Here is a 144179-nt window from a genome sequence, read left to right as displayed (position 1 = left end):
GGTTGGAAAGGACCTTAAAGATCATCTTGTTCCAACCCCCCTGCCCCAGGCAGGGCCCCCTTCCCCCAGCCCAGGGTGCTCCCAGCCCCGTCCAGCCTGGCCTTGAACCCTTCCAGGGAGGGGGCACCCACAGCTGCTCTGCGCAAACTTCTTGTATGAGAATAGGCTGGAATAAATATATTAAATGCTGGGGACTTTCCCTGAGTGTTAGTTATTCCCCCCTCCTGGGTTTAAGAGCAAGCTGTGTGCTGGGCAAAGCGGAGGAAGGCAGAGCTTTGCCCCTTGGCCTCGTTGCCCAAGAAATCACAGCCTCCAAACCTGGAGGCTGCTTGCTGGTGGTGATCTCCCGCGGGGGATCCAGCCCAAGCCTGGCTGAACAAGCATTTCCAAGACACCCACTTCAGGAGCTGGACACGACCTCACCTGGCCATCCTATTCTGGCTCTGCTGGCCCTAGAAACAACCCCCAAGCACCCAACATCTCAGAGAAACCCACTGCCCTCTCTCAAAGAGTGAGCTGTTAAAGGGAACCATTTGTTTTACATCAGGAAATGTGCTGTCTGACTTTCTCATGCAGGCAGGGATAAAAGGTTTGCAGTTCTGCAGCCCCTTGCACGTAACCCTGGGAGTGCACTTAAGAGTAGGGCATCCCTTTGTATTGGGCAAGGATTACATCACATTTCTACAAACGGGGGGAAGACAGCAAAGCTGCAGCTGGCTGGCATCCTACCCAGGAACAGAAACCTTGCCAGTCTGCTCCCTCCTCCCTGCCTGTGCTGCACATATCCAGGCTGAAACCTGTCCTTGATAAGTGACAGCTCGGCTGATGGCCTTTTTTGGGAACGACATCATCTCTTTCCCTCTCATAGCACACAGCTCAGGCAAGCCATTTCCATCCCTGCATCTCCTCCTTTTCTCACCAAGCAGTGATGGGACCCTGCTAACCATGCATCGGGCAGGGTGTAGGCAGTGCGGGCTCCTGGGAAGGAAGCACCAGCTCCATCCTCAAGTTTATTATCTCTGTGGTACGCCAGAATATCACTGAGGATATACCTCCCACCATAGCTCCAGAGCAGGGACGAGCCATTAAGGGGGAGATAATCCCACAGCGCTGCCAGAAGTCCCAGCTGTGCTCTGCAGTAGCATAACACCATGTGTGGAAGATGATCTGCTTATTAATTATACAGCTACAACAGACAGGGCTGGGAATCAGCACAGCACGGATCGGATTTTTTAAGCACTTTAATCACTTCATGTCCTCTATATCATAGATACTTTGTGACTAAAAAAACCAAACAAGGGGCGGAATGTTTCACTCAATCTCTCCTCTGAGGCATGGGTTAAAACAATGAAGAAAATCTCTCCATGCATGAAGAGCAGGAGGCCTCCAGTCTATTACCTTCTTGTGTGTGTGCCCATGCATGTGCAAGACAGTATATATCGATATCTCTAAGTTTTGATGCCTTGCCTGAAAGCTGCCAAGCAGTCATCCTACCCGCCCTTGCACAGAAGGGGATGCTGCAGGGTGTCTCCCCACTTTGCAGCTGGAGGACACTCCCAAACACGGGTCTCCATCCACCTTCATAGGGCACCTCTGCTTTGCAGAACACAGGGATTGTTCACCCTGGAGCAGCCACAGGGCAGGGAAAAGACCCCTTGCCTTGGTCTGGCCCACAGGGCAGGACAAACCTTGATCCCTCAAGGCCAAGCACAAAACTCTAAGTTTTCATTTTCTACCAGCACCTGTCCCTGACCTCCACAGTGTCTTCTCCAAAATCACAGAGGAAACCTTGGTGCAAACTACAACTGGAAGCCCCGAGAACCTGGAGTTTGCAGCAGCCCCTTTCCACCTCAGGTGACCTTGCTGCCTCCCTCCAGAGTTTCACACTCAAAAAGATAAAGGAAAAACCCTAAAGACAACCAAACATCACCTTTTGCAGGCTTGAAGACCACCACCTCTCCCTGCCCACCACTTGTTGGGGCAGCCCATCCCCTGCAAGCACTGCTGTAGCTCCTTGGTGGATAATGGGGGCCAGGTGCTGCCTGGACTGGCTTGGCCCTAAAGCAACTCGGTATTTGAAACAAACTGAGCTGGGGAACTGCACATCATTGCCAGTGCAGCAAAACAGTCAAGACCACCCACAAGACCCCTTGTGCTGCGGTATCTCTGGGTCAGCCTGAGAGCAACTTTCAGACCAAGCTGCTGGGAATGACCTGGAAAGGAATTATTTCAGTTGCGATGTGTGTAGCATTCATAAAACGTGGCTGTGGCACAGATGTAGAAATACATTTATTATATAAGTAGTCCTTTGAGTTTGAAGCACCATGACTTGCAGAAGCAGTGGAGCTGCCATAAGCTCTTGGAAGCACTAGCTACCTTCCCAATGTGTCACCCCTTCCTCTATTACTTCTTGAGCGATGTTGTGAACATCCAGCTTCTGATGCTTTCCAGCAGTCTATGCAATGGTGATAATCAAGCTTGAAGAAACCTCTCAAAATGGGACAAAACACAGTGTGGCTGTGGGACAGTGGGATGCACTCGTTTCATAACTGGCCAGGGATGGCGGCTCAAAAGGTTTGTGGAAGTTGGTACCTTTCACTTGCTCCTGGATGGCACCACAGGCTTGGGGAGACACAGCAGTATTCACTGACCTGCTGAGCAGTACAGGAGCTAGCTTCCAGTGCAAGAGCACAGTTTGGGGCTCAACTTACTCCTGCAAAAGCTATAAAGCCAGCAGAAGCATCGATCTTCTCATTAGTTGCTTGGCTTTGGGATCCAAACCTTACCTTACTGGGACAGAGCAGAGTTTGGATCCTGAAGAGGCCCCAGGCCACCTTCATGGAGCCAAGGAAGGAAAAGGGGAGAAGGTGGCCAGCCAAATCCAAGGCTGAGACAAGGACAGTATTATTTTAGTCCCTGCTGCTTTTCTCTGACCATGCTGGGGAAATAGGCACACTCTGCACAAACCCATTACTGTTTTCCTTCTCTTTACAATGGAAAATTACACACACTTATCCACCTCCTACGGAGACATTTGAATTTAATTCTCTGCTATTTGCAAATGCTTTGAGATCCACACACAGAAAATGGTGGGTAAGAGCTGATTGCTCCATGTATGTCAAATGAAGGAACGATCAGGATGTCTCTGGAAGACCTATTTTTGTCTAACCTTAGCGGTACCCAAACCTGGATGGCACCGAACTGAAGTGAGTTGGTGTTGGGGGATTGTGTGCAGCAAGGTGTTCATTCTGCTTTGTGTCTCTGCAGGCAAGAGGGTCCCATCAGCATCAACTAATTTGGATGAGCCTGTTACTGGAGAGCAAGTTACCCCTCATCAGGGAACAGACCACAGCTAGCAGCCAAGCACGAGGGAGACCTGTTTCTTTACCATCTCGGTGCAGGTAATATGCTTTCACCTGGTTTTGCACAACTTTGGCATTTGTAATGCCCCAATCTGTACTGCAGCCCTCTCCCTTGGCATATCCCCCTCCACGCTGCAAACATAGCTTCTCCCAGGATTCAACAGCGCAGATATAGGAATTTCTTTTTTGGAGGGGAAGGATGGAAAAAAGTTACTCTAGGAAAACCTCTGAGGACCCCTTTTTCCTCCTCCACCAGCATTCTCACCACTTCCCTGCAGAGAAATGCAGCAGGGGCTTTTCCAGCCCCTTTTAAACTCACCTTGGAGGGCAAATGCTGAACTGAGCACACGTAGGTGCAAGCTGCTTCATTCAGCCCACGCATCGGCCAAAGCTGGTCAGCAAGCCGCAGGAGACCGCCCCTGAACTGCACTGACTGGTCCCGGTTCACTCGGGGACCCCGGCTCCAGCTGCGCCCCACATCTGTCAGCCCTTGCCCAGGGACAGAGCTCTGCAGCTGCAGCCCGCGATGGGTTTTTGGTGGCAGACAGTGCCCTCCAGTGGGATATTTGCCACCACACCACCCACACATCCTCCCGACAGGGGCAGAAAAAGATAATTCAAATTTAAAAACAAAGCAAAACAAACAAACAAAAAAATAGACAAATAGGGAAGTTACAAGCCTCAGCTGCAGGACAAGCTGGGGAGACAACTGTGCTTTACTGCCAACGAGGCGGCTTTTTGGAGCCACAGGTGCTTTTTGCTGCCAGCATCGCAGCAACGAGCATCCATGCAAGCACAAAGAATGCTGTCCCCATCATTCAGTGTCAGGGGATCCGTGTGCCATAACCTGGTTGCAAGACTCCCCAGAACTTTAAGTCAAGCTCTGGGGGATGTTTCTCAGCCAGGCTGGAGGAAGCCTCCCCACCCCAGATCCTCAGGTCATGCCAAGGCTTCCCATAGAGCACTGCCGTAGGAGCAGGGGAAAACAGGCAGCACTGAGCACAGATGCAGAATAAATTTTAATTATTTTAATTTCTTAAATTAAGCACCAAAACATTTCCTTTTTTTTTTTTTTTTTCTTAAAAAAAAGTGTTTCATTTCCATGTGCTGACAGCTCTGCGTAGCTCTCAAGCAGGGTAAATCAGGAGATGATGTACAGGGGTGTGGAGCAAACGCTTTGTTTCCCAAGACAAGCAAGTATTAAAAAAAAAAAAATCATTAAATTACAAGACAAGGAAGACTCTACTGGGATGTGCATGGTCCATAAAACATAGCAGAAGGGTTTGCACCTCCAGTGACTTGTGCCAGCTGGAGCAGGCAGGAGTGACTGTGAGGGGGCCACAGGGGACATGGGGGAGCCCCGGGGCCCCCTCAGAGAGGGGGGGACTGCTCCAGAAAGGCCCAGTATGCCTGGCTGGGGGGGGCCCGGGCAGCCCACAGCCACTCGGGGGGCCTGGCCCGTAGCTTCAGCTGGAAGGGGTCAAGGCGCAGGCACTCCCCCAGGTCGTGCAGTTCCATCGCCGGCTCCTCCACAGCCCTCGCTGGTGGCTCCTCTGGGCTCAGGTTCCTCCTGGGACCTCGTCCCCACCTGCTTGCCCTGCACATGGCACCAGCGGCCACCAGCATTGCCAGGCCAGCCATGATGGCCGCCCCTACCAGGATGTCGGCGTGGCGGAGGAAGAAGCTGTTCCCTGCAAGAGAAGGGCCGTGGCTTCATCCCCGCTTGCCCCAGTGGCCCCCATATCATGGCCACAGTGCTCAGGGGTGAGTCCTGGAGGTCCTCCAGGAAGATCAGTACCTCCCCTGCTGCCTCAGAGGCAGAGCGTCTCTCCCAAACCTCCACCCCAAATAAATATTTAGACCAAGATCCAGCCTGCAGGATCAGCACAGGGCTGCTGCTACCCCACGAGAGCCATTTCCAAACCCAGGTGTCTGCTACACGGGCACTGGTGGCTGTGTTGACTCACTGCTCGCAAGAAGGGTGAGCCTAAGAGTTTCCATCCACAGCCTTCCTCGAGCACAGAGAGGGAACCACGGGACTGATCACAGCGGGGTTGAGGTGGGAAGGGATCTCTGGAGGCCATGGGGGCCAGCCCCTTTACTCTAGCAGGGCCACCTAGAGCCAGATGCCCAGGACCATGTCTAGACAGTCTTTGAGTATCTCCGAGGATGGAGACTCCACGACCTTCCTTGACGACACGTGCCAGTGCTCAATCACCTTCACAGTAAAAACAGTGTTTCCTGATCTTCAGAGGGAACCTCCTGTGTTTCAGTTTGTGCCCATTGCCTCTGGTCCTGTCACTGGGCACCACTGAGAAGAGCCTGGCTCTGTCTTCTTTCTACTCTCCCTTCAGATATTTATATACATTGATGAGTTCCCCCTGAGCCTTCTCTCCTCTGGGCTGAACAGTCCCAGCTCTCTCAGCATTTCCTCATAGAAGAGATGCTCCAGTCCCTTCATCATCCTTGTGGCCCTTCACTGGACTCTCTCCAGTATGTCCGTGTGTCTCTTGTACTGAGGAGCACAGAAGTAGCAACACTCCCTAAAACTTTCAGGCACCACTTGGGAAAGCCTTTGGGAGCACAGATGTCACACTGAATTACACCCAACGAGTAGTGATACTTTGACTGGACACAGTTAACAGATGCAGGGCACCCCTTAGATGTCTATCTAGGCTAATCTCTGAAAGCCGATGCCTTTGGAGTCTGGGAAAAAAGCGTTTCTCCTTCAAGTATGAGACTGTCCTAACTTCACCCATAACTGCTAAAACCTCACTCTTCCTCCCTCCCATCAGTTTCCAAAAGGATCACATTTGCTCATATCTGAAAACAACTCCCAAAGAAGAGCTCCTAAAGCCAAAGGAAGAAACCTACAGGGACAACAGCTGGGAATTGCTTTGGAAAAATATTATATATCCTTCCCGCAGCAGGTCCAGCTATCCAAAGCCACCACTCCAGTAGCTGTGCCATTTAAGCACACACACAATGCACATTAGCAGAGGCACAGCGGGTAGGACCCCAGCCAAGGAGAGAGCCCCTTGCCTTGAAGCGCTCACGCCAGGTTGCACATGGCAAGAGTGATGCTGCTCAAATTACTCACACGCAGGAGAAAAACACCCAGCCGTAGGAGAAAGCAGAGCCACTGCTTTGTCCCCTACCTGATTGGGGAACATGGATGCAGAGAGTGCCAGACTTGGTGGGAGAATGATCTTCGTAGTCCTTTTTGCAGCGGCAGAGGTATGTGCCCACGCCGTTGAAGCACTCCGCCTCCTCCCCGCAGAGGCTGACGCCAGCGCTGCACTCATTCACGTCTGTAATGGGGAGAAATAGGTCAAGTAGGTCAAGTCAGGCTTGGCATAAACGAGTTTACCCCAGAGAAAAGTGAAGCACCCACCTTCAACAAACAGCGAAACCAGCTGCGGTTTCTCCACTCCTACCGAGGTGCCAAGCAGATCTTCCAGCTGGGAACGCAAGAGCAGTGACACATTTCTCTCCTCTGGCTTGAGGTGCAGCCAGAAGGTGAGCAGCAGGTTGTCACGGCTCGTCCTGCGGGCAGGGGAGAGCCCAAGGTGAGGCAGGAGGAAAGCATCACCCCCAGGCCCAGCTCTGAAAGCCCACTTAGACCTTCCACCCGCTCCTCTTAGCCTGCAGTGCTACAGACTCTTGCAAACATTATTTGTGACAAGAGGCAGCTTTGCACTTGGACGGGGGGAAAAAGGAAAGCCTGGTAATGCCTCCTCACTTGAAGCTAGGCTGAAGCGACTAGATATTCACATAAAGTGAGTTGTAGCAGCAGGCTGCAGCCCCGGGCAGAGACCTTGCTGACAGTTCCCAGCTTTCTCCAGCAGACACCATGGAAGGTGTGAGGATCCTCATTTTCTCCAGAGTTTAAATCCATCTTAGATCTATAAAGGCCCTAGCCAGCACTAAACACCCATTTTCACCATCTTCCCTCTAGAAAATAGATACTTTTTTTTAATCCTACTTTCAGGACAAGTTACAGATCAAAGGAGGGGAGCAGGGCCAGGTCTCTGCCTAGGGAAATAGAATGAGAAGCCAAGCCACTGCTATCCAAGACATATAGCAGAGTCACCTGCCAAGACAGCAGCACAGCACTAACCCTACCTGTTGATTTCCTTTAACTTTATTTCATTGACTCTGTTGGCAGAAAGTTTCAGGTTTTCCTGGATCTGCAAAGGAACAGAATGAGCAGTGCTGATTTAATGTTCAGTGGGCAGGAGTATGGCAGCAGTTTCTTCTCTCAGCCTACCTCCCCACCTTATTCTTCCCATTTGCAAACTACTAGGGATACATTAGATGTCCCAGAGACCACGGCTCTGAGCCTTTTCTCTAGGACAATACTAATTGTTCCCATCTGCTTAGCTTCAGCTCAAACCCCACTAACACACAAGGTCATTTGGGAAAAGGAAGGGCAATAGTAGCCCCAGGTGAGTGTTTGGGTGCTAAACCATTGCAGAGCAGCAACGGATGGACAGTAGCTTTCTAGGCTAGACAGCAGGCCTGGTCCTGCTCCAGTCTCATCATGAAGCTTTAACAGAAAATCCCTGGAATGAAGGGCACAACATGGTCTCTAGTTGCTGAAGATTTGGGACATCACATTTGTTTTTCTCCCCCTCGCCATGCCCAGACATACATGATTTTTCATAGATTCAAGAAGGCCCTTTTGGAGCTGGCTTCCACCATGAGGAATCCATTCCTTGGTCTTGATTTCCATAGTCACTTCAAACAGCACATCTACAAGACGACACAAGCACGTTGAAGTCCACATAACAAGAACAGGAACCGTTAAATGCGTTCGCCCTTAAACATCGACAGGAGCAGAACAGCTCCACTGAGGACATGCTTGTGTAAGTCAGTGCCACATGGGTATTTCCTACCACCAGGTAGAACAAGTTGCTGAGTAATAGGTGAAAACAAACCTTAGCAAAAGCTTGGTGCTGAATACTGGAATTGGTCTTTCAGAAAAAAAAAAAAAAAAAAAAAAACAAACCACACACCACACAACATACAAAGCATTAATATGTATCTGATCACATTCACATTTCTTTTTCCCAAAGGTACCATCATAAGTTGTGATGGAGTCTAAAAACCTGTTTCTCTCACCCGTCTCTAGGATCAGCTTAAATTGCTGTGGTCTGGCACAAATTTGCCAGAGTCTGCTATTTAAAACCTATTTATTCAGCATTTTTGCTTCTGTTCAAACCCCAGGCTACTTCTGTATTGACTCCTTTTTGCAAGCTGTTTCTGTGGCTCGCTCTGCCATATAAGCCTAGTATCATGCTGTTTAGTTGCTAGTGCTCCCATAAGGGGCTTTTGCTTCTCTCCCCAGTCTGAGAAATAGGACTCCTGCAAGTTTCTGATCCAGGTAGTCAGAAGACACCCACTGGAATGTACTGAGGAACTGAGGCTCTTCACCCTCATACACCATGGAAAAATCTTCTTTAAACATCCAACAAGTCATGCTTGAACTCAAGCAAGCCAGCACTTATGTCAGGTTTAGCAAACTCTGGTTTCTCCGGGGTAAGTACAAAGTGGCAAAGCACATCTATGGGATTGGCGTGATATCTTAAAAAGGAAAAATCCTCCACGTGATTACTACTCAAAAGCACCCTCCGCTACTTTCTAAACTTAATGAGCAGGTGATGCCCACGCACACCACCAACCAGCACACTGCACTTCGGTCAGTGTTTTAAGACATGCTTAACTCTTTGCATTTCTCACCTCCAGGATGGTGCTGGGATTGCAGTGCTGTGTCATTCTCCAGAGACGCCAGGGCAGAAACCAGATCTGTCAGAACAAGGGAAAGAATAAGGCTGCTAACCTCAGCATACTGGTAAGAGGGGAAAAAGTACATTAGGTACGTGTCATCTTGCAAGAAGTGTCATGTGTCATGTGCCACCTCCTTCCTATATTCCTTACACTGAAATTAAATATCAAGCTCTAAATACAATCTATTCTACAGTGAGAAATGCTCTTTAGAAAAAAAAAAAAAAAAAAAATCACCTCAAAAAACCCCATTTCCATTTCTGGAAGTGGATGAAATGTTTTCCCTCTGAAGCCAGCAGAGCTCCTACAACCAACAGAGCTGCCTTGGACCCTGATGAAGCAAAGTAGCTTATGTATTAGATGCCAGCAACTGGAAAAGAGCTAAGTAAACACTTCCCCACATCTACGACAAGGACAGTTTGGAAGGGAGGAAAGACCAGTTGAAAACATCTTCTACCTTCAGGCAGAAATTAATACATAACAATGCCTAAATATCTCTGTGAAAAAAGTCTACCATTAACTCCTAAACTTTCTTAGGATATAAAAGCCTTTTTTTCCCCCTCCACCCTCTAACTTCTGGAGCTGAAACTCAGTTATCATGCCTAGAAACACTGTGCCAGGCTACAGCCATGGGAATCAATGCAAGCTAGAGCTGTTTAACACCAAATGGACATTCACAGTCTGCTTTGGGTGTGAAGCCACAGATGAGAGGCTGGCTCCTTCATGGATAATTCAGAGCACTTGGATTAGGAACCAGCTTCTCCCTGTTAAGAGGAACATCAGCCCATAAATGCTTGTGTTACAACAGATAACTGTGTCTTCTCAAGTAACTCCTCCTATATCCTGGGAAGGTGGTAAGAGTGCTACCACATGGACCAAGTGGAGGTGACAGCCATGTCTACAAATAAAACTTCTGAAGAGTGCTGCATCACTGGAAATGGGTATTGAACAGTGTGGGGCACCAGTTTAGCCACAAATAACCCCCCAAAAAAACACCTTACCAAAGAGCTCATCATTCCTTTCTCCTGGAGATACCACATCTCCAACAGTAACAGCAGAAGAGGGGTGGAGAGGAGAATGTTTCCTACTCGTGCTTAGCGGTGGCTCTTCCAGCACTGGTGTCCACACGTGATGTGCAGTGGCAGCCTCTTCTTCTGACAGGCTGTTGCTGGCCTGACCCAGGCTAGGTGATTTGGCAGAGACACCTATGCTGCTGCTGGGCACTTCTGAGGAAGGGACTGAGTGACATGGGGTTGTGGTGACCAGAGCAGACACCAGCTCCACATCTCCCTTTGCAATCTCCAAAGCAGACAACTCAGCTTTACGCCCGGCATCTTGCCCAGCTGGAGATTCCTCCACCGACATGTCACCTTTGGTTTCTCTGCCCTCAGTGCTGCCATCCTTAAGGCTCCTTTCCAGTTCTGTTTCATCCTGCAGCTGATCACGCTTGTTCAGGTCAAACTTGCTTAGGTTAACAGCAGACTGAGCATCTTCCATGAGATCAGGAAGGTGTTGAGCTGCTTCATCTGGGCTCATAAGCTCAGGATGGATCCTGCCACTGGCAAGTGCACCTGGTGGGCCTGGAGAGGCTCTGGGCATGGTCAGTAAACCTTTTGTTACCAACATCTTCCAGCTCTCTTTTTTGGAAGCCTCCTCAACAGGCTTTTGGGGAGCTATGGTATCATTTGAAGAGGCCACACTTTCAGAGTCTCTGAATACATAATACCGTCCTTTAAAATGTCCGTATTCATGGCTTAGGGAACCACTCCCTGTTAGAAACAACACATGGACTGCAGTAGCTTGTGTGGCAAAGATCAGAGTACCTCGGTTGTGACAGGCATACACCACTTTGGTTTCTACACTTGATGAGACCCCCTGGAAGATAATCTTGTCCTGGTTCTTGCCACAGCCATCACTTCCCTGGAACCCCTGGATGTAGATGACTATGTGCTTCTGGGAGTCTGCCAATATGGTCCAGTTGCACCAGATACTGGTTTCAGTGTCAGCATGCAGCGGCAGGTAAAACATCCCAGATCCATTCCGAAAGACAACGTGACAGCTCCTGATGGGGAAGTACTCCATTGTCCAGGGAGGTCCTAGCTCTGACACATTGGAAAGGAAACACATAGTCAACAGTTATTGTATACACCAGGACACGGATATTGTGCTTCTAAAAACACTGAAAACTGCCACAGAAGAGGCCCCGTTTAAAACCTTCTCCTGCTGCAAGATAGTTTCAGCCCCCAGAGCCACATCTCAACTCTGCAATCGGAGCTGAGTCCAGGCCCCAGGTGCTCTGAATGGGCCCTTCACAGCCCATCCAGCCTTCAGCAGCTTGAATTACGTGTTTTTGAATCCAACAGAGGTTTGGCCAACGAGACCACTTTGTTGGAAATCTTCCTCTCCCCAGACAGAGGGGTTACACTTGCTAGGCTGGGACTGCAAGATACAAACACAGCCTCATCCTTTCCCCCACCAAGTACTTCTGCCCTCTGAAGATGGCTTATGCCAAGACACGAACTATTGGGAGACCTACCAGCATGCTTCTGTTGCTGTCCTCCTGGCATCCGGGTGTTTCTGGATATAGGATCTTCAGAGGGCTCCTGAGGCTTTTGGCCTCTTGACACAGTTTCTCCCTGCTGGGCCACTGGAGGACCAGGGTGCGCAGGAGTGGCACTGGAGGAGGCATTTCTCTGTTCTCCTGCACCCGCTTGGAGAGCTTCTGTAGTTTTCTGCATTTTAAGTCCCCCGAGGATGGAGGCAGAAGCCAGTCTGTTGCTAGCAGCCATGCCCTGATGCTGCACAGGCACTGCATGCTCCTCTCTTCTCCCTCCCCAGGTGCCAGGCAGGGAAGCTGGTGCCACCCCAGAGCCACTGCCTACATGGTCCTCAGGCCGAGAAAGCCCCACACCAGGCTTTGGGCTGATGACAGAAGCTGGGGAGGGACCCCCAGCTGGCAAGCCCACAGGGTCTGAGGCTTCTCCTTGCTGGCCACCTGCCTCCCCCACCACCAGGTTTTGCATCCCAGGGCCAAGGTATCCAGGGGACTCATCTGTGCCTGGTTCAGAGGCTACTGACGGATGGGGAGGTGGGGAAGGAGAGACCATCTCCTGTCCTCCTGGGCTAGTCGGTGAGATGCCTGCCCTTTGCTGGAGGCTGATGGGGTCCAAATGCAAAGCTGCTGTTGGAGAGAAGAAAATGCTGGTCACAGGCTCCACTTCTAGAGGAAGATGCACTTCAGGGGTGAAATCAGTAGAGCCAAAGCCTGCAGGGACAGGTTCCTTGCAGGAAGCCACCAGTGCAGGGACTGTTTCTGTCCCTAGGGTGGATGTGGCTGTGGGAACATGCTCTAGCTCTGCTGGCAAAGGGGGTACAGCCAGCCATGGCTGTGCAGCTCTGTCATTTTGGTGGTGGTAACTTTTTACACCGAAGGAAGACACACAAGCTTTCTCATGAGCTGGAGAGTCACGTGCTTTGGCATTTTGGGGAAGACTCCCAGGGTCTGTAGGGGCTGACTGTAGGACACAACTGCTCTGACTACACAAACGAGGATGCTCTTGGAAGATGTCCCATGGTGTTGTGGGATGCATTGCTGTTTTCCCCTCAAAAACTTCCCTAAAACATTCTGGGGAGGAAATACCCATGAGCTTCGTAGGTTGGAGGCCAGCTGTTCCCAACTCAGGTTGAGTCACAGTCAAATCCCCAAAACTGCTCTGGCATCTTTGGCTTCTCTCAGGCAGCAGATGTGAGTGGTCCCCATTTACCGCTTCATACGGGCTGCTCAGGCTGGGCATCAGTCCATTTGCAAGGCCATCAGCATCACCGCTCACTGGGCCATCAGCCAGGACGCTTGACTGAGGATGGCTTTTATCCTTCTCCAAACTGGCTGTGCCGAGCCCTCGGTACGTGGCGGTATCGGTATTCTCTTTGCTTTCTCCTCTGCCAGGGGACAAAGACTGCAAGTGCGTAGCCAAGATCAGGCAACTTGTGTGCGTTGGTTTAATAGTAAGCTGCAGGTCTCCCAGATCTTTTGGCCTCAGGGTAGGGTGCGGGACAGATTGCCTGTTCTCCCGACTCACACCTGCCATCTGCAAAAAAGGCTCTGCTACCTGCAAGGCACCAAGCAAAGGAGTTTCCAAAAGCACACTCAAAAGCCTGTGCGTATAACCACAACCCACAGTGATGTCCCCACTCACAGAGAGGCTGTGTCCCCAGGAATCCTGTGCTGCAGTGAGGATTATACCCCCAGGTGTTCCTCTGCCCTGCGCTTCCTTGCAGTGTCTCAGACCTCCTTGCAGCTTGGGCCCCAGCACAGGAGGGGCTTTTGTTTCCAGGAGCGGTGTCCTTGCACCTTCATATGGGAAAAACTCAACAGGGCTTCCCACAGCTGCAGTACCCAATGTGGTCCCTCTTCCCCACATCAACCCACTGCTCAACACTGTGGTCTTGGTGCTACCTGTGGCTGCAAAGCCCAGCACACCTCTAAGGTCTTCAGCCCGTTCAGACTGAAAACTGTCTTGCTTTGGTAGTTTTGGATCAGGAATTTCAGACACCGCATCACCTTTGGAGGAGGATTCACCTTCCTGGTCTTGGAAGATGTAGTACTTCCCTTTAAATTGTGTCGCTCTGCAGTTTGGCAAGTACCTCTTCAGCAACACAACGTGGACAGCTTGTGCAAAAGTGGCAAAAACATGCATCTTCTTTTTCCAGCAAGCATAAACCACGCTGTTTTCCACCAGTGAAGAAACTCCTTCAAATAAGATTTTGTCCTCATTTTTGTTGCAACCCTCCTTAGTGATAAAGTCCTGAATATAAATTATTATATGCTTTCTGGAGCCTGCCCAGATTGTCCAGTTGCACCAAAAGTTTATGGGTGAATCACCATGGTATGCCGGAGGATAGAACTCCCCATACTTGTCCTTCAGGACACTGTGGCAGCTTCTTATAGGAACATATGCCAATATCCAAGGAGGCTCTGATCCTGGAAGAGAAAAAGTACCAACTTCAAGTTTTCCTCCATCCCCAGTTCCCAGAATTACTAGTCCTTACTTTCAGAAATTATTTTCAAGCTCCCTTATCGCCCCATTCTTCTACCTCCCTCTCGCATTTGCAAAGCGACATGCAAATCCATCAGCAGGAGAACATGCAAGTAACCCTGTGTCAGGTCCTGAGTTCAAGAGAAGGTGGCCACCTGAGCATGCACCCAAATACCAGCCCAAGCTTGCCTAAAACTGCCATCTCTTCCAGCCCAAGTGACTGTTTCCATCCACACCTGGCAGCAACCTACCCCAAACCTTCTCCCCATCAGTGCTCACCCCACCACTGTGTGCCACTCCAGAGTGCTTGGAGGGCTGGGAACAGCCAGAGAAGCCCTAGCCACCACCTGCCTCATGGATAACTGGGCTGTACCCCCACTTCTACCACCTCAGAATGGGGCTTGCTCAGGCTTTGAGTCCCCCTCCCAACACAGCCACACAGTCAGTGCCACTTGTCCCAGGGAAGCAGGTTCCCATAGAATGGTCTGGGCTGGAAGGGACCTTTAAAGGTCACCTAGTCCAACCCCCTCCTCCAGGAATGAGCAGGGACATCTTCGACCAGATCAGATTGCTCAAAGCCCCACCCATCCTGCCCTTGAACGTTCCCTGGGATAGGGCATCTACCACCTTTCCAGGCAACCTGTGCCAGTGTTTCGCCACCCTCATCATAAAAAATGTCTTCCTTATAGATAGTCTGAATCTACCCTCTTTTGGCTTAAAACCATTACCCCTCGTCCAGCTTCACGGTCAGGCTATTTAGGGATCAAAGCTAAAGGCTCGAGGAATTGTCACATCAGTCAAAGTTACAAAAGCAACGAGCGCGCTATTGGTTTCAGCACACAGGCAGCGTTTGTTGTTTATACACATGCAGAGCTGGAAGGTAGTGCTAATCCTGAAGGCATTTTCAACCCCTTCACATTAAAGGGTTCCGCAAACCAAGAAGCCCTCACAGCCTCTGTAAGCTGAGCAACATTAGCATCTCACCATAGCTAATTTACGCCTGAAAGTGGGTAACACCTTCCCTCCAACAGGAAGAAATACAGTATTTTCCAAAAATGCTAGCACAAAGCTAGAAGAGCCATGAGCCAGCAATAGGTTTACCCTACCAAAGGATAATTAAAGTCTGGACTGAACTTTTGCTACTTGTTTTAATTACTGCCCAACAGTGATTTACTACAGCACACTGCTCCTGCCTCTGAGGTCTTGCTCTGCAGTGGGGTTTGGCAGCCACAAGATAGCGGCACACGTTATCTCCCACACCAGCATAGATTCTTCTCTGCCCTAGCACCTGATATCAGCTGTGCCCCCTTCTCTTCCCACGCCACCCTGGGACTAGGTTGTTGCTCCTGGCTTTCCACACCATGGCTTGAGGTACTCAACAAATTCTGGGGAGGACTTATTCAGGCTAAAAAAAAAAAAAAAAAAAAAAAAAAAAAAAGGCTGGTCTGAGGATTAACTCTTACCTGGTTTAACCTTCTGGTATTCCTGAGAGGACCCACACGCCTATAAAGAAAAGAGAGTCTTATTGCAGACCCAAGGCCCATGCTTGCAATGCTGCTCAGAAAGATCCCAGCCCGAGCCCGATAGGAAGGGAACACCAAACCCACTGTGTTCTGGTAGCTTGGGGTTTTGCCTGTGCCTGGACTGAGCCCCTAGGCCACCTCATTTTTATCATGTGATAATAAATATTCACCCCTCCCTACCTCCAAACAACATTGCCTGATTTATGCTGTTAGACCCCAGCCAGTACAAAACCACCCCCAAAACAGAGCACGTGGAGCCCAGATGTATTTTAATCCACAGGGGCCCTGCGGAGAAGAGGGGGATTCATTAAGCAGGACATTGCAAGCAGGACTCTGCACCCAGGAAAGAATTTTTCTACAGGGAGCTGGTCCCCCACTTGCCATCGCTCACCCCCGGGGCAGCACAGGCACCGTAGCTGCGGGATGTCAGCACCCCGGGAGCCTGCCTGCCGTCGGCCAGGCCCAGCACCCGAGGGGCCAGAAGCAGGGTGCCAAAAATCCAAAGCATCGTGGAGGGCAAAAGCTTCGGGGCAGAGGTTTGCTGGAGGCACGGAGTTCAAACTAGACCAAAAAGAAAACCTCTCCCTCCCTAAAATAACACCCCAGGCAGAGCAAATGCAGGATCATCACCCTTCCTAGCCCCTCTTCCAGAAACCATCCCTGCAACAAAGGGTCAGGGCTAGAAGCTCGCTCACTCATATACTGCCCTCCTACCCCTGTGATAGCAATTAGATAATCAGGGGAGTGAGGCCAGCTATCACTTATTAGAGACAGACCTGGTCTTTCACTTGGCCATCCACTACTCCTTCTTTCCTGGGTGTTCCAGTGGGAAGGCACTATCCTTTTATAATGCATGATGCTATAAGCTGGAATTAAAGTGATGCTAATATCCCAGAAGCAGAACCCAAGTTGCTTTTTCTCTTAAAAATAATAATAATTTTTAAAAAAGATTTAATTACTGGAGGGAAAAAAAAATATCCTGGTGTAAAAGTGAGTGTTTTCATCTCAGCATTTCAACCAGCTTCTGCTGAAGGCTGTGATTTCCCCCAGGGCTGTGCGGTTCTGCTGCAGGACTGAGTGAAACAGGTGAAACCACCTTCAAACACAAGTGGCTCCTCTCCTCCTCCAAACTGAAGTGTGGAAAGCAAATAGCCCAGGTGATGATGTGCAAATTATTAGATGCTTAAAATTCTTTCAGCTGTAATCATCTAACATGTCATTAGGGGCCACGCAGATAAGGCACTTAGGCTGTTTGACATGCGGCTCTGACAATATTCCTTTTTAAATGTCAATCATCATTTAGCAAAATAAAATTTAAAATCCTTTTTTTCTTCTTAGTCATCACAGCTTGACAGGCTGATGGATGTTCAGGGACAAATACATCCATTTTTTTTCATGGGTCAAAACAAGCAGCACATCAGACTGTTCCAACCGCCTGGGGCTCACAGCGGCATTGGTGCAAGTGACTGTGTCCCAGCTCCCTGATTTTAAGACTTCCTGCCTATCCTGTGTGCAGTCCTGCTGGCCAAAAGGCCAGTCAGAGGCTGTAATTCTTCCAGCAGCACAAAGCCTCCTCCTCCTGCAGCCGCCTGTCTGTAACTACACATCTCCAAAGCGACCACAAATTCCCTCTTGCTGTCCTACAGCAGGCACAGACAGACCTGCAAACCCCACTTCATGCTTATCCTAGAATCATTTAGGTTGGAAAAGACCTTTAAGAACATCAAGCCCAACAGTTAACCTAACACTGCCTAGTCCACCACTAAACCACATCCCTAAGTGCCACACCTATATGTCTTTTAAATACCTCCAGGGATGGTGACTCCACCACTTCCCTGGGCAGCCAGTTCCAATGCTTGAGAACCTTTTTGGTGAGGAAATTTTTCCTAATATCCAATCTAAACCTCCCCTGGCACAACTTCAGGTCATTTCCTCTCATTTTATCGCTTGTTACTTGGGAGAAGAGACCAACACCCACCTTGCTATGACCTCCTTTCAGGTAGTCATAGAGAGCAATACGCTCTCCCCTCAGCCTCCTTTTCTCCAGGCTAAACCACCCCGGTTCCTTCAGCTGCTCCTCATCAGATTTGTGCTCCAGACCCTTCACCAGCTCCGGTGCCCTTCTCTGGACATGCTCCAGCACCTCAGTGTCTTTCTTGTAGTGAGGGGCCCAAACCTGAACACGGTATTTGAGGTGCAGCCTCACCGGGGCTGAGTACAGGGGGACAATCACTGCCTTAGTCCTGTTGGCCACACTGTTTCTGATACAAGCCAGGATGCTGTTGGCCTTCTTGGCCACATGGGCACACCGCCTGCTCATATTCATCCAGCTGTTGACCGACACCCCCAGGTCCTTTTCTGCCAGGCGGTTTTCCAGCCACTCTGCCCCCAGCCTGTAACGTTGCGTGGGGTTGTTGTGAACCCCGGTGCAGGACCCAGCATTGAGCCTTGTTGAACCTCTCACAACTGGCCTCAGACCATCAATACAGCCTGGCCGTATCTTTCTGTAGAGCCTTTCTACCCTCCAACAGATCAACACTCCTTCCCAACTCGGTGTTGTCCACAAACTTACTGAGGGTGTGCTCAATCCCCTCACCCAGATCATTGATAAAGATATTAAACAGAACTGGCCCCAGTACTGAGCCCTGGGGAACACCACTTTTGACTGGCCACCAACTGAATTTAACTCCGTTCACCACCACTCTTTGGGCCTGGCCATCCAGCCAGCATTTACCCAGCAAACAGTACGCCCATCCAAGCCGTGAGCAGCCAGTTTCTTCAGGAGGGTGGCGTGGGAAATGGTGTCAAACACTTGACTAAAGTCTAGGTAGATAACATCCACAGCCTTTCCCTCATCCACTAAGTGGGTCGAGATCAAGTTGGTCAAGCAGGACCTGCCTTTCATAAACCCATGCTGACCGGGCCTGATCACCTGGTTGTCCTGTACATGCCGTATGATGGCACTCAAGATGATCTGTTCCATAAGCTTCCCTGGCACCAAGGTCAGACTGACAGGCCTGTAGTTCTCCGGATCCTCCTTCCGCCCTTCTTATAGATGGGCATCACATTTGTTACTTCCAGCCAACTGGGGCCTCCCCAGTTAGCCAGGATTGATGGTGAATGATGAAAAATGGCTTGGTGAGCACCTCTGCCAGCTCCCCCAGCACCCTTGGGTGGATCCCATCCAGCCCCATAAACTTGTGAGTGTCTGTAAATGTAAATGTAAATGGGGTTTACCCTCATGAACATCAAACAGGGTTGTGCTATCAAGATGTAAACCTTTGAAGATAGGTATCCTAGCTGGATACCCTGCTGCAAAGCCTGGAGGTCCCTCTGGTATCATCTGGTTCACAAGGAGAACAGGAGTGTTTGCTTCATTTTAGCTTAGCACATGGTAGAGATGGTGAAGTAAATCATAAGGCCAAGTTTGGTTTTAATTTGCTGATATGTAAGTATCTGAGTGAGGAAATTTAATGCGTAGGGGTTTTTTCATTTGTTCGGTAGCTATTTTTTTGAGTTTTGTCATATCTCCATAAAAACATAAGTTGTCCATTAGGATGTTTGGCCCTTTTGACTAAATCCTCACGCTCAACGGTTGCTGGTTTTCTTATTTATTTTGGGGCCTCCTGGCCGGAGTATTTGTCAGAGAAAAGCTGGTGGGCATATTCACACTGATCCATGCTGGGTTGCACAGACAAACTCCGCACCACGGGGCCAAAAATCCCAAATTGCTGGTCTCGGCCTCTCTACCAGCTCCCGCACTCCCGGTTTCTCAGGCTGGGGGTTGAATCTCTCCCAGGACGAGCTGATGGACCCGGCATGACCCTCAGCAGCTGAGCAGCTCTGAAGCTGCCGAGGCACTTGGGCTGGCTGCAGCTGCTGGAGGGGACACAGCCACCTTGGGGACCGCCGGTGTGGCAGGTCCATCGAAGAGACAGGCACCAAAATTAAACTAATTTCAGCACACGCTCAAATTCCCCACCCTCAGGCAGCGTAACGTACCTGGAGCTCCCACTTACAACTGTTCTGCTGTCATTTATAAAGAGACATAAACTGGCTGAGAGCTTATAGGAGAGATATATTTAACATCTGCCTCCCTCTAGTGATTGCATTGCTGCATAAAGAGAGAGAGAAAATCACACTGGGCAATCATTATTTTTATTTTCTTTCTTAAAAAGTCAAAGTAACTGACCACTTTCATCTCTTCTATCACTCATTCGTGATTCTCTTACGCACCAAAAGCAAATGGGAAAAGCTGAAGGATTTCACTCATCACCTCACTAACTAAGGTCTAAATTAAAGAGTAACATGGATGGCAGCTAAACGCTGCTGCAAAACCAACATTTTTATCAAATTTGAGAATATTTTTAGGGAAAATGGTAATGTCACTGATAAGCTCTTCTTTTAACTGGTTACAAAAGTTTTAACTGGTTAGAAAAGAGCTCAGCAAGGCACCCAGATAAATACCAGGGGATGCGTCCTGGTTGCCCAACTGAACGGCTCAGACCGTCCAAGTGAGCTGATAGTGCTGTGCTTGCAGGGGCTACTCTATTATTTATATATACATTATGTAGAATGAGATCCCTGTATTTAGTTACCAGAGATAAGCACCAGTTTAATTCCCATTTCTTTGTGTCGCTCGTTAGCTGGATTGATTTTAGGTCTGTTGGGGCCAAAGATACAATTATGCTTTTAGTTACAATTAGAGGTAAGGGATTTCTCAGGAGCTGTTGTTTTCCTTAAATACAGAGTTGGCTTTCCTTGATCACCAGTTGCTTTTCATTGATTTGGCTGCTAATCCTCTGGACTGCGCTCAGAGAGGTTTTAAATGAGCAATGCCGCCACATTCCAGTTTATCATGATGAGTGTTTTACCTGTGTTGTTGCTGAATGCTGGTAATACTATTAACAAAACCATTGCTGGTGAACTGCAATATTATTACTAAAACCTATATGTAGTTTAGACATTGCATTTTGTGGGATTTCTACAGACTAATATCGTAAAATGCACACCTGCAAGATTTGTGTAAGATGTGTAGCATGGGATGGCTAAAGTGATTTTCCTCCAGGCATTCTGATGCCTTCAAGGCAGCTATTACCTCTTTCTCCTGACCTAGGAGCCCACGGACACCATCATTTAATCTCAGTGGGAGAAAGCTATAGGATCCATACAGAGTGTAGATCTTGACTTAAAGATTCCTGCTGCTGATTGCAGAGCACCTCACGTCTGAATGAAGCCCATCTCTGTAGCCCTTAGAGCCCAGATGTTTGTGTGTCTGTGTCCAGATGTAGAGCCCAGATGTTTGTGTGTCTGTGTCCAGGTGTGGGCTCCAGATGCTTGCGGCCACACGTTTGTGTGGCTATGGCCCTCTCTCTGTAAAGCAGCATAAAAAGTCTTGAAGATGACAGTAAGTTGCATAAAGTAAGTCCCCAGCTCTCTTCACTTACCTGGTAAGCAGACAGAGCTACACCAGCAGGACCAAGTTTCTGCTCTGACCTGCAGATGGTAAGGGTTTGGGGGAAACATGCTTTGCTGCCGCTCTACAACCATCCCCCTGCAAAGCAGCCTAGATTCCTCGTGGGGTAACAAGGGGCGGCAGAGGGAAAAGTAACGTGGGATGTCAGATAGTATGACATGGGATGTTATTAAAGCTGCAGCTGGAGAGAGTGACTAACACCAGGATGCGGGCTTTCCCAGCTGTGGTGTGAGGAGGAGGATGAGGAGGTGCCTCCCAGGGAGGTTTTGCACATCTCCAGCATCCCAGAAACCCAGGCAGGTGCACAAGGCCATTACCTGCTTACACCCAAAATATTGTTCCTGTCTTTCCCACAGCTGAGCTGTGGGAGGCTTGGTTAGACCCACTACCGCATCTGCAAAACAAGAGCTGCTGGTCTTGACCCACCTCTGACCTCCCACCCCAGCCGAAGGATGCTCCTGCTCCCTAAAGAAGCACAAACCAGCTGCACCAACACCCGCAGTCGGCAGAATTTCCACCACAGCTGGAAAGGACAAATCCAGCTGAAAAACACCCCACTGGTGAGGCAGGAAAAGAAAACATGTTTTTTTGGTTTTTTTTTTTTTTTTGTTCCTGCCTCCAAGGTGAATTTTCTTGCTACTTCAACATAAGGGCTCATAGAAACTGCTGCCAGCAGGCCTGTAGAAGGACAGGAAAGCTGTTTGCAACAAAAAAAGAGAAGGTGAGAGCTGCCGAGGTGGGTTTAGCAGTGCCTTAGACATGGTTTACCAGGTGATGAGAGGGACAGAGCAGCCATCACCCCAGCCAGCCTGCAACAGCCACGTGCTTTCCAGCTCAAGAAACCCAGGCAAGCGGCCTTTCACGGGCCACAGCTGGAAATGGAGTCAGGGCTCCACAGAGTTATTTTTAAATTCATTTTTAAAAACTGGTTTTTACTATTTTCCAACTAAACTAATTTTTTTACCTCTTTTTCAGCTGGCCCTGCCTCTGTGGAAGACACATCAGCAGGATGTTGGGGCAGCACATAGAGGACTCACAAGCAAGGCGATGCTGCCCCTGCCTCTCAAACATCCCCAAAAACCTGGTTGGTTAGTTGGTATTTGCCTTGGCCAAAAATAGCCCCTGCTTCCAGTTGCAATAATCTGTGACGAAGACGCAAGGCTGAACTAAAGGGCCATTGATTAGTCTCCTGGGTCAATGCTAGTTATTTCTTCAGCCCTGATTAATTAGCAGAGAGTGTATTTTATCCTTTTTACCTATGAATGGGGAGCTCAGCTGGTCCAGCTCCCACATGCCCCGTGGCAAGAGCAAAACCCTGTGAAGGGCCATGGGGACCAGGTGAGGGCTGTCCCCAAGGCAGAAATGCCCCGTGAGCAAACCAGGTGGTTTCCCCAAAACCCATGGGCTGGTGGGGACCTGCCTGGTGGGTGAGGTTGGAGCAGCCCCTTGGTGATCAAGATGAGGAGGGCTGGTCCCAAACCACCACCTTCCTGACAAGGAATGTCCTCACCATGGTCTGGGAAAAATAAATTAAAAAAAAAAAAAAAAAAAAAAAAAAAAAAGGAGGGGGGGAGGGGGAAGTAAAATGGAAAAAAAAAAAAAAGGCAAAGAGAAAAAGCAGTATGCTTCTAAGTCTGTGTCTGGTAGGAATATAATGGGTTTTCTAGCTGCAAATTCACTCCAGAGTGGTGGGCAGGTGGGTGAGGTGGCACCTCCTGCCTGGGTTTGCTCCCCAGCAGTCGGAGCAGCGCTGGAGAGACAAACACGCCGGGGTTACCAAGTACCCTTCTCCTACAGGGTGTTGGCGTCTGGTTAATGAGTAACCTGGGAAATTCATTTCACGCACCCCTCGCCCTTCTCACCTCTCGAAGGAAGGGTTTTCCCACCCACGCCACAGCTGGGACTTTCCCAGAGGAGCAGCTCAGCCGGAGATTGGGGAAACGTCCTTGTCCCTCTATTTAGAAGAGGTGGGATTTCCCCAAGCTGCACCCTGGCCAGCAGTTTCTGTGGCCGTGGCTGAGCTCGGGTGACAATCAGCCTGGCTGGCACGTTTGCTGTGTGATGGTTTTGCTTGGGCTGGTGGCAGAGCTTGAGCGCAGCCATTGCTCTGCTGTGATGGCAGCAAAAAAAAACCACAAACAAACAAACAAAAAAAAAAACAAAAACAAAAAACCAAACAAACAAACCAAAAAAACAACAGAGGTTTCCAGCTTTTTCAACTTAAAGCTCAGGAACGCGATGCCAAACGCTCTCCAGAACATGTGGTAAAACACATTTTGAAAAAGATGATGGAAATATATACCTACAGAAATGTTTTTCAATGAAATATTTTTAAAATCGATAAGCTTATGCATCCTGTATATACGTGTGAGCTGCTGCTTTGTTGTGCTCAGACTGATTTTTTTCACTCATTTAAATCAGCATTGCTGTGATGAACTATTTTCAAAAAACAAACGAAGTATTTCTCTGCTAATAGCCCCCAAGGCCAGTTTTCCAAGGGAAAAGCAGGTTTATAAGTGAGCTCACGTGTCCCCAGCAATACACAGGGAGTTGTACTCTGCAGGGAACCCCAAAAGATGGAGAAAATGGAGCCCTCGCCCTGTTCCAGCAGACAGAGGTCACCTCCCCTCCTCTTTGATGGTTCTTTATTTTGGTTATGAGCCCAACGTGACCACATCCACGAGCCTTTCCTCTGGCGGCAGCGCTGGGGGTTGGTGTTTTGCTCTAGTGTTTCCCCATCGCCTGTTTTAAAGGACATTGCAAGAAATTCACACCTAAAATTGGTGAAGCCCTTCGTTTCCCCCCTGAGCCTTAGTCCAGTCTTTCAGTGGTGCCAAAAAAATCACAGTGTCCCTGTCGGGAGCCACCAAGGAGGCTGGTGAACACAAAGGGGCTGGGAGGAAGGGAGCGCATCGCTAAATTGCTACGGGACTCCCCTCTACGGCTGTGGATGACCCGTGGGCCTGCAGCGGGGCTTGTCCTCCTTGGGAGGACACCAATCCAACCAAAAAAAACCCTTCCCCAAATGGAGAAGGACCACCGAGGGAACAGGAGGTGCCACTGAGCTGCGTGGTGGAGGAGAGGGCAATGGGGAGGACTGCGTGGCTCAGCCGCCGGGGAAGACAAGGCTCCTGCTCACCGAGGGCTTCAGCACATCAGCAGGATCCCAGCCTGGACAAACCCCAGGTCAGCACCTGCGTCGCCCAGCTGATGTACAACACGAGTGCCTCAAGGTCCAGAGGACGTGACGCAATAAGTGCTCTTTCCAGGTGGGAGGGAAGGCTCCCTGCATGCCTCGTTTCTTAGCCCCGTGAGCCACTGCAACCGTTTTCAGACACCAGGTCACATCAACCCACGATCCGGGACAGTACAGCTCTCTCTTAACCTTCTTGTTCAAGCCCAAATTGCAGCCCGTGCTCAGGATGAATACCCCACAGAGGATTCCCCCTCCAGTGGCTGCAAGGGAAAGTATTGGAGAAAATCAGCCTCAGCATCATCCCAGTGACAGTAAATTCTGCTTGGCAATGGTGAAAAGACCCAGGGCTGGGACAAGACAGATTCCAGAAACATCTGGGAGGACCAGAGCCTCTTCCCTGCACCCACTCCAGTGGGATTTATGCTCCTCTCTACCCCCAGCTCCTGGCAGAGGTAGATGCTGCCTTTCTGCCCCAGATGCAGGGGACGGCGGTGGGCGAGAGGGCTGGTGGCCATTCCTTCAGCCCCAGGAGGTTCCCAAGCCGGGGATCACTTGGGAGGACCAGCTCTGGAGGACCTGTGAGGGTTTGCATCCAGCCAGGACCCTCCTGTTGTCCCTGCCACCCCCCCGCCCTGTCACCCTCTGGAGCAGTTCTCACCTTCTGCACATCCCGAGCAGCAGGAAGAAGGAAAGGCAGAACGAAAACCCCACAGCAACGATGCCCTGGCCACTGACCCACACGCCTGGCCAGGCCATTCATTCTGGTGGAAGGAAACCCTGGCTGCAGGCAGCTTTGTGTCCTGCAAACCACTGCAAAACTAATTTATATTAAAAATAAAGAGCACACAATACCGAAGTGGTTGGGGTTTGTCTATTAATCTCTCAACAGTCAGCTGCAAACCTAACAAATCCCCTGAAATAGCAGCGGGGAGCCATGTCCTAGCTCATTCCTCCCTGCCCCCTTTTACAGCTAAAAATAATCAATAACAACTGTCCAAAACAGGGAGACCAAAGCAATTTTACAGGCTGCGGAATCATGACTCATATTTTTGCTCATGTGCTGGCTGGGCACAAAAAAAAAAAAACACGGGGCTGCATTTCCCAGCAGCCGTGATGCAAAATCACCTCCGAACAGCCGGGGACCCGGACGGAGGGGCCGCTGTTGGGAGGATGAGCTCCTGCATCCCCTCCTTTTGCAGTGATCCCGCCGTGAATGTTTGCTGGGAAGAAATGAAAATGAAAACGATGCAGCTGGGTTGCGCCTGCATGATCCCCTTCGCTTTATGCAAGCAAGGGCTAATTGAACCACCTGGGAGCAATAAGCCCTGGGGGAGGCAGTAGCGGTTGTTATTCTGCTGGTAATTGCTGTTTTCAGCAGCCATAGGCAGCAGAAGGGACTTGTTCAGGGTTTCCTGGGATGGCAACCGTGCAGGAGGAACTTTCCATCTGACCCCCCATCCCAAAGGGGCCACCCTCCTCCCCGGGGCAGCTGCCCTGCTCGGGTGGCTCCATCCTCTCTCCTGCATGTCTGCGCGCAGCCGTTTTGCCCCCAGAAGCAGCAGCAGCTCCAAAGGAGACTCTGGCACCAGCCAAACCCACGGCCCCCTTTCCTCTGCAGCAACCACATTTCAAGAGCCAGTAACAAAAACTAGCATTTCCCACCCGGCTCACCGCCACGCGGGCTCCCACCACGTTTGGGGAGTTTGCTGGGGAGGGGAAGACACTGCCTCACCTCTCTGCATTGGCATCACCAACCCGGGAAAAGCCCAGTGCCCTGGGGAGTTCCGCAACCCGGTAAAAAAAATGAGCTATGTTTCTTCCTTCTGTTCCAAAACAGCCTGTCCTGGCCACAGAAAGGTGGTGGTGTGAAGCCAGCACAGCATTGGCTAGCGCACTGATGCACTAGCTCTCACCACAACCTTTCAGGATGACTGTACCTAGATCCATGGGCTGAGAAACACGTTATTTTTGCTGCTGGATCCCCTCTACCCCACCGCATTTCCTTCCTCGCTGCTCTCTCACAGCAGCACACGTGGGTGTGAGGCAGCCGCAACCCTTTGCTGGTCCTCTTGGTGTTGGTTCATTATAGCAAAACTATGAAGGAAAAAAAATCCCGACCTCTTAGTTAAAAAAAAAAAAAAAAAAAAAAAAAAAAGCTAAAACACCTGAAAAAGAGAATAAAAAACAGAGGCCACTAAGACTATGGCCAGATTGATGTGATTTACTCCCTGCCTGCCCAGCACAGACTCAGTCTCTGACACTCTTTGCATCGGGTTACCCCAGTGTCAAACCAGTGTGGCCGGGGTGATGTGCTGGTCTACAAAAAGCCTGACCCATCGCAGTTATGTGTAGGGCTGGTGAGCCTGCCCGGAGTCACAGCAAAACACCCAGCGAAGATGAGGCCCTAGAGGAGATATTTTCCTTCTAACCTGGCTGGATTTGCACAGCCCTGGTTAGACAAGTGTTGTGGTTTAGGCCTGGTTGGCAGCCAACCACAATGCAGCACCTCTCTCTCCCTTCCCCTCTGGCAATGAGAAGGGACAGAGAGCCAGGCTTGGGGTTCAAGATAGGACTGGGATGGGGAAAAAATCCCCCTTTTATGATCACGAGCAAAAGGCAGACTCGTTAGGGGGAGAAAAAAAAGAACATACATTTATTACAGACACTAACAACACGTAACAGAGTAGGACAGTGAGAAGCATTGCCACACCTTGAGAACACCTTCCCCCCACCCCTCCCTTCTTCCCGGGCTCATCTCTGCTCCCGATATCTCTCCCTCCTCCCCCAGTGGCGCAGGGGCAGGGAATGGGGGGTGCAGTCAGCGCTGCCACTTCCTTCATCTTCGGTGAGGGGAGTGTCCAAAACTTGTTCCTCCTGCTCCATCGTGGTCCCCCTCTCACAGGAGACAGTCCTCCACAAACTTTCTCCGACTTGAATTCCTCCCATGGGCCGCAGCGTTCCCCACACTGCTCCGTCATGGGTCACTAACTTCCTCTGAGTGGATTCCCTCCCACGGCTGCAGCCCTTCCCGAGCTGCTCCGGCGTGGGACTCCCCCGCATGCTGCAATCCTCCCAGCGCTGAATTACAGCAGCGGGGCTGCCTTTTCCCATGAGACCCTGGCCTTCTTCGGGCACAGCACCTTGATTATACCAAGCAGAAGCCAGAGGCCATAAATCAGTGTCTGCTCCACCGTAGATCTCCATGAGTGGTGGGGGGGGGCCGCCCTGCCGTCTCCCCACAGGATACAGGGGGTCTCTGCTCCGGCACACCTCCCCCCTCCTTTCTTCCTCCGTTCCTCCCCTGACCTTGGTGTTCATGCAGCTGCAGCAACTCCTCCTCACAAGTCCCCCTGCCCGTCACCACGTCCCTTCTTAAATACGTTATCGCAGAGGCGCAGCTGATTAGACCAGTTTTCCAAACAGAAGTGGAGCTGGCTTGGAGCTGGGGGAGCTTCGAGAAGCTTCTCACAGGGGGGCGCCCCAATAGCCCCCTCCCCTGCCACCAAAAAACTCCACCATTCACTCAACCCAGGACAACAAGTTCCCCGTCTCCCCTGGATTAACACTCACCCCATCTTCTCAGCAAGGTCTGTCACGTATGTGCTTGCTTCTGATACTCACGGTGGGTTGTTAGGGATGGGGCCACGTTGCTGAAACCTTGACCAGATGGGTGCACCAAGCTGGTAGTGGTGACTGAGGGCTCAGGGGGGGATGCTCATTGACCCTCATGAAGCCACACATGGCCAAAGGGCTTTGAAGGGAGAGGTAACAAGGCGATGCATGGCGTTTGCCTACACCAGATGTGTTCAAATATGCTTTATCTGGGGTGATAACCCTCCCCTCTTCCCATCTCCTCTGGCCCCACCACTGTCAGCGGCTACCCCAGGAGTCAGGCAGTGCTGTCACCTTGCAACTCTGCACAGGGAAAGGTTTCATTTCCAATGTGCTGCCACTGGCTTTGCTGGGCACATCGTGAAGCTGGAACTAGGACGCGTTGGAGGAAGGCAGCAGGTATTGCAGGGGCAAGAAAATCCTCCCCCCCCGCCAATGCTAACAAAGAAACTGGCGCTTTGAGGATGATGTTGCAGTCAGGAAGCTGTTTAAGGAACAGTGCAAAAGTTCAAATCAAGAACACATCACCGCTTTTTCCGCCTCTAACTGTGCATAATTCTGCAGAACGATGTTATTCGTGCTAGAGAGATACTGCTTCCTGCTCTTACTGAAGATTTTGACATGGAGGAGAAGCACCGAGAAATTTTGAAAATCCAACAAACAAATCATACAAATTAGGACAAAGCCCAGCCCTGAAAGGCTGCAGGAAATGCTGCTCTGTACATCCACGCTGAGGGACTGCGGCAGCCAAGGCAGCAACAGAAATGGATCCCTCTTACTGCTCTGCCAGGGAGCCAGTGGCTCTCAAATAGTGTTTCTGGCTGCACCTCTTTGGAAACCGTCCAGGCACAAGCCACAGTGATTCCAGCTTCAGATAAAAGCCAGACATTTTTGTGGGAACCCTTTGGGGATCGAGCTGCTCAAACGCAACCTGTTGCACTGCACCCAGGGTGTTCAACAAAGCCGGTGGCAAAACCCTGCCCAATTTCAAGGCAGACACAAGCTCAGACTGACAGGTCTAAATCCCTGATGCACACTCACAGTGATGACGTCTGGGTTCACACTGGCAGCAGCCACCACACTCAACAGCAGCTCTTTGAAGAGAAAATCAGAAACACATCCTATTCCTCCATCAGGATGTTCAAATGACCATGCCAGTAACGTGAACATTCCCAAACAGCAGGCTGGAAGAGCTATCGAAGGGGATTTTCCCTTCCCCCTTCAGCCTGAACTCTATTTTACTTCTGTTAATGACTTCATATAAAGGAATCCAGATGTTAAAAACGGCAGCCACGCCAAAGAGCTGGCCTATGTCCGGCATCCCCGCTCTCCTGGCCAGCTGGGCTGTGCAGGAGCTCGGGAGCGAAAACCTGGCTGAACAACAGCTTGTATCAACCAAACACTGCCACCAGCCACAGCAACTCCCAAACCTAGAAGAAAAACCCCACCTGAAGTAAACCAGGATGATGGTCGGGTAAAAAAAAAAAAAATATAGACCGAGCAAGTATCTCAGCCCTTCATGACTTTGAAAATTAAAATCAAATTAATAAAAGTCAACAAGAGGTATGCTTGGAAAGAGCATTTGTAAAATGGTAGCTGAGCCACCACTTCTCCGAGTCTCTGTCCATAACAATTGGGCTGCAGGTGCCTCTGTCGCCACGAGGGAGGCTGCTCCCATCAGTCACCTATCAGCTGGGCCTGGGAAGATCTCGTGCAAGAGACAACTCTGCAGGACTCAAGCTGATAACACATATATACGTACTTTTAACAAATAGGTCTCTTGGCAGTGGAACAGGACCTTACATCCCCCAGTGAGACTGGCTGGTATCTATTTGCAACCAGCACCCACCAAAAATCTCACCCCTTGGGGCATTTGTCCTCAGCTGGGTGTTGGGGGACTTGTACAACCTCAAGGCATCGAGGTCTCCAACCCCACTTTGGCTGAAAACTAACACCCTGGCAGCGCGCTCGCCCTGGAGCAGAGGGGCTAAGAGAATAGTCCACATTCTTTAAATGCAGAAGTATTTCAACAGCCAAGTTTATGGCAAATGTTACTAATGAAAAGCAGCTGCCTCGTGCCTGTAAATAGGATTCTCTATGTGGCATTTTGCCCTATTAGAGTAAAATCAGAAGACAGGATTTTTTTTTTTTTTAATATATATAGAAAAAGACTTGCAGTCTCAAAACTAAACTTTACTGACATGCCAGCACCATTGGTTGGAGGGAAAGGGTTTAGGGACGATCATTTATTGAAATTAATTATTCAAATATGTTCACAGAGACTTGAAGCCCACCCGAGGCTTTGCTCTGCCCACACCTCTTTGGCTTCAGCAGGGCTCGGGGGATGCAGCCTTGGCTCCTGCCCCGCCAGCCCGCTTCAGCCCTCCAGCTCCACCAGCTGGGAGCCATCAGGCAACCCCCCAGCTGCCATCACACCAGCTTTTGGGGACAACCACCTTCCCCTGTCACCGCTAGGTCAGGGCAGCGCTGGTTCAAAAGACAACCTGCATCTTAAACGCCCCAGGGTCTGCAAAAAAAGGTCAGCACAGAGCTGTCAGGTTACCTCAAACAGCCTTAAATATCTTCTCCTATTCAGCCGCTCTGTAAATCCCTCTGGCAAGGGAGATAAACTTTTTATCACACAAACCTCTTCACTCCCATCCCTCCCTCCCTCATTTTCCTGGGCTGGTCCCTCCCTGTTGGTCTCCCTGAGCTCTGGCTGGTAGCTCATCCCCAGCTGGGTTTGTGTCAGAAGGCCACAGAGAAATCCAGCTTAACCTTCCCCACTGGGAAGGCACTCGTCCCGATGAAAGCTCGCCCACAACGTGAAGTGGTTGCAAGCTGGGGCTGTGGTGTCTGCCCGAGCCCAGACACGTCCACCCAAGACAGCGGCGGGTGCTCCAGCAGCCGGTGGGTGTGGACACGGAGGGACAGAGCAGCAGGAGCCTATGCGAGAGGCAAGGAATGCTGCCACGGGTCCCATCTCCTCACATCTCTCCAAGCAATTTCCAAGTGGCCTTTCCTTCCCAAGCGGTTACACAGCCAGCAAAACCACCTGAGAAATGGCATTTACTGCTTTCTCCAAGGGCACAGTCTCCTGTGCAATGAAGGAACAAGAACCAAAGCATGACTGATGTAAACCTCAAGTATTAGGTTAATAGTAGACACGTGAGCAATGAGCACAGCCACCGCCGAGTGACACCGACCTCCTCCCTTTCTCTGCTCACCTCTTCTCGCTTGAGAAGTTGGCAAACTGTCTGCAGAGCCAGAGTTGCTCTTGCTTCAAAAGCCTGAGCTTTAGAACTGTTGTTCTGGGGAGCTTCATCAAAACGAAGACAACAACGTAGCTGAGCACTGCCTACATGCAATGGCTTGCTGTGAAAAGGAGGAAAATAATTATCTTCTGTGCGGTTATTACAGAGTTGGTGTTCTTGCATGTTATACTGCTGGTAATTGCTAGGAATTTTGTGTATTAAGAAAACAAAGATTCTGGGGCCAGCTCCTGACAGCACTACTGAACACTGGAATTGGCTCCAGGCCAGGCCAGTGGTCTGTACAGCCCTGCCCTCACCTCCAACAGCAGTCATGAGCAAATGGCCAGGGAAGAGTAAGAACAAGATAACCACGTAAGGTATTTGCCCCAAAGCACTCTCCTGCCTTCACTTGGGTTTCAGCTCAGGCGTCTTCTGAGCCAGATAGGATTTGTGCTCAGTGACACCCGCCACACAAATACCACACTCCTGAAGCAGACTCTCTCTCTCAAGTACTTGAGCCCATGGAAGTGTTTAGCATCCAAAAATCCTCAGGCAGGGAGTTCCACAGATCCACTGCCTGCTGAGCGTAAAAAAACCCCACTGGTTTTTGTTGTGCTTCTGGCTCTGGCTTCCTTTGAAGACTCCTGCTTCTTGCTTTTTCCAGGCCGCTCATGATTTTGCAGCCCTCTGTCATGCCCCTCTTCAGTCATTTATTTCTAAATCCAAGACTGGAACCTCAAAGACTGAAGCTGCTCAGGGTGTATGTACCCTTCTTGCCTCCTCCTGCACCTTCTGCAGTTCTCCTCTGTCCTTTTTAGACGAGGCAAACCCAAACCACATGCATTATTGATGATATGGCCAGACCGTGGATTTACAGAGTGCCATGAAGACATCTCTCTCCCTCTCCTTGCCACATTCGGTGTGCAATTGGCTTTGACTGCTTCCTACCACTTACCTACAGCAACCCCCAGAGCAGCACCAGCTTACGCTACCTTTCCCCCCTGCTGTGTCATCTTCCACCCATCTTCCTTCACATCCACCTCCCATTTTACTTGGCCTCCAGCAGCTTTTCTGAGCTCCCCCCCATGCTGCCCGCCTCCTCCTCACCACCACCCTCAGAAACTTCATTGCACAAGCCAGCTGTCCCACCCCACTGCTCGCCTCCAGTTCAGCATGAATACGTTGAAGATCTTGATTCCTGTAAGAAACTGTCCTGTGCTCACCTGCCTGGGACCAAAGATGGTGACTGAGAGGACAGTTCAAAGTAAAAGAGGTTTAATTTCTGTTATAGACCCTTTGGCTCTTTTCAAAAATGTGTCTCAAATCTTTACGCTCTTTACTCTCAGAGCGGAGCCCAACGTGTGCCCAAGAGGTTAGGGACAAAAGCTGTTCACTAAATTTTTACCTATACTTATACAGTACGTCTCAGACAACCTTTTCCTCCACAGTAGCTCCGTGAGTCAGTGTGGAAGCATCCTGGAGCTGATATTCAGAAGTCACTCTTTTTCCCAAAAAACATCAGCCCAGAAGGATATGATACAGCTGGCAAGCGCACAGAGCTCTTCTAACTCTTTATCCTGTTTCTTAAATACCAGGCTATTTTTCCTTGAAGGGTGTGTTTATAAAGATTTTCAAATCTTAACATGAACAAAAATTCCCCAGAGTACAAGCTGGAGTCATGCCATGCTGTGTATCGTTATAAAAGACAAATTCCAGACACTGGGATATCCAGAACAGCCCAGAAATAAAAGGAAGAAACGCAATGTTTAATATAACGTTAAAGCAACACTCACACATTTAAGCAAACACAGAGTGACTAAATGAAATGCTGGTTGCAATGTTGTGCTTTTGCACAGTTTGAGCCCTTTCGTTTCACAGATCTCCCTTCTGGGGATAGAAACAGTAACATCATCCCCAAAGCACCATGTTTATCTGCTCACCCTCCCAGAACTACAGCTACATGGGTATTCTGGTAGTTGTTTAACCCCTGGAGACACACAAGGTGCAAACATATATTGCATCTAGAAATAAGCTATCCATCGTGTTTGAAACCACTGTGCTTCACTTGAGATCACGGAAAGCGATACAGGCCCAGGGAAAAGAAGAGCCATTCGTGCTTCTCTGCACCAGTTTTCCAAGAGGTTTTTCCTGGGATGCAGGAGTGGGGCAAGGTTCCTGCTTGCAGCTCCCCAGCTTGCCGCTGACTGTGAAATCCTTCCAGCTCTGATGACCCTGGCTGCCCCTCAGCAAACTGCAGGCCCTCCGTTGACAAAAACACTCCCACAGCAAGCATTTTCATCTCTGTTTATCTACCCTCCTCCCCCCCTCTCCTCTGCAGAGGAGCGCAGGATGTAATTCCAGCAAGCCTCAGCCGGCAAGAGGAGCATGGTGGGTGAAGTCCTTCATTTACCACTTCAGCTGATCTGCAGGAGACCGAGGGCAGCACCATTCTCGCCCGGCTGGCTGAAATGTGCAACGTTACAGGCGTGATGTAGGTCTGAAAACATGCTGGCCTCTTAATGCTTTTTTTTCCTAGGCTGGTGAAACCGGGAGAGGCAACATCTCTATCGCTTGGGCCTCTCCTGCTTACTGCAGTGCTTTAGGACACAACCCTGTACACTCATCAGTTAAGAAGGTCAAGGGAAACTATCGGCTTACGTAGGAGCCTCCTCTCCTGACAGACACTTTGGGGGTGGGTGTAAATAGGATGGCATCTAAAGATGTACCTTCTCTAGCTTACATCCCATTTAGCAAACGTGGCTTAAGGATTTCCTGAACAGAAAGCTGAACTGTGCGCAGCAGCCACAGACAAAACTGTAGTGTGAGAGTCTCCCCACCCGTGTTAGACCTCTGCAGTCTCCTAGAGAGCAGAGTTCGTCGACGTCCTCTCCTGGTCTAGATGAGGGGTAATACGGTGTCGCTGAATTCAACCACAGCTTTCGCTGCAGAGGGGTTAAACTGCAGCAGCTTCCTTTGCTTCTCCAGGCAGGAGGCGCAGAGACTCAGAGAGTTACCCACTACAAAATAAACAGGGAGTTAATTTCATCAAGTGCACCTCTTCTTTGGAGGCATGAAAGACGAAGGGCTGAATCACAGAGGTGGGGAGTGAAGAACTTCTCTAATTATTAAGTACCATTAAAAATCTCAGTGCAAAACTCAGCCGTGTAATTAGGTCAGTATTAATTACCCTGAGTGAATGATTCAGATCTCTGGCATTAAACGCCAGCTACATACAACAAACATCCTAAAACAGGGAAAATCCCAAACAGACCACCAGAAAACAAGCAAAAATAAACCAGGGGAAAGGTTATTACACTCTTAACCACCCAACTGAGAGCAGAACCAGGTCATCCAGGTTCTCTCCTGCCCTAAAACACAGAGTAGGGGAAAAGCACATGTGAGAGGACCCTCACGTGCGTTGGAACCGCCTGCAAGGTGGGATAAAGAACCAGGCATCACCTGAGCACTACTAGCCTGTGTCCATGCCAGTTTCTCCTCCCAAGACACAGGAGCATATTTTACTTCTCCTTCAGCAGGCAAATTTTCTAGCAGGCAGCTGCAACTACATCACACGGTACGGCTCAGGGAACGCACACCAGAGCTGGAAAAGATGACGAATTTTGGCATATGCAGATGCAATTTTGGTTTCGCAAATAGAAGGAAATCAGTTCCAAAGTTAGAGCAAATGCGAGTGTTTTGAGAAAGTTTGAGATGCTTCAATTAGAAGACCAAAGACAACTCCTCCGGAATGCCCCCCACCGTGGCATTCACTTTCCAGCAGCTCTGAACCCAACCTTCTCGCACTTAATATGTTTTCACTTATCGTTAAAATGGTTTATCTTGCTTTCCTGTGATGAAGAGAGGACAGGAATTAAAAATCAGGAACCTAGAGGAGAATAAATGGATAATCAGCATTAATGCTGATGTGCAACGTGAAGATACAATTTATAGAGGGGTTAAAAAAAAACCAAAAAACTGTTCAATGCATCATATAACCTGTAACTGTCTAACTATAAAACTTACAGTGTTTCCTGTTATGCTTTGCTGCGAAGACATCACAAGGGCATCAGGTTTAAGTTGTATCACCGATGGCTGTACCACCAACACCCACTGGGAATGGTCCATTCCAAACAGATAGATAGTAAAAATAAAGATACCCTTCGTGCTAAATCCACGTGCAATATGGATTCTCAGGGGGCAACGGCTCCCTCGATGCATGTTTTCCTCCATGCCAAGAGTGCTTCAGGAACACTGCAGGCTTTTACTGAGTAGGCAGAGGAGATGCAGAAAACCAGTTACACTATACCATACATACACTCCAGTTCTCACACTGTTGCTGCAAGGTCTTGCACAACACCCTGTTTTGCTCAAAATCAAGTTGCTACTGCACGAGTCAGTTCCTCAAGCTGTTAGGCACAGATTACTGGCTTTGGTAAGGAAGGGGGGTTAGTAAGTGTGTCCACTCCAAATTGCACGGGAGGAGACGGCTAACGATTTTCTCATTCTTCCAGTGCCAGGTACCAAATTTTCATACAGCACTCAATTATGTTGCAGAGCTCTTTGCCAGAGCATGCAGGGAAGTTAAAAAAAGACAGGACAAATTCCTGGAAGATATTTTCATTGCTTGTCATTAACCACCGTGACGCAACTTCTAATCATGATTAAAGGCTCTCCCGAGCTACCAGAAGCATTTCATGCTTCCTCTGATGGGTTTGAATGACCAATCTAGCCTTGGTTTGGCTCTACACAGCTCTTCCTAGAGTCTAAGTTAGAAAAATCCAGGCTATGTTTATACAGAGAATGGATGACAGCTCTAACAATAATAAATTATCAGAATAATTCCAATGAGGAACCTCTCTGAAATCTGAAGGGCACAAAGCTAGGCTGTGCAGCTCATCTCTCTTAAAACTCATCAATTCCTAGGTATTATAAAGCATGGCTTGTGTTTCAACTTTTTGGACAGTGATATTCATCATTATCTTCATCTAAACACCATTAATATTTTTGCTGAGCACTGGAATTGAATCAAAACCATGTATGACAGATTTAAGTAAAAAAGGGTAACTCACTGGCCTTTCTCGCTTTTATTTTCACCTAAGCAAAGTGATGAGCAACGAACAAGTTGATGAAATTTTCTCTCTCAGGTCTGTCAGACAGCTGCCAAACCTAGGTCTAAAGCCAAAGCCTGTTTCTTCAGGTACCAGAAAGATTGAAGGGAATGGAAAATAGACAAATTCCTTTGGTTTTACAACTTCAAAAAAAATATTTTAATCTCTCATTTTACATAACAAGGGATCCATCTTAGCAAGGGGTCATTTGTTCCTTCAGCTTAGCCTATTATTTCCTATCCTGGCCGTTGCTTACCTGAAAGCTTTTGTAATGTCTGTGGTGGGTATTTTTGCCCCCCTCCTTTTTGTTTTTTTTTTTTTTTTAAATCATTTGTATATGCTTGAATATGGGACAGTAAAAAAGTGCAGAATGTGGTGCAGATTTTTGAAAAGAACAACAGAAGGGGTCTCTAGGTACCCAAATGTGCTTCAATTTTCTTCAATAACGTTACTGAAGAAGATTTAAAATCTCAGGAAAATTTTGGTCTAAAGTAGGGTATTTTTCATCTCGCCTGTACTCACATGGTAAGCTTTCAGGTTTGATTTTTGTGAAGAGTTGACAGATGCTAGCCTCCTTACATGGCTGAGTAGTGACCAAACATAAATCCCACAACTGTTTCCAGCTCTGTCACAACAGCTAACAACCTAATTTTACAGGATACATTTCATGCTCTTATTTTCCTGGTAACAAAAACATAAAGAAACCAAGTGATCCTACAGGTAAGAAAACAGGAAAGAAGTGATTTGAAGGATGATACTGTTCTCTGAAGTTACAACTCAAATTGTACAAATGAAAGGTTTGTGTTCTTTCTGGAAGCCACGGGTTTTATGGAGCGCTTTCAAATACTCCTCAGACACGCATTCTTGCTGGTCTGTCAGCATGATGTGTATGTGGTGTTCCCCAAAAGAGAAAATTCAGACTGTCATGAGATAATTGGCTTTTCTGGAGGAGGAAGAGTATCAGCTGCAGTGGTAGGAGCAGCGGGGAAAAAACAGACGATGCATTTCAGCCACAAGAGGAAACACGAATGAATCATGTAAAAACCCCTCGCACAGCAGAAACAGCAAAGAGCAACATTCAGTCAAAATTTAGCCAGAGGGATGGAGGAAGAGGGGAAAAGGACACAAAAATACAGCCACAACAAGTACTAAGCTGCAGCTGTTGGCTTTATAAGCTAACAAGGGATCTTTAGAGATTATTTGTAACTCTTGTAGAAACTCTCTCCAAATCTGCCCAGAGCACTTCTGTTTAAGGATATGACAGTGGAAGCGGCTGCAGAAAAGCTAACTTCAAAATCAAAGTTTACAGCTTGATTTGTAGCTCAGCACTTTTTTCTCCCCACTTACTCCGTTTGAAACAGTCTGAATCAAGCTCTGATAGAAGTCAGCAATTTATTTTAAAAAGGTGAATTCCCGGGTGAATTCCCAGTGAACGCTGTCCAAACTGTCTCTTTCCTCCACAGTCCAAGTGACTGTCACTGAACACGAAGCCACAAAATCATCAAGTATCTTAAGACTACTCTGTCTGAGGGAGCCAAAGTCCATTTGCTAGAGGGATCCATCCACCCACTCCAGTGAATCCAGAGAGGCATTTCTGTTTCTCAGAAAACCTTGAGCTTTGCCCCCACCAACAGTTGAGACAACACAGGATAGATGGGACCAAGTCATGACAACAAGGCAAGGAAGATGGATGCATTTAGTTGGGGAGCTTAGCAGCAAACACTGGCAATGACACGGGTCACTAGTTGAACAAGCAGAGGTAAGTCAAGGAGCCTAGAAATCAGAGGACTGATTTGCAATTTTCCCCTCTATAAAATTTGAGACTGTGCAAATTTCTGTCTTGATAAATCTTTGACAGGAAATTCAGTATGTATTCATATGAATCCCCCCCCTCAGAAGACAGCAGGGTTAGATGGAGAGAAAGGGCCTGACCTAAGACCAGTAACTTTACAGAGCTCAATCAACAGCATGAGGAGAGATCCCATCTCTTTGTTGTCCTTTGGGGCTAAATGAATTTCCTTTGAGCCACCACAAAACTGACATGCCAATACACCTGCGGTCAGATCGCCTTTGCGATCGTATCGCGTCCCGACCATCCTACCGCTGACCTGAACAGAAAATTTGGACTATAAACTCACATGGGCAGGTTTTGAGGCCTCCCTCCACATTTCTTCAGAGAGAGATGCTGCATGCTGCCAAGTGTCCCAGCCCCTCCCAGAGCTATAAGCATGTAAGTCATGGCCTGAAGTCTTCAGGCTAGGGGTTAAAAAAAAAAAAAAAAAAAAAAGTAACTGCAATAACACACAAACACGGAAAACAAAGCAAAATTTGAGATCACACAGATTTGTTCCATACTTACATAAACATCAACAGATCGTGAAGTGAAGGCTGACACACCGAGACCAGCTTATGTTGAATTCACCTTGGTCAGTTAGCTGTTAGGGAACAGATGTTTCCACTGGCAAATGAAAACCAACCGTAAATCTTTTGGAAAGGCTGGCGTGCAAACTCCACCAGGTGCCGTTCAGCCACCCCTCAGCAGAGCCTAGCCAGAGTTGTCTGTTCAAACACTACTTTGAGCAGGCTGGGCCAATAATATAAACTGTGATCAGCAACCCAAGACGAGATCTGAGCACAAGGAAAGAGAAGAAAAACTGACCAGTTCAGTATTTCATCACCCCTGACGTTTAGAAAATTTGCCTGCATCTCTCAGCATACAGTTTGCAGTATGATGTGGAGCTACAGGAAGACAAGACGTCAAAATGTTCCTGAGAGGTTAAGATCAAGACTACTGGCTCTTTCCAACCCTGTCTTGATTCAACTTTCCCGCTTGGGAAAACCACTAGCAGATGTCTCTCTGCATAGCATGAGGCTTGTTGGCCATGACTCTGCTTCCAGAACTGCATTTGCTTTACCAAGCTCTCACTCCCACTCCCGTTTGTATCTTCATCCAGCAAGGAACTGGGCAACAGCTTTAAAAAGTTCGAGGAAGACGCCGAAGAGAATCTGGTGTCTTGCGCTCACGCTGATTGACATTTCTCCTTTCAGACCACCTCCACGCATTACTGTCTGTAAGCGGCTCTCCTTGCCGCATTTGCTTGCTAGATTGGTTTCGCGACTGTTCTGTGAGAAGGAAATAGTTCAGTGTAGACGTGAACTCATCCGGACTGAAGCCCTCAGGCAAACACAGCTACAGCGGAAACCTTAGGCACGTGAGGTCTAACAAGCCAGAAGCGAAAGGAGGCCAGATTTCAGGGAGTAAACTGCTCACCGTGAGCCAGCTCAGCACAACACAAGCGAAGGATAAGAGCTGGGTTGCTCACCACCACATCACAAAGCCCCAAATTAAGAACTACCTGCATGCGGCCTCTTGTTGAATTGCACACCTAATGCAACAGTTTTACTAAATTCTAGTCTGCACCTTTCTTGCATTCTCCAGCCAAAACTCTTCTGAAGTGTGACTTGCAGTGCTTCCAACACTGAAAAGCAGAAAGGATTGTCAGGAATTCTCTTATCACCGGTCCCATCAAGTGCCAGGGGGAGGGGATCCGTGTGAGGGCATACAGTCCAAGTAACCGACTGGCAGAAATTTTCTACTTTGGAAAAAAAAGCGAATCCATCCTCTAGAAGATAAACATTTTCATTTGTGCATTAATCACAGCTCATTTACTCTCCTTATCCAAAGGCCTGTATTTCTTCCTCCCAACTGGATTTAGAAGCAAAGGCCTGAGCCTTTATACAAACAAGCTAGTGGCTTGCCCTGCTGCAGTGTCATTTTATTACAGCAGCACTTTATTTTCCCTGCTGTATTCAGGGAAGGAGAAAAAAAAAAAAATAAAGACTGCATCCACACTCAGCTGTCTCATCTAAACACCTCTTATTTTAGTTTTCAAATTCCATTATTCTCACTGTAGTCAGATTTGCTCATGCTTTCATCTTCGCAGACTCTTTTCTCTCCCTTTAAGAAAAAAAAAAAAATCCATCTTTAGCTCCCTATATTTCTCAGATCACTCTTCACTAAGTAATTCTAAAAATTAATTATTTTATTATTATTTAAAAATAATTATTTATAGTAATTACCAGGTTTTGCTGTTTCCTCAACTCTAAATTTACTTCATGGGAAAACTGTTTATATATTTTTTTAAAAGTATTCCTGATGTAATTACATTACTTGCGCTTTTCATTTAAAGTACCTAACACACAAGCAATGCTCCAAAAACCAGGAACCAGCAAGCAAAAAAACCCAAACCAAAAACAACCACCCACCCACAAGCCAACCCAGATACAACCACCTAATACTGCATCTGCTTTTTGAAGACTTTTTGTCTTCCGTTTCCCAACTGTCCCCAAATCCCATTCCCACCACACGTTGTTTCATTTGTTCGCCTTCCATTTGCTTCTCTCTGTGCTTATTTATTTCACTTACTCTTTAGTCCACGCTCCCAATTCTTTGTCAAGACAATTCTTTCACCATTGGGAGACCCAATCAGGCAGTAGAGTTCACTGGTGCTTCTCAACACCCCAAGTAAACCAAACTAGCCTGCCCAATTTCTTCTCCAGCACCTTTTCCCTATTTAGCTCACTGGGGCCACCCACTCAGTATTTTTTCTTCTCCCCCCTTTCTCTTCTCCAGTCACCTCAGGAGGTAGGTGCTTTCTCACAACACTTCTACTTGCAAGTACCACTCAGCCTGTTTTTCCTTATTCTCAACTGTGTCCTATACAAGAGGCCTGTTTTTAATCTCACGTGGTTACAGGAAGGGTATAAAGTAAATAATTAATGTGGGCACTCCACCAATCCCACCCATTTTACTAACAGGTTAATATCACATGGGCACTCCACCCTATCTTACTCATATGATTTAATTCTCAAGTGCTTTTCCTGTCCCTTTGTTTCTGCAGCCTGCTCTTGTTTGTGTTCTATCCTTCACTGGAACTCATTGCTACGTTTAGTGCTCCCTTGCCTCTCCTCTGTCTCTCTCCCCTCGTGTCTCTGCTCACCCACAGTACCCTCCTTTTTCTCTCTCTCATCACCACATCTCTACTTACTTTCCCCCTCATCAGCTTCATTTCTTTTCTTTTACTTGGCTGAAACTCATGACAAAAATCCCACTAATATTTGGAAAGAAACGTGGTGCTTAGCATGGCTAGGAAGAACAGAGTAGAAAGTAACACACGTACAGTAAAACCTGCAGAAAAGTGTAATTTCTCATGAGGAAAGACAAGGCACGGGGGCCACACCTCATGGCACAAGAGCAGAGCACGGTCCATCTTCAGCTCCACTGGGGTCGATGTGAACATCTACAGAACACAAAAGTGGAAGACCAGACCACCTCACCTCTCCTCAAACAAAAAAAGCACCACATTTGTTCTTCAAGGTAAACAAAAGAACAAGCAAGCAGGTGAAGAAGCCAAAAAAGTTGCAGCTGCCAAGTTATTTCCAACAAAAATTAAAGTGCTAGCCGTTCAATCCATTCCTTGACTCATTTCAATGGTACAAGTGGCGTTATTGTACAGACAACTATTTCTGTATGTACTATTTTTCCTAGGGCACTTAGTGTTCCCTTGCTTTTGCCGGCGTTGTCCATCGATTACAGCATCTAAGAAACGCACGCACAGTTGCGAGTGTTTTCTTGCTAGCCCGCTACGTAAGCATCAGAGAAAGTTGCCGAATAAAGCCGCCTTCTGCTTCTGAACTTCTGAACCGTACTGTTACTGAACGCCTCGCAGCAGAGGGCAACTGCTCTGTAAGTCAACATTATGCCTCAAAGGAAGCAATACAAGAAATATTTAAATCACATTTTATTTTTCAAATTCAAAAATAACAATTAGCTTTATTTAACATGTTACACTTCTCACAGATTTAAAATATCATGCTCTATTTAAATATCTGAGTGACAACACTATACAAATAAAATGTTACACAAAATATATTTAAGAAAACGTTTTGGTCTTCAATCTGAACAATAAATAGACAGGCACTTCTACATATACAAAGGAAGCAACCACTATTTAGAATAACTCTTATAAGCAAGATGTGGAAATATAGAAGAAGATTTGAGTTTTGAGAACATGTTTAACTCTACATGAGACATCATGCAACTTTAACGTTTGTTTCAAAATTCAAAACTCTTAGGATCTGTACAATTCTAGATTTGCTACCTCTCTGTAGGATATCCAAACCATGCTCGTAAGCAATGTGCAATTTCAGTTATTTGCATCAAACCAAGCTACCTGATCACATTTAGTGCCAAAAGAGAAAGCAAGGACTACCAACCAGAGTAGCTTTTCTCATAAACAACATTATCAATAACTCAGCTTTACCTCACGTAAGTGGGGCAGGGAACAGACCTAACTGTACCCAGTGCCCAGCCCCAAACAAAATCTGCTCTTCCTTGTCCTTATACATTCAGCTCTTTTATGGGGCTTTTCAAACAGTATTATGCCTTTTTTTTTTTTTTGGTAAAAAAAGCATAATTAGTAAAAGAGTAAATCCTTCAGGCACAGGCATGCTTTGCACAAAAGATCCTAAGTAAAGGAAAAAAAACTCTTCTGGGGTGCAAAAAGACTGAAAACGATAAATTAAAAAAAAAAGTCAATAGTTAAAGTCTCATAAGTGTTTCATACTTAAAGTAAAACTACATTCCTCCAATTTGTGAATTTTCAATTTACAGTGGTTTCTACACACCCACACACAAATACTACTCAAGGAGAAATTATCTTCCACCATCACAATTAATGAAAGATGTGTTGCAGTAGGCAATCCCTGTTTCCGATACAGCTAACCAATCACTGACAGCTAGTTACAGCCTTGGAGTCCTTTTTAAAATTAAGACTGATATTGAAACATAATGACCACCACGACAGTGGAAAAGTCGGACCAAGTCTTCAAGCCATTCCCTCAAATTTTAATATTATTCTCATTTTCAAAAGTACAGAAAAAAGTTTCCAGAGAAAATTAAACTGTTAAACAGAGCTTCAATGGTCCACCAAGAAAGTCAGACCCAATCCTGGAAAGTTATTTGGACTTAAGACACTTACGCACATTAACAATTTAAGTGTGGATCTTGCAAGCGTGTCCAAATCTTAATCATTTCTTGAGGTTTTCTACTATGCACTAACATCAAGTTTGTGTAGGAGCATATGTTATTTCTGTATTTCTCTTCGATATCAAATGTTTTGAAGCCTTTGTGTTTTTCCGGAGCAAGCCCAAGCTTCTGAAGGCACATTCCAGTATAAACATCATCAATAGGGTAAAGGAGTACCTGCTCAGATGCATTATTCAATCTTAATGCCAGATCACCAGAGTACAGAAACCCACCACCTCCTGCATATGGAGGATACGAACCTTCATAAACACTTTCTGGGATGTAGTACTTCAATTTTTTTTCTCTATGAGGTCCAGCATCTTTGATCACATCACCTATGAATAAGTCTTTGGCTTTGTCCTTCGATAAGCTCTTCAAGTAATCCAGGATCTGATGCGTATTCACAAAAACATCATCATCACCCTTAAAAATAAACTGGACATCTGCACAACTGCTGCTGACCCATTTAAGAAACAGCACCTCTTTCAGAGTTAAATTGAAGAAAGTGTCTCTGTAGTTCCAGAGGAGAATGTCTTGGTGGGTTTCACTCTCAAATTTTATCATGTCTGAAAGATCAGGAAAATTATCCTCTGGTGGGGTCTGTCCAAGTAAGAAGACCCTTCTGACTGTCACATCCCCTGATTTTATTTCCTTGCCCCAGGATTCCCTAATTGCTTGCCTTCTATCAAAATGGGGTGTAAGTGACTTAATAGCCAGCAGCAGAAAAGGTCTATGTTTGCACTTGTTTGGCTGATCCATTAATAGCGAATAATTTCTACATCTCAGATAAAGTAGAAAGTCTTTGAATCTGTCCGGCAAGTTTGCAAAGTCACTAACCTCTGAAGGTACCCACGGGTCAGGGTCACAGGAACTGAGAACACTTGAGTTAGACACTAAGTTCTCTTCCACAGTCATATTGGAAAGCAAGGTCAGAATAGGGTTGTACAGCAGTTCAAGCTTCTGTTGCTGTTTGTTCCAATAAGCTTTGTGAGGAGTGTATTTTCTCCAGAATTTGCTGCGTGGTATAATAACACGGCCTTTTGCATTTTTCTCTTGGCTGCCGCTCTTTGAGACTTCCACGATCACATAAATAAAAATGTTTACCATCATCAGAATTCCCAGCAGCTTTAATCTTCTGCGTCCAACACTCATTTCTCATATCTGGAAAGAGGAAAAAAATTACAGATTTTTAGCCTTCTTCCTATCAAGTTGTTCATCTCAAAAAAATGCAAACTACTTTCAGATAAAGAACGTTCAAGTTAGTAGCCTAAAAACAGAGGTTACCTACAGCCAAAAAAAGGCAAAAACTAATCTACTCCTAAGACATGCACACCTACAGCTAGCAGGTTTGGCGTTTCATCAGCAGAGAAGAAGCTGGTAAAAATGTAAAACTTCCATTTGCTATTTAGGAATGTTACATCGCATTTCACAGTGCGCCTAAATTAGCCAGCAGGTTTTGCTCCTCATTTAAGCCTCCTTAAAACACTTGACCATGTAATAATTAGAATCTGACCCCTCCGCTTGGCAAAGGCAGCTAGAGAAACTTTTTTTTTCTGCTAGTAAGCTGAGCTTAAGGGTACAGAATAAATTGCTATACGATAAGGTCAGTTATTTTAAGTTTCAAGCCTTCATACTTGCACTCTTTTACCTTCCAACTACATAATGGGCAGAGCTGAATTTGAAAGCATACAATTAGTTTCTGTCCATTTCACTTGGCTGTTCCTTAGGAGAGTGGCTGACAAAACTGGCCAGCTGCATTGATGGCATTCAGATCTCTGCAGACAGAAGAGAACATGAATTTTGGTTTGTGCTTTTTTTGTTTGTTTGTTTGTTTTTGTTTTGTTGTTTTGTTTTGGTTTTTTTTTTTTTTTTCTCCAGCTGGAACAGAAAATGAATGGCAGCGGACAGTGAAAGTGTAATGATTGCTAGGAAGGAAAAAAACTGAAAAGAAATCAAAAAAGGAGAGGTTTCCCATATATGCAAGTTCAGGAACAGTAAGCGTACCTCCCTGTTGTAGCAAAGGTGATTCTGTGACCCATCTCCAGTTTTTACTGAGAAAATGGATCAAACCCTCTTTCTTCCACAGCTGTGGGAATGAAAGGTAAACAGTAGAAGGAGCAACAGCGCGTTCCTCTAAAGTAGTGTTTATCAAACTGTTTACTAGCCCAGGGGTATATCAATGTACAAGCTGCACAAAATTTAACAAGCCATTCTAAATCGGGAAATCAGACTAGAAAATAATTCAGAATGAATAAGAAAGTTAGTAAGACTCCATTTAAGTCAGATGCTGAACTCACCGGCAAAGATGCTTTCATTTGCCAGGAGTAGCAATGATTATTGGAAGACCAGAAAAACCCAGTGAACTAAAGGGTTTGCATTCACTGTCAAAAGCCCAGCTGAAAACACTGCCTCAGAGGTCCTGAAGTCACAGAGGAACAGCAGTCGGGAAGGTACACTCGAGAAGTACACCTTGTACTTGGCTCTTCTTTTCATGTTATTTCCATCCATCACCAGACACCTGAGCTAGACTGACCCTTCGTCTCTTCTGGTTTGACCAGTCTTACTTTCTTTTACTTCTCAGCAAGGTAAACGCAAAATTTAGTAAGAAAGCAACAAGTAAGTAACTGGTGATATTTTGGGTTTTGTTTTGTTTTTTTTTTTTCCCCCCCTCATTTGACCCCAGATTCTCATTAAAACCAAAGGGGATCAAGGGAGGCCACAATATTTTTAAATTTAAGTAAAAAGCCACTCCTAGAAACAATGGACTACTCAGAAAAATCCCTACTCTTCCTTCATTTGACCTCATGTACCATCTGCATATTTATCTTTGTATACGCTCACACCAGATCTACTTTGTTTAATGTCCTGTTCTCAGTTGGCTATGAAGTTTTCTGTTCTAAAGTAGTTGTCTTCTATACCTCAAAGACAAAAAACACACTTATGGTCAGTGCCATCCATCATTTAAGCTAAACAGTTAAATTGTTAGAAAGCACTGGCTGGCCACACAGAGTTCAAAGAAACTTTATCTTCCTTTTTCAACTGCCATAGCAGCTTCCACTAGCAACAGGTATTACGTACTATTTTTCTTCACTTCCCTTTCAGTACACACAAAAATACCGGGGAAGCAGCTGTCCCATGCTCTGTATTATTTTACGTAGTTCAGCATGCACATCAGTGCTTATCCACCCCGTCCTCTACAGCTCTTCTCACTAGAACAACAAATGACATGGCAGTTGACCTATGATCCCAGGACTCCCCAGACAACTGGATGAGAAGCTCCCCCTGGTAATGACTAACAAACACAGGATTGTCAAGAGCTCAGCCAGAGCCTGATTTTCCAGGATATGTAGCACTACACAGCTCACCTGTCACAGCCCCAGTTACTAAACTATGAGTATTCAACACCTCTAAGTCATCTGGATGCTTGACCTGAGACTGTTCTGAAGACAGTGAGACATCACTTGCAGAGACTTTGTTTCAATCACTTAAAATCCTTCAAATCGCTAAGTCTTTTGGGTAAGCATTCAAATTCTGTAACTACAAGATCTTCCTCAATCTTCCTGTTTTTCACTTGTAGCCTTGCAATCCGCTGCAGCAAAGGAGAAAGGGATCGTACACAGAAAAAATCTCCGTTTACTGTTAGACTTGGTAGAACGTTTCATCAGAAAAAGGAGGAGTCTGGCAAAATGACATTGGTTCCACCACACAAAGCACGGTAAATGCTATCAGTCCCACATGTAAATACTACCACTATAATTTTCAATTTAGTTTTTAAAAAGCTATCCAACAGTGGTGATTAATATTTCTGAGAAAACCTAAGTAACAAGTGATATTCATTACCAATACAAATAACAGTTTTAAGACATGATCACCTCCCCCACAATTTTGCATGAAAGCATTCTTCTCTCCTGTAATCAAAAGCAATCTACATGGGGTTTTTTTAGGAGTTTGTTAAAAATAACTCATTAAGAATATCAAATCAATACGAAGGGCTACCAAGTAAGAACTGCTTTGTTAAAGTGTCCTTTTCCTAAACTGGACAATGACAGGTTGTATTAAACACTTATTCACAGCATTAGATTGACGTTCCTGAACTAGGAGCAAATAGAAAACAATCAGACTTCAGAAAGGCTATTTCTATAAGCTGAAATAGAATTCCCAATTTTGCAATTAGTATGTATTAGCTTTAATCATTATACCCAGACAGGAATTGATAAAAGGATGCCAGTTTGGAATTTCACATCAAGTGAACTGGATTTATCACAAAACACAGTATTACAATCCCCATCACTATGTGGGGGTGGGGTTGTGCTGCATTTGTAATATTGTTGCTAGTGGAGGGTTTTGGTTTTCTGTTTTGGGTTTGTTTTGGTTTTTTTTTTTTTTTTTTGGTGCTATGTTTCCACTTCCTCCCCCCCTCCCTTTAAACACCCACAGCCCACATCTCAAGACCAATCTAATTTCTTCATCGGCTTTGCTGACCCTGCAACGATTGACCAAAGTGCCAGCACGATGGGGATTTTGTGCGCTGGGCAGCTTGCTAAGGAGCAGCATCACAGAGTACAAGACAGCGCCCATTTCCTACTTACAGCTTTGCGACAGCAATCTGGACAGATCACAAGAACTTTCTCCTATTCCAGTAATAGCTTCTTCTATCAGCATTAATATTACAAAAATTCCCAGCTGCTTCCTTTGACTGCTGAGGATGGAAGATCTGTTAGGGAAGCCAAAAACAAACTACAAGTGATTTGGTTCATACTTACATCTATCCGATGCATTTTTATACTAGTTTTGTTGAAGAACCAAGATGAGCAGTATAAATCAATACTCCATTTGAAAAATTTTTGCTACTTTGGGTGTTAAAAAACAAAAAGGCTGGAACACTTAGCCAGCTAGCACAAAAAAAAAACAGAACACAGAAGTAAACACTACGTATTGGTAAAGCAATTCACAGTACGCAAAGAACCTCAGGAACAGAAAATCATGCAAAAATTTATTCTAGCTTCAGTGAGTAAGGTGAAGAGAGCTACCTACACTCAGAGGTGATCTGACACACAGTTTTTCAATGCCTGTTTTAAATTTCTCAGCTACACTGATATGAAGACAGTTTTAGCAATCCATTCAAGTTTGCACAAATCAGAGTTCTGCTTATGCAACTTCCAGCTGCACAGTTATGCATCAGTATCACTGCATACATACAGTCTATTTGTTCAAAGCCTTTAGAAAACATCCATGTGGTTAGGAAAAAAAAGGTTAACATTAACCATACTCTGGATAAACCAAGGTTCTGCTACAGACACAATATTTGGAAAGATTGATTCTGAAGGAATGTGGGGGGAAAAAGGGAGGAGTAGTCCTCTTCAGCTCCACTCCACTCTTACACTTTGCTGCAGTCAAAACTAAGGTATTGATAGAAGGGAACAGATTTATAGAGCCACAAAAGCAGCACTGGGCTCAAGAGATGGATAGAAAAGGCAAGCCAGCAGAACCTGAAAGGAAAATCTGCCTCACTGTGGGACCAGGCAGTAATCAATAAAACAAGATGAACCACAACAGAAGAAAACAGGTATTACAAAACAGCCATGAGCTACAAGAAAAGATTCCAAATGTTCAAAAAGCTTCAAGTCCAAATAACATTAATGTAAAACGGTGAGAAGCTGTTCACAAGTTGTTTTTAAACAGTATTGTTTGAAGCTTTATCTCAAGAGTGAATGTATTCCAGAAAACCTGTAAGGAACCTGTTCAGAAGTCTAGAAGAGTTAGTACGAAATTCATAGAACCATTCTGAGCTGGAAGGGACCCACGAGGAACACCGAGTCCAACTCTTGACTCCACAGAGGGCAACCTAAGAGATAAACCATATAACCAAGAGTACTGTGCAAATGTTTCTTGAATATCCAAGTACGTGCACTCCATCCAGCTCCAGGCATTAATTATACAAGAGACACTCTTTTCTGGAGGCAAGATTTTACACAAACAGGGGCCATGATGCCCCCGACAAAAGACAAGGGTTATATCTGGAAGAGGCCAAGCTCAAGGTCAAAACAAAAAACAAGGACATCTAAGTGTACCAGCCCCTCACTAAGGAGACGTGCGATACATCAGTTTGAACTTTTCACACTGGAGTTAGCATCCTGCAGGATTCTGATTAACCGTGTTACAGCACTTGATTTTCTGTAATGATTTCACAAAATTAGTGTGTGAAACAATGATGGTTAAAACTTTTTTTTTAAACTGATGCTACTAAGACTTTGCTGTGCACAAAACCAAGCCTGAATCTCTACTGAGGTTTAGCCATAGGTCACAAAAAGGCAAGAGAAAGAGGCAGACATTGCGAAGTGGCAAAGAAAACCCAAAATACGCAAGTTCAGAAAAAGCAATCCTCTCTAAGATAAAGACAATAAAACACGGTGGACTCAGATGATGCACTAACTAGTCCTCTATAGCAAAACGTCAAAACACACACACCTAGGTTTGCAGTCACCAAGAGCAACCTATCATCAATCCAAACAGGATTTCTAAAGACTTGGAACTTGCTTCAATATCCACATTTTGGCAGATGCTAGACATTGCCCTGAACTGTGAAGCAGTTTTTCTTTCCTACAGTTTTTAAGCAAGCTGCTACTTCATTTGACTTGGAGATGTTACCATAGATGGTAAAAACCTTTAAGATAGGACAGACAGGTGCTCTTTTGGAAATACCAAAGGAGGGCATTGATAAGCATGAAAGCAAGGGGCAAATGGATAAATTCTGACAGTCAATCCAATCAATTTTACCAATGAAGCAAGAAAAAACCTCTTTCCTGAAAAGTCAGATCAAGTTTGTATCTAACTTACTTCATTCTGCTTATATTCAACAAAACACCCACTGAGCGTTTAAAATACCAGATGATTAACTGCTTGCTTACATGTTAACTGAAATATCATGAGACAACTTCAGGAAAGCCACTTTCCTAAATAAGTAGAATTTTCTTTTATTCCAGGTTTCTATTTAGCAACCTGACTATCAAAGAACCACATATTCATACACAAAATACTGATCATATTTCTTGATTGTTATTGATGTTTAAGTTCCTAATAAGTAGGGGCCTCTTACTAAGATGTCCAATTGCTGCACATTGAAGCTTCTTCTGCAGCACTACACACTTTCTCAGTCTCTGCAGAAACAAATATCCATCCCCAGCTCCCCCTTGCAATGAGTGCATCTATAGCATGAAACTGAAAACCAAGCCTTCAGAAGGGAGCTAATAAAGGGAAAGCAACTGTTACCTCGTGTGCCTTAATACTGACTGAAAAGCCATCTTCCTTGCTCTTAAGTACCAAAGCCCATGATAAATTATGCAATCAGATTGCTGGTGACTATTCAAAACTTAACACCTACAAAGGTATTAGTTGTTATTGCAGGAGGGCTCCACCATTTCCGTTTTGAATGAAGGGATAAATTTTATTAACCCCACCACTGGGCACGATGCGATGCAACACCACTCAATAAGGATCCTTAAAAGCAGTTTCAGGTTGCCAAGTAGGTGCAGAGTACAACCCTGAACAGCACAAGGGTGTTAGGTGGCATTCAAAAGGCAGCATAGCCTGTGGTAGCACAGTGAGCCATGCTGCGTTCCACTGCACAGCACGGGCATACCCATAAACTTTTCCAGCAAGATGAAGAAAATGCAGTATTCCTGTTTATCACATAAAGGAGGAAAGTTTCAGGAAGCAAAAGACAGGTAAGATAACAGCCATTTTCAAGGTTATAGTTCTATTTTAAAATAAGTTTAAATGGTGTTTCTAGATGTACCAAACGACTGTTTCTTTATTCTAAGATGACTCCTTTGTTATTAAAACATTTTTCCTCTATGCTTTTGCTTATTAATGATATTTATTAATCTCAAGTCTCAACATGAAAGCTCAATAGCAGTAAAAGCTGTGACCACCAGTGAACAATCTCAACAGCAGCATATCATACAGATTTGCAGCTAAGCAAACCACCCAAAGCAGAGCTCCCTTAAAACAGCTTGCATATTTAGCACTAACAATTAACAGTTCCCCTGGGAAAGCAATACCAGATAACATGATGCAGACAATCTCAGGTGGCATTCCCTCCCACACTGCACATACCTGGCACCAGCATTCCTGAGCCAGCAAAATGCTCCACAGCAGATGCAGCCATAGCAGCAAATCTGTACTTCGAGGCACTAAACCAAACCTAGGCAGGGTCACGCAACCCCAGAATGAAAGAAAACCAATACTTTTAACCAGACTACCTGCCTCAACCCTTGCCTCTTGCAGCAGTTCCAGACTGTGGATCCACAAGCAGCTGAACCGATCTAATCGCCTAACCCCTCCTTTTAATGGGGACTTTCTCCTCCTCCTCTTCTGACTCTAAGAACTCAGGCCCAATCCCTCCCTCGCACTGGCTCTGGTGCTCTGCCAGGCCTCTCCGTGAATCAATTCACATCACTAACCCAGCAGAAAAATAACAATGACCAGAGATGCACACCAGATAAGCACCACAACAGCTACAGTGAAAGTACAGAGCAGAGAGAAGGGGAGCAGACAGATCTCCCCTCTTCAGCAGGGATGACAACACACCAGGAACTGAACCTTGGTTCTGAAGCCATAATCCCCTTCCACCCTCTGACAAGAGGCTATCTAGCAGCATAGCAACAACATTATACTTATACCCTGGTGCAAAAAGTCATACAACGTCAGTCTTTGAACAGCTCGTGCGGATGCAAGGTAAAACAAGCTAACTTTTCCACCTCCTTCAAATCTGACAGAAGCCATGACCTTTAACTGCAAATACTTGTATCTTCTACTGAAGACAGGAGTTATGCTGTACTTTCTAAGTGGGCTGAGTAACCTGTCTACATTATTTTACTGCCAAACCCAAACATTAAAAGTCCATTTACTCTCTGGGGCTGACAAAAGATAAGATAATCTTATTACCTGTGTGTATTATACCTACCACTTTACTGGTTCAGGAATAAGCTTTCAGGAATAAGCTATCAGGAATTTGGCAAAACAAAGCTGTAATTCGGGTATCTAACAGATACTACCACCTTCCTTTCTTTGCAGAGACTAGCTGTAACTGGGGCTATGGCAGGCTTGGATCTCACCACGTAACTTCATTCTGAAGCCTGATATCCCTTATAGCAGCTGTATATGAAGCACAGCTTCTGGTAATGCTAGCGACAGTGCACGCAATAGTGACACTCGTTCTGAAGATAATTTTTAAAATTACTTTTAAACATATCGCAAGCCATATGCAGTCCCTCTAACCTCCTGTGAGATGCATCAGTTCTCTTAATACCTCAACTCTGTTCAGTGAGTCAAAAGAAATTCCCGGATTGAGCAACAACAAGAGTGTGAAGATGTTAAGAGCCCCAGGCTGTTATAAAAAGTCTGAGCTATTTCCAGCTTTAAAGAAGTTGAACACTCTCTCAATATATATTTTTAACTACACACAATAGTATCTCTTTTTCCCCTTAGAGCTTACACAAGTCCACACTTACACAATAGTAATTATGAACATTTTATGAACTGACAAATATTCAACAAATTATCAGTACTCTGCTTCTGCAGAAGCACGCCACAACCATTACCACTGAATAACAGTCAAGGTTTTCTGTGTTCTTCAAACACCACAGTCAGCCTGAAACAATGTTCCAGTTGGAGGAAGGTTACCAAGATAACAACACACTACACAAAGCATCAAAAACCAGAATGAAATTCAGAGCAGTTAATGTTTACTTTGACAACAGTTTTAATTAATTGCATCCATACCTGCTTTGAGCCATCTTCCAGCATATTATTTAGTTTTGGAAGAAATTCTACACTTCCAATATTTTAATACAAAGACACCACTGCAACCTGGGCATGGAATTTCAAGATCCAATTAAGTAGCAAGACGCAGCTCAAGGCATAAAGAACTCTAAAGAGTTTGAAATAAAAGCCAATCTAACTTCACATTCTGTTTCCTACTAGTTATCTTCAGCACATTTGTACATTTTGTTCAAAAACACCTAAAAGCAAACCCAAAACCACCCCACCAAAAAAACACACCCCCTAAGAAACCAATGGTACAGTGAGGCACTTCTCTAGTAATACTCCCCAGGTTTTCTGTAGCAGTGTATTAGAAGGACAGGAACTGCATTTGAACCATGTTTCATTACTGTTATTGAACCTAATCTCATTTTGTCCAAGTCCTCTTTGAACCTGTTTATATTTTCAACTTTTATGAATTCCATAATTGATGAATACCTCAATTTTTCATACAGCAAGAACTTGGAATAACTTGCTTTTCTATTACCATGCAAAAGGGGAACCCTTGGAAAATAAAACATTAAAAAAAAAATGCAGTTATTTTCTCTATGCACATTTGCCATACCAGCTATATAATGAACCTTTATCTGTTGTCCTCTGTTTCTTCCTTGCCATAAGAAGTCCTAGTCATTTCACTTCTAGAACTCTTTTGCACCTCCTTGTCTTCTGTCCTCCCCTTCTATTAGGTTATTTTTGATATGGCAACAACAACAAAAAAGCATTCAGTACTTAAAATTCACAAATAAGAATTTAATATATAGTTCTAAAAAAGTCTCCACAATGAGGCTTGGGATAAGGCACAAGCCAGATAGCATACTCAGTCTCGTCAACATAATAAGGAGAGATAATTACTTCCAAAATAACCACAAAATTTGAGAAAAAACACTTACCCACACACATCTCAGGGCATTCATTAGCTTAGAAAGCTTTCTCACTCACAACATCCACACATATAACTGGTTGGCCTAGACCCTCATGGCAGGTGGATGATGCTGAGCTTTTGCCACTTAATTTTTCAGGAAAGTCATCACTGTCTTGGGACCCATATGAAGTTGGTTCTTCTCAATTCAGTTTCCAGCACCCACAAATTTTACCACTAAAATTATCGCTAATCAACACTCATTTTGGCTATCTAGTAAAAAGATTAACTGGATGTGAAGCCTCAATGTTCCTAATATTACACTTAACTAACCTGGTTACTCCCAGACCATGACCTACAATTTCATTGAATGAAGCATACACTGCACAGAATCATAGGCTGTTTAATCAGTTTTGTGCCATGCTTTAAAAGTTACTTTGCTTATCTTCCCTGTGCTATAACTCCTTTCCCAGATGGATTCTGCCCCTCCCTTCTGAAATGGACGGATGAAAACAAGTAATAAAATCCTCATAAATATTAAAATCAATCTGAAATTGCCAGTGTAAGGGAAGATTGTTAGTTGCCAGTCTTCCAACAAAACAAGCATTTTTGTGGTCATCTGCTCAATTCACCTTTTGCCTTAAAGGTACTGCTTCCTTGATACTGTTTTCCACTCCACCTAACTCTCAAACATGCACTTCAGCTGCTTCACAAAGTAGCTTTAGAGTAGCTCCGATAATAAATTTGGGCCCTGGTCAGCTCTACCTCTGCTTTATCTTATAGGTTACAACCTGAACACTATCTTTTCAAGTCCGAAACTGGTACAGAAGGATTGAAGCCTCTTACATGAAAGAAAACAATCGCCAAACTTCAAGCACTGCGTTACCCTAGGCACAGTGACAAAGCTCTCCACTGTCCCCATCCCTCCTTCTCTGGTAGCCCATTTGTAGTCCTGTTCCTACAGAAGGGTTTTCAAATATGCTCTTGTTCTTGCTTTGAAATAATGCCTCTCAGCTTCACTGGTAGTTTTCAGAGAGTTCTACACTGTGGGGCGGGGGGGCTGGGCAATTACAACAAAAACTTCTGCAGCAGCAGCAATACTGGAGCTACCTACAGACTTCAGGAAATAACTGCAATGTTCATTCTCAATTCATTTGGCACATCGCATTTGCAATGACAGGGATAAGAGCTTAGACCCAGCTTCTAAAAATATGCTGAATAAACATATGTCTGCACACAGATGGGTGAAAAACCCTAGTTTCCAACTGAAATGGTGTTAAAAAAAGGGAAAGATATAAACTGTTGCAGCTTCCCCACAGAGAAAATGCCTCACTCCATGTGGCATTTAATCCAGTATCCTACAAAACTTTTTTTTTTTAATGGTTAATACATTTAAGACAAGCTGATCTAATGAACATGTACTATTCAACCCAATGGTAGTTAACTGGCTTGAATAAAAATCTTTTTAAAATTTTTCTAATCATCAAAATTAAGCCCACAAACTATCTTCAACAAACTGAACTTTTGCTATCAGCCAAGGAAAAACTATGGTGAAAATGAAAGAATGTATTTCTAAACTTTGACTGACTTTAACAAGCACTAAAGAAACAGTCCACATCTGAACAGCTCCCTTCTCATTCATTCTTACAGGAGCTACCTTATTATGACGGTGACATTCCAAGAACCCTGTATGGATTATGTTTCCTGCGGCGGATTGAATGCAGCAATTAAAGAATAGACTCAAACAGCACATAAGGTGGAACTTAACATCATCATTGCATTTACTATTTCATAAATAAAAATTATTTTATAAAAACACCTCGTGAGGCTATTAAACAACATACAAATCTTAGAAATGCAAAGGAATATAACTTTATGCTTTATAAAACTTTAAGTGCAGTGGTACATAAAATACATGACATTTTCCCTAAATACAATCTAGAATTGTAACTCAGCCCAGTTTTGTGAATGAACCTCTGCTGGCTTACAGAATAGCAGTTACTATTTTAACTACAGAACAGGTAAATATTTTTCTCCACACAAGCTGATAGTAACTGTCATCTGTATAAACACAAACAAAGCAGCTTTATTAAGTTAGTTATACCATCTCATGTTTCCTATGACCCATAGGACAACTTCAAAATATTCTAAGACCCTGCTTCCAAAAAACCTGTGCAATTACTATAGAAAGAAGGCACAAAGATGTCATCACACATCCCACACAAGTTACATCTCTGAAGTGAAAGAGCATAGCAAGACTCCACTTGCAGCCTCATCAAATCTCATCCAAGTCACAACCACAACCAAGTAGAGAGAACATGTTCCAACAAGGTTCTTCTACAGCATAAACTAGATTTGACCACGCTCCATCATCGGGTCCTACCAAGACTCCAAATCATATAGATTAAGAGTCAGTCTTAATTAGGTAAGGAGATATCCCACAAGCCTGTCAGTAGACAATCAGATTATCATTGAAGCCATCTCTTAGGTGCAATGCAGACAGACCCTGAAGCTATCCGAAGGGATCTGTGATCGCTACAAACATTTAAATTTCTCAGACTACTACTACCTAATGTCAGCAGGTTTATTCTCCACAGTCTTACTTCTCAAAGCAATCAGATAACGCACAACGTTTAAAGGCATTGCTCAAAGCAGTTATGTCAAGATGAAATTCAAGAAGTTAACTTGTAGCAGCTTCTGACAAAGAGGTGGGGAAATCCCTCCTACATTAAAGTTTATAAAAGCATAATGAGAATCCCAAAATCCCTACCCCTAATAGCCTACTTGACTGCTGTCCTAAGACTACTGACGTCAGCTCCCAACTGTGGTATTAAGACTGAATAGTCCTTTCATTTACTGCTGAATGGTAAATTCTGAATATCATAATCCTAAAATCTTCAGAGTAAGTTATACTACTGCTATGTTTCCTGTCACCATTTCACAAATTCCAGGTGCTTCCCTCCCTCTAGCTCCTCAAACAGGAAAGAGAAGTTACCAGAACATCACCTTTTAAAGTATGCTATTTAAAATAACATCCATGAAACAAGTTTTGTTGACCTTTATATTGCTGTTTAGAAATATTGCAGCAACACCCATGAAGTTTGCATCAAGTTATCTTTACAAAGTAATTCAGGACAATAAAAACTTATTTTTAACTTAATTAAATCCAGTTTATGTGAAAGTCCTGCCTGACAGAATACTTACAGATGGAAGAGACATCACCCGATGTCCACTATCTCAAACTGAACACTTTCAACCCTGCACCAAACTGATAATCACAAAACCTTCAACTGGAGATCAATCCATTTTTTCAGCCATTTTTAATTAGAATGCCAGCTACCAGTAAATCACACAGATCATCCCAACCCTGCCTATATTTTAAGTTATTATAGGTGTCTCTCACAGAAGGTCTGGGTTTAATTAAGATATTTAATATTGTGTACCTATTGAATTCAACGCAAGTTAGGTCTAAATATATATTTTTTACCTGGTAAAATGAAATCCTTGGATTGGCTGAAAGAACGTTCAGTTCATATTTGAATTGTTTCAAGTGTTCCTATAGAAGATCAAGGTACATGCAAAAAAAGCCCTCTGGTCATTATGAAAAGTTTTCTGTAAACTCAATCCCAGGTTTAACGTATATTCCAATTTTTCTACTGGTATAAACTACTTGAGTTTGTGGTCATGATTTTCTACAGGGATTAAAAAACCCAACAGCACTCCACATGTACTCTACACTTACACAGGCGATTGAAACCATAGCAGCGTCCCTATAAATCAATACATTGTGCTAATATTGCCATTGTATACTGGCATACCTGCAGCCATACTAAACATCTGTGAAGGTGTTCCTAACTGCACATGCAAAATAATTTGTGATTAAAAAAGTTTGGTTTCTTTGTTTAAGAGCAAAAAGGGTGTGGGGTTTTGGATTTTTTAATAATTGAGATTTCACACTGACAACCAAGGATAAGATCTCAACTTGCTATAAAAACTAGTATTAAAGTTTAATACCTCAGTATTTGAGGGCCCACAATAGTGGAAGTGACCTGTTTTTTCCCAATCCAGTACACACAAACACACACACAAAAAAAAAAAATAACAACAAAAAAAAACCCACAAAGAAACACACAATAAAGCACATGTCATTCTAAGGTCAGTTCAAGCTTTAGAATTATGACATTGTGCAGTTTGTTAGGAATAACCCCAAGCTGCCAGCTTCTGATTTATGAACTTCAGTTTTTATGTACCTTTGAGAAGGCTTCAGCTTGAACAAATAGTAAATTATGAAGAATCAAGAGAAGAGGTTTAACTGAGTGGCAGCAGATAAATATTTATTGGAAGAAAATGAACTGTCATTCATCACATGGATTACCAGTCAGGGGGTACAGTTCCATAGCAGTTTAAAACAGTTTCAGTCATGGCTGACACATTCCTGTAATTTATTCTTTCCCCTATGAACTACACAGGCCCATCCCACCTTTGCACGGATTTGACTGTGATGAGTCAGTTAAGGAGCTACAGAGGATGATAAAGAACCTCGCAATAAAGCAGCAATTAGTTTTCAGCTGGCTGACGTCACTAGATCTGCTTGCCACTGTGCTGCACAAACACCAGGAACAGTGCAGGAGAGGGAAGACTCACAAAGCCACAGCAAATCACGCCTTCAATCAGCTTAAGCTTTCATGTGCCAGCACACCGCTGCTGCTGCAGCCTGACACTACTGCTCTTGTTCCCACCTTCATCCGCAGAGGTCCCGCAGGCAGGGCCAGAAAAGCACCAGCACTGGTCCACCAGAAGCAGCTAGCCTTTGGGCAACCTCAACCATAACAAGACACACCTTGAGGTTTGAATTTCTCTAACACTTTTTGTAATCAAGTCAGTTGGTTAGCTGTTGAACTTGCACAACCCACCCATTTCCGCTAGTCCTAGAGTGGTTTGCTTGAGTATTATCTTCCCATAATTATCAGAAAGCCAAGGAAAGGCATAATGAACTACCTTCCTCCCAGATATCCAGCATGTGGCTCGATGCTAGTTCTGGTAATAAAGAATGGGCAACACACTGAAAGCATCAGTCAGGTTCGCAGTGGACATTTTAAAAGATAAAGCCTGCTGGAGAGGCACTGTCTTACGCTGTATTTGAAATTTTAAAAGTGATTTAGCATAGATATTTCAAGAGGCAGATAACCAGAATTTCCATAAACAAGACAACTCATGTCCTCCTGGCACCTCTTCCAGCTTATCTTAAAACCAGTAATAACTACTGCCTTAACCATATTCCAACCACCTTTATGTCTGCATAGAGAGCATTCACTATTTAGTCAACTAACAAACATGTCCTTTAAGCACCATACTTCAAAGTTGTACCTCTGCTTTGTCCTCTTGCCCACGTTACAAGCCACACTACTAAAAACTATGATTCAAAAGCGAAGACATTATAATTTGGTATGTCTAAATGAGGTTACTGCCCCTAATGTCTACTGCCCTTTTGGGTTAAAATAAACAGACACTGGTTTTCAATTTGACTTCCAGGAGACAGTGGCAGGGTGATGGGATATGCAGCTGGGACAGTAATCTTCCCAGGCATCTCAAATCACCTTTCCCTACAAGTGCTATGCCTTTACTCAAAAGTCAATTCAAAACGAATTCATACTGTGACTACTGAGGTCAGAATTCCAGGATCTGCCGCTGAGCTTACAGTACTGAACTAAATAAAAGAATACAAACCCTGCATTTCAAAATGCAAATACATGAAAATACTTTTGTCTTTAATTGGTTTTGGTTTCAAGTGTGATTAATAAGTACAGGAAAAAAAGGTTTTTCATCTTTCTGAAGAATTCATTTAAAGTTCAGAAAATCAGTGGAATTTTAAGTAGGGAAGGTCATTTTCCCCTTCAAATTTGTAAAACGTAAAATACAGATCTCATTCCAGCCTACCAAGTTCCAGGAAAAGGTAACAATTTCTCCAGCAGTTTTAGGCAGATAAAGATGCATATAAGTACCAGGAAGATTTTGTAAAAGATCTTTAAGCAGATTAGGCAGCTAACTCCCATTTTTGTTAATGGCAGATGAGCACCTAACCCGATTAGATTTCTAAATCCAAGCAGAAGCCTCTTCTGTATCTGTTACCTGCACACCAGTGCAAAGTATCCACTACATTTCAGAGTGGTTTGAGTAATCAACTTCAAGCTGCTCTGCATGTCTCAATTGTTTTCATTCAAAACCAAATCAACAATATGTTTTCAATAACATTCTCCATCCCAAAGACAGCCTCCCATTTCCCAACATTCAAATATCAGATTAAAAAATATCATTGCTCAAGATGAAAAAGCGCTAAATTCAAGGTACACTGTGTCATTCATCTGCACTGCTCCTTAAACGGAATTTAAAAATCCCACCCTTCCCCAAGTCCATGAATTCCCACGTTTGCACAGCTCACTGCGTTACACTACGCATAATCCCGAAGACAAGCAAACTAAGGTTATTTCGCAACCCACTTGATTCCTCAATTCAGTTCGCAACACAGCTGCACAAACAGCTACACCGGCCCAAGAGGAGCTCTGCAGACAGGAGCTCTGCTTTAGCCGCTGCGCCTCAAAACTGCACGGGCCTACGGAAGGATGCGATGGGCAGGAACCCGGCGCAGACACCTGCGGCAGGAAGCCGAGCATCCCACACGCACAGGCACCTTAGCAAGGCACGTAAACTTTCAATACCACACTGCTACTGTAAATTTTAGACCAATACGTATATCCTCTGGTGGATCATAAACCACTGAGCCATTGAGAATTAGTCTTTTATAGAAAAATAATAAAATTAGTCGTCCACAAAAAAAAAAAAAAAAAAAAAAATCGAGATTTCTTGCTCATTAGATCTAGACAGTTGTCTTACAAATTAAGTGATTTAGTCAATGGGCTCTCAGAGCAACTCTATGAGCTCAAGATGAAGCAGCTGCTAAATTTCAGAAGTTACTCACAAAGATGAACAAAACTAGTTGTAAGTTAAATGCTTTTCAACTCTTGCTATTGTATTTCTCTCAAACTACAAAGCTTTCTTAACCAGCTGCTGGTGAAATTGTTCCATCAATTCTCCCTTTAAAAATCTCAGGACCACACCCATCACACACTGGGATTCTTCTCTTTATTTAAATGCTAATTGCTTCTCATGACACATCCATTCAATCATTCTTTTGCACAGTTTATCACAAGACATTTTAATGATCCAGTATTCTCACTGGGTTTTACATGATCTGGAGGCTTGGGGAGGTTTACTCACTCATCTTTTAAATCCTAAAGGGCCCAAAGAAATCCGTGAAAAAGATGTAAGAGAAGCGCAGGATCAAGCCCAAGATACCTGTTAGTTCTTCCTATGTAAAAAGCAAAGTGTACCTGAACAGATCCGAGATATTTATTCCTCAACTTTCAGCTAGTGACACGTTCCTTCTGCATTAAAATGATGGGAACGGTCTGTATTTCATTATATCATCATCATCTTTTCTTGGTTACTTTTTACTGGTTTTTAAGCACATAAGGATTGTGCAAAGCAACTGGTGAATTAGTAGTAGACTGATAAAAACATTTAAATATGTATTTGTGAGGTCAGAACATGGCATAACAGGGAAATTACATTAGCAATTTTTGTTAACTGTACTCACAGGCACAAATTCTTCTCTAAACCATGTGAACCACTTGCCTGAATATAGCCTATGATGCACTAGAAACAAATACTAGTCCTGTGATTTCTCAAGCACACAATCATAACCACCACACCTTCTTCCTAAACTAATTGTTAACATTTGGGTTAAAAATGTTATTTTACAAACAACCATTAAGAATTAAAATTGTGTATACTTGAAAAAGATTTTAAAAGTTTAAATTTGAAAAGTAAATGGCTGTCTACTTGCTTCAAAATTACTTACGTACTTCTGCTGTATAGTAATAGAAAATATAATAAATAGACATAACATGAAAAAAAAATCCCAAACAGGCAACCTTTGAAAGGGACAAAGACAGTTTCAAGCTTTTGGAAGATGATCGATTCTAATGGCCTTCCAGAAACATTAACATGAAAACCAGACACGTTAAAAGGCTCATTATGTTAAGGAAATACATCTTTTTTTCTATATTCTGTGCTTTCAACAAAAAAACACCCCACCAATCAAGCTAAATAAATTATTAAAACCTTGTTGCCACAATAAGTATATTCTTGCCAATAGCTTCCTCCCACCCTGCTCACCCTTTGGCCTATTCTTGACAAGTTTTAGAATTATACAGTTTAAGAAGCTTTAAGTGTGTGACAAACCTACAAGAAACCTACCAGGCTCTACTATTTACAGTGCCAATGCTTCAACTGAAAAAAAGAGACTAATGGGATTTTTGCAGCAGGAAGCATAAGCAAATCCAGTAAAATAGAGAGATCTGGAACGTCAACCCTTGATGCATTTCTGACAAGAGCTGCTCAGTCACTTTCCATCAAAACCCACAAGTCTGACAGCACACAGAAAAAGCCCATCAAGTAACAAACTTCACGAAGTTTCACAAGCTGTCTAAAGTAAAGATTTTACAAGCTAATTTGACACGCTTTTGTCAAAAATCAAGTAATCTGCTGAAAAAGATCAAGTTTCCAAAGAAGCTGGCTGAGGATTTTAATTGATACTGTTCAATCTTTTTCCTCTCTTTTGGTTAATTTGGAGAAATACAGCTACACAGATTTCAGTCAAGCACACAGATCGATGACAAGCCATCCGTGCTTCTTGACTGTTGTGATAATGACAACATTAGCTGTGGTAGGAGACATATGACTATGTCCTATGTTTCAACACCATCAGCACTGACATCGACTGTCTTTTATCAGCACCATTTGTTCTCCTTCAAGTGGTTTTACACAGCCAACAGGAAAAAAAAAAAAAAAATCACTCTCAGAGATAGTCCCACTACAAAAATAGCTGCCCCAGGTGGTTGTAAAATGACAATCACTAAAGGTCCTGCCATTGACTAGTCACCATGAAGGAGTTCTCCTCTGTAAGACTTCATTCTTCAAGGACTCTGATGGGAATGCAAGAAAATGAAGACTCAAATCCTGCATTTTTTTCTTCCACATACAGTGTAACTTATTCATGCAGACAACTGCCTGTAGTTGTCAGCATTGAATACAAAACCACTTTAGCCACTTCTCATTTTTAATCAAAGCCTTTCTGAACAAGCACCACTTTGTAGCATCTTCATTACCCATAAGTATTTTAAAAATTCAGGAGGAGCTTACAGGATATAATAATAAAATTTTTGACCACCAGTGACACCGTTCGTTAGGAACAATCTCTAGGGAGATTACTGAGCTGCATCTATTATGAGACAGGGCATCGGACAGATAGCTAGCACTCCCAGTCACCTAATGCATGACCTTCAAACAAGTCCCTTCAGCAGTGTTACCCTGCTGCTGTACCTAGTTTTCCTCCGTTTTCTTCGTCTATTTATATTACATGAGGAAAAGAAGCAAACAAAAAACCAAGCAAAACCAGTTTACAGATGAGAGTTACCTAAAACAAATTCTAATTTTTAATCACTTTATGCAGTGTCTGTAGCTTCCTTAAAGCCATACAACAGTATTTCACAGCATCTCAGGTAGAGAGCCACACGTTCCAAGCAAGCAGCAAAATCGGGGTTTCCTTTAAGCCAAAAGATTTTGATTCTAATCGTTAACATTTTTAAGGATATGACAAATATTCTGTATTTTAATTCTGCAATATTTTTTTTTTTTAAAAGAGTCTATTCTCTTTTCAAGTTGTTCACGGCCTGGAAAAAAGAAGACATTAGAAATTACATCTGCTGAATGAGAAAAGCTGATTCTCTGTTTTGTTTCCTCCACGCATTTGGTAATAATTTGGAGCTAATTCAATTCCTCCGGTGGTTTCAACAGGCATTAGAGGCTGGGTCACTAAGGTGACAAGGTAGCTGTTGCCAGCAGCCAGTTCCTCGGCTCGTCATCCAAGCAAAGCAGCAATCCGACCATTCACCGGAGTGTCATCTCCTCCCCCACCCGCACACACACCCCTCCGTGACAGCATGAAAATCTGACGCAAAAGCGGAACTGCAAGAAGAACACGAAACCGTTTTAAGCAACTTTAGGAGAGAACTAAATTCGAGGCTGTCTCTCTTTAAGACAGGGGAGGAATAATTAACCAGAAATTTCCTCAAAGGAGAACGCTATAATCATGTTTCCTCAACAACTTTCAGATTATATATTTAGCATGTAATTTTATGCATGCATCCTTCCACATCCAGACTAAACTCGTCTGTGCCCAAACCCACTTTCTGGGTCCAAAATAATAATAATAAAAAAAAAACCAACCCAAACCAGAAAACCCAAAAAACAAACCACAACACCCAGAGGTAAAAAACCCAACCGAACCAAGTAAACAATCTACAGAGTTAAAACTAAACATTAGTGTTTAATAATCAACTTCAACAGCACTGAGCACGTTGGGAAGTCGGACTAAAGGGTTACTCAAGTAACTTTCACCATAAATTTTTGCAGGATGACTAATGAATTGCGAGCTGCAGTGTGGCCACAATCACAGCTAGTAACCTGAAGTCCCCTCCTCACAGGGTACAGTATGTCTCAGGAAGTTTAAAGGATTAAAAAGCATCATCTCGTGAAAGAGCCCATGTTTTCAGGCCACCTCTAGCAAAAATAGTATTTTCCCCCTTTCAGGTTCACCAAAGCCCACACTTTAGAGCCACCACCTCAGCGCTACACTGTATCAGCAAGGTCCTAAGGCTGAGCAGATATTAATAATTAACCTACGCGGTTAGTGCCTCTGAATTAGCTGACCCCAGGAGCTGTGCGAGTCTTCCAGCCCTGCCACCACCCCCGAAAAAAACCCCGCCGGGCGCTCCCGTGCCCGCGTCCTCCCCTCTGCTCCTCTCCTCCAGCCAAGGAGAGGATTGCAGCAGCACCCAGCACTGCAGCAACCCTACGTCTCAGGTTTTCTCTGGGAAAAAAAAAAAAAAAAAAAAAAAACACAGAAAAAAAAATAAACCAACCAAACAACAACTCACGGTTTCAGCATCAACTTCTCCTCCCCACGTTTCAAAAATTAAAAAAAATACAAAATAAATTAAAAAAAAAAGCGACGACGTCGACAAGCACACGGTCATTTAACTCGGCTGAGCTGGCCTAAGTTTCCTCCATACCAACAGATTGCTCCTCTGCCTTCTTCTCGCCGAGTTTGTTGCAACATGTGCCGGCTGCCGATGCTCCTGGGCGCCAGGGCTGGGACTTCGCCTTCGCGTGGTTTAACCCCACCCTTTCCACCGCCTGCCACCTCCCCCAGCGGGGAGGGGGGATAAATTTAAAAAGCCCCCAAAATTCCGGATAAATGCATACGTCTCCGTTCCGAGACGAGACACACACACGCACACACACCCCGTCAGCTTGTAGCCGTCAGTACGCAAATAAACTAGGGAAGCTACGAGGAAGAAAACCTCGCGAGCTGGAAAATGAGGGGAGGTAAAAAATTGAGTTAAAAAATGATTTATTTATGGGGTTTCCCGCCCCCCCCCCCCCGCCCCTCCTCAGCCCTTTTCGCAGTGCCGATCCCCGGCGGAGGCAGCCGAAGCCCCTCACACGCGTACCTTGCCAGGCTGCCGCGGGTCCCCGCCGTGCTTCTTCCTGCTGCCGCCTCCACATCCACCATGCTTTTGTCCGGCCACCGGCTGCCTCTACGCGGCGGGGGTCCCTCCTTCCTCCCCCCCCTCCCCACACACCCCTCCACCGCCTTCCTACGGCCCCAGCGGCCGGCGGGGCTCCATGCCGCGGCCGCGCTCCGCCAGCCCCCGCAGCCGGCGGAGGCTCCGCACCTGAGGGCGATGCCGGGGCGGCGCCACGGAAGGTGAAGTCCCGTCCCGCCGCCTCCCCGCGGGGACGGCTTCCTCTCCTCAAGGAGGGGGATAAGGAGGAGAAGGGGGATACCGGGGAGGGAGAGCTGCGCCGACCCGAGCGAAGCGCTCCCGGTCCCCGGCGGCCGTTGGCGGGAGCGGGAAACGCCCTCACTTGTTGCCCCCCCAAACCCTGTGGCGGCAAACGGCGCGCGCACGCGCCCGCCCTCCTCAGCCCACCACGCGCGGCGGGGCGGGGCGGGCGGGGGCGGGGAAGCCCCGCCTCCGGCCGGCCGACGGCGCAGCGGATTGGTGAAGCGGGCGGCGCGGCGCGGCGTGGGGCCGGGCGGGGCACGTGGGACGGAGAGGGGGTGTGGGGTGGTGTCCCTACGCCCCTTCTGGTCTCGGTCGTCAACGCGGTTGTCGGACTGTCGTGTCCCTGAGGAGACGAGCGGGCGGGCTGGTGGAGAGAGCGGGCACCGCCGCCGCGCAGGCCCCTTCCCCCAGCAGGACACGGTCGCCCCCCCCCCACCCGCCACCTTTCCACGCTGCCACCCGCGCGTCGGGGCACCCGCGCCTCGGCCAGCCTGGCCCGCTGGGCCGCCCATCTGCCCGCCCCGCCGCCCTGGCGCCCGCCCGCAAGCCCCGCCTGCCGCCCGCCATGCTGTCCCTTGACACCTCACCCTGTTTTCCTGAGGTAAAACACCCCAGGGAAGGGGGAAATCGGCATCCCCAGGCTGCCCACAGGCACCAGTAGCTCTCTAAAATACACCAGCGCCTAGGAGGGAGGTGTCACCCGCGGGCTCCCCCCCCCACGAAAAGAGGTGGGCGCCTGGTTTGGGGGCCATTTGCAGAGGGAGAGAGCAGCACTTGACCCCTCAGAAAGGCAGCACACTTATGTCTGCCAGCTGCGTTGGCGGGAGAAGGTGAGGTGGCACCTCCTTCCCTCCCTCTCGCAGTAATAAAAACACGTTTTCAAAGGTAAATACCTTCTTGCGCAGGCTGGCAGCCTCTACAGTCGCAGGGGCAGCTGGTTGTAGCTACAGAACATCTCTATGACGATGTTCATTGTTTTGGTTTTTTTCCACACATCAAGCAAAAGAGGAAAACCTGGAGCCGGGCTGAAAAATGCTGTTTCATACAACTTTTTAGAAATGTTTCTCCTTTTTAAGCAAGGTCATTGCAACTGGCTGAGTTTTATGTGGTGGTCCACAAAGCTTTTGTTACTGAGTCCAGGAGGGAAAAGGACTGGTTTAGGCTGTCAGTGCTTCCCTTAGTAAATAAGTTTCTGAGAGTTTCAGATTTTGGAAGTTTGCCCTCCAGAGCTGATTCTAATCATGTATGACTCACTTATTAGTAACCCTCTTTTTTTTTTTTTTTTTTTTTTTTTTTTTTTTTGTTGTTGTTGTTTGCTTACTTGCTAAGTTGATGAGACTACAAATCCTGGCCAAATATCCCTATTGAAATAAACTAGAGAAATCTCCAAGACCCAGGAATTCTTACTGAAATAAAACATAAAAATGTGTGCTGTTACAGCAGGGAGTACAGTCTTCAGTCTCACCATGGCCACATCCAACAGCAACCAACAGACAGATTTACAGTTTCAGTGGATGGTAAACCTCACAGCTTTTTGTCCTAAACAGAAAGAAAATGAACACATGTAATTTGTTTCTATTTTTAGCACCTGCATTCTCAATCCAATGTAAGGAAAGGCCCAACCAAAGCAATTATCTCAATGTCACCTGGCACAGTCACTTAAAAATTGTTTTCACTGCAAAGGGAGAGGTAAGCATGTCCCCATGATCCACAAAAATGCACATTTATGCACTTCCATTTTACAGCACTCATTTTCCCCAAGACTCGGTCGTTGATGTGCACAGCCATAAACACAAGTGGTTTGGTAAACAGCATGAGTACCCACAGCACGTACTGAGCTTCCCATACTCTGTGTCATTAAATATTGGAGGCCCACAGAAAACCTGCAGCAAGTCTTCTGGAGCTGCTCCAAAATCTTGTTCAGGAGTCTGGAAGCAATGTCCCCATCCATGATGCATTGGGAGGGGCATTGCATATTTCATTCCTCTTGAAATATTTATAGGTGTACTTCAGGTTTGAGTAAAGCTGTCGTTTTCATCAAAGTAGAAAGATTACAGCAGAGGGAGGAATTACCCTAAATCGGCAAGTATATTTGTCCATTAAGTAACAGAAGGCTTGAAAGGAGAATTAAGCATCTAGCAGCCAGGAGCTTGGCTCCTCTGCACAGGAGATTTCATAACAATAGGTTTTGAGATCAGTTTATAAAAAAAGGAAAACAGAAATCAGCTAGAACACTGTGTCACGTAACGCTGGGTGCTAAGGAGCCTGGAAAAACACATTACAGCTGAGAATTTTGGACAATGGTGAAATGGTCTGCTGTCTTTGGGGGAAAGACATTTCTCCCTCCCTCCCGGGCCATGCCTGCTCCACTGTAACCGCACCAACTCAGCTGGTTACAGGGCTGCTTTGTGAAACCTTGAGGAGGGAAGGTGTTTCAACCCAAATATATTCCCTGATCCAATTAGCAGCCGAGCCTCAAAATTTAGCTGAAACGGGGAAAATACCTAGAACGCTGCCACTGAGCACGGTGTATTTTTCAAACCACTACCTAACAGCGATGTTCCTGATCTGCACGGTGCAGCTACAGCCTAAAAACCCCAGCGAGGGGTAAGGCAGGAGCTCACTTTCCAGCCTGGCTCCCCCAGGTGCAAACAGCTCAACCTTCCCCAAATCTGTGCAAATCCAGGCAAAAAAAAACCTGGGGAGGTTTCTTACTTGATGCTGCCAGTTGACAGGTCCCAGTATGAATAACAGTGAGCGTAGTGCTGGCCCCAGGCAGGGGCTACGAGGCTTCAGTGCCCCTCAGCCTGCTACAACAGCATGAAAACTGCTCCAGCTCTAAACTCAAATCTCCTCTGTCAGTCGTCGGGTTTAATTAGCACAAAACAATCCCACGAAGCAACTGTCCATCCGTCCGTCCGTCCGTCCCCCCCATCCCGCTGTGACATGCTCCCTTCAGGCTTCACTGCAAAGCAGCCTCCTTCCCTCCTGCCCCATGCACCCTCATGGGGGGCCAGGACACCTCCCCATATGTCCCGGTCCCCACCGGGGTTTACAGGACGAGGCAAACACTCTGGCTAACACGCCTAAACAACTCCTTTGCAAAGCGAGGTGGTGGGGAACCCCATGTTGAAGACAGCCCACTTTATTTAAATCAACCTCCTTTCTGCACCCCTCTCTGCCTGCACTGGCTAACATAGCATCATGCTAAGCCCATGCCAGCACCCCATCTTGTTTAGAAGCACCTCGGTCCCTCTCAGATTTAAATGTATTGTATTTTATTTATAGCTCTTTCTCCCTTTTCAGCAGGCCCTCTTGCTTACAGCCACCGAGACAAGAGGAAACAATGCTGTCAAGCGAGGGCGCGAATCCACCCGATGCCCCGCCATCCCATTTCATGACCTAATACAACTTTATACGTTAATTAATGGGAACAGGTTCCTGACAGCACCCAGACGTGTTGTTCCCAAGCTTTCGCTGTTGTTGATGTTGTTGCCTTGACAGGGCCTGTTGGGAAAGAGGATTTGGTATCCAGCTGTTGAGCCGGGTAGTGGGGTGCCAGAGGATGGAGTAACCTCATAAAAATACACTTTTTAAAGCAGTGATGATGGAGCAGCCAGTGTGAGTGTGACTGTCAGGGATTACAGTCCCTGGGCCACCATCAGCCTGCACAGTAGGATGAAGCAGGACATGAGGAATCGCATCTAAACACAGATGTACAACCTCTCCTGGATGGCTGGTTGCACTTGGGTGAAACTAAGGAAGCCCTGAAAAATTTGTCAAAGTTGTACTGCAGTTTGCTTCATTAGAAGGAAGCAGGATTTTCATGTTTCAGGTCTGTAAAGCTGAGCTTTGTTACAGGCACAGTAGTAAATTGTTGCTTTTTTTTTCTCCTCAGAAAGAAAGCAAATGCTTTTGATTGCAGCTGCTGGTCTGAATCTGGAATAACTTTTTTGCCTACATATTCAAAAATACCACCTTCTCTCAGCATCATGATGCAAATTATTCGACCTGGTGTACGAGCCTTGCTAGTGAGTTGCAGAGCATCAAACATTTCTCTGGGGAAATTGTGCGTTCAAGGCATTGGTGTTGTGTCACTTGGTGACACGAATTCTTGTTGCCAGAGTTTTTCTGTAGGTAGTGTGATATGCACGACAGCCAGAAAAGAGAGTCTTTTAAAAGGATTCCACTCTCATTTCTTATCAAGTTAAAATTTTTTTTTTTTTTTCAGGCTATTTATTCATTGCTGTCATAGCAATTGGGTTCATTGGAATAAAAGCTGACTGGGGGGGGGGGTACTTCATTTACAGCTATGGAAATGAGCTATGTACATTAGTCTTTTCTCTAGCATTTGCCTGTTAATTAACAATTGGTACACTGCCAGGAGCAAAGGAGAAGTAGGAATGAGTCCCAGGTTATAGAATCTTCAAGGTTATCTTGCTTTTCCTGTTTCACAGCAGCAACGCAAGAGCGAGAAGTGAGACACAGCCCGGTTGCAGCAAGCTGAGGCCCAGCGGTGGGGTGCCCGGCCCTGGGGACCGTGGGCTGCTCTTGGGGAAGCCACGTTGCAGTGTGTCCTGTCCTGCCACATCCTCCCCCAGCTACCAGAAAACAGCAGACACAGGATTTTCCCTTGAATCTTGCTCGGGATTCCCAGGTACCTGCTTTCAGCCACCCCTGTGAACACGGTCAGTGCCTCCTCCCCTGCAGCAGCACGCCGTGAGGGACCAGCACCCAGCTCATCAGAAACACTCGCTAGCTCCTTTCCACAGGGAGCACCTGTAAGTCCAGCACAGCTTGTAGTCATTTACATTATGGAAATGCCTGGCCCAGACCTTCCACGCTGCATCCCGTAACATTAATGACGTCTCTTAGCACCACGGTCCCTGTTCCAAAGCGTGCACACATCACCTCCAGCAAAAATGCTGCTGGCTGCAGGCATGTGTGTACTGAAACAATTCCCAACCTCCCTTTTGTAAATACTCACCTAGTTCTCCCAGGTCAAACGCTCCCATAAGGCCAGTGCAACTGGAATTAATTTTTTGTAATGGACCGAAGCTTATCCAGGACACAGGTCTGGCTGATTTTTGTGGACAGACTGGTGTGGCTAGAGGACACCTGGAGAGCATGGGACTAACCTGAGTGTGCTTCTGTGATCGAGGAGGATAAGAACACCAGATAAGAGGTTAAAATTTAAATAATAACAGGAGCCTAAAGATTGCTCCTGTGGCACATGAGCACTTCAGCAGCAAACCTGATTTTCAAACACTGAAGATAAGGAAAAAATAAAAATGCAAAGACAACATGCAATTGCAGTTGGAGCATCTCAGTTCCTCCAGGAATGAACCTGTTTTTTCCCACCTGGATGTTTGAGCCTGGAATTCAGCCGAGCAAAAAGTCTCTCCCAGGGCAGCCAAGGTTTGTCAGCAGAGATGTGAGCACATTTCAGTGGTCTCCTCACCCAGTCATTTTCCCCCACATTTCACCACCCCCACCCCCCCCACCCCCCCCACCCCGATACAAGCATGCAAACCAGCGCAGCAAGAGCAACCAGTACAGAGTTGTTTTGCTTCACTTCCCTTTGCTTTCATGCCTTGGTGAGATGGGGGAGATGCGAGTGGTATGTTCAGCTTTGGCAAAACCACTCGAGTTGAAGAGACTGGCACATCCATCCATGTCCTGCAGAGCAGCACTTTTTTTTTTTTTTTTTTTCCTGGAGCGCTGCAGCTCTTTCTTGCAGGCAAAGTGGGGCAGGATAGCGATGGCCGAAGGAAGCTGGCCCCTGCTACGTTGTGTGCTGTCATTTGCAAGCTGTGGGCAGGGCTGCATTGTGATCATATTGATTCACATCTGACAAGAATAATTACTGCCTGAGCTGCTTGGATTAAAGTCAGTGTTTCCCTGCTCTAGGACATACCTGCCTTTGTCAGGCAACGGCCGCAGTAACTAACAGCATTTTCCTCCCAGTGAGGGTGGCTTGTTTTCCTTGCAGACAGAAAGCACAGCAGTGCAGTGCAGGCAACAGGATGGAGGAGCATCCACATGAAATTCAGTTTCTAGACCAGCAGAAAAAATTATTTTGCAAACAACAAAAAAGCACCTGCTATGTACAAAACATCTTTTTTTTTTTTTTTTTTTTTTTGTGTCTGGGAAACACGAGCCCCTTACACCTCTCCTTACCTTGGCTCAGAGGCATCCCAGAGTGTTTTGCAGCAAAACCTGAAGAGCTGCAAAACTGAAAACTGCCAGGCAGTAGAGGCTGCAGCCGAGTCTCTTCAAAGGTGAGAAAATGATTTACACTTAGGAAAAAATGTACTGGAGCCACTTCAAGCTGAACCGCTTCCATTTTGCTTTTATTTTTTAGCAGATGCTGTTTTAAGCACCCGCAAAATCCCAGCTGTGGGAAAACTGCCAGTCCTCACATGTCACTTAGATTTTTTAAACCGTGTTAACTTCAGGCATCTCCTGGATGAGGCTCTGCTGCGTGATTTCCCTCGGACTCTCCCAGTGCCAGCTGGGGAAAGGCGACTCCGATTAAAACCAGCCCTGTGTCTGGAAGGGTGCTGACATCCAAGCTGGCTGTTTCTGGGTGGCGAAGAAAACTAAGCTGACACAGCGCGTGGGATTTTTTTTCAAGACGCTCCCAACAGTTTGGCGAAGCTTTTGCGGCTGCCACCAGAGCGAAACCCCGCTCAGCCCACGGGATGTCAAAGTGGTGGTGGTGGTGGTGGGGCCACAGCGAGTGTTTTGCCACCGGGGCTCGGGGCTGGCATGAGCACCAGGGTCTCCAAAACCGGGGTGAGGAGAGGGGCCCTGTCTGAGAGGGGCAGAGGTGGCTGGCTCCTAGGGCTGCGGGGTTGGGCTGGGACCCAACTGGGCTCTTTTGAAGCTCTCTCCAAGGCACTCGTCAGGCTCTATCCAGAGGGAGATCTGGATTCTAACCGGTAACATTTTTAAGGATATGACAAATATTCTGTATTTTAATTCTGCAATATTGTTTTTTTTAAAGAGCCTATTCTCTTTTCAAGTTGTTCACGGCCTGGAAAAAAAAAAAAACAAAAAACAAAAAAAATTAGAAATTACATCTGCTGAACGAGAAAAGCTGATTCTCCATTTTGTTTCCTCCACGCACTGGGTAATAATTTGGAGCTAATTCAATTCCTCCAGTGGGTTCAACAGGCATTAGGCTGGGGACACTGGCAGGACAGCAGTTACAAGCCCTGGTTTCGGCCCCGCCGCTACCCCCATCCTCTGTGGTGGCCCCTGGGTGCACGGGGGGTGCCCCGCTTGCAGAGCACCCAGGGGCCTCACTCCCAGCTGGGAAGCTCCCTGCCTCACACCGTCCGGCTGCCGGCGGCTTCTCGCGGGTGCTCAGGGCTCATCTGATTTCCCCCAGGCCCCACAGTTCCTCTGTAACCTCTTTTCGCGTATTTATCCTCATAAAAGCCACCTTGGAGTTTGCCAAGGTGCCGCGTTGCTGAGTCGTTACACACACTCGTTCCTGCCTGGACCTCTGGAGGCCAGCAGCACCACCCGGAGTGCAGGATGTGGCCCCTGGCGTATCAGAATTGCAACATATCAAAGAAGGAGATCAGAAAGCTTTTATCTTGTTATTGTAGGCTCCGCAGATAAACCTCAGAAATAAAAAACAGGGCAAAGGGAAATGAAATAATCCACATATTTAGTTTTAATATCCAGCTTCATACCTACAGGCTACTGAAAAATGACCTGGAGGGAATATACCTCCTGCATTAGGGCCTGAGATCAGCAACATAATCAAAGTGAATGAAGGGTTTTCTTTGTGTTGCTTGATGGAGAAATCCCTCTGCCATGGATGGGCTTGCTATAAATAAATAAAACTTCAGAAACCGGCATGCAGCACAGATGAGATCTAGCCTCATAAATTAGTAAACCACTGCCCCATGTATGAAATCACTGCAGGTTTTCTCTCTGATCCTGTCCATATATAACCTCCCCCATGTAAACAGTCCTCTGAAGTTAATGGAGCTGTACTAATTTGCAATGGCTGGGGATTAAGCCGTCGGGGTTAAGCATTTCTGTTGGCTCTGATTGCAGAACGTTGTAGTTACAGGACCGTAAGTTGACTCGGAGATGTTCCTGCTGTGGAAAAAAAAAGATCCGTGGCCATTACACCACGTCGCTGGTGGCCCCGTGGCGCAGCCCAGGTAGGAGCACTCTCCCTTCACCGGCCGTGCCCTCGGACAGAGGAATCCCTCTCCCCCCCTGCAGAGGAGGGTGCAGACATTTTGTCGGACGCTGCAATGTAAAGCTCGTTTCTCTCTTTCATTCTCACTGGGGACGTGCCAATGTTTTCCGCAGACCGTTTCATTACTATTATGCTGCTTGCAAGCATCTTAATTTAAATCACATTATAGATGCACCAAGGCAAAATGATCTATCCACAGCCTAAATAATAAAGCGGAGTGAAAAAATCCTTGGGCTGTGAGAGGCTAGAACAAGCACTAATTGAAATGTATAAACTTACATAAAATTATTTATAGAAAGGAGCCCGATTGTCAAAGGCCCTGAGAGAGCTGGAACATGGGAATGTTTGTTCTTCCTACAAAGAAGAATTAATTTATGCAAGTTTATAAATTCCAGTTGCTTTGCCTGCTCGTCTCCTGATCTGCCTAAGGACTTCTTGAAAGGCATTAATGGTTCCTGGCCGCTGCTTTTTGATGGCACTTTTTATCCTTGTACTTCTGCATGCCGTTGCCTCACAGGCTCTCGGAGCAGGGCATTAGCTTTACACACCATGTTCCTTGGCTGTAGAAAAGTGCATATTTGTCCTGAGGTTCTGCAGTTGTAAAATTATTTGAAGGGGATGCCTGGAGGAGGCCAGGGCTCACCAAGCCACCAGGTATTTTGCAGAGGGTGGTGGGGTGGCTGCTGTGTTTTGGGAGCACGGGAAGAGCCCTGAGCCACTCGCAGGCGGCTGGGATCAAATGGACACCTCTCTCTGCTTGAGCCTGCCATCTCCTCCTGACGGGGCTTTGCTTATTTCCTTCTTTCACTGCCAGGAACCCAGATGCCATGAAGACTCCAATGCTCTGCATGGTTTGGTTTGCAAGGCAGGAAGAGTGCCACTTATTGCTAAAATGCACTATATCCTATAATTTCCTGGTAATGCTGTATTCGGCCAGGGCTGCCAACTGGCCGGAAAGCTCAGGAAACATAGCAGAGAAATTACATAGCATCAAACCTAAATGATGAATGTTTCCTCCCAGGCTCTGCTCAGCAACACTATGGCTTTGGGTTTCATGCTGCAATTGCTGGTTTCCCCCCACCCCCCCCCCCCCATTCAGCCCTGTAAAACATCTCTCCGCAAGGGTCTGAAACATGTGCTGGCATCCAAAAATGCTATTTGTTCAATTACCTGGTTTTCCGTATTCTCCAAGATCATCTCATTATGAAAGCTAATGGCTGAGTGCCAGAGTTTCAGCGCAGCTAGCCACTAAGTGAATTAAAATGCAAGCTCCAAGTCACCTGCACCCAGGGGAGGTGAGAAACAAGAAAACCTCTTTGGAGAAATATTTCATACCGCCCTGTTGGCTGATGTCCTCTGACGGCACCACATTTCAGGGACTTCCCCTTGGGTCCTGCTTGCTGTGATAACACTGAGGGCCACTGCAAAATGCCCCAGGGCTGAACCCCCCAGGCAGGCTGGCTGCCCTGGCCTCCTCCCTCCCACATGCTTTCAAACCCGTTTTCCTGCAATTTCTTGCATTTCAAGATCTGCCTTGCTACCACCAAAAGGAAGGAGGGAGGGCAAGGCATTTGGGGGTTTGGGCATGGGGATGATCAACCCCATTATGTCTGGGATGAAAGCTTCATAGCAGCAGCCTCTTCCTACCCACGGATTTTGTGCTGGGACAGCAAGCTCAGGGGATATCCCAAGATAAGCCTACCCAAGTGGTACTGGCAGTTCAGAGGTGGATTTGCACCAGGTGAAGTCGTAGCTGCATCCCCCTTGCCACCTTTTCACGGGAGGCGAGACATCGTGTCCTCTGGGGGCTCCGGCAGCCCCCGGGGATCACCCGTGGGATTCATGCTGTTGGGAGCAGGCATTTTGGTTGGTGTACGTGCATCCCTTTTGAGGAAAAGGGAACTCATCCGCAGTTGTGGCGAGGTTTGGCTAAACCAGGGTGACCTTTATGGGTAGAAACAGCTTTATTTTGCTGCACGAAGGGGAGAAAGCATCGATGGCGATGGCTGCCTGTCTCCCTCCGCCATCACCTTTACCTCCCAACATGGAGAGGGGGGGCCCAGGACCATAGTCCTGCTCTCCATGTTGGATTAAACAGCACCCCGAGCCCTGCTTCCCCGGGGTCTGAAAATGATTTAAGAGATGGATTTTAACAGGTCTGGCTCCAAGTTGAGGGGGTCGTCGTCTATTTTTCCGATCGCAAGCCCCATGAAATGTAACGCATTAAAAAGTTGTCAGCGGCTGCTGTGAAGCACCACTACGTTCCCCCTGCCCCGCCGTCACCGTGAGGTACAGCCTTCTTAAAAAAGCTCCCTCTCTCCCTGGCACAGACTGAGCGCCTCTTTATAAATATTTGGAATAAATGAATGAACTGTTGAAATTCCCCAGAAGGGGAAGGAAACATTTCCGCGAGCAATGTGTGGCAAGTGTGAGTCACCAGGTAAAACTTCTCAGACACTGGCGCATCTACAAATGGTCAGTAGCTATCTAAATCTGGAAATCTCCTCAGAAAAACGGGAAGTGATTTCTTTTATCAATAGGTAGCAAAGAACTGGCATACAGAAAAGAAAATGTCTCAAACTATCAACCAGTTTATCAAAAAGTTAAAGCGCAATACAACGTGGAGGTCATGGACTCCAGCAAAAACCCTGCGAAGCACGATAGAAGCACAAATGTTAATTCTGATATTTACACCTGCAAAAAGGATCTGTAAGAAAGAAAAATAAAGAAATGTAAAATGTAATGAGACTAAGTAACCTGAACAATGGAAAAGTAACTCAACACCAATATAAAAATAAGTATGCCTCTACGTCTGCTGCTTTCTGAGGCCCAAAGCTTTACGAAATACAGCGCTTGCTTGGCATGGATTTGCAAAAACACGGTGTGCCTAAACTATATTTTTTTTCAAATACAGATATGCCTAGAAAAATACTGTAAAAATTCAGCAGTTCTGGGAATATGCGGCCCGAGACAAAAGAAAACTGTGCTAAGAGGAATCATCTTGCCAAGCAGAGGGTGAGTGCAGGGCTTGCCAATTGTGTAATGCGTGATTGAAGGCAACAGCACTTGCAGATATTTTAGGGAGCACCAGATCATAAACGAGTGGCAACTTGGAGGAATTCCCAGAAAACAACAAACGGGCGCACGAATAAATTGCAGGGCATTGTAGTGGTGCAAAAGGTGGTATCCGAGGAGGAGCCCGCTGAAGGTTGCAACGACATGTGGCTGCTGCTTGTGAGTCTTCAATAAGAAGTGGCAGAGCCTGGGAGGGGCTGCACATCTGGAGCTGCACATCTGGAGTGATCACGTACGTGGTGCCAGAGCTGCAGCCGCAGCCCTCACTCACCGCAGGGCAAATCCACCATGGCTTCGGCAACACAGGGCAGGTTAGATTAAATACCCAGACTTTGATCGAAACCAAGCCTGTCCCCGCTGGGCGGCACGTGGCAGTCCTACTCGCAAGTGGTTTTTAGTTGTCAGTAAACCAGGAAGGATGGAGATGGAGCAGCTTGCAGGCAGGGAGGGAGGGACGAAGGGGAGTTTTCTGAGGTTAAGGATATTGGAGCGTGGCACGAGTCATGTCCCAGTGGCTTCTCCAGCTGCTTTGGAGGACTGGGCAGGGAAACCGCTCCAAGGTGGGACTCAGGCAGGGGCCCTCCTTCAGCCCTTCCTCCTGCTGCTGCATCCCCCTCGTTTTCCTCCTCTGGCTGTGCTGAGCTGCTTGTGTCCCTGCTGTAAATCTACAAACTGCCCGGCGGGCTCAGCTGGCAGCTCGGGTCACGCTGCCGTGTGGCTGCTCCCCTGAAGGAAGAAGGAAGAAGAGGAGGTGATGGCCCTGGTGTCACACTGCTGGCAAGACTCAGCACGCAGGCAGGGGAGCTGGTGCCGGGGCAGGCAGCAGCGATCTCCAAAACAGGATGAGGCCCCTGTGGCCAACAGGGCCGTGCTGGGATGTCTGCTCGGGCAGACCCAGGCAGGAGGCCAGCATCCACGCGTGGTCCCAGCCACCGCGGGAGCCGCCCGGCTGTCCGGTCATGGTTTACATCTGGGCTTTGGGGAAGGGATCTGAAATCTCCCCTGAAGCACGTAAGCAGCAGCTGGGCTTTCTGGAAAATGGAAATTTGCCAACACCGCAGAGCTACTTAGCGGGACCATTGACGGCCAGTACCGTCCATGAGTCCCAACCAAAAGCCACGGGTGTTTGTGTCCTCCACTCAAGGAAGCAAAGCAGAGCAGCATCGGAGGCCTCTTCGCCTCCGAGTTCAGCCAGAAGTGGCCAATAGCTTCAAAGTTCTGTAGGGAGGGACAGATGGACAGACACGCATAAACCATCTCAGCAGGACGGCATGGGCCTGCTCAAGGGGGGGGGATCTGTAGCAGCTGGGCATTACGGCAGCCGGGGGATGCGCAGCATCCTCGGTCCCTGCCCACATCAGACCTCACGAAGCAGAAACAATTTTGGTGCCCAGTGACACTCCTGTGCCCTTACCAAGGGCTGGGCAGAGTGTGGTCCTTAACACACTCGGCTTTTTTTTCTCTTGTTTTGCACAGTAGTTGACAAAGATCCACCAAGAAGAAAATCAGGATCATTAGCTATTCAGGAGAGGGAGGATTAGGAAGAGAGATAAGTGGCCACCCCTAAAAACATGCCCTTTTTAAACTGCACCTTTTCTAGGAGTGTATCCAATTATTTCTTAAATGACCCCAATGTTTTTTGCCTCAGCCTCCTTGCCTGCTTAGCCATTTCACATATTTATTATTCTTTGCATGAAATAATACTTCCTGACATCTGTTCCCAGTTTGTTTCTCTTTAATTTCCATTTATAGCACATTTTCCTATCCTCTGACCATGTTAAAATAAAACAATAAGTATGTTTGACACAGTGCAAGTTACTTAAGATCATGAGCCTTCCCTGACCTTGATTTCTTTTTTTTTTTTTTTTTTTTTTTTTACGTGCTCTAAAACGCAGAAAAACATTTTAATGAACTTTGATGAAAAAGCAAGCGGGAAGCTCAGAGAATGGGCAACCACTCGGCATTTCACACCCGTGCGGGCAGCCGGGGCCCGGTGTGAGGATGGGTTGGTGGTTACAGTCCACGTCTCAGCTGGAGGCAGGCGGGGGGGAGCGAGGAACCGTGGGCTGCGCAGCCCCTCCACGAGACGGCGGGGAGAACCAGGTGGCCGTGAGCGACGAGGTGGCAGTGGGACAGGCACGGAGAGGGAACATTAATTCCCAGTGCAGTGGCACAAATTGGCTTGAGTGCTACTTTCCCCTCTGACCAGGCAGATGGGAAAAGGTGCCCTTCCCTCGCTCTGAAGTGAGAGTTTGCTTCCAAGCACAGTCTGGCAACTCCACAAGCAATAAATTCACAAGGAGAAGCAATGAGAAGTGCTTTAGTTAGGGCACAAGAACATTTTATGTTGTCATCTCTATCTTGGTACAAGCTCTCAATATAATTTTAACTCGGGAGGGGGTTAAGCTAAAATAAAATTGAAAGCATCAGTGTAGCCTCCAACCAAATGTGTGTGCACACCTTCCAAGTAAGTTTTACTTGACTGGAAGGTGTGCACTGGAAAACTTGCAAACCAGCAAGCAGGTATCATCATCTCCAGCTGGTCTGTCACCATTTTATGGACGATCAGGCAGTTCTTCGGCAGGGACCACCGTGCTCCATACAAGCGGTAGCCTGCTCAGCGCAGCCCCTCCAGGCCCTCCTGCACTGGTAAGCGGGTAAGTGTGGTTATGCATCCTGCTGTGACAAGGTTGCATCCCTGAACGGAGACAGCTGAAACTGAAAACATTTCTGCTCAGTCCTGCTTAGCCGGAAGGGCAGTGGTTGCTCTGCAGTTTGGCGTTACGGCAGAGATGTGCATGCCTGCAACAGCCAAGAGCCACAGGAACCTCTACGTAGCTTATCAGGCTCTGGAAGCCTTTTTCACACAACTATTTTATTGATAGGGCTTCAACCTGCCGGGTTGCCAAGGGCATTTTCCTTCAACCCGAATTCCAAGCTGAACACACACACACGAGAAACCCTGGGATTAACGTGGGGCTTTCTGAGGTCAAAACAAACATCACGACAAACAGCAGTCAGTGCCACCAAGCTAAACTGTGCTCTGACAAAGCACTGGCCTCTCAAACGAACCGTGCAGCTCGGTTCCAGGGCTGCACCACTACAGATTGGGGAGGGGGCTATAGTGGTGGCCCCCTGTCAGAACCTTCCCAAAGCTCCCCCGGCTCTGAGTCAGACCCAGCTCTGCCCCAGGGCCGAGCCAGTTAGTGATGGTGGCTGCGCCCCTGCGATAACATATTTAAGAAGAGGAACCTGGGAGGAGGAGTTGTGAGCAGGATACCTCTGCAAACACTGAGGTCGGTGGAAGGAAGGAGGAGGAAGGGGGGGAGGTACACCAGAGCAGAGACCCCCCTGTATCCCGTGGTGAGAGGGCAGGTCCACCCCCTGCCACCCGTGGAGGTCACTGGTAGAGCAGATGCCGACCTGCAGCCTGTGGAGGAGCCCACACTGGAGAGGTGATTATGCTTAAAGAAGGCCGGGACTCTATGGATAGAAGCAGCCCCCACTGTTGTGGTTCAGTGCTGGGAGGACTGTGATGTGTGAGGTTGAGCCATGCCGGACCAGCATGTGAAGAGCTGCGGCCCGTGGGGAGGACTCACGGCAGAGAGAGCTCGTGCAGGACTGCCTGCAGTGAGAGGGGAGTGATGCGGAGCAGGTGAGAATGCACAGAGACCTCCCCCTGAGGAGGAAGGAGCAGCAGTAACGCCCATCCCCTGCCCCTTGCGCCACTGAGGGGGAGGAGGTAGAGAAATCAGGAGCAAGGCTGAGCCTGGGAAGAGGGGAGGGGTGGTGGGAGGTGTTTTTAAGATGTGGTAATGCTTCTCACTGTCCTACTCTGTCTTTTAATTCAAATACTAACAACAACACTTAAAGTGATGTTCTTTTTTTCTTCCCCTTCCCCTCTTGACAGCAATGGATGAGTCATCCCTCCCTGTACCGGGATTCTGGAGCCTTTTACTTTATTTTCTCCTTCCCATTTCTGGGGAGGAAGGGGTGAGTGAGTGGGTGCACGGTGCTCAGTTGCCCTCTGGGCTCAAACCACCACAAAGGTCTTCGGGGAAGCAGGTCAGAAGTGGCTTTGAAGGATCTCCAGCAGGTCGCTGGATCAGGCGCTCAGCACGTGCAGGAGAGCTGCTCCTTTTGGGAAACCAGCACTTCCCACCACCCCAGAGATACTCCCCAGATTGTCTCCTGGCTCCCCATGGCATTGGGTAGGCGTGACTGAACAGACCAGCAAGGTTGGCCACCTCACACCCTTGGGAACCATTTACTCCTCAGCAGCAGAGCGGCTCACAATTAAAAATGTACGTTTGTGTGTCTGCTCCCTGAACTCGCTGCGCTTCATCTACTCTCCAGGGCTTTAAGCTCTAAGCAGGCAGAGTTCACGCAGGTGGATTTGTCCTATATAGCCCATGGTTTGGAAGGATAAACAGGAGTTCCTCCTATTGTCTCCTGCCACAACTGGCCAATTTACTTTTGCTGTTCATCTAGTCCAGCATTTACAGCATCTGGAAGACTCAAAAATTGATTGAGGGGAAAAAACAGAAAAGCTATGCTAAACTCAAAAGCTCGATTATGCAAAGCTTTATGCGAATGACGCTGCCATAGCCTTGGAGAAGAGGCCTGGAGGAGGGGACGGAGGAAGCTTCACAGTGAGACTTAGTTGTGAATGTGTTGTACAGTTATAACCAGGAATTAATAATCGTTCCCTATTTTACGTGCAAAAACAGGGATTATGAAAAAGTACTGAGGGCGATTCATTTTCTGAGTTGCAATCTCTTTATTTGCTGTAAGAGTTAAGTGGTCTGGGTCAACAAAGTCATGCTCTCCTCTATTTCCGAGAGTTTCTTCAGCATCTGGCTCACTTTGGCCTCATCGAACTCCAGACAGAGAAACTCCGATTCCTACAAAACAAAAGTGCAAGAACAACAGTTGAGAAAGATGACAGTTTTTCAGCCATAGAACAGAGGGGTGACAATGAGTTCTGGTTTCCTGATGATTTGTGTCCTGTGTCTCCTTTTTTCCCGGTACCACTTAAATAACCTCAGTAGACCCGAAGGTTGGCTATACACCTACCGAGTGAGAGCAGTGCGTGCCGGCAGGCCAGCCAGCGCTGCCAGGGAGGACGCAGGAAGGCTGAGCTCTGCCCGCCTTCCCTTTCAGTGCAGGCATCACTTTGGGTATCTCCTTAGCTGCAGGCTTTTGCAAAACTTGTAGACATTTCATTATATCTGAGACTTCCACTTTTCTTTCCAATCTGGTGCTGCAGACACTGGGAACTGCAAAGCAGTTGGAGCCACTGCACAAAGCTTGTGACACAGAAAAAACAGACTCAAAACGGGGGGAACCAAGAATCCGGAACAGAGTCTTGTACAGGACATTCCAGTCTGGAAATTCTGGAGAGTTTTATATTCTCTTACACATGGGCTCTAGTGTCAATTTAAACTTAGGAGGATGTTAAGAAGCAGCACGGATTTGCTCTGACAAGTCATGTCACATCTTAAAAAACTGTTATTCTTTGATAAGATGAACATCGGGATATAGTAAAAGGAACTTGTCGAAGGCCCAGAAAATAAAGAAAATATATTTAAAAAAATAGAATGAGTATACATACATATATATATATCTACACACATATAAAAAGTTCAAAGGATATGGAACTCATTAATAAACACCAATGTGAAGAGGCGTCCTGAGATCTCCAGTCCATTAGCCTTACCTACTGGTATGCCCCCAGTTACAAAGTATTTCCTATAGTGATTCTGGCAGACGAAATGTTTGAGATTGCGGGGAGCACAACTGTGTGCTACTACAGGTCGTTGCAGGTGAAGCACCATCAGCGACAGAGAAACAAATTGAAAATATTCGAAGATTAAAGTGCAGTCAGTATGAAGAGGGGTTTCCTTATGAGACATTGGAATAGTTTTAGTAATTGGAATCACTGTATATGCACTGAATTTCTATATGTAACACGGACTCTCTGGTGCTTATAAGAGCATCTCCAGGTTTCATCTGTTTTCTACCAGACTCAAATTTATATCACTATTTCAAAATACATTTTTTTCCATACAATTAGCATCTGCCCGAACCACCGCAACTTCATCCTTTACATTTATGGAATTACTAGTTAACGTACAAGGATAAAATCATCAGACAAATTAAACCCATCAATTTTTACTAAGTACATTTTAGAACTGCTACAAGTGTTTTCCCTCAGGCATCAGAAACAGTTTCACCTCTCAGATTTTGCCAAGGATTTGTGGGTTGTTTCATTTTCTGTAAGAACCAAACCAGCAAGTGAGATACAAACCAAACTGCTGACAGAGGCAGCAAAGGGATCATTTTGTGTGCAATTATCCAAAAGGCACTGCCAGAAGGACGCGAACAGGAGAGAAACGAGGAGCCAGAAGTCGGTGATCTGGAAGCTGAGCACGTGAAGTGCATGGAAGGGTTGTGCCGGGGCTTCTGCCCAGACACCAGCCACATGGGGAACCACCTTCCACAGCTCAAGGCGGAAATCAACACGGTGATTTAAACCTTCAAACTTGGAACTTTTTAAGAAGGAAGACCTCGTACGATGAGAGCGGTGTGCACTAAACGCTGCCGTCTCTCCCCTAATCCCGATTCTCGGGCACTGGTAAGTCACTTGCTGTAGCTACGCTGGATGAGTCAGTCTTCGTGAAAGGTTTATTACCTGCGAACAACCAAATCAGCCAACAGACCAAGGTGCAGAGATCAAGTTCTGTATTTAGTATGCGGGTGCTTCTGACTAGAAAAGGTTCCGTAGAATTAAGGTGAACTATGATTGAATGATGTATCAGCAAAGTTCGGTAACAGACATGTAACTAAGTATATGTAGAATATACAAATTAATATTAGGAAAGGCCTTTGCCTGAGCAAGAAATTATGCTCATAGACAGTATCCTATTAGAAACTATTACTGTAGGTTGTGGTGTTTTGTTTTTTATTTTGTTTTGGTTTTTAATTAAGTGTTCATCTCTATAATATTACTTAAAACATTTCAAACCATCACAAAGGTAGCATTAAACATTTGGGATCAATAACAACACAGAGAGGAATCTAGGGCTTAGAAGCAAGGGCTCTCTCCTTGTTCTTGACAATGGTTATTGACACATCTTATAGAAAATACCTTGTATAAAATATCTCTGCAAGCACAATTACAGCAAAGCATAATTAGAGCTGGTCACCGTGCAGAAAGAAAGTGTTTGGGGAACTTGACAGCTTAACTGCATTTGGCAGCGGGCTTTCTTGCAGTTTCCTGTCTGATCAAGAGTGCACTGAAAAAAATCTAGGCTGAATCTGCCTGAAGAAGATATGTTTGCAGGAGATTGCATAAGAAAGGCTGAATGAAACCCTGAAATATCTCTCTATATGTTCCTTGATTAAAGAAGCACTGCAAAAGTAAAATCTCAAGCAATCCATCAGTTAAACCCTGAGGCTTTGTGAAGCTGAAACCGGATCACAGACCCTTGCTGGAGTAAATCATTCTCCGCTGAAACGGGCAGAAGCGGGCAGTGTCAGCCCACCCGGTGCAACTGCTGCAAATCAGGACTGCAAAGCCAATGCCTCTTCACCTAACCCCCCCCAGTTTTAGCATCCTTCTTTTCCCAGACCTGACTGGCGAAAAGTTCGAGCTCACTTTCACAGAAGAGCTAATGCAGAAGCTTTTCTCAACCAACCTAAAATCACCCCGGTATCCGCAACACGTTACAAGTCTTGTTTCACAGACAACATCTGAAAACAGCTCCTATCTCCATAACCTGACCTCCCTTTCCTCAACACGCGTGCCACGGCCACGGGCTGATTTCTATCTTGACCTGTCAGGGAATGAGCTGCGGCACCACACCACACAGCCCTAGGTCACAGTCCTTGGCTGAACGAACTCCAAGATCAAACTCCCGCCGACTTCTGCGGCTTTCCAGCCACGGCTGCACACCTCAAGATGCGTGAGCCCATCAGTGGCCCTCCCCCGGCCGGGATGTGCCCGTTGCAGACTGCAAACTCTGCAGAAGCTGATTTTATGGCTTAATCACACTGTTTGAGTGTGAATGGACAGGAGAAGACCGAAGCTCCCAGCTCTTGCAGAGATGTTTTTGCATGAGCCTAAGGCATAAAGAGACTTTTTTTTTTTTTTTTTTTTTTTTCTTTTCCCTCTTCAGGTTTTGTCAATTAAAAGGAATGCAAATTCAAGCAAAGGGACACTCTTGGATTACACTAAGTCTCTTCATGACACTTTACAGAAGTGTAAGTGTACTCATTAAGCATACTTTTATCTATAAAGCAGCTAAAATTTTCCTATGTGGACTGGACAGTATCTAAATAGTTATCACGCTCTCATGTGGACCACCCTAAAACGTGATTGAGCGGGCTGTAAATTGGGCACTTGGAATTGGGCTTTAGTTTTATTTAATACTTTGTTTACATCCTCCACAAAGTTCCAAAGAAGCAGAAAAAAGGAAGAAAAAAGAAGATGGAGCTGTGAAATTAAAAGTTCCCATCGCTCCCCTAAGGTGTCCTCCAGGAGCAAGACAAAATTGGTGTCTCTGCTCCTTCTCAGCAAGAAACAAGGCTTCCCTTTTGATACTTCCTGTAGAAATTTTCAGCCCACTTGGATCTCTTGTAGCTAAGCAAACCCAAAATGGCATGAATCATTCATTAAAAATAAACTCAACAGCTAACAAACAAGAACATCAACAGGCTACCAAAGACTTACCCGAAGTCACCAAACACGCGTTGATGGTGCCATGAGCCTCTTCACTGGAAGGGGACCTGCTGTGGTGAATGTTCTATACCCGAAGCACGAGTAGCAGCAGTGCCTTGAAGCCCCAAAGCATGGCATGCTTGCCTACTAGACCAAAATCAGCTTAGCCCTTCGTGGAGATGGCTGTGGTCGTTGGAAAAAGGCGCGCGTATGCGCACGAGGAGGGTTGTGAGGGCGTGTGCAATGGGAACGGCACGTGCATCCCCACCTTCAGGTTGGAAAGCCAAGCTCGACGCTCTCAGAAAGGTGTGAGAATGGATGTCCATGTCCTGTGACCACCTTGGGTTTCTCCCCCCATGCCTTCCCACCCCTCCTCCCATTCCCCCCCTGAGCCTGGGCTGTAAAACGGAGCTGCAAAGCAAACATCCATAAAACTTAAACTCCCCCCAGCCATGATTTAGGTCTTCTAGGTTTTTTTTCTTTTTCAGGAACAAGAGAGAGCTGCAAAAATATTTATATGAGACCAAGAGAAGCACAGCTTTCTGTATCTCAGTAACTACACTTAAAAAACCATGTATTTTTAGAAAACCAATCCTCACACATTCAAACTTAAAAAAAATACTTTACAGTTGTTCTCTATTGCATCAGTTTGACCAGCTACTTGATATGGTTCCCAGCAACTTTGACACATCCGGTATTTTTCAGTTCTAGCCACTATACTGGAAGAACAAAAATAAAACTCTCTCGGAATTCATGTATCATGTTATTCTATTCATTTCCACTTGATTCAGAGATCTCCTAAACCACTCAGCATTCAGGGAACTTGGTCACTGCCAGGACTACAACATAAGTTGGTGGTAAACTTGCTTTGGATCCCGAAGTGTCTGGACTAAGGCTTGTTCCATGGGCCAGGCTGGTGGCTTGGGACATCTCCCAAGGCAGAAGTTAGGGAGTCAGCTTTGCTAGCAAACGGTGGTCGTGAGGGAGATGCTGGTGTGGGTGCAATCAGTGGGGTGCCATGCCTCAGGCTCGATGGCCCAAGGACAGTCAAGGTTGCTACGTGCGAATATTTTCCTACTCAGGTGGAAACAGCTCGGGCAAAACTTTGAGAGAAGGAGAACCCTGCACCAAGGGCTAGGAAATAAAAATTGCTCAGCAACTGAACAAAGACGCCAAGGTGTTAATGACAACCTTAACAACTCACAACCCAGGTGGGTCCAAGGGACCGGGGGCTTTCTTCCATTAAATCAGAGAAGAGCTGCCAAGCTGAGAGCTGGCTACCAGGAGAGCAGGTCTCCATGGTTCAGCAGAGGTGTCACGGGCAAGGGGAGAGGAAGCCAACTTCACCTTCACCCAGGGAGCGCTCTACGCTGCTCAAGGAACTGAGACAGAGAGAAGTGCAGGGTTTGCCTGGTTAGATGCTATTTCATATTCATATTTGAAACCCTACGCAGAGAGAATACCGGTGATGCTGTCTGTGTGCCCGTCCTCACCTCTGAGGATTTTGGATATGCCCGGAGCAAGTGCAGGGCCCACAACCTGTGGGAACAAGCCCACTCACGACTGCTTGATTTGGGGACCCCGGGGGCCCCCAGGCTCTGGGTGCCACTGCCGAGAAGGGACCGCGGGAGAAGCACTGCTTCAGATCCTCTGGAAGTAGAATGGCAGAGATGCCGCAAACTGGGACCCACGGAGCTTGTGCTGAGTGACCCGGGGTGAAGGAGAAACCTCAAAGACACCCCATGACGGGCAAGCACCAGCCAGTGCACCAGTCCCACGTGTAAAAGCCTTCTCAACTTGGTGCAGTGCTCTTAAGATCATTAATCGCAAAGGAACTATCCAGTCTTCCCTCCTATTCCTCACCAGGGATGTACTTTGGAACGAACTACTAGGAAAGCCAACTCTTTAGATAGTGAAAAAGCACCAACTTCTGATGCCTGCATGCAAACAGACAGACAGTCAGCCAGGTAGAGACATGGACTTCTGTACTGAGGCAGCTGCTTCCCGTAACAATGTGAGAATCGTGGTTTCTTGGGTCTTAGGTAGAGGAAATGCAGTCATTTGCTCTGCAGAGGCTGAAATTCGATGTAATTTAACTGCTCTGGAAGATGTTTTATTCTCCTGGATTAGGTTTTGCCTTAGATTAGGATATTTTAAGGATTTATCTGCCCCTTGCATATGCAAAAACCAAATCTGTAATGTCACCAGAAACCCAACTTGCCTTCAAACATCCTGGTACCTTTCACTGTGATTAAGAACCCACATTAATTTTCAACCATCCTAATTTTTTGGGTCAACAAAAACATCAAGTGATTTTGGAAAGGACTAGCTGATAAAACAGTTTTACATCCATAGTTATGCATTTGCTTGCTAGCAAGGAAGTCTTGTTATCCTTATTAGCAGTTTTTGATACTGCAGTAAGCAAAGTGCTTTACTTACGGAGGGTTTTTTCTTAATTAAAAGAATTGCAGAAGCCAGAATTTCAATAAAAGTTATTAAAAATGGAGTAGAGTTCAGAAGTGTTGCCTCTTGTTTTTGGGCTGAAGCCCAATCATTCAGTGATACATGATTAAAATAAAAAGGAACTTATTTCTCCACTTCTTAATTGGATGTGTGAAAAGGTGAACTTCTGGCATAACATTTCCTACAAAAACGAGTTTTGCTGCTTTTTAACAACTTCTGAGTTTCTCATGGCTATGCAATAAATAACCATGGTTTTGCTACTCCATGTCACTTTTCCTTCCGGACCACTGAATGTTCTGCAGCCAAGCAAATCTCCTACCTCGTCTGTTAACCAGGAAAAACACCAAACCTATATTATATAAGTAATTAAGTGCATCACTGGTAAATAAAGACTCCAGAGTCATGACTGTCAAACCTCTCAGCATTTTAGTAAAACCAGCGGGGAATACCTCAAAAATGATCTCATATTCTACCGTGATATGCTGGGAGAGAACCACCCGAGCTGCTGCCCCGGTCTCCTCTGCAGAAGCCGTGGTGGGCACCCACGGACTGCATCGGGCTGACGTGCCGTGGGTGGGCCAGCCCCCGGTGACCCGTGGTGGGAGCCTGGGAAGAGGTGAGGGGAGGTGGGTGGGAGAGCCCGGCGGGGTTTTACCGCTCCCCCCATGGATGCTGCCCGCTGCCCAGCAAGCACACCCAGCTGCGGACACCCTCCTGCTGCAAAATCAGGTGCCAGGCATCCTATTCAGACAGGCCGGTTCTTTGTAGCAGGGAAAAGCACCGAAATATAGAGGAGGGCAACCTCCCTTCGGAGGATTTCAGGCATATTTATATGTCTGGACAATATGTCTTGTACTTAGAAGGAACACAAGGATATTTAAAGCCACGCGCATTGCAAGCTAACCAATCATTTTCTTTCAAACAGAATTATCTCTGTAAACATGCATCTAAAACCCACTTTTGACTTTTATTCTAAGTGCACTAAAGAAATTGCAGGCTTTGCTGACATCAAAGCAGCAGGGCCAGGGTTAAACTGGCCACGTATTAATACCAGATGCATATCTTACAATTCACAATACAAGCAAATTAGGTAGCAAACAGAAAAGCCAGTGGGGGGTAAATAAAACAATCCTGGGGAAAGCTGCTTGGTACAAGGAGCCAGTCACTAAGGCATCACGCAAGCCTTACCTTGTGGTCGGCTTCCATCACACATGAGCAACCACGACAGCAAACCTGCATGGGAATTCAAAGCACACTCATCTTCAGCTACACCCACAGGCAGAAACAAATGTCACTTTGTTTCCAAGGAATTAATTAAAGGGAAAAGACAAATTACTGATTTCAGAGTAAATCCAGAGCCTATCATTTACAGACACTGCTTATCTGGAGTAGAAGGAAACGTATTCATGGGTTTAGATATAACCTGCTTCAGCAGCATGATTTAGGATTACCAAAAAATCTCTTGGTTTATCTGAAAATGTCAACTCTATCGCTTCCTCCAAAGTTGCTAATTCCATTTAAATACTATTTTAGTAAAAGACTTCCGGGGATCACCCTGTAAGTAATACCACAAGTCACAACTGTAATAGTATTTCAACAGGAAAATCAATAATGTCCAACTACCTCCTCAGCTCCCACATTTCACACCCTGCTACCCTTCTGGAGGTACCGATGCTGCCGTGGGTGCGCTTTCCCCTTGCTGGCTCAGCACCAGGGCAGGATTTGCCTGTGGCGGTACAATCCAGCTTCCCATTCTCACAACCAAGAATTGCACGGTCTCAGCTATCCGTTTTTAAATTGCTTCATCACTGAAAGATTATAACTGTAGTTGAAAAGAAAGTGGCTGGAAATAGGCAGTGAGGAAACCGAGAGAACTGGCAGAGGGGTAGCACAGACCTGACAGTAATAACCGCACCTCAACTTTGCAAGTTAAAAAAAATACAAACCAAAGTCCTCTAGACCTTTTTTACACAGTGCTCCGTCAGGGTCACTTGGCTAGTTTTTAAGTCGATAGATTGAAATTATAAGGTGGCTTCGGTCGTTCCTCGACACATCAGCGCTGCCGGGAGCAGGGGGAGTGGATGCAGCTCCACCGCCACGACAGCGAGCTGCCCGCGGAGCCCACTGGCTCCAGTGTTGAAAGGAAGCTGGCAAATAGCCCCAGTCATGCCAGCGACCCGGCCACTGCCAGATGGTAAAAATAGCATGCTCCATCTTTAGAGTTATTTCTCTAACACGGACAGAAACAATAAGATATTGCCCTCAAGGTTTAGCTGAACCTGCTTAAAAGCTTGCATGATAAAGAAAAGCAAAACTTAATTGAAAAAAAAAAAAAAAATTCCTAACACCTTCCCCCATCCCAAGAACAAGAGGAATTTTTAAAAATCCCAACATAACCCAAAATTCCACCTAGAAATTAGACACTTTTAAAAACAGCGTGAGGACGGATTTTCCTTGGAGAAGGCGCATCTAAAAGTCGTATTTGCAGTGATGCTGCCAAGCGCTGTCGCAGAAGCCTCCCTTCATCGTAGACCACTCTTACTTACTCATCACTGTGGGAATCTGCTATTGTGCTGTCCGATGGCAGAAAATAAATAAAGCCTGTTAACGAAACCTCGATAAAGTCACCTCAGCATTATTATTACTATTACTTGCTTCCAAACCTACGTTTGGCAGGGCCAATCCTTGACACCTGGTGCACACAAGTCAAATGTGACTCACCAGGGCTGCCTGGTTAAAAGGTACGGGGATGTGTTCTGCTACACGTGGCTCTATGTGCAGTGCTGTCCCACACCCCTCTTCCACACAAACACCTGCGGTAGCTGCTGCCGTGGAAGGTCAAAATATACAATGAGCTACACTTGATCTTCTTGTAGACCATCGGGGTGGAAGATCTCTCCCGGCACTGAGCACTTCCTGGCTGCTCCAGGTTTGCTTCTCCCAGGAATAGCTAGTTGCTCATGCCATTCCTAGCAGGACTGGAGGGAGAGTGAGAGAGAAATGACATATGTAATTTGTGCTAAAAAAAAAAAAAAAAAAAAAAAAAAAAAAGTAATAAAAGATAATGCATAAGTTACCATGACAATGTTCTTGAAAGTAGGAAAAGATGATCGAAAAATAAGAAAAATATTGGATTTGAGCTTATTTTTTCTTCTTCAAAAATCAGGGTAATACCACATTGAACCGGATGATTCATGCTAAGTGGAAATATTTCAGGTCAGATGTTTATGAGAGCAATTTTTTTTTTTTTTTGCTGCTTAGATTCTCAGATTAGGAACACCTGATAAGTGGTAAAGAAAAAAAGAACCCGGGCTACCACAAACCAATGCAAGGTGAAAGAAGTATGAGATGCTGCACTGAATCTTTTATCACACTGCATCAATCATGATCCCACTGCAAACTTTAGAAGTTATTTTTAGATTCATTAATATTCTGCAAGATACACTGGGGCATAAGATACTGACAGCAAAGTCTAGATAATTTCAGAAAAATTGGAATGGATGGCAAAGCATTAATTTCATATAACCACATTTCTGACAATACTAAATTCATTATTTTTAATTCAGTTCACAGCTATTTTTGCAACAAACCTATATTCATGGCATTCAAAACTCAAAGGTAAAGTGCAATTCATTTCCATAATACTGTATAAAATAAAGCACAAACATTTGTACCTGAAAGTGCCTTCCAATACTTCTCCATTATTTTGGTATTACATGAACCAAGAATCTCTTAAGCAAATGATTATTACATCCCCATGGAAAAAAAGTTAACCCACTTGCAGATTTTTTAATACTTTTAATGTAATGTCAAGCCTGTAGTATCACAGATTAAATAGATAAAGGATTGTAGAAATTGGAATAATTTCAGAAGCATATGACTAGGTCTCTCATGCTGCACAGCAAGTGTGATGTCATTGCTTCTATGTTACCAACCTACCTGAAAGCAGTCTACCTACTATGTTATACCTTACATCAAAAATGAGTATTTGTGGATGCAGAGATGCACATGCTTTAACCTGCTGGTCTTTGTGTCTTTTGGAAGCACAGGTTTCTTTTCAGAAAGTGTTCCCGGAAAAAAAAAAAAAAAACAAACAAAAACCACAAACAAAAAACCCCAAACAAACCATCTTTTAATCAGTATAACTAGTCAGGGGGAAGTGCACACTGTAGTCCTTACACGTTTCACACCAAAGAATTAACAAGGAGAAAAAAAAAAAAAAAAACACAAAAAGACAGTTTAACATTTTTATGCAAGCTTTATATAGTTCTACATGGCTATGATGTTTTCAAACTGGTGATATTAACCTGCATTGGTTTCTGTAAGCCTTTCAACTTCCTCTCTTTTTGAATTAAAAAAAAAAAAAATCACTTTAATTTGTACCTGTTTCCTTTTTCTGAACTGCTTTAACCTTATGTATTCCCCGTATCTTGCCCAGAGAGCAGCATCCTGCTCTGTGTGGTCCCCCTACACAAACTCTGTATTACAGGGGTTTCTTACTCATGCTTCCACTTAAAAATATTACACCACAATGCATGAACACAGAGGCTCACAATGAACAAATGGTGGATGCCTAACATGAGTAATTACTCTGCGTTTGTGATTAGTGATCTCCTATTTCTTTTCATTATCGAAAGAGTGCTCTGTCATAACCGCTGTGTTCCAGATGCTGCTAGGACACTGCTCGTTCATTACGGATGTTGATTAGCCCGAATGCTCAGCTGTTTTGGAGAATGTCTCTCCTACGAGGGCAAAACACATTCAACTACCCTGAATGCTGAGCCACTTCATACGACAGCTTGCTGTGGCCAGGAAGGAAAGGTTATAAAAGCCACAGTTCTGCTGGTAACAACACAATTCAGAAAAAAAAAGACCTGGTTATGTTGGCAAAATGCAAATTTCATTCTTATTTACCGATGACTCTTTGCAAGATCATACCTGTAACTTTTTACGTGGGCTCATCTGACTGATTGCCACTTGCTCAGCTTGCTTATCTGGTTCCTCCAACACCCTTTTACAATGTCTTCATGTAGGTGAGACTCAAGTTACCCCATAAGGTCCCTTTCCAAATCTGTTGTGGTTACTGGCCACCACAGGAGGTTAACAGAATAGAAAACCCTTTATGGCTCTCCCTCGCTGAAGAGTGGCATATGTTTAAGTGTATATAGCACACATAGTTTTCTGACCTCCTGTTTGTCCACTGTTTGAGTCACTAATTGTAAAATTGTGAATTCGACGGGGAATTCCCAGTGATTTCTCCAACCCCGTAGTCCACCAGTTTCACAAATGAGGAATGATTGGAACACGTTAATAATAATTGTTTAAAAATAGCCTGGTTTGTCCTCCCAAGTCCCACATGCCAATGCTGAGCACCAATGCTAAGGTTGCAAAGTCAGTCATCCCCATGAAGATGCATGGGTTTCATTTCAGCACTTGGTAAACAGGCAAAGAGATGCAGAACCTAAAATCCCTTTGGTGTATCCACAGTTTGACATATTTTCCTCATTCTTCAAAAAACTGCCATGTTTTCCAACAGTGGTCCATACCTTTTCAACACAGCTCTGACCACCTGTGGTTGTAAGCGTGTGGCTCTTTTCAGATTTATCCCCATCTGTGCCGGGCATCCAGAAAATGGGGAACATCTCGATGGGAAACGACTGAAATGCTCAGCCGTGGCCAGCTTCACCAAGGGCTACACCAAAGGCTACAACCAAGAGCTTCACCAAGGGCTTCACCAGGTTTTTGTGGACTCAAATAAGTTGGGAGGTTGAGTTTCAACTGTCTTACACACAAGGTTGTCTCTTACCTTCTGGCAAGACCCTGTGTCCGACCCTTGGGTAGCCTGTTCATCAGCCCAAACCCAGAGCTGGGCACCTACAGCAGTGCCCAGAGCATCCAGAAGCTGCATTTCCACTCTGGAACGTGCTCGATTCAGGCAAAATCCTATAGGAACTGACCTGCTGGACAAAATCTCTATCAAGGATGCACAAATAAGATTTTCAGAGGCTTCTAAATTTTTTAAGGCAATGTTTTCTTTTTTTGTAAGGGCACCAAGAGGCACCTTCCCGACCTTGCTGTAAACCTTGATCTTACTATTTACAAATTTTTTTTTCCCACAAAGAGTTATGGCATTTCCTATCCAAAAACATATTCAAGGAGAAGCCCCCAGAACATTTTCCTCTCCCAGTCTTGATTTTGGAGATGGACAAACCAGTTTGGGGAAGGATTCAGCCTGACACGGGAAATACTAACCATGTAAGTTCATCAAAGCCAGAGGCCACTAAATTTAGGGAATGAGTAATTCTAACTAATGGCAGCACCATCACCATTGCCTTCTTTAGATAGGAATGGAGTTGCGGCAAGAGAACGAAGTCTTACGATCTCACTCCTAGTGCAGGAATGAAAAGTAAGACATCTCTTTATTAAAACTGATTTCTAAAAAATAATGCAAGAAGAACCACCCCCAACTCCTCTCTGCCCCTATGGATAGTATTTTGACGTAGAATGCACATCAAGACTGTTTTCAGTTGAATTGCAGCATCTTTGAAAGTGTAGCTGAGCTCAAGATCTCTTCCAAACCCGAAAACAAGAAGCGTGGGATGTTTAATCTTTAACAGGGGCATTATTCTCCTGCTGCTTGACTGGCTTGAAGTAAATAAGTGTAACAGCATGCAAAATAAATAATTTCACCTGCTTAGTCCGCTGACACTTTCTTGGTGACACTGGTATGCAACTCTGGTTGGCTCTTGAGCCCAGTTGTTACGTAGAAGAAGGTGTAATCAAGTAGAGAGTTAAAATCACCAATTAAGAAATGCATCTGCTTTCTAATTGTTCTTTGCACAAACTTTGTTTCCATTAGGCAAGCTTAAAAGACCTCTGTGCAGACGGGTTGCAGAGATTTATATCATTTTGTGTACGTGTTAGGGAGAAAGCCCTGCTCTTCCCCTGTCCTACAGACATGGCCATTTCCTCCTTACAGCAAGAAGAAAGAGGCAATACAAGTCTAGAGAGCTGGGACTCTTCAAGGTTGAGGCTTATTAAGGGAGAATTTAGGGAGAATTTATTTAGGGGCTTGTGGTCAATTTTTTGAAACCATAGAATCATAGAATGGTTTTGGTTGGAAAGGACATTTACAGGTCATCTAGTCCAACCCCCCCCTGCAATCAGCAAGGACATCTTCAAATAGATCAGGTTGCTCAGAGCCCCGTCCAACCTGACCCTGAATGTTTCCAGGGATGGGGCATCCACCACCTCTCTGGGCAACCTGGTCCAGTGTTTTACCACCCTCATCGTAAAGAATTTCTTCCTTATATCTAGTCTGAAACTACCCTCACAGACCAGTCATCACTGCTCTACCCCCTATCTGGGAGATGGTACATAAAAGCTTTATGTGGAATCATGTTAATTCTGTAACAAACATGGTTGCCAGTCCCCAATCACCCTAAAAGTGTAAATTAGACTGAAAGTTTCATATTCTTTTTCCTCCTTTAGAACAAATGCAATTCCAGTGTCTGTCATAGGATGAAATATTAGGGAAAGAGAGGCTGAAATATTATGTTTAACATTTGCATATATATCCTTCTCCATGTGAATGCCCTAGTGCATACCTTCAGATACCTGGCTGGTCTTAAGAGGTTTTAAAAGAAAAAAAAAAATACAGTGATACCTGCAAGTTTCACCAGACTGTACAGAGAGGCATACAAAGACAGCATTAAAAAAGGCAATTAATTAAATTACCTTTCTATCACTGTGAGATTTGACTCAACATATATATTTAAAAACTAAGGGAAATTATTATATTTCTGGCAGGGTATCAGGTTCTCATCTTAATCACATTTTTCTCCAGCTCCCCCCATCACTGGTAGTCCTTCCACTGCTGGTGTTCACAAGGGTACCAGAGACTAAAGAGCTCTATCATCATTTATTTGAAACTCTGTTGTGTCAGCTCTTAACTAGCAAAGAGTCTCTCAGTGGAACCACTGCAAGGTGATGTACTTTCCATTGAAAGTCCCCTGCAGGGCACCTCAAAGGGTAAATGTCCTTCCTCACTTATGATCATTGCCTTCCTCTGCTGATCTGCATTTTTCTATTTCTATCTTGTTTGACAGCTATACTTGTTTTCTTGCACCGTATTTAGTTTGGTTTGTGTTTACAAGCCTGCTCACAGAGCTGAAATATCAGTCTACAGCTTTTGCTATACATGCTTAACCTCCAAATATGTAGGCTTTTCTCTGTTTTTCCAGTCTTGTAGCATATAATTGCAGCATGAAATTGGTCTAAGAGAGCCCTTACTGGAAGGATCTTCTGCTTTTACCCCAAATTTGGCTTTTCTAGTGAGAATATTAATCAGCCCTGGAATTCATATTAATTTCATTTTAACCTCCCTATTATCTAACATGAGAGGTCATTCAGCATTGTGAAAAAGTTAAAATCAAGCTCAGTCAGCATCTTAAAAAAAACCCTTTTCAGAATCAAGTTGCAACTACTTTGTGATATTACTTACCATTTTGTTAAGTGTATCGGTAACTACCCATCAAACCCTCCATGACACTAGAGCATGTTTTTGTAACAGGGTATTGCTAAGCCTGGAGTTTGCAGACTGAGCATTTAGTTAACTCCCAATTACATAAAGAAATTTCTGTGCTTTTAACTGTTTATTTAATCAAATCAGCGTCAACCATGTTCTTCTCTGTTACTGCAATATTTAATGGCAAGAAAACAGGAATGAGCTGTGGGGTTAAGAATTACTTCTATACCAACTACGTAGACACAGTTTAATTAATCTGCATTTAAACATAATCTCACAGTCAAAGAATACAGTCAAAACCTGAGCAGAGAATGCCTGACCTTTAGGAGGCTGCGTGACTTGGGATCCTGGCATATTCTGGCTGAGAGCACTATCAGCTTGCAGGCTTAATAACTCGGTTAGTATCCCCAAAACAGATCTCTTTTGCTCCCTCGCAGCTCTTTAATGTTTTAGTTTATCTGTTATATAAAGGATTAAAGTGTCCATTAATGTTCTGCCTAAAAGTATTACACCAAAAATAAAAACTGAGTGGAAATTAATACTCTAAGACAGTTCAAGTGGCCTTATTTTCCAGGACAGCAGGCAATGCTGGCTCCTGTTGATGGCAATGGCTAGATCTTGGCTTTTCAACTCCAATCTGTCTTCAGCCAAAACCACACCTGGTTTGGTCAAAGAAGACACCAAAGATTAAAATTACTCTGAACCAGCATTTTGGAATAAGACATATTTAAAACCTTCTTTTCTGCTCCTTTCTGTGTACTTGCCCTATCGTCTAAAAGGCACCTGGATTGCCTGAAACGGAGGAGCAGATGAGGGGATTTCAGAGAGTGTTGCTGAAATACTTCAACACGCAGATCCGAACAAAAAGTACAATGGTGTTTATTTTAGTTGCTGCAAGTTTTGCAAGTGGTTTGTAAAGGCCATGCAAATCCTCTGCTGGTTTGCATCTCTGAATAGTGACAGGCAATGCCCTCAAAAAGTCCCACATTCAAAAAGCCCCAATATTCTTGCACCTAAGTTCTTAGATCAGCATGCCCCGGCTGCAGCAAATATGTTTGTGCCCACAAAATTGAATTTTTCATAAAGTAATTTTTCAAGGACATCTGTTTATGCACATCTATCCTGGGTGTGTTTATAGCATCACAGCGATGCCAGGCATCCACTTGCTCCAGGGTATTTTACCACCTAAAGGAGGAAGAGCACAAAGCCTGACAAAACAGATCCTCAAAGGCACAGGCACCACCAGCAGCATCCCCATCTTGTTACAAAAACATTAACCCTGTGTCCCTCACACACTGGTGCATCACGCCAATCCTGAATCACCCACAAGTATGCCTTTAACTGGAGAGTGACAAGCTACTCTCATTTGGGCAGAAGGGCTCATCTAAAAATACGAAAACAGCGTACCAAAGGCTTGAAAATATGCCTGCAGTTCAGCACACACTCAGCTGGGTTTTCCTTCTTAAAATATATAACAAGACAATGTGGTCAGGACAAACAGGCTCTTTTTTGCTGCTTTTATGGCATTTATCTCTACCCTTTCCATTGATCTGAAAATAGAATTTATGGGGACAAAAGGGACTACTCAGAGTTACGTCGCCACTGCAAACACATATTCTCAGCAGGACCAAAATAACTACACTTGTTTCTTTTTAGTAATCCCACTGTATGAACTTACAAGGGGAAAAAAGCCAAATTGGAAAAAAACCTTGTTTATTCCCTTTTTTAATATTCTTTTCTCATTTCTTTTAGAACGCAAACTGCTGTCTTTCAATTTGCCATGAGAAACTTCTCATGGAAAGGAGGGCAGCCATGTATTCTTAGTCCAGCCTGTTTTACAGCCCCTCCAACACTGCTGCTATTGCTGTCCCAAAGCCTTGGGACAGGCACCGGACTCGGGTTTATCAGCGAAACAGCAGCTCTTGCTGAGTGTGGTGCAAAGCCCACTAAAGATAGTGGGAATCTCTGCACTGACTTCAGTGACCTTTGGATCAAATGCACTAAAATAACAGTGTTATGTGCTGGCAGGGAGACACCAGAGGAATATAGCTCTCTGCTGAAAAGAATGGAGAAGCTACAGATTTGCATTTTCCCTCTTTTTTTTTTTTTTTTTTAACCACAGAGTATGTCCTTGCTAATATTTGCTTATTTGCTGCATGATACGTAACTATTTTTTTTTTTTCCCTCCAGCCTCTTTCCTTGTGTAAGAGGAAAAGCAAAGGCTCACAATGAAAGCTGAACCTGTAGGTGCAACCCTGCAAAGAGATTAACGTGGGAGGACACTTACACCTGTGCAGAATCCCACTGAAGTCAAGGGGCCCTAGGTTCTGCCCACACAGCTTTCTTTGCCTCAGCTAATATTACAACTATGTTTTATTCAAGCTGTAATTTCAAAATTCACCCTCAAAATTAATACAGGCAACAGAACATGAACTCAGCATTACAGTCAATGCACCGCACCTGGATTCATCCATTTAAAAGTCAGGACAGATCAGGACACCAGTTCCCAACATGATCCCCAAAACAGCCTTGCCATGAAGACTGTTTTAATGCAATGCACAGCACTTCATAGTCTTCTTGACAGGCATCATGTTGAACTGTATCTTTTTTCGGAAAGAGAAAAGATTCAAAGAAAAGTTATCTAATTTTGGTTGACCTCTTGTTCTCAATTCAAGGGCAAGTGGTACTGAAGTAGAAATCATTTCCATAACTGAATTGCAGAGCAGTCATTTAGCAATTAATAAGTGATCTGCTCTGCGTATGAAAACTGAATATGAAAATAAGCATGTGAGAATTGGAGATACCTCTGCACAAAGAAAGGCTGCAGCTCCTCCATGTCAGATACTTAATTGGTTACCTCATTCTTTTTCTCCCTATGAATAAGGGGAGGAGAGGCGATGAAACATAAAAGAACTTAACCACTTCTCCCAAGGAAGATGGAGATGATGTGAACAGGTCATTTAGTTTTCTCTGTCTTTGAAGCTGAGAAGTCTCTTTTTTTTTTTTTTTTTTTTTTTTTTTAAATCTCCACAACAGCAACCTTTCTTTTTCAGCCTGCATCCACGGTTTGGACATCAGCATTTAGCAGAAAGGACAAATTTCTAATAGGTAGTATACCTGGAATGCCACAGCCCTGTTCTCCTGCATCAACAAAATGTAAGATTCGTGTCCAGCTCCCCTTGGCAGGTGTAAGGTCATTGCTCCTGCTTTAGGACTGTGAGAAACAGGACGTGTTTCACCACATTGCTGTTCCTGCAATCAGACTAAACGTGTCCTCCTGGGAGACCAGCCTAAGCCCCAAGGACCTTGCCTCGTGGACCTTGTGCTGGCCTGGCACAGCATGGCTGGGAGGGTGCAGTGACACCACCCCATGTCTTCTCACTGCAGCTCTTGATTGCAAGAAGAATGATCAAGTCATGCAGCAGCTCTCAGATAAAAGAAAAATTAATTGTGCTGTGATTTAAGGCAGGGAGATGGGAGAGCAGCTTTGTAAAACTCAAAGCCACCCCTCCCTTAAGGAAGCAGGGAACAGGAGGAGGTCGTGCAATACCAAATGCTGTCGCCTGGTTTTAGACAGCTGTCCTGAAGTAGAAGTATAATAAAATTTGTGAGTGGGCCCATGACCTTAAAATGCATCTGTCTCTTCTTTCAAACATCAAAGCACTACACCTTTTTAACCCTTGCAAGCCTAGGGGTTTGTACCGATGGCTGATTTTTCTGCTGCACTTTTGGCCAAGATACTAAAAAAGCCAGGGCTAACTGTGCACCATAGTAATAAAAGCATTTGCTTCTGGTTTAAATATCTTCTTGCTTTTCAATTCCCCTACTTAATGTCCTACCAAAGGGCTGGGAGACAGTGCGGATTGCATGGAAAGATTTGGACTAGATTGCTGACTACTAAGGTGAAAAGGGGCCTGCATATAAATGAAGAAACGGCAGTGAGAACAGGGAATGTCTGCCTCCCCTCCCTGCCCGTAGGATTTTCACATCTCTCCTCACCCTGCTAATGCCTATTATATCTTTCTATGTCTGTTATGTCTTTCTTCAAGGTTAGGAGACAAGAGCTAGCAGCACAGACTTCGCAGCAGCAGTAAATAATTACATTTTCAGGTTTATTTCCTCCCATTCTTTAAGCTTGCTTTTATCTGAACTGCTGCTGAATACCGAACACAGATTTCCACTGACCATCCAACACTTGCATCCCTGGCTTTCCCTTCTTTTGCAAGCCTTTAGAGCACACGCAGAGCTCAGAGAGGTTTACAAAATCCAAATGACTCCTTCTCTGAAGCATCATTCCGCCTCACCCCCCCAGAGATTTTTTTTTTTTTTAAATCATGTTGGCTATATTAATTAGCAAAGCTGGGTTCAACCCACGTTAACTGTTGTTTGTATCTACCACAAAACTGTAGCGATTAATTTCTTGCAGCCTGCCAAACCGTTTGCTGGGAGAGCACAGGCCGGTGCATCGGCGACGCTGCAGACGAAGAGAGAGATGCACTGGCAAGGCTGCACCGCGAACACTGGCATCAGCTTCCCTGCATTATGCTTGATGCAAAGCCAAAAGCGGCGTTTCATTTTCAGGAGGACTGAATTTGCTCATAAATTGAAAACCGAGTTTGATAAATAGCTAAAAAGTTCTAAGAAAAATGGACACGGTGGCATGCTGGGCTTATTGAATTCATTCTGCTCCACTGTAGGCTTGGTAATGTACTGCTGGATGTTATAAAATGTGCCTTAATTTCCCTGGATAAAAGTATCATCCTGAGAAAAAGCATGCTGGGGAGCAGCTTTACATTTGGAGTGGCCTTTCTCCCCACGAGCCCAATTAATAGTTTCGGAAACAAGTTGTAGACACGTAAAGAAAATTTTACTACAGTGATATTTTCTAAAATATCAGCCTGGGTTATAAAAAGGGTGTTCGTGCTATAGAGCTCCTAAAATAACCAGGGAGTGAAGATGGCATTTTTGACCTCCACCGATTGATTCTCCAATAAACAAGCTCTTGATAATAACTCAGCATTACCATTTAATGGGTTTGTGCTACTTCTGTATGCACTCGTCTAACAAAGGGCTGTAATTAAATGCCGAAAAAATACCTTATCTTAACATTACAGACCTCAGCTTTTCATTTCAAACCAATGCAGTGGCAGCGATAGGTTTTTGTCTGTTTTTTTGTTGTTGTTGTGGTAGCAGCAGAGCAGGGGAGGACACTGGGCACAGCAAGCATCCCCTGCACCAACGAAGTAATAACAAAAGAGTAACTTCCAAAAAAGTAACTTCCACTATAACTTTTAACAAAGCCAGTCAGTTACACGAAGAAATCAAATACATCTTTGGTGCAAAACAACACCCCCTTGCTGAAAAATATCCTAGAGATGCTTTCCAGAATAATCTCTTCTAATGTGCTATTGAATCCTGTGCTACTGTAAAGGGGTTGATACAGTTTTCTGGTCACTGCTGAATTTTAAACAATAAAATGGGCACAGATAACACTAGACTTGGCTTTTTCTTTTTTAAACTCATTCGGCTTATCACACTGCTCTTCTCAATATATTTTCACAACATATTGCAAAAGGTGAAGGGGAGAAAGGCTGCACAAACCATTCAATGGTTGCCTTTGAAGGTGGGTATACTGGTTTGGCTGTCTTGATATACAGAAATATATATTTCTATATTTCTTTATATGTTATCTCACCAGACCTGAGGAAATTCTGATACAGCAGTTTTGGATATTGTGAAAGAAAACCCAATGTCACTAAACTAAAAAGAAAAGGTTCAGAGATATGTGAACTCTTTGGGAGCACTAACAGCAAAGTGTCTGCAATACCTGGCAAAACTCTGCCTAACATTTTTTCCCCCTGCCAAGAAGAGTTGTCTTTCACTGAACTGTATCAAACCGTATCCTTGACTTTCCTAACTTTCCCGGTAACACCAGGCAATCTTATGCAATTTTTTGACCTTACAACAGACATGGACAACACTGAGGTTGAAACCAGGCAAATTTGAGAGATGCCTGCAGAATTATACCTGATGATGACCACTCCTACACATTTCACCCAAGCACTTTGGACACTGAATTCTCAGGCAGTCCTGTGTTACATCTCAAATGCACCCCCCCTGTCATGGTTCACTACCTCTTTTTGACCCAGACGGTTAGTCCGTATATTGGGGTCTCTCATGAGCGAAGGCTGATGTAGACAGAGAAATGTGTGCCTGTGCATATACACACCTTGTATACATGCACCCACAAACGTACACCTGCAGGCACTGAGTTTTGTTCAGAAAGATGCGACAGGGAATCAACCACCAGGACAATGTTTCTTTGCCACCACGTCCAATCTTCCTTCCAGTCAATGCTCCCTGCAAAAATAAAAAGCTCTTCTCCATTCCCATCACATAACTACCCCAAAACTTTGGGAAAACCATGCCAAAGGTCCTGCTTTTGATGTGATAACCTCTCTGCATCAAGCTTTGTCATCCTTATGATCTCTGACTAGCTTTTGTGTGTGCTCTTTGGGGCAGGTGGCTTTCTCCAAAAGGAGCTGATGATCATAGCCAGTCTCTTACCGCCGGCCTTCAGAGCATCACGGGCACTGGGAAGTACACATGGTGGCCAACACAGTGGGAAGGTCTTGACCAAAAGCTTAACTGGCACCTGGGAAAGCACATTTTGGATGAGGGGCTAAGAGCATGAAGGTGTTCATGTAGGGCAGCCATTGCCCCACTGCATGGGGAGCTGGGCCTGGGAGAGTACAGTCACACTTGGGCTGGAAAGACTCAATGGTCAATCCTTAGCTGCAACTTCATGGATGTATTTGAAGTTCAGTCAGTGCAAGGCCATACATGACTTCTCCTCAAGAGAAAAACCAAGTAGGGATGAGAACAGAACTGTCTGCACATAACTTGAGACAAGTGATGAAGGACTCCCCTTGTTGGAAACTTCTCCCACATGGTAGCCTGGGTGGATAACGCACTCTCCTCCCTCCACTGCTCTCCAGCGCTGCTCTTGAAGAACATGTGCAATGAAATCCCCAAGAAAGCCAAAGTCTTACTGTTCAGGGGACTAATTTTAGTGATCCCACTAAAGATGAGCCTCAAAAACATGAGGCGGCACTTGCACTGCATCACTACAGAGGAGTTAAGGAGGAGGCAAGAGGGTCATTGCCTGCACTATAAGAACACCCCTGACAATATTTTCCATCTGGAGCAGACTGTTTCTCAAAATGGCCAGGAAACAGTAAGCAAATAAAACATCTCCACCTATTCCCACGGTACGTTACACATCCTTCGTGAACAAAATGACCAGGACTTTTTAAAATTGTGGTGAAGCATACCTTTAACTGTTACTAAAGATACGGTGAGTCATTAATGATCTGGGCGCCAGAAGACTGTGCTTTCTGAAGTCATCACTGCTCATTATTTCAAGAAAACAATTAGTCAAAATTAAAAATGAAGCCCTAGAGCTTCCAGGAACTGGATACTGTTCTTTGAATCATTCATGAACAGGATGAAGACAATAAAGGCCGTCTGGACCATCCCCTCACCCCTTTGTAATGGGTATAATAACTACAGACAATTTCATCAGGGACAATAAAAATATAAATCCTCTTCAGAAGCACCGGATAGGGAGGATGGAGGGATGGAAACACTGAAAAATGATTCTTATTTACTGATCTGGCTGCGTTAAACTCCAAGCTACATACTTTTATTTTTAAACAAGAATCTTAAGCATCTAAAAATAAAAGCCTGAGAGGAATACTTATACTGGAGAACCAAGGCAGTAAGTTCAAATGAAAAAATGTAGTGTTTAAAACTGGGATTAGACATTTTCAAGACAACACATTTAAAAGATAGCATATTAGCAGAAACAGAACTGAAGCCATTTAACTAAAAAATGAATCACCGTACTTTTCCCTGGCTATAACCCATTTATCTGATGGTAATGAGGAGCATTCACCCACTAAAATATAACTACTGCAAGAGCAAAAAGACCCTGGTACCTGGGCCTAAAGCGCTGGTAGCACCGTCTGAAGTTCCTTAGTCTCAGAATAGCTGCATCCATAAGGACAGATGCACTCTGCTCAATGAGATTTATTGCTATTAGATAAAATGGCCAGAAAAGCAGCTTTACTAATTTTTTGTCTTAGGTAACAGCTCTAATCACTGTCCTCTTAGTTGTCAGCTACAAAGGGCAACAAAGGGCAAAACCAAGTTTGTTTGTTTGTTTGTTTTTGGTTTGTTTTTTTTTTTTTTTTTTGTTGTTGTTTTTTTTTTTGTTGTTGTTGTTTTTGTTTGGTTTTTTTAGGAAAAAAGAAAAAACAAATTCTCAAACACACCATATGCTTGGAGTTTCAGTTACATCATCCCTCCCTATGCCCTCGCTGACCTGAGAGACACGCTGCCGCAGCGAGAGCTCGCTGCAGGCGCAGACACGTGCCATCAGCTGACAGCTCCAAAACAGGGGAAGCAACCAGCGCAGTTGCTCACCTGGGTCTGAATTTACTTATGGAAAGAAAAAAAATTGGTTTATTCCTCAGAGGAGGGTTGGGGAATCTGGACCGTGGCACCCAGGTGATATTCTTCCCTAAAGATACCTTTCAGTTTGCAACTTTTTGTGCTTAGGCTGTGATCTACTTTTTCCTCCTGTCACAGACACTCTCTGACATGGCTTGACTGTGTAATTCAGAGCAGGGGCTCTTTTTGGGACTCTTCACTGACAGCAGGAAACACGATTTTCTAAGTGGAAAAAACCAAATCCCCTACAAAGCTGACTTTCACACTAGTGGAATACCCTCTCCGGTCTCTATCTTACTTCATCAATATTACAAGCTTCTCTATTTTAGCTTTTCTGATTCATGTATCATCTCTCTGTCCCTGCAGAAATAAAGACCACCACTTGCCACTTTAATTACAATACCCCTTCTTTGGGACAGCCTTTGGTATATGTTTAAGGCATCTTTACTTTCAAATTACAATACAGCATTTACTCCTACCAGGGTGACTGTGTCATCACAGCAAAAAGAGCAGAATGAACCAATGTATAAGAATGGCATTTATTATTAAAAAAAAAAAAAGTTGTTTCTTCCTTTTAATCTTCCCTTGTTGCTTTCCATTAACAGTTTTGTAACTAGAGATAATTTCTTACAACATGTTTCCAACACACCTAACGCAGTGGATTTTATCCTGGAATCCTTGAACCACATTTAAGAGATGAGAGACAGTTAATGAAGAAAACTAATGTCATAGTTTTGCTTTGAAGCCACCTGCATGTGACACTTCCAAAGGGTCTAGTACCTCCAGCAAAATATTTTGGGCTCCACAGCTCAATGATCCCACAATCCAGGCACCATCCAAAGCTATATTAAGTGGAAGGGGGCTTAATACCGGCACGTGCTATACTGATTTTAAGGTCATGTCACTTCTGTCCTTAATACTGTTAATTTTTTGGGTCCATTATCCATAGACTGAGCATCTTCAAATGCATAACGGCAGACTAGTACCTCTCAAATGCAAAACCAGGGCATTTAATAGCAGCAGTATTTAAAAAGCGATCTTACAGCTACTGGTGGATCTGCTGGTTAATATTTATACCTTGGCTAAAAGCAGCTTTGAAAAGGCACTTTTTCAGCCACATACACAAATGTTAATGATTAATGTGCTTTTGCAAGAGGAGGGGAAGAGGAACAGGTGTAGCAAAAGGAAAACAACAGTGGGGAGAAAAGGGTTTTAGGCAAAAAGGGTGTAAAGGTCAAAGAACAGAGAACCGTTCTATCCTTAGAGCTAGTAAGTATAGCAGCTCACGGTACATGAGGGACAGTACAGTTTCACTTTGCGGAGGAGACAATTTGCCACTCAGTACAAAACTCCACTACAGCTGTTTTCCAACCTACCAAATTGGTCCACAGAAGAAACCATTTTTTTCAGGTGCTTTTGCTGCCTTTCATTTCATGTTTTCATAGGTGACACAACCAGTCAACACTCTTTGAAGTAAATACATAAATGTTTCTTGTTGGGAGGGAAGAAAACCCCTGCAAAACCTTTACCGTTCCTTTTACATCACTAACATCAGGCACCACAGATGTAACTGCCTAACATGCACCAAAGACTTCTGGCTGAAGAAATCAAAATGAGCATGTATTTTCTTTTTTTATTAGCGAACAAGCAGACGTGACAAGGAATCTAAATAAGCCATCTGAGACTTAATTCCATGAGTCACAATACAATTTAGGATGGAAAAGCAAAATTTGAAGCAGCCTTTAAACAAAGTCCCCTATATAAGAAATGCTCTTCAGTATATTCAGCATGATTTTGAAGGTTTTGTTAATATGTTAAACTATTTGTTATTAAATGGCATGCATCAGAAAAAGCCTGAGACATGACCAGATTTTTCAGGAGTTTTGCTTCTCATGTGATAAAACACCATTCCTGGCTGGGGAGTGGAGGGCTCCTTCTTGATGGCCCTTTCTGAGAAAGGGCTATCAGAAGGCTGCCACCTCCCACTGCGTGATGACAGAGCCATGGCACTGAATTACTCTGCTGGAGATCTTCCTCATCTCATTAGAAGTTTCCTCTTACTTCCTCATCCTCATTAGAAGTTTCCTCTTGCTTAACCCAACAAGTTCTTAAAATTGCCCTGTCGTGCCTGGAGCGCTTAGGAAAAGCACAGGCAGGAAAGGCATGTACAAAGCACCCCAGTCATATGAAGAGAACAGCAAAGCATGGGTATATATTTTAAATATCTAATCAAGGACTGGGTTTATGACCAAAATTTTATATTCTGCACTGTCTGTATGCACTGCACAAGACAGTAAACATCCCTAATTCAATAATGTGAAGGAAGTTCACACAAAGGTTTTGCTTCAATGACTGAGCAGGTCCAGTCATTTGATACAGAGATGCCAGTTCACAGGGCAAGTGACTACCTTTAAGAGTTTCAAAACCAGAAACTCTGTAATCCATCAGTCGTCATTAGTCATTTAATCTCCAATGTCCTTACTGTTTTGCTCATGGATTATCCGTCTCTGCTTTAAAAACTGTTGACACATCAGACTCACATTATACAAAGCCATAACACATTCAGTGTGAGAACAGTTTGTATAAGATTGCAAACCTGTTGCATAAGCTTTACAGGAAACCGGATTGTACGTGGATTTCATCTTGATCAACGTGTCTAGTCTATAATCTAGTTTCAAAAAATATCACTGTAGTTCCCTCTTTGTAAAAAAAAGAACCTGAAAATGTTTGAGACGAGCCAATGAGATGATGCTTGCTATGAATAAGAATGTTTATATTGGTATGAATTAATGTTTGCATAAATGTTTGTGTGACACTTGTTTTTTACCCTTCAGAGTGAACTTTACATGAATTTTAGATGTATTTACCATCCATTAATGATGCTATCTGTGAATCCAGATTGATTTCCATTGAAAAAAAAAAAGACTGTTAAAGAAGCAGGAAAGAACCTCACAAATCAATTGCCTCTGTCAGATGACAAGTGGACTTGTGTTTAAGTAAATGGACTTGTTTTTAAGTCATGGTTTATCAATGGATCAATACAAACTGGCAATGGCAGCTAACAGCCAAATTCAAGCTTGGACGAATTTTCAGAGCTGCAAGATAGACCTTACATCTTAAAACTTGGAGAAAGGTGAAAAGATACGAATGACCCAAGATTATGGCCAAGGAATCTTTCAGCTCCTCAAATCTACAGAAGAAAAACTGCATTTGAGACTTGCCACCTTAGAAAATGAAGCCTTGGCAGCAAGCAATCCCATCCCTCCTCCCACCCAAATAAAGGAAAAAGCAAGTGGCTTTTGAAGCTTTCTGAAGTTCCCTGCGCAGGGAGAGGGCTGCTCACCAACGAGCTGGAGAAACAATAGGCAGAAATAACAACAATTGGACCAGCTCCTGTCTGCAGATCCAGACATTGTTCCAGGAGCTGCATGGAATTTTAAGTGCCTTTCACCTATATTTCACTCTTTTTTTTTTTTTTAAAGAGATGCCTATGGGTACATGCGAGCACCAGCCAAGGACTTGTGAGGAAAGCATCTGGCCTAACAAAGAGATTTCTCCTGGTTTTCAGTTTTGACAGTGCATGCTTTTGAAATTAGAGTTCTAAACAGCATGTTCTTTCCACATCCATTCAAAGGCAGAAAACCAAAATACAATCCAAACCTGAGACTACTTCTGCTATTACATCTACTGTCTTGAATAATTTGAGGCTTGAATATTCTCAGCAGAGTAAGGAAGCGTCACCGTAATGCCTTATGCTGATGTGGAAGTGCCTTGCTCTGATGCATTTTACTCTCATTTGAAGGTTTCATTAGCAACCATTACTTTTTTTAAGCCACAAAAGCTTGTTTTTCTTAAGCCCTGAAGTACCTGTCAGTATTTTTTTTCTTGGAAGAACTTATTACTTGCACATCTTGGAAAATCTAACAGGTTAAAGATTGACAAAACAGGGCATACCATATCCTAACCAACATAGCATTTGATGTGTTAACTTTCAAGAGGTTGGCAGTAAACTCACCCATGAAATATCATCTGGGAATCTCAGGTTAAGAAGTGCACATTGAGAGAGAAGCGAAACCCCTGGTTTCCTTTGGTGAGATCACTTGGGCTGCAACATACTGGCTTGGGCCCTTCCCGATCCCAACCAAGTAGTACATCCTATACATAAGAAATTAGCTTAGCATCACCAGAAAGCTGCATCATTCCTTTTTTAGAACTCTGTTTACTGATGCCTGTCAAGATGTTTGTTCCAAAAAAATTTAGGAAATGGACATCTGTGGAATCTGCTAGTCAAAAGGTTTATTACGTTTAATTGAGGGTGATGTTGCATCTGGGTTGGGGTTTATTCATTCATGCTGTTAAACACAGATGAGCTATTGTATCATTAGCAAATTACGTAAAACAATCAATATTCTGTAACATGAAAAGCGAAGTTTTTTTGGGCAATCAATGTGAAAAAAGGCACAATGCCTCTCCATAACCCTTTCAATTTTGCTCCCTGGGTGCATTTGTTTTAGCAGCTTCCCTTGCCATCTACACCCTGAATCTTCTCACAACTGCGATCCACAAAAACACTGACAGAGTAACTAAACACAGATTTCAAGTTACAAAACAAAGTTGTTCACATGTGCTGGTAAAACAGTCCCTGTTCCTGTTGGAGTGAGCTTCAAAACACCTCAGTTAATTCATACTGCAGATAAGGCTCTAAAAATAGCTTGCCCTTAAGAGAGTTTTGACCAAAACAAATTATCCAGTTTAATAAGCATCATTCCCTCCTTATCCTCCAAATGTTACGCCTGCCAAAAGACTGAGAAATAAAAATAGCAGTTTTATCTTCCTGAAAACTACCAAACCTACAAGCTCCTAACAGAGTTCCAGCTCAGGAGTGCAGCCGCCTGAGCTATATGGTGTCAGAAATTAAAGCCAGAAAATGGTTAATTAGCTCTTTGAGTAGCATATATTACAGTCAACAATGCCAAAAATTCAACCTGAACTCCTAGTCATGGATTATTGGTTGTTGACACTCTCCTCAAAGCACAGAATTACAAATATTCCCCCTGAAGCTTGTCATTGAGTATTACGATTAAGCTCCAGAACAAACACAAAACTGAAAATATTTTAAGTAACAATTACTGTGAAAAATACAGAATGAACACAGGGAAAGGCTGTGACTTTCAGTGAGGCTTTTCATGAAAACATCCATGCTTGAACAATCTGCTTTTCTCCTAAGTGTTGTTAAATGTTCTCTTCAAGTTCCATGTTTCAGAAATTCCCTCTTCCACTACCAGGATATTTACTGGTAACAAAACCTGATGGTTTATTCATACCCAACGTGACACAGAAACTTTTGTTACAGGTGGTTTTTCTATGAAGCTGGTTTCATTGTCAGACTTGGGCATCTCACCCAAAATGGATATCCCCTTGCCCAAATCCCAGAAACCAACACAAATTTGCAGATTACCAGTCTACTATGTCCATCTGCTGTACTGTTTTAAAATATCACATTTGTTGTCAAAATTTCACCTCTGAGTTACTTGACTGGCTTATTTTGGCCCAAATACTACTGCTTATATTGGTTGACACACCAATGAGAAAGAACCTTTTTGTGTGGCCGTAGTTTTAACAACCCTTATTAAATCCTGGTGTGTACACTTGCAAAGTGACTTGCTGGTGATTTCCATACTTTGCACTTTTCTTGCTTTGAAATACATGCATGCTATATGCTATACAATGCATTTCTACCTAATACATTGTCAGAAATAGAAATTATTAACAGCAGATTCATAAAGCTTCAGCTTAACAGGAATTTACAGCAGTTTATAATTTACCTCTGCAAGTGAGGGACAAGTCATCAACCTTCTCCAGAAAGACCCTGAAAACCAGCAGAATGACCAATGTCTGAAGACAGAATTACAGAGGAAGAAGAGATGCATTTAATTAAAACGATGTAAAATGGAGCATAAGTGGTTATTTGCGTATGGTTTAAGTACTTGTAGGAGTGGGAAGCCAGCTGGATAAATAGTGAACACCAAAAAGATTTGGGAGAGTTTGATTATCAGACATCCAGGGCTGTGGCAAGCAAGCCACAGGAAGCAAAAACCGTATTTAACACATGACTGAAGGGTCCCCAGATGTATTAAAAACCTCTCCTAGAAAATTAAGCTTATCACCTCAGGGATGGGTCATGGACAGCTCATGTGTCTTCTCAAAGAAGGGCAGATACTGATGCTGAGGAGCAGAGCTGTGCTGGCTGCTTAAAACCACTGGTCTATACTGGAGCAGTCTTTGTGTAATACGGCCAGTGTTTGAGAAAAACGTATCATGAGCTGAAAATAATTTGCAATCTTTAACACTTGGCGCTAACTTCGTATCAGGCCTGTGATGGAAACTTTCCAAAACAGTTATGGGATTAATTCCTGAAGCAGCCAGATAACAAAATTTCAGGTATTTTGACTTTTCCTTCTCAACAGCAGTCTTGTCCTGGGTTGAGTGAGTGGTGGAGTTTTTTGGTGGCAGGGGAGGGGGCTATCGGGGCGGCCCCTGTGAGAAGCTTCTCGAAGCTCCCCCAGCTCCACGTCAGCTCCACTTCTGTTTGGAAAATTAAGCCCATCAGCTGCGCCTCTGCGATAACGTATTTAAGAAGGGACGTGGTGACGTGCAGGGGGACTTGTGAGGAGGAGTTGCTGCAGCTGCGTGAACACCAAGGTCAGGGGAGGAACGGAGGAAGAAAGGAGGGGGGAGGTGTGCCGGAGCAGAGACCCCCCTGTATCCTGTGGGGAGACGGCAGGGCGGCCCCCCCTGCCACCCATGGAGATCTACGGTGGAGCAGACATTGATTTATGGCCTGTTGCTCCTGCTTAGTATAATCAAGGTGCTGTGCCTGAAGAAGGCCAGGGTCTCATGGGAAAAGGTAGCCCCGCTGCTGTAATTCAGCACTGGGAGGATTGCAGCATGCGGGGGAGTCCCACGCCGGAGCAGCTCGGGAAGGGCTGCAGCCATGGGGGGGAATCCAGTCGGAGGAAGTTGGTGACCCATGACGGAGCAGTGTGGGGAACGCTGCGGCCCATGGGAGGGACTCACATCAGAGAAAGTTTGTGGAGGACTGTCTGCTGTGAGAGGGGGACCACGCTGGAGCAGGGGGAAGAAGTTCCAGAAGCTCCCCCCACCAAAGATAAAGGAAGTGGCAGCACTGACTGCACCCCCCATTCCCTGCCCCTGCGCCACTGGGGGAGGAGGGAGAGATATCAGGAGCAGAGCTGAGCCCGGGAAGAAGGGAGGGGTGGGGGGAAGGTGTTCTCAAGGTGTGGCAATGCTTCTCACTGTCCTACTCTGTTACATGTTGTTAGTGTCTATAAGAAATGTATGTTCCATTTTTCTTCCCCTAACGAGTCTGCCTTTTGCTCGTGATCATAAAAGGGGGATTTTTCCCCATTCCAGTCCTATCTCGAACCCCAAGCCTGGCTCTCTGTCCCTTCTCATTGCCAGAGGGGAAGGGAGAGAGAGCTGCTGCATTGTGGTTGGCTGCCAATCAGGCCTAAACCACAACAAGTCTGAAAATCTAAACACACGCAAAACACTGGATACGGTATGAGAAAGCATAGCTCACCTCAGTTTAAAACATGCAACCTAAAAGTCTTTGAATGTTGTTACCCAGCAGCACAAGAAAATGCAAGTGGGAGACAAGCCCAGCGCAAGAGAAAAAAGCACTGCGAATGGCACAGGTTGAAATCTTGTCAAAGACATTCTCTAAATGAAGAGACAAGATCTGCTGCCAAGCTGAGTCTGAGGTAACTTCAGAAGATGGCAATACCCCGTGTCTCACCAACAAACTCGTCTCTTAAACCAAAGGACTGTGTCGGCACGTGAGTAACTTCATGAAGGAAAAGCAGTCACATAATTGCCAGTAAAAGCCTCACCACACAATTAATGTGTGTTGTCCAAAAAGCAAAGTCCAAACTAAAGATGTTTATCTGAACAGCAGGAGATACAAGCCTTCCTCCCTCATCCGTGGAGGCTGGGAAAGTGCCTGGGGCCCTGGCGTGGGGATGAGGGGCTGGGCTGGTTCATGCTCTGAGCACAGCTTCAGGACACAAAATATCCCTAAAGCTTTTTGGGCAACTTGGATATACCATGGTTGAGGAACCACATGGCACCCTGACATGGGGATATCATGGGTGGCTACCGTGACACCTGCACAAAGCTCTGGTGCAACAGTATGGTGGACAACACCTTGGAAAAAACAAGCCCTCTCCCTGGAAAAAAACATAACCTGCCGTGAAACCTTTTTCAACAATCCATCTGTAAACTGTAACAGGCATCAGCATCTTGATAGTTAAGTCGGCAAGAAGTGGCTGGAAATGGCCCATCGCAGTCCCACAGGCAAAGCACTGAAAACCCAAGTGTCTGTAACTGCTGGCCAGCTGGCCAGACACTGTTGCTCGCAAGGGTTCAGCCTGCTGCACTTTCTTTGCCAGACAAAAACGTCTTTCTTGGGAGATGTGACTTTATAATCAGGCACTATAACAAGGACTGCAATTCAGTGCCCAGGAAACAATAGAAGACCCGATCCTTCCCACATGAACAAGCTGAACAGCGATCTGAATAAAGTGTAAGGCAAGCTACGTTTTAGCCATCAGGCCCATGTTTTTCATGTAGCAAAGCCAAAATCTACTAAATTTAAACACTGAAAATAAAGGAGACACTGTTCCCGTTCTTCTTCGTGAGATGCTCTCCCCCGCTACTCTTCTTTCACCAGGCACCAAGCAAGCCAACATGAGCGAAGTTGAATTTTGTAGGAAAACATCTCTTTCTCTGCTAGAAAGAGGAGAAAGACTCCTCTGGCCCTCAACTGCACAGCCGCCACGACACCAGGGAAGAGGCCTTCGTCTCCCTCCCAGGCTCTGTGCACACATGCACACCATTATACACCTCTGCAAAAAATCACTTTGCAGAGTTCATTTATAAATGTTTTATGCCCGGCCTTGAGCTAACCTTACACAAGTGCAAACACTATGACAAATTACAGAGTGTGCACATGGGACAGAAGACAGAATATCAAATGACAGAAATAGCCCCGTCTCCTTCATTGTTTATTGTTTTTCTTTAATTTTCATTTTAAATGCACTTTAGAGATAAGCACAAGACTTTATTTTTTTTTTCCCAGGTCAGATACAATGAACTTGTCCTGAAAGAATTTAACCTTACTTTTTAGTTGTTCTCCAGAAACGCTACAAAAACAAAGCTTTCCACATGCTGGGAAGAACAGAAACAAACCCGAAGCTTTAAAAACCAGCTGCCGTGAACTGCAGCTCTCCCTGTCCTAAAGCCAAATGCTTCGCTCACCCTTGCTGGGCTGCACCATTCAGCTCCTGGTCACCACTTCAACACCTTCTTCTGGTTTTGTTGGTTAGGTGGGTTTTTTTTGGCCATGCAAATACACACAGGTATGACAACCCAGACGCGTGGATTTTTTGAAAGGAAATGTTCAATTCAAGGGGACAGCTTCTCCCTCAACAGCTGGGTAGAGGGCTGAACAGCAAAGCTGTGGCGGTGTGAGCAGGGGTGAAGACAGGCTTCCCTGACAGCAGAAACCCTAAACCATGGAGTCCCGCACTTTATATACACGCCAACCCTGTTCTCAATCCTTTCTGAAGAGGCCCCTGGTCACTGCGGCTCCTAAACCTAGAAGAGCACAAAACTCAGAGCTCAGTGATCAGAAACTCCTCAGCCTGACCTGCAGCTTCCGATTCACTGACCATCATGTGCCAGCAATCCTTTCACCACAGTTGATAACATCAAAATGTGAGACTTTGAAAAGTCTTTTTAAGTTGGTATCATTTGCACTACAGGACTTGACTAGACAGCTCCTTCCACAGAAAGCCCCCCAGCTAGAGTTTTTCCCTTAGCAATGAATTAGCTGATATGTAACTTCAAAGATACACATTCTGAATATCCAAATCTCTTAAGAAGCAAAAGTACACAACGCTTTTGTCTGGTTTACTATTAATACAAAGTAAAGTGATAATAATTAAAAAAACAAAACAAAACAAAACAAAACAAAAAAAAAAAACAATAAAACCTCACCTAATATTCCCTCTTTTTGACCAATGCATTTACCTGTATATTTTTTTAAGGAGGTTTCTGAATCCTGAGTATTAGCAGGGATGCTCTCTGTCACAAAATTCCCTTACCCAAGGAGTGCACAGAATAAACAGGCAAACGAGACTAAGTCAAGCTGGAAGTTCAAGACAGAGAGAGGTCAGCAGGCATCCCTATGGATTTATCCCTAATGGGAAAATTCCACAGACACTGCTGGCTACTTCCTGCTCAGACAGAAAGGAAATAATTTTACTATTGTAGATCATGTTTGAAAGTTGAATAAATGTTTGGTTTTTAGGATACACTCACAGCTTTCAATGAAAAGATAAAACAAACTGGGTTTAATTCTGTATTCACGGCCATGCTATCAAATCAAGTCTCTCCTGCTCTAAACACCATGCAGTGAGCAATGTGATACACCACAGCTCCCTGCAGTTTTACAATGTAGAACACTTAAGGAATTTTATTAACCCTACGACAAATGCTACTGTAACTGGTATTCACTGTGAAAATATTGTTATGTTATTAAATTTAAATTATTCCATATTTTTAAGATGGAAGGATATACATGAAGGCAGAACAGTCTCAGGCAAAGGAAAGAGAAAGGAAAACAGAATTAAAGAGGTTTAATTGTTTTTGGCGAAGCATTCATATCATTGGTTGCAAGTTTAGAAAACTACTCAGAGCCACACAGAAATATTTCTGTTGGTGACAGCTGATCAATTTGTGGATGAAGATTTTGTTTCATTTAGAGCACTAGAGGAATAAATTCCCTCTTTTTTTATAAACAGAAAAGTATTTTGCCATCATTTCTATTACAACTTCTACAAATGTGTAATCTTTATCACAAAATTGCACTCATCTTGAATTTCCATCTTGTTTTAAAAACTGTCTGAGCAGTCAAAGGGTAAAAGACAAAGTAATGCTGCTTTGCACAGGACGAAACAGGACACCCCTCCAACACCGGAGGGTAACAATCAGCAAACTCAGCTTTTATTTAAGGATGATGTTACAGGAACAGCTATTACAATGTCACTGAGATAACATGGGACAAAGAAATGCCTCACTAAAAATTCCTTTCCTAGCACACCCTTCCTTTTGACCCCCTTCTCACCACCGGCAACAAAAAGATTAAATAATGTGACCTACCAAAAAGATGGAGGAAAACGCTGCCACTCAAAGCATGAGTGCGTGTGATTTTGGAGGGAGACAAGATCAAGAAGGGGCAGGACAGGAAAAGATGACAGTTGGGTTGTCTTCACCAAGGACAGACAGTAAATATTAGTATCACAAAGAAACTTCTCTTTACTGCGTCAGTTGAACTTGGAAGACAGCTTTTTGAAATGCTAGGTGAACAACCAACAGTCTTTTACAAACATTTGCACAGATAAACCACACTGAGGAGTATTCACATCAGGTCCAGGTAGCCACAGTGCTTCAGGTAGTCTTCATCAGGCTGAATTTGCCCTCTGAATCAAGCCTGAGTCATGCCCTGGAGAAGCCAGTCCTTCCACTGACTACACAAGTAGCCTACAGAGATGAGACCCGACACACAGAGTTCAGAAGCAATTTTGGCTGCCGATGGTTAAGTAGGGAACAAACCTTTCCAACTCTCACCTCGTACTTCTTGGAGGCAGTTGCCTGAATTTTTTGTTTAGTTGTTGGTTTCTTCACTGTTTTTATTCAGACGGCCCATCAGGTCATGTTATTTTTGTATGCCCCTAGAAAAAGATCTTTTCCAAGGTTATCTCTGGCACCCTGGACACAAGCTCCATGAACCTGTTCCCACTATCAACAAACTTTAAGGAATAGCCAAAAGGTCTGTAAGTGTATCAGAATCCATAATACAGAGAAAAAACCCACATTACTTTAAGATTAATTCTGCTGCAGGTCCAGCCAAGCTGAAGAAGAACAAAGTGCTGCCATGTCTCAGAACAGTGTCAGAAATTTCACTGATGTTCGGGCGCTGTATTCTGAAAACAAATCCTCTCCTTCAGCTGCTGGTGGGAGGAGGAACAAACTAAAACCCAAGCAATTCCTTTCATTTCACTATAGTTCACCTTTTCAGACACTATCCCAAGCTCCTGGGTAGCAGGAAAACAGGCAGCCACTGTAATGAGGCTATGCTAGAGAAGATGAGTATCACACAGAAAAGCTGGAATTGAAGTCCTCACAAAAGTAAATAAACCACTGCAATATTTTCAAAATTTCTGATGTAACACCGTCTCTTTGAGCAAGTAACATTGCCAGATTTCAGTTACATCCTTAGTGAAATACAAGCCATTAGTAAAACAGATCTGTAATTCATCAACTCGAGCCTCTTCTCTCTCTCTATACCCTTTTACAAAAACCAAGGACAGCCTTAGAGACGGAGCTTCAGGTGAATGAACAAAAAACCCCAGGGCTTTGCCCTGAGAAGCCAGACCCCAGGTAGGCGTTGCATGCTCTGGCAAAGCTCTGCAGGAAGAATGACTCAGCAGGGCTGCCAGCATCTAAATACTCCTTTATGGAAGGGTATTTTGTTATGAACTCAGCATCTATCTCATAATTTTAGATTTTAAATGCTCTGTTCTTCATGTTTTATTCAGTACCCTGTATCTTCACCCACCTCAACAGAACGGGGAGCCAAACTCTACGTGTCTTTCTCCATGGGAGCTGTCTAATGCACAGCATCAGCCCCGAGAAAAGCCTGCGGACCCGCGACTCCAGTACACACAAGGGATAGAGAAACAGCAGGATCAAACATCTCCTTTCATTAATTCTTAGTAGATTTTCTCTGCTGGAAAAGTGTTTTAGCTGATGGTCTACTGTATCTTTCACATGTTTCTATATTTATTCATTTTCATATATTCCTAGCAGCTGATCTTTTCTTTTTTTCTTTTTTTTTTTTTTTTTTAATATATAAATATATATCACTCTTAACTTCTAAATCTAATTATTGCTAGTATGACTTAGATTCACTCTTCTAAGCTCCTCATAAATCCACAGTGAAATAGGGTCCTTTCTGTGAAATTTAATAGAATTATCTTCCTCAGGCCTATAGCAACAAGCCTGTGGCTTTCTTTTTGAAGGAGGAGAAGAAAAACCAACTTATTTTGACTCTCAGATCCTGAGATTAGAAACAAATAAACCTCCAAAAAAATCAGTAAAAAGCCCCTTTTATTTTAGATACTGAAAATTAGCCTTTGTGAAGCCAACATGACAAGCTATTTAGATACAACAGAACCGGATTTGCTGTGTTTCAATGTTTATGTTCTTAGAGTTCTCCCAGGAGAAAGCCATACCACAGAACAGATTTTTCTTTCCCCCCCCCCCAGCTTCCTGGTATACAATAAATTAGTTTCTAGTGCTTCTGGGCACTTGGTCCTTATGTGACCTATGGAATAGGAGAAGGGAAAGAAGGGAAAGAAGGGAAAGAAGGGAAAGAAGGGAAAGAAGGGAAAGAAGGGAAAGAAGGGAAAGAAGGGAAAGAAGGGAAAGAAGGGAAAGAAGGGAAAGAAGGGAAAGAAGGGAAAGAAGGGAAAGAAGGGAAAGAAGGGAAAGAAGGGAAAGAAGGGAAAGAAGGGAAAGAAGGGAAAGAAGGGAAAGAAGGGAAAGAAGGGAAAGAAGGGAAAGAAGGGAAAGAAGGGAAAGAAGGGAAAGAAGGGAAAGAAGGGAAAGAAGGGAAAGAAGGGAAAGAAGGGAAAGAAGGGAAAGAAGGGAAAGAAGGGAAAGAAGGGAAAGAAGGGAAAGAAGGGAAAGAAGGGATCAATGAATTATAGTATGCATATAGTTTAAGTTCTCATTAACTTGTTTTTTGACTTTACCAAGCTTAACAGCCTCTCAAAATAAATATTTAGCTTATTTTGATTGTTGATAACAAAGTACGCTTTAGATTAGGAAGAACTAGTAATCAGAGCATAGCTGGTTCAGAGACAGGATGAACCCTTCAGAATCACGACCATCACACCAGCTTGTGAGCACTGTCACCTGGAGCAAGTTTCTAGCAGAGCTGCCTTGAGTTACACAAGGCAGCCAGAGGTCTTCTCCCCCTTTCCAGAAAATCCCCCTATGCCAGTGCTGGCAATCTCTGGAGTCTTCTGTGAGCTGATTCTGTCCACTAACCTGGCCAAAAATCAACCCAGTAAAGCAGACAAATCACTTTCTGGGAGAGGAAAGGAGCAGAGAAGGGGAGAGGGGACTAAAACCTCTCTTTCAGCTGTAGCAGTCTGTTAGACATTCACGATGCATAACTTCAATCTTAACACATGTGGCAAAATTTTCCAGGATATTGTTAGCTAAATCATGGTACTAACCACTCTCCTACCTCGTAAGGAGTAGAATACTGTTGTAACTCCCAACACGATTCTGGAATCACGGGATGCTTTGCCACACAGAGAGGATGTCCTGGGTTGAGTGAGTGGTGGAGTTTTTTGGTGGCAGGGGAGGGGGCTATCGGGGCGGCCCCTGTGAGAAGCTTCTCGAAGCTCCCCCAGCTCCACGTCAGCTCCACTTCTGTTTGGAAAATTAAGCCCATCAGCTGCGCCTCTGCGATAACGTATTTAAGAAGGGATGTGGTGACGGGCAGTGGGACTGGTGAGGAGGAGTCGCTGCAGCTGCGTGAACACCAAGGTCAGTGGAGGAACGGAGGAAGAAAGGAGGGGGGAGGTGTGCCGGAGCAGAGACCCCCCTGTATCCTGTGGGGAGACGGCAGGGCGGCCCCCCCCTGCCACCCATGGAGATCTACGGTGGAGCAGACATTGATTTATGGCCTGTTGCTCCTGCTTAGTATAATCAAGGTGCTGTGCCTGAAGAAGGCCAGGGTCTCATGGGAAAAGGCAGCCCCACTGCTGTAATTCAGCGCTGGGAGGATTGCAGCACGCGGGGGAGTCCCACGCCGGAGCAGCTCGGGAAGGGCTGCAGCCGTGGGAGGGAATCCAGTCGGAGGAAGTTAGTGACCCATGACGGAGCAGTGTGGGGAACGCTGCGGCCCATGGGAGGGACTCACATCAGAGAAAGTTTGTGGAGGACTGTCTGCTGTGAGAGGGGGACCACGCTGGAGCAGGGGGAAGAAGTTCCAGAAGCTCCCCTCACCGAAGATAAAGGAAGTGGCAGCACTGCCTGGACCCCCCATTCCCTGCCCCTGTGCCACTGGGGGAGGAGGGAGAGATATCGGGAGCAGAGCTGAGCCCGGGAAGAAGGGAGGGGTGGGGGGAAGGTGTTCTCAAGGTGTGGCAATGCTTCTCACTGTCCTACTCTGTTATGTGGTGTTAGTGTCTGTAATAAATGTATGGGTTTTTTCCTTCCCCTAAAAAAAAAAAAAAAAAGGGGAAGGGAGAGAGAGCTGCTGCATTGTGGTTGGCTGCCAATCAGGCCTAAACCACGACAGAGGAAAATTATACACCCCCCAGTGCCACCAGCAACATCTAAACACAATTCTGAGTTAGTTCTGCTCTCACACCTGTGGCTGTGGGCTTGAGGTCTATATGCAATGCTTTTTCCCACGTTTTAGAGAATTCTCCTTCAGGTTTCAGAACGAGACCATTAAGAATTGCTTCCTGGATAAACTAAAGGCTGGGGAAGTTAGGACAACATTGTGTCATTTTGTATTTCTACTTTCAAAGTAGAAGTACAAAAGAGCTCCTTACCAGTGTTCATTTGAAACACATCCCTAGAAGTAGGGATCCATTTGTATTTCAGTGAACAGCACTTTTACACAGGCAGATTCCTATGTCAGAAGCTGTTCTCCTGAAGCTAAAGCAGTACAAAGGAATAAGACGATGATAAGCACAATGTACATCATTAAAAATGAGTTTTTTCTAAAGTAAATAGCCTTGACATTGCAATAGGAATTCGATAAGCCTGTTGTTTAATCATCTTGGAATCAAAGCAATTAAAAAACCTTATAAAAATTATTTGACAAGTACATGCAGGCAGTGTGGCAGTGTTTAAGATCACCATGGTACCTGACTGCAACGCTGTCGCAATGACAGTGTCAGCAAGACAGAAATCTGGAGGTGTTTCAAAGGAGACAAGCTCTGAGGATCCCTTTTAGATTCTGATTTTCTTGGGTTGAAAATAAAGGGGAGGCAAGTGCACAAAGAAAAGATATTCGTGGTATTACTGCAAGAGAAGAGACCTTGCAACTTGTGGGGGGAAGACAGTTATTTCCTTTAACACTCAGAAAACCTAGTGATGATGATGATGGCGTGCAGAATCCCTGGGGATGAAACAACTCCAGGGTCATGCAGCTTACACTAATAAGCAGTTTGATACTTTAAAAACAGTATGTACTCCCGCCCCTTAAAACATTCCCTTAATTTTGGGATTATTAGGAATGAAATGCTAGAGAAGTAAAATCTTTGAAGATACACAAATATAGTACACAATAGCATCTTTGTAAGGTTAGGATTGGGACTCACTGTTTGTAAGCATGAGGTAGGGGACTAACCCATCTCTGTTCCACATCCAGAAAGAAGTGAACTTATCTTTCCCTGCACTCCTGTGAGGAGGGAGACAAACAAAAATTGCTGTGGACAGGGAAGAGCTGCTATAGCAAATATTTAATGCAAACAGTGATTTTGATAGCTTATCATAAACTCTGCATTCCCCTCATCTCCATCCCTAACATGGAAACAACTGTCTGTATCTCACTCCTGTGCTGGAACACATAAGAATTATTACCCATGTGTGACATTTTTAATGTGACAGAAATAAAAAATAAATCAAGGGGAACATCGATAGCATTGGTACCAACATGAGTAAAGCAGATCTTTTAATTTATTTCTAGTGACTACTGGATTTCCCTTGAAATAAACTGATTTCTAGCCTTGCAGAAACCTCAGAAGAAATGTTCCCTGGGTATCTCTGGGGCCTCCTCCACCCTGGAAATTTCCCTCAGTGTTGGTAACTGATACCTTACTCCTGGCACACCTACAGACAGCAAGTTGGCAGGGGTGCAGCCTTGTGAGTTTGAACAAAAGTTTCCAGAAAAGATAAGTCCATGGATATGAATGCTTGTGAGAGGGTGAGTTATAGGAGTACCTGACACATTGCAATGACTCAAATCGGAGTGAAAATTTCAGAGGTAAGAAGGAAGAAGAGATGAAGTGAAGAGCAGGAAAAGCCGGAATAGCTTGTTATACCCAGATGTTTATGCAAATAGAAGGCTGCATACAAAACCAAATATATTCAGAATTTATCAAGGGCACAGAGATGTGCCATTAGCTATGTAAAGCCTGATTTTTTCTGCCCATGAGCACAGGGTAGCACTTACTGTGCATGAAGGCAACTTCTCTGATAATGCAACACGCCCATAATTGTAAGACACATTTTTTCCATTTAGGTTCTTACGCTATCACTTTAGTAGCCAAAAATACCCTGGAAGGACATTAAAAAGTCCTCCTGCTTATCCAGAAATATAGATTGTATACGTAAAGCACTTTGATCCAAAAAAGCCACATCTTTTCCTCAACAACTGACTCATTGCTTTCCACCTGGTTTGTCTCTAATTAGTACCAGCCAAGCCTGAAGTCTAAACACAAGCCTGAGAGATCTTTCATAAAGAACGCATCTTTATGTGTTTGTACAGAGGTGATAGAAACTATGGACAAAATGCGTCTTCATAATTTCAAGTGTAAGAGATCTGGATGTTTGTTTCCACACAAAAATTCGTGTTCCATCCACTTTGGTGACCCAACCTTTGCCTCTGTCAAAAATACCATCAAGTGTCAACAGGATGTTGGGCTTTGCATTAACAATACTTGTAGTGTGAAGTATGTTTACCACTGGGGAAAGGAAAAGAAAAAAAAAATATCTATTTCTGTATGCAACATACAGAGCTAGTCTTCTCTAAATAAATGGACCCATTTGTTCATGTATGTCGATCTTCCGTCCTCTGAATTTATTTTCAACTCAGTCCAACTCAAAAGCAAAGGCCTAAAGAGGGAGACTTTTACGCAGTCTACAGATGACAGATGAAGTAAGGTAAGGAGGGGGAAGAGATGACCCTTTGGTATGCTGATATTTAATGAGACATCTGAAGACTTCATCCAACACATGCACAATCAATTCTCTCAGTAAATCTATTAAATCCCTTGATGGCACACCTGTTTGAAGCTGATATTGCCACATGATCCACTAGTCCAAAGGGGAAAAAACATCAGAAAGAAGACCCAGTGCCCTCATGCACCCTAGAGCCACATGTCAGAGCATGAGCGTGCAGCATCATTTGTAGAGTCTGATGTACAATTTCAATTGAGAGCGGTTTGAATACCTTCACAGCAACTACAGCTCACTTAAAATGCAAATATGCTTACTTTTAAGCTGCCCCCTGCCCAGTTCCAGCACTATGGCTAATCAAGTCTCCAGGGTTGTGTTCACATGTATATCAACTAGCAAAGCTGATTCTCAGTATAATCATCATCATGAACAAAATTATACAGCTCAGCTACATAAATTTACCACATAAAGCTCATTATTTAGAACATATAAGAACATGCAGGTACCAAGTAAATCCTGTGTGTCCCATCCTTGTTTTTAAAGCTCTGCGTTGATATTGCAGTTCTCTAAGTGCACAGAACTACAGATGAGGAGTTTTACACACAGTTTCAAGTGAAGATTTCACACACTACTTACAAAAAAAAAAAAAAAAAAAAAAAACCAACAACAACAAAACAAACCTCACACAATCCCAAGAACACAACTTAATCTACTCGCAGCTTTCTAGAAAATAAACTTTGCCACACAGCAAGAAGAATATGCTGTTTCCATAACACAGCACTGGTCTCGGTACAATAATGTAGAGAGACAGCACGTGGAGACACCTTGCAAACCTGAACCTTCCCCAGAAGAGCCTCCATACTTCCATGTGGCCATGGGCAGCTTGGACCCAGGACAGTTCGCAGCCCTCTGCTGTGCTGCACAACTCCGATAAAGAAAAAAACCCTGTGTAGCTCTGCTGAAACGAAAAAAAAGAACCATGTTTGAGTGAGGAGGAAGTCAAGGGGATGCAAGGGAGAAACAGAGAGACTCCCAGACAGTGAGGAGTACGCTGCCACTGCTGAGAGGTGACCTGCATCTCAGGACCTGCTGGTGTCTGGGCCCTCTCTGGGACTCTGGGTTGGACATCTCTGCTACAGCCTCCTACTCCCAACTGACCCTTCGCAAGCAGTCCCCTATTCAGCAGCTAACCCTGGAAACAGTCCCCTGTCTTACCAGCAAACCCACCACAACTGATGCCTGGGCAATCTTCAAGCAATGGCTTATCATTTAGAAAAGCAGCAGATTACCTCAAAGCAAGTCCTGCACATCAGCTTGCCACACACTGAAGGACCTTCTACAGATGTTCCAGAGAAAATGACCTTTCTCCCCTGTCAAAGATGACAGACGCTTCCTTGGACAAACACAGCCCAGTGCTAATTGTTCTATAATGTGCTTCCTGCCCAGCCTTGCAATATACTCACTTAACCAAGGAAAAAAATAGGCAGCACCTGTTGAGGGTGTACTTCAGTCACAGCTGGGCAGGCTCTGGTTTCTAACAACACAGGTGCATTACACCTATCCTACTACATCAGTATAAATTTGATTTTTCTGCATGAATGCCTACTCCCTTAGCTAAGCCTGAGAGTCACTTTATTGATCAAAGTGCATACAATGTGACTGTATGATTACATTTCACTATGTATAAAATGCTATTGCTTCACACTTCAAAATTTGGAAAAAGGCAGAGGTTAAGAAAGGATGAGGCTGGATAATACACACACTCACATGGAGCACAAGTCTCCGGGCAAACCCCTTCAGACAAAAGGCAGCATTTGACTTAGGTTCTAAAAATGGGGGAAGAAAAGAGAAGCACTAAAAGCCATCTCCCAGATTTCGGGTGGGGAGGTGTTAATATTCTGCTCCAATATACCTCCATCTCAGATTTTCTTTGGCTGGAAGAATCCCACTAATATTTTCTCCAGTGGCTTATGAATATCATGAGTGTTCTGCCTTTAGTTGCATGCACCCATTAAGTAAACTTAATTGCCCACAGGTAAATGCTCTTGTGTGCATACAGGAGGTCTAAGGCAGAATTTTCTGCATGCATAATTTTAAGAAACCCTTTCTGGCCCCATTCTTGAAAACTACATTAAAGAACATGAGCGCGACAACTCAAAATTATCAAAATACAGAGAATGTCAGAATAACAGTTGCCAGGCAACCTTAAATAACCCTCTGTCCTTTTGCATATGTGCTGTAACACTGCCTGCCGTGTCAAGATCCAACACTATTTATTTTCCAGCCCTCCTCTGTTGCAGGCAGTGCCCAGGCAATGAATGGGGGCTGTGTAGCGAAGCAGGCTGTGGTCTGTGCGCTGCCCACACTCATTTGTGTTGCAGAAGCTGCAAGGTGTGGAGTGAAGCAGATGGGAACTGCAGGAAGAGAAAGAAGGATCTCGCAGTTAAACCACCTGAGTGATACCCTGGAGAACTGGGCTGTGCCTTTACAGGAAAGCCTGTGGAGCAGCGGGCAGGTCACACCAACATTTTTCCAGGTGGTCACTCACTGTGTGTTCCCTGTTTTCTCTGGGCTCAGCCTGAGGCACCCGGGGTCCTGTTTGTGGCACGAATGATGTCCGTCACAGCTGTGGGTGCACAATCAGAAATGTATGCTGGCTGTACCACCAAGGCTCAGCACTCTGGGATCTGGGGTTCAAGATTTTTCAAACTGGGCACCAGAAGTAGCAAGAAATCCTTGCGCTTATGTTCTCTGCCCTCAGATTGTATTCTTGAAATGGGAATTATAGTACCATCATAACTGATTATAACTATTTATTTATGAGATTTTTACGGCAGGAAGAGGGTTTGCATAGGAGCCTCCAAAATAATGTTATTAAAATAAACCACAAAGAAATGAATAATTTTCTATTTAATGCACACTGAAAATGAATGTTAAATAAATAGAGAGAGAATGAATGAAGAAGACAAATTACTTAGCAGCACCCTTTCAACAAGCCCCTTATTATTCTGGGCAGTGAATAAAACAGACAGTGTGGGAGAAAAAACAAACACACAGCCAGAGCCAAGCAAAGGGCAGAAAAGAAAGGAGGGTGCAGAGGAGCCGCGCTCGAGCAGGGAATGGTGCCAAATGGGGAAGGCGGTGGGATGACAAAGGGAAAGCCCTGGTGCCAGCTCCCTGCCCGAAGCAGAAAGCCCTGTCCTCCAAGCCGAGGGAGGGCCGTTGGACACTCCTGTCTCTTCTTCGGATGGGAGATCACAAGCCCGGCTGACCCAGAGCACAGCAAGCACTTCGAGTCACATGCAAGTCCCTGGCCAACAGCAAATTTCTCACACCCCATTTGCACGTAAAAATGTTTCCTGTACTCAGCCCTCTGGCCCAGCGCTCTGCTTGCTGCCCTGAAAGAAGGGTCTGACTTGAAATCTCTCCTGGGAGCCAGAGGAGTTTGTGGAGAGCTCTACATGTTGTCATTCAAACGGGAGGTGCAAGAAGCACACAAGAAGGGGCGGAAGGAACAAGGTTGTGTCGCAGGCTTGGAGCACAGCATCACACCTCTGACAATGCCTTCCAAAAATCCTCTCCCAAAAGCAACGATTGAGAAAAGCAACATCCAAAGGTCTTCGAAATAAAATACTGCCCGCGCAGAGCAGAAGTTGATGGTTTGGAATAAAATGCAAAGTTTTGCTAAATGCAGTTTTCTTATCAGGTAACTTCTGCATGAGGATTATGGGAAGACAACATCCGCCCCCAGATAACCGAGAGGTCACCAGGATGTGGCAGCACCATCCAACCCCACAAGTACCTCAAGCTAAGTGGTCCTCCAGCAGCTCTGGGGAACAGTCTCCAGAGGTGAGCAAGTTTTTGATCTCCAAGCTGTGTGCCCGGAAAAACAAGCCTCTCTTTTTTTTCTTTCCCCCCTGCCCCAAGAACGAAGCTTCAAGCCCTTGAAACGGATCCATTTGTCCACTGTTTGCCAAATCCTTGCTCTCAGCTGGGGGTATTGTCTTTCTTCTGTTTATTCTGCTCTAGCATCCACTAAGCTTGACTCAGTTTGTTTGCAGAGGAAAGTGTTATGACCGAAAGTGGCTCGGTCACGGATCGTATCCAGACCATGATGATATTTCAGTGCTCCTGGATCACTGCTTATCAGTGCCATTAGCAGTCATGCATAGCATTTGGCATGTTTAAGCCTGTTAGTACTTCTGCTCTACAAACTCATGCTTAAGATGACTTTAAAAAAAAGAAACGCACATTTAAAGAGGGTTTCTTTATTTTTTCATTTATATCTTGTATTACTGTTACCCTGAGGGTTTTGACCAACACAAATGCAGGTCTCCGCCACCCAGCAGCCTGCACTTCTTTGGCTGACAGAGTTTAATGACATTCACTTGAATACTCTCCCCCCTGTATAAGTAGAGGAGCTTCCTTTCTCTTCTGTTTTTGCTTCCTAGAAATGAAGGCTGAGACAGTTTGCCTTATCTGCCCTGAGCTGAACTAAGTGACAAGGGTTTTTTTCATACCCTTCATCTGAAAAGAGCAGTTGTTAAAGTCATTAATCAGTATGCAGTTCAGACAAAGGGTCTCACCAAACTTTGAGCCCCTAGAGCTGAGCTAGTAATGCTTGTTTTCCTTCGGAGACCATGGAAACAGATTCTTCGAGGGAACAGTCCAAGGCAGACACCCAAACTGAAGCAGATTTACCACTCCCTCAAACAGCCTGGGTTTCTCCACGTGCTCTCTGGTGATCTCTGGGTAAACAGCTGGATGCAGACAGGGCTCAGTGCTCCAGCTCCAACGGTGGCGACCTAAACACCACAGGACAGCAATGGCAATGAAAAGAAAAGCACATTTTACTCTCCATAGAAGTTGACTGGATTCAATTAGTAGCTTTTCTCTTCTACTGAAAAGGGTCAGTAAGAAGAGAAATAATACTGGAAGATGCTGTTGCCAATGCCTGTACCTCCAGTAAGAGCGAGCATGTGAATCAATCTTTTTCACATCCTCACATCAGCAGGTATCACAAAAGCCAATTCTGTCAAGTGTCCTGTTTGTTCTCATCGTATAATCAAGATATCTGTAGGCAGGAACAGGTTCCAGTCTAATTAAGTTTGATCAGACTTGAGTTTTTTCCCAGACAGTCGCACTTTATAGCTGTCTCTGAGTATCATGGTGATATTTACTGGGAAATGCAAGCTCTCCATTTCCATAAAAGCAGGCAGTTTCAAATTAGCTGCAGATAACTCAAAATGACTGCTTAGAGCAGAAATGTAATTTTCTGAAAGGGGTTATTGGTTCTGAACATGATGCACTGCACTCATGATCTGTCATGCCTCATTACTTCAGACCAAATAAGTCAGGCTAGTGTAACTGGATACGTTAGAGACTCTCCTCGATGCTGAGTTCTTTTTAAGATGCTGCCTTCCAGGCTGAAGTCTTAAAAAAAAAAAAAAGCCATTAACAAACTCATTTTCTCAAGTCCTGTGGCATATTTACAGGTTAAATGGAATAAAATTTTTTTAATAGTTCTTAAAGCACAGCTCCACTTTTGAGAGTGATTCAACAGAAATAGAATCAATTGACTGAAAAGTTTATTGCCTGCAAGCACTCAAATATCACTTTAGAAGTTTAAAGAAATAGATATTATAGCAGCTTTGCATGTTCAACCAAGGTTCAGAAGCTGTCAGAGAATTTATTCTAATTCCAGTAGTAATTTGTATCTCATTGGTTAGGCCACTGCAAACTAAATATAGGGCAAGCATGTCCCTGATTTGCATTGGTGGAGCTTAGCCATATTTGAACACAAGGAAACTTTGTTCTTTCTATCTTGTATCTGCCTATCTAACTCCACCTAATATAGCTTGAGAACTCAAATTACAATGCCATAATCTTCACTAGGTCTCCACCGGCACAATTTATTAGAATTAAACCATTAGGAATGTGACAATGCATACAAGGAGGCCTAAAATTTAGCACAAAGGTCCTTTGGTTGTGCAGCGTTATGTAAAAAGCACCAGAAACTTACTTTTGTCCTTAAAACAAGAGGCTTGTGATTTAAGAGAAGAAGACAAACTGAAGAGGTGGCATCATTTGTATGTTTACCTTTAAAAGTGGGACTATAGTTCAAGCATTTATTAACCAAATTAAGCATACACAATTTAAATTGCTTTCCTTCTCTTATTAACATATTAATGAATATACATCAGCAAGTTGAACTAAAAATATATCAAAGATTTGCATGTCTGATTATCTTTGTGGAATTTTGCAACTGACAATTTGAAAGGAGGACAGGAAAAAGAACTTTATGTCAAGGCCTATGCAAAATTACAGCTTAGAGAGGTTTCTTAATCAAAGGGTTGTTTTGTATCTTTTATAAACTTAAATGAGAATCTCTTTCTAAACAAAGAGAACTTACTCTTGGAATCATGTTCAAAGCAGTCATTTCCTCAACTTTTAAAGCAGTAAATAGGACGATGTCTTAACCAAAAGCACTGCCAGTGATCTCCTCCCAACCATCTCCTGTCAGATAAAAGCTGGGAAACTTGTGCAGGCAAACTTAATGCTTCAACTCGTTGCCTCAGTAAGTAATTTCAAAACAAGTAAAAAGAAGAAAAATAAATGGAACAGAGGCACACAGGGAAACGGGGAAAGCTTTTCTGATGATGAAATTGTTGACAGCGATCAACTTCTTGTGACCACTGAATGAAAACATAATCAGCAAACCAGTTTATTTGTTAAAGCTCTAAGTCAGGACCTGCCTGCTGTTCAGTTCTATTCCTCACAGTTTCCAGACTTCTAGCATCACTCCAGGCAACTCAGCCAACTCTGTGGTTCAGCTTGCCATATTTCCCACTTAACACTGGAGAAAATACTTGGACAAGTAGTAAGACAAATATTTCAATCATGTTTCTCATTAATGACTGTCATGAATGTGTGTAGCTGATAAATTTTCTAGAAACAAAGAACACTAACGCTGCTAAAATACCAAGATTCCCCTGCTCTAGCAATCTTAGCAGGTTCCCACCTCCAGATACCATTTTAGATCATTTCCAAATCAGACACCTTTTCCACACTTCTCCAGATGAAGTCTACAATACCAAACTCATCCAACAACCCTGTGTCTCATTTTCTATTCCTCCTCCATTTTTTGAAGAAAAGCTGGGACTTCAGAGAGGTTATCCTTAGCCCTCAAGGAAAGCTGCTTTACTTCTCATGTTCAAGAGACCACTAGCTAGGATTTAAAACGAGTGATCCTTTGAACACATATGTTTAAATGAGCGTTTTTTTTCATGGCAAGGCAAAGTTCTCAATTTCTTTTGCTCAATTTTGCCCTCACCCTGTCCCTTCAATAAGCTGATCCAGACTAAAAATGATTTGGGGAAAAAAATGAGAAGGGTGGGGAGGGAACAAAAAAATTTAATTTGGACTCACTCGTCCACTTTCAACTCTGCAAATGTGTAACTACCAGGGTAGCGCAATACTGAGAACAAGTAGCAAAAGTCAGGAACCCTTTAAGTCCACACTGCTGCAAGAAAAAGACCTGTAATCCAAAACTACCATCACAGACCCACATGTGATTTTCCATGACAGTTCTATTTACTGCCTTCCTTTCAGTCTATGTTTTTCACAAGGTGAAGCAAAGGCCAGCGTACTAAGGTGCACCTGCAAGACAAAGCCATTTAATATGGAGGTAAGTGAATCTGCAAATGAATATGAAAAGTTCGAGCTTCTTTGATGCAAGCTCCCACCAGTAATCTGCTGAAAACCTGACCTACACGTGGCAGTCGGTATCTTCAAAAAGAGCCTTGTTTCCTACAGTCTTAATTCACTCCCTTGGGAAGGGGCATGAGCATCTTCCAAATTTTTTTTTTGCTGGCATCTAGAAGTCCCTAGGAACCATTGCTAGTAGCATAAACCAACAGCAGCAAGAACATCTGCAGCAGGAATGAGAGTTTGTTTTTATGCAGACACAGCACTAGTATTCCAGACATTTCACGTGTTGATTAACTACATTTCTGTACAGGGAGCTCATAATACCTCAACATTAACACTCAGTTACTGACTGCCAAGGACAGTTTTGTACACCAACAAATTCCAGCAGCTACTAGCAAAATCCTTCTGTTAGAGATTTTTGTAAAGGGAATGATAAGAAGTAAGGAAAAATAGTGATGTTCGTCTTTTTTTCCATTTTTAACTAGGATCAGACATATGAGTAGAAGCACTAAAAGGATGGAAAGCCACAGAGCTTGCTAAAAATTAGAAGGGAAATATGTCCTCGATAAAAAGATTATACTGAGAGCTGCCTACGAATTGCATTCTCCTGTTGCCCATGCCTTCTGTTGCTTAATGTATTAATAGAACCTGCTCACCACGTGGGAATCCAATTCGTGAAGAAAGGTGAAAAAATAAAGCTGCTGGCAGATAACACACAAGCTGCTCAGAAGAAATGACACAGGTTCACTCTTCCCTCAAAACCCCAAGGCACACAGAGAAACATTGAAAGTTTAATTGTACACTCTGCGGTGACTTTGCTTTGCTATCATGTACTGTTAGGTGGGTTTTTTTTTGTTGGATCAATTCTTGCACAGCCAAAGCTGGAGACCAGTCTTATGGAGAGTATATAAATATATATATATATTTAAGAGAGAACAAAGAAAATCCAAAGGATTAAGCAGCAAAAGGTGTAAGGTACAAGAGTTTCTCCCCAGTTACATGCCAGCTTTCCAATTTTGTATCTTCTGATGCCTGCAGCAGCTCTTCCTAATTAAAATAAATTAAGTAAGAATCTGTCTTTATTTACACCCCTGAACATTAATATTGGGGGATCTCAAGAGAGACCATGACAAACCTGGAAGGATCTCCAAAGCACTTTTCAGCAGCAACATGATAGATTGTCAAGAGTGGGAAGGCTGGCCAACTGGCAAAACAACAATTTTAAATGTACTTGGCCAGGCTAGGCCTGTAAAAACAAGATGCTTTGTCAGCCGATGCAGTGGGCACTTATGTTCATAACAACTCCTTTTTTCCCCTGAGTCTTCTAAGAACAAATTACTTACTAATGTTGACATCCAAGTCCTCTGAAGAACACAGATGGCCAGCAACACCAGAGCTAAGATGCAAAGCAGCCAGTCGCATTGATTTGCTGTATACAGGCTCTCCAGCAAATAAATTCCCCCTTTTTTAAATGTTTGGGTTTTGTTTTTTTTTTGTTTTTTTGGGGTTTTTTTTTGAGAATTATGCAAAACTTTTGGCTTTTGTTAAGAAGCTAGCAGAGATTCCAATTCTTGGTCCTTCAAGCATCTTCCCCTTCCTTGAAAGCCTCCCAGGGTGCATACATTTTACAAAATATGAGATTATTTAATTCAAAAAACAGAACACACTCATTTTCACACCCAAACTACATGCTGCTGGTTTTACAAAAAGTGGACAGTGCCAAAAGAAATCACTAACTCCTATATATTTACCCCAGGAGGCCTTACACCAGCAAAGGCTCTCTCTGGGTTCTCAACAGTTGGCAACATGGCAGAAAATAGGCCCAATCTTTGCATTGCAAAGTTGCTTTTTAATAACCCAGGAACCAATGATGCTGGTCAAGGGTGGTCCCCTCTGCCTCCTGCCCTAGACTTGGTATTAGTAAAATGAGAATTGGTGGTATTTTTTAATCCACCTTTTCCATTTCAGTTTTATCTCACCTCCTGCAAATCTCCGAAAACTTTCCACTTCATACATTAAAACTACATCTTTGCAAGCCTTACACTGTATTTCACCTCAATTAAAGCCTGTTTTTGCTGCAACAAGGTGGAATCTTTAGCAGGTTGGTAGATGTGGGAAATGCAGAGCTGCTCCTCTGCCCTAAAGGAACTTTCTTATTAGAGAACAGAGCCAGAGCTGTGGAGCTTTTGAAGCTCATCAGCCATCTTTGCCTCCAGCTTCTTCAATGTGTTATTTTTTTAAATGCCATCAGCTTTTTTTGGCCTGTCCCCCCTCCCTCAACATTCAGTATCATGGTTCCCTGACCCAGAAGTTCACACATTCAGACTGAACTAAAGCACAAACTGCAAAAGCAACAGAAACACACACTTAGCTCAGTCTTCAACATGAGGTTCAGTGAATAGAGAAGAAACTGAAATGCACACAGTGGCTGGATTAAACAAGGAGCATGAAACCGTCTGTTTCACGTGAAAGTCTGCAGGCTAAATGCTTGGGTCTGTTGTGGCAGAGACCATGACCATACATCTCACTGCAGTGACTTTATCCAGCTTGAGCCTTGAAGATCTCAAAGTGTGCACCCCTGCAAACTCTGAGTAACCCACCCCAGTGCTTAAGGAATTGCAAAGAGAAGGTTGAAAAGTTATAGAAATGCTTTCAGTAGGGGAGCCAGGATGAGGATCAAGGGCTGTTAGCTAAGGGTAGGTTCCAAAAGTGTACCAACCACTTCTGGGGGCAAGGGAGCTGGTAGGAAACCAGGGCGAGGACTTGCAGAAAAGCCATGAGCAGACAGAAATAACATAGGGATGATAAGAGGGAGGAGGAGGAGGAAGAACAGGTCCTTCTGACTAACTCATAAATGTGTAGCGCCAATTCCAGGAAAAGGTGTAGCTGAATGATGAAATGCATTTGCTGGGGACAATTTTTAACAGACAGGTCTGTTGAACCCAGCTGCCCCTGTCCCAGCCTCATCGTAGTCTGTGTCCCAAGGCTGCAAGAGATGGCTCTGCAAGGTGATTCATCAAAGCTACTCAACATTTTATTGCTGCACGAGAATGTCAGATTGATGTTAGATTGCAAAATATTTGTTGATCACATAAGATACATAACAGATGGGAAAGTCCCTGTCATAACGTCCAAGACCTCAATATATTTTCTGAGAAGGTAAAGTATTTCAAGGGTCTGGGACTGAATCTGAATTTAGGCAGTAAACAGACATCGTTACAATAACATCTATCTTCATATAGCTCACTTTCAAGTAATCTAAAATTCTCCCTGAGCTCAGCTACAATCAAAAATATCTGTGTCTCACTTAAATTATTCTATTTAACTACTTCAGCCAAAGCAGTTCCAGAGTGAAAACAGCTGACAAGGAATACATGTGTGTGTGTGTGTGTGTGCGCCAGCACACCCATATGTGTACAAACATGGTACAAATAAGGATGGAAACTGTTAGTACCACTAATTGTAGAATATCTTTGCTTCATATATGATGAACAGATGAGATACTCATGAAAAAATATTGTCAAATATATACAGTGGAAAAGCGACAATTCAAGTTGGATATTTATTTAATATCTTGACCTAATGCTCTTACCTCTGTAAGGTATTACACTTAAAAATCCCAACAGCCATAAATAACAAAATTCCCTTCTTGTTCCCCAAATTTCACTTTGCTTTCAGGAGAAAGTGACAAAAATTGAACTGTCACAGCAGAGAGTGTGCCATGCAGAGGATTAAGGAAATGACTGAGTTAAGGCAGTCAACTGTGTTCCAGTTTTCTCTGTGCCGAGTGACCTGTTGCCCTCTCTGGTTTTTATTTGCTTTTGCACTGTACTGCCTTATGTAACTGTTCCCTCCAGCTCATAAATTTCCAAGGTGAACAAAAGCTCAAGTGATTACATTCAGCTTGGATACAAAGGTGATTTTTTCCCACTAACTTCTACTTACCCGGGTTTATATTTTTAATCATATAAAATTATTAAGCCCATTGTGGCTTCCAGAGTCCCAGGATTCGGCTTCTAAATGACCGTGCTCTCCCATTTTTGACTGGAACAATATTTCTGATAATGATAATAACTACAAAGATTAAAATGGATTAAAGCTGGAAAGGAAAAATGGTTTGGTGGTTGCTTTTCCCTCCCCTTCACAGGCCAGGCTGCCATTATTTTGGTTCAGGTACCCAGACCTTTTCACCTCCCTAAGCATCGCTTCGCCCACACTGATACTCTGTAAAAGATGGCCTGTCTCTTCAGAATAGATCCTACAGAAAAAGGACTGGAAGCCCATTATCTGAGGTTATGTTCAGCAGTAGCTCTGAAGCACCCTGACCTGGAGTCACAAGGAGGCAAAAGCAAGCGCAGCCTATAGCTTCCTCCCTATAGCATGAGTTTACTCATGATGTTTTCTTGATCTGACCATTCTTCAGTGGTGAAAGCTATTGCTGGAGATAACCACAGCCTAGGGAAACCAAGAGACCCGTGCTCACAAAAATGTGCAGAACGCCAGCAGATCCTCAGTGGCATTCAGTCTGTAATCCTCACAAGGTAATGAGATTTACAGAAGCTAAATCCTAAGATTTTTTTATTACACTGTGAAAGCATGTTCAATTTTAATATTTGTCAACATGTGTGAATTCAGCTTATCATTTATTTATAGCACGGTTGATGCAAATTTCAACCTACATTTGTGTAGAATATACATAACTAACAAGTCAGAAACAATGTTTATCTCCCAAAAGTTATCTTTGAGACCTACTTCACTCCTTCCGAGAACATTAAAAGAATTAAACCTTCATAGTCATACAAACTAAAAGTTATTGAAATCTCAAGCTCCAGACCTGCAAATTCCTGGTAGCATTTTACCTCCTACATACAGCACATGACAATTGTCTAAGCTCATTATGAATTCTTTCTGCACCTGAATTAACAGAATTATTACCTGAATTTTTTTCTTTTTTTTTTTTTTCCTCTGTATTACCAGGGTCTAGACCCAGCCATTAGGAGACAGCAGATGTGATATACCTAAGGTGAACTGTGAGCTGACAGTTCTTCACTTAGTTAGTCCTTTCATCAGAAAGTATTTATCTCAGTGGTGAGATTTTAAAATGACAATCAAAATATAGTCAGAATTAGCAAATATTAGATTTCCAATTTATTGGAAGTCTATTACTAATGTTTGTCCATTCTTTAAAGAAAGATGTTTATTTTGTATGAAGATATATATCCCTGGTGAATTCAGACTTGAGAAAAACTATATGGAATGAGAGGCTGCTCTTTGCCCTTAAATATGAAAGAAATTACCTTATACTGTGGTTTTAGTATTTGTTATATAGTAGTATTTACCTACTGTATACTATTAAATAAGTTTTATGACACCTCTGTCAGGTAGATGTCTTTAAAAAGGAAAGAGAAGAGATATACAATGTTTTGGGAAAAAAAACCCTCTAATCCATAATCCTGATGCAATTTCCCCAGGTCTTCCTGGGAAGAATCCTGCAGTGAAATCCCAGACCTCATGTTAAATTAGGGCAGAAAATACTCTTTGCTCATAAAACATGCTTAACATCACACAAAACTCCAATCAATGTGCTACTACATGGATTAGCAGTATCTTAAACACTGAAAAGAAATGCATGTGAAAATACCCACTCTGTAAATAAGTTCAAGCATAAAAGCCATGAGCATATATTCAGGCTAATCTATAACATTTGATCAGTCTCAGATATTAAACTGCAAAATACGTAACGCTGCAAGAAAATAAAACTTACTGGCAAATCAGCCCAGAATACTAGTGAGAAGAACAGAGCCCCAAGGGAGGGGGACATCTCATAAGGAAAATACCATGACAAAGTCCACAAAACAAGTTTAAATATATCTTAATGCCAAGCCACAGTGCAAAACCAATCCATTTATTTTCTACTAATGACAAGGTCAGATACAAGTCTGTGACTGCAATCTGCAGGGAACCTAACATTGCACAGCAGCGACTGTTCACCAGACAGAGCAGCGATGATGCAGCGGGGCAGGAAGGGCATGAGAAGGGCAACTCTCCCGCTCACTCTGCTGTCCCTCCCGGCAGATTCGTGTCTGGTTGAAATTTCATGCCAAAAGAGCTTTACAGCGCTGCTCAGAGAGGGAGAACAAGATTTAAAAGGACATAAAGGAGGCAGGGAGCTATAGATGTTTTAAGAGAAAGCCAGCAAGGTAGGCTTGAGAGATACAGGAGGATAAAACCATTCTGCAAAAGAAAAGATGGGCTGTTCAAAAGGGAAGAATGAACTGGCAGTGATGAGCACTGAATATCATGAACAGATGAAGGCAAAGTGCAACTACTTTAGGATTTTATTTTTAGTCATATTGTTAAAGCAAATAGGCTTTCAAAGCAGAGTACTTCATGGCTAGCATGTTCATCTGCCTTTAATCAGGATGTATAAAGACTACATCACCATCATAAAGGAAACTTTAAATGTTGCTGTAAAATCTTTACTGAAGAAGAAAAGTTCAAACAGCAAATTATAGGTCTTGAGCCAAACTTTCCAAAGTTTGGAGCACCAGTACTTCTGAATGTTTCTCATTAGAAGTGTTTCTAAGAGCACTTAGAGGAAAGGGTTCTTTTTTTTTTTTTTTTAAATATCAATTATGCCAAAGATAGTAAGAATTAATGCATGCAAGTTGTAATGGATTCCCAAACCCAGAAACATCTCTCTTCTATCAGAAAACATTCATGAAATTTGACAAAATTAATGTAAAGTCAGTCTGCTGGCACTTATGAACCAGTCACTTCAAATTCCCCATTTCTAGCCATATTAGATCTCACACATATAGTCCTTCCATCATGAATGACTTGACCAGTTAAAATTCAGAGATGGCAAGCAGAAACAAGGCTACTTATTGAAGCAGAAGGAGCAGATACTCCACGAAACTGCCTGGCCTTCTGTTGGGCAGAGATCTAAATCCAGTGCAGAGACACCAAGAAGAATCCAAGTGACTTTAAATTCTGGAAAGGTACATTTTCTACAGAGCATTTCTTTGCTTCTGTTGAAACATATGAAATATTAATGTCAATTCATTACACATCAATGCATTTGTATACTCCCCTGTTATCAAGTATCTAAATGAAAACAGTCTGTTCTGAATAATTTACTCCTGAATCATCAGCCAGCTTTCTTCTGCAAATCCAAGAGATCTTGAGTATTCGCCAAATCACATCTGTGACCGACAACCTTTTAGAAAAGATGTTCTCTCTGTTAAGTTTCAGAAAGGTACCAGCATATGTATTTGATGTGCTACAAATTTTGATATTTAGAACAGATATAAATGTTTTAACGATCAAGTAAAAGTACATATAAAAGCTATAAAACATGGTGGTTTTCAGTTTGTGGGCTGGATCCAGCGTGCAAGAACAACTCGTTCAACCTCCAACAGTACAGTCTCTGTGACCATCTTTCTAGGAGGTCCCCAAACGCATGTGGGAAGAGGCCAAGGGCTGGATGAACTGTTCTGACAATCCACTTGCTGCTGTTTCAGTCCCGGGGTTCTCCCAACTCCCTTGCCCCAGCCCATCACGTGAGCATGCTGCGGACTGCCTCAGCCAAAAGCTTTGCAGCAGAAAAGCTATTTAAACCAAAGCTAAAGGCTACATGAAACCACAGCACCTTAAAATAAATGCCAATTTTGACTGAAGTCGTGTCAATCCCAATTACTCCGTGATTATTTCTGTAAGCACCAGTCAAATACCCTTATTCACACCGACAGTCAGACTTGCTGACAGCCCACTATTGCACTGTCCTCAGCAAAGGAGACAAGTTATGTCTGATGGCAGTTCAAAAAATACATTCATGCAACCACTTCCCTTTGAAATACAAAGCTGCATTGCTAAAATAATTCATTCTGGTTTTGTTATGGGGCTCTTTGGTAAGAGAAATTACAGTGTCTCAGAAATGTATATTCTTCATGTTCACATCCCCTTTCTCTGCGCTGTGTGGAAGAAATACAAATGTACTTGCTGATTGATGTTACTGTAATAATCCATTACCAGGGAAAAAACAATTTCAAAACAAAAGTCACTAACTACATAATTCCCTTATAAAATACAACAGTGATTCTGAGTATTTTCTCATTTGCTCACTAATGTAGTCACTGCAGACTTTTTTTTTCAATTAAAACTTTTTACATTTGTTACTAATGGATTATAATTATTTCCAATTAATTAATTCAGTTCCAAACTCCACTTTTTTGATGCCAGGAAAACCCTACACACACACACACACACACACACTCTCCCCCCTTTATTGTATTGGTCACTGCAGAGATACACAAGTGGAAGCTAGAGCTTCAACATTTAGGATAAACTTTCAAAGACCAAGAGGGAAAAGTGGACTAACAGAATAACTTTAATATATGCTGTCTCAGTAGGATCCCAATTTACTTGTACTTTCATTCTGGCCTTGGTATAGCCACACAGTTTCAGTTAAATCATTCGGTCTGCATGGGAATACTCCAGGTGCGTGTGTGTGGGGGGGGGGTACATAATTTCTTTTTTTAGCTATATGTAATCCAGGTACTCTTTGCTATAAAACACTAAAATATTACAAAATCCAAAGAAACATACTAAATGTTAACTATTGACAACGACCTCCCCAAATTAGCTAACAGTATGATCTGCAATAGCTACTGCTAAGAAATGAGGTTTTAAGATTCACTAACACACTGTAGAGGAAAAAGATACCACACTGAAACATATTTCCTGTCAGGAAAAGACAGTAAAATTGAGGATGGGAAGCTGTGCCTCTAGTTGTACATTCATATGAATTATAAAGATTAAAAAAAAAAAAAATACAGTGTTCAGCACTGATAGAGCTATATGTCTCTTTCAGGCGGGTAAGACGAGATTGCATAATGTGACTGGTAATAAAGATGTACGTGTAATGTAAAAATAGGTGTTGTGCAAAATAAAGAAGAGTCTTTCCCCTCATTTGTCCTAAAATGCAAGGGATGCTTGACCATCATAATTTGCGAACTTTATTCTTTTTCAGCTTCTACTTTGCAGATATTATGTAATTTTAGTATTTGATTAGAAAAAAAAAAAAGACAAATCAGCTTCACAGTGCATGGAAGACAAATATAATTTTAATATAATTGCTAGTATGGCTGGTTTTATGTTTGTTTTCTGCTTCCTCAGATTTTCCAAGCTTAAAGAGTATGTGAACATACAGAAAAAAAACCAAAATTGCATTCACCACCCAGAATGTATCTTTGTATCCAAAGATGGATCACAAGTTCAAGTACATTAGAGGCCTGGCGATGAAAAATAGACTGACTTGATTTGGATGCAGTGAACTCAGCAACAGGTAAAATGTCTCAGCACATACATTGCTAAACCAGGTTTACACATTTTGCAAAAGAAAGCTTACCTGCCCATTTTTTCCCAGTTCCATTTCAACTATTGCAACAGGAGTGTTTATCTGATCAACGTGTCTTGACTGTGACTTCAGATCCACTCGCCAGTTCATGTTTTTCAAGACATTATCCCAACGGCTTTGATTGATCAGGCTCTCGTGGATCTTTATTCGGTGGTTCTTCCAAAATTTTGCAATGACTGCAGCTTGATCTGATGTGATGCCACCTTGTTTTTTGGTTTGGGCGGTGAGAAAAGCCTCCAGCTGATTCAAATCCATGTCTGCTGAAGCAATTGACTGTAGGGAAAATAGGAGGAGTAAAAGGGAAAAGCTTGCTCAAAAATGCTCTTTAACCATCTACCAAGAGGTCACATCTTTAGGGTTTTACAAATATCTGATTTTAAAGGAATAGTGCAAACAAATCCGGGTTATGGAAGCAACCTTACAGCTTTCATTAAAATTCAATTTGCAAGTGCTTACCACTTATCCCAGATTCTTGTCCCCGGACAGCAGAGGGTAATGGATCGGTAACAGTGATGAGGACACTGGGAGCGCCTTTGGGAATGCAGTACTGGATAACAAGGAGGCTTCTCTGCCTCCTTGGCAGGTCTGCCTGACCCTCTCCCCCACTATGCCCCAGGAATACCCAACTGGTCACTGCAGGGAACACCGGGTCAGGGGACTGTTCTGATGGTCGATTACACAGGAAAGCTGGGACAAATACCTGCCCCTGGCCAAGGCTGAAACAAATGACGAGACATTCCGCCTTGCTGCAACATCCACAGCTTCATCTGCCACCTCCACACCGCAGACAAGGAAGCAAAACTGGTAAACGCTGCAGCAGTAAAGCAGGGTCTGCAGCACTGGCCGCAGCAGCATGCTGGCTGCAGCAGCAAAAGCACGAGTCGCCCAAGGGAGAATCCGTGTGTGTGAGGCAATCCTTAAAAATGCAACTGCAGCTTCTTCCGAAGCACTGGTGAACTCTGTCAGGCTAAACGCTGTATTTGTGTTTTGCAAGGGAGAGTAAGGGGACACTCACTCCTCCTCCCTGTGCAGCAACAGAAATTATACTTTCCAACCCCCCTTTTTTATGAGATAGCCCATTTTCCCACCTATTTTTCCAAAGCCGATAATCTACAGCCTTAAATTTGCATTGTCTAACTGGCAATGGTTGCTAAATATGGCCATGAAGGGAGGAGGAGGACAGGAGGTAGAGAGAGGAAACCGTGGCTAAGCTTCTCCATCATAGATTCAAGCAGACACTTTTGCTTCATTCTCACCCCAAAATGGATGCAGCTTATCCTAAACAAACATGCCAGCTCCAAGCACACACCACTACGGAGCACAGCAAAGTGAAGCACAGCTGACACTGCAATCCTTGGGATTTGCCTCAATTTAATTTTCCTTGACATGGTATTCCTACTGCTGTACTCCATACGTTCAGGGAAATAAGGTTCTCACTCTTGTTAGCCAAGGGGGTGACACCATGTGGCTTTTGGCTGGATGCACACTGTGTGCATCACGCTGCTTATCTGCAAAGCTGGGTATTGCTTATCTAAAAGCCAAGGGGTTAGAACTCCATGAGCTTGACAAGGATGCAAGACTGGCTGTTTCTTTCCAATTCATCAGCAATGAGCTAAAATATTGTCAGTGGGGTGAGCTACCAGCAGGTTTTGCTGCCTTCCTCTAGACCAGACAGATGTCAAAGCATGCGACACCAGTCACATCAGGAGTGGCCTGAAATAAAACTGCAGGTTAAAAAAAAAAACAAAAAAAAAAAAAACAAACCACCACCACCACAAGAACTAGCACAAAATGAAGAGCTCACCCATCACACAAGTGACAGAGAACAGCAGCAGGTTGGCTGCTCTGAAGTGAGTAAAGCCAACACCACGACCTGCTCAGCCTTCAGCAGATACACCATCACATCCTCCTTATCTTGAGGGTTTTTTCTGAGAAAAAGGCAAACCTGAAACACACCCCCCCCCCCCCAAAAGTCCAACAAACAACTTGTGATCTACATCCATTAGCTGCCTTTTATCATCCAGTGTCTGAGAGATTTCTCCTGAAGCTTTTGTAGTATTTTCTTTAAGAGGGATGTGCTGCCTTCCCTTGCTCTCACGATAGATTAGCTGCCGTCTGTTACAAGATCGAGAACAGAAATGGCAATCCACTCCAGAAGTAACTGCTCGGCTCTATCGGGATTCCAGCTTAATAGGAGCATCTGCCAATTTATTATAAAATTTGAGACGCCTAGTGCACCGCTCTGTCTTTTCTATAGGGCACTCACCATATCTGTATATATTGTTAGCTTTTATCATGAAGATATTTAACTTGAGGTAATTACCTGTAATACCTAATTATGCTGTAAGTGAAAAAAAAACACTTTTCATTTTCAAAGGAAAGCTATTTAGACTTACAGTCCTTTCCTAAATCCATGTCTTACATGAACAGGACTGTCTATTAGCAGCAGTGTGGAATATTTTCTGTTTTAGTGTTTTTCATATCACTACATCTGTGTGGGGATGTGTTTGCATGTTGTGTGACACCAGCCACCACATCACACCTTTTGTGTTGGTTTATGTGAATGGGGGGAGGAATGGAGGTGACGCAACAGCCCCTGGCCCCAGCACCTTATGTAAGCCCTTTCAAGACCAAGATCAAGTTGAGATGCAGACTTTCTTCTCAGTTCAGCTGTGCAGAAAATTGCCTTCTGCTTTATTGCTGCACGGGAACCAAGAACATAAACTGCGTCCCCTGCACTGAATGAAGCAAAGGTATCATAGAGAAACATCTAACCTGCATTAAATGTGAAACTAATGCAGATTCACTGGATCAAATAACCAGGTAACCCTTTTCTAGGCTTCATTTTATAACCTTCAAATATTTCGCATTTGTAATTCTTTGCATTTTTTTTTTAAACCTCACCCCCTTCACAACAACTCTTTTTGCAAGATGCAGCAAGATTTCTGGCAGTGCTTGGCTAAACTGATAAAAACCAGACACGAAATTCCTTATTGTGCTTGATACATGATATAAATCTGACTTTTAAGTGTATCCCAAAGAGGAAGTTTATGACCAAGCTCGCAGTTTTAAGCACAAGGAAGACAAAATAATATTACTAAGGCTTATACAGGACAGTTAAACTTGCTTGTTTGGCAAAGATCATCAACAGAACAATGATCAGTTAAGATCCAGCATGAGCTACATTTAAAAACTCTGTACATTCATGTACCATAAGCACCCTGCCACAGTTTGCTACCAAAACACTATCACATAAAACAGAGGAAGGAAACCAGGTATCATAATTAGCAAACATTTATCTCTCTCGGATACACAGGAACAGGTACACACAATATGGATCACTTTATACTGTAC

The 144179-nt window shown here is 44.5% G+C and overlaps 2 protein-coding genes across 14 annotated transcripts; both read right to left on the bottom strand.

Annotated features, from left to right (window-relative positions):
- Window positions 1-42140: 42140 nt before the first annotated feature.
- On the bottom strand, window positions 42141-66224 carry B3GNT2 (UDP-GlcNAc:betaGal beta-1,3-N-acetylglucosaminyltransferase 2). 8 transcript variants are annotated; one of them, XM_032984219.2, is made up of 4 exons: window positions 65756-66224; window positions 48031-48155; window positions 45446-45527; window positions 42141-44602 (listed from the first exon to the last, which is right to left on the bottom strand). In XM_032984219.2, exon 4 carries the CDS (start codon window positions 44591-44593, stop codon window positions 43400-43402), a length of 1194 nt encoding a protein of 397 aa, XP_032840110.1. In that variant the 5' UTR covers window positions 44594-44602; window positions 45446-45527; window positions 48031-48155; window positions 65756-66224; the 3' UTR covers window positions 42141-43399. The 8 variants fall into 8 exon arrangements, with proteins under 8 accessions (XP_032840110.1, XP_042651929.1, XP_032840107.1 ...); XM_042795995.1 differs by lacking the exon at window positions 45446-45527 and adding an exon at window positions 45090-45216; XM_032984216.2 differs by lacking the exon at window positions 45446-45527.
- A 6202-nt stretch (window positions 66225-72426) lies between these two features.
- Window positions 72427-141558, bottom strand: COMMD1 (copper metabolism domain containing 1). Of its 6 annotated transcripts, none has more exons than XM_032984205.2 (3): window positions 140817-141553; window positions 89770-89814; window positions 72427-73133 (listed from the first exon to the last, which is right to left on the bottom strand). In XM_032984205.2, the coding sequence occupies exons 1-3, from the start codon at window positions 141078-141080 to the stop codon at window positions 73107-73109; spliced, it is 336 nt and encodes a 111-aa protein (XP_032840096.2). In that variant the 5' UTR covers window positions 141081-141553; the 3' UTR covers window positions 72427-73106. The 6 variants fall into 6 exon arrangements, with proteins under 6 accessions (XP_032840096.2, XP_032840097.2, XP_042652110.1 ...); XM_032984206.2 differs by lacking the exons at window positions 72427-73133; window positions 89770-89814 and adding exons at window positions 82157-82300; window positions 124531-124655 and having other exon boundaries at window positions 140817-141558; XM_042796176.1 differs by lacking the exons at window positions 72427-73133; window positions 89770-89814 and adding exons at window positions 82157-82300; window positions 124531-124652 and having other exon boundaries at window positions 140817-141558.
- Window positions 141559-144179: the final 2621 nt, after the last annotated feature.

The sequence above is a fragment of the Tyto alba genome, unplaced genomic scaffold (assembly GCF_018691265.1).
Source record: "Tyto alba isolate M040663 unplaced genomic scaffold, T.alba_DEE_v4.0 Super-Scaffold_22, whole genome shotgun sequence".
Classification (NCBI taxonomy): Eukaryota; Metazoa; Chordata; class Aves; order Strigiformes; family Tytonidae; genus Tyto; species Tyto alba.
The sequence above is the reverse complement of the archived record's forward strand: the minus strand, read 5'-3'. Positions and strand labels throughout refer to the sequence as shown.

Excerpts from the sequence above, each read along its gene's own strand:
- B3GNT2 (XM_032984219.2), bottom strand. The coding sequence starts at position 44,593 with ATGAGTGTTGGACGCAGAAGATTAAAGCTGCTGGGAATTCTGATGATG.
- COMMD1 (XM_032984206.2), bottom strand. The coding sequence starts at position 141,080 with ATGGATTTGAATCAGCTGGAGGCTTTTCTCACCGCCCAAACCAAAAAA. Across the intron at positions 124,656-140,816 it reads AACTGGGAAAAAATGGGCAG|CAGAGCTACACAGGGTTTTT; the intron begins GTAAGCTTTCTT and ends TTTTCGTTTCAG. Across the intron at positions 82,301-124,530 it reads CTCTTCTGGGGAAGGTTCAG|GAATCGGAGTTTCTCTGTCT; the intron begins GTTTGCAAGGTG and ends TTTGTTTTGTAG.